The 120491-nt window shown below is 36.4% G+C and overlaps 7 protein-coding genes and 1 long non-coding RNA gene across 11 annotated transcripts; 4 read left to right on the top strand and 4 right to left on the bottom strand.

Moving 5' to 3' along the window:
- The first annotated feature begins 11221 nt into the window (after nt 1-11221).
- Nucleotides 11222-18178, top strand: LOC103848563 (L-type lectin-domain containing receptor kinase IV.1). Its single transcript, XM_009125447.3, has one exon. The coding sequence runs from the start codon at nt 16054-16056 to the stop codon at nt 18067-18069; it is 2016 nt and encodes a 671-aa protein (XP_009123695.1). The 5' UTR covers nt 11222-16053; the 3' UTR covers nt 18070-18178.
- Nucleotides 18179-22596: 4418 nt separating this feature from the next.
- LOC103848560 (dirigent protein 2) lies at nt 22597-47019 on the top strand. The gene is made up of 3 exons (XM_033284736.1): nt 22597-22608; nt 37942-37951; nt 40718-47019. Exon 3 carries the CDS (start codon nt 43756-43758, stop codon nt 44326-44328), a length of 573 nt encoding a protein of 190 aa, XP_033140627.1. The 5' UTR covers nt 22597-22608; nt 37942-37951; nt 40718-43755; the 3' UTR covers nt 44329-47019.
- LOC103848562 (B3 domain-containing protein At5g42700) lies at nt 23626-31154 on the bottom strand. 2 transcript variants are annotated; one of them, XM_033284732.1, is made up of 8 exons: nt 30599-31154; nt 30409-30507; nt 30285-30316; nt 30049-30211; nt 29720-29926; nt 27387-29637; nt 27208-27292; nt 23626-26821 (listed from the first exon to the last, which is right to left on the bottom strand). In XM_033284732.1, the coding sequence occupies exons 1-6, from the start codon at nt 30848-30850 to the stop codon at nt 29590-29592; spliced, it is 801 nt and encodes a 266-aa protein (XP_033140623.1). In that variant the 5' UTR covers nt 30851-31154; the 3' UTR covers nt 23626-26821; nt 27208-27292; nt 27387-29589. The 2 variants fall into 2 exon arrangements, with proteins under 2 accessions (XP_033140623.1, XP_009123694.3); XM_009125446.3 differs by having other exon boundaries at nt 27208-29637.
- LOC117131984 lies at nt 44665-45937 on the bottom strand. The gene is made up of 2 exons (XM_033285256.1): nt 45334-45937; nt 44665-45236 (listed from the first exon to the last, which is right to left on the bottom strand). The coding sequence occupies exons 1-2, from the start codon at nt 45935-45937 to the stop codon at nt 44665-44667; spliced, it is 1176 nt and encodes a 391-aa protein (XP_033141147.1).
- On the bottom strand, nt 47007-47931 carry LOC103839302 (glutathione S-transferase T3). The gene is made up of 2 exons (XM_033285255.1): nt 47923-47931; nt 47007-47717 (listed from the first exon to the last, which is right to left on the bottom strand). The coding sequence occupies exons 1-2, from the start codon at nt 47929-47931 to the stop codon at nt 47007-47009; spliced, it is 720 nt and encodes a 239-aa protein (XP_033141146.1).
- A 6411-nt stretch (nt 47932-54342) lies between these two features.
- Nucleotides 54343-56545, top strand: LOC103848558. Of its 3 annotated transcripts, none has more exons than XR_004455701.1 (6): nt 54343-54966; nt 55049-55156; nt 55267-55436; nt 55534-55591; nt 55743-55911; nt 55994-56545. It is a non-coding gene; the product is annotated as an uncharacterized LOC103848558 (long non-coding RNA). The 3 variants fall into 3 exon arrangements; XR_629141.3 differs by having other exon boundaries at nt 54346-54966; nt 55736-55911; nt 56004-56545; XR_629140.3 differs by having other exon boundaries at nt 54348-54966; nt 55736-55911.
- A 6315-nt stretch (nt 56546-62860) lies between these two features.
- Nucleotides 62861-64860, top strand: LOC103848557 (allene oxide synthase, chloroplastic). The gene has a single exon (XM_009125442.3). It carries the CDS (start codon nt 63110-63112, stop codon nt 64697-64699), a length of 1590 nt encoding a protein of 529 aa, XP_009123690.2. The 5' UTR covers nt 62861-63109; the 3' UTR covers nt 64700-64860.
- A 12103-nt stretch (nt 64861-76963) lies between these two features.
- On the bottom strand, nt 76964-79129 carry LOC117131983. Its single transcript, XM_033285254.1, has 3 exons — nt 78917-79129; nt 77626-78833; nt 76964-77084 (listed from the first exon to the last, which is right to left on the bottom strand). The coding sequence occupies exons 1-3, from the start codon at nt 79127-79129 to the stop codon at nt 76964-76966; spliced, it is 1542 nt and encodes a 513-aa protein (XP_033141145.1).
- Nucleotides 79130-120491: the final 41362 nt, after the last annotated feature.

Raw genomic sequence — 120491 nt, 5'->3', positions numbered from 1 at the left:
CTCTCGTTGTCGGCATACTAACCGTTGGGACACGATATCTATCTTGTTAACCAGTGATACATGCGACAGCTGATCACTGAGTTAAGCGAATGAGCTCTAACATATCATGCATGCAACAAATAGGTACCTATAGGAATTATAATCTCCAACACCTGAATAGAAACCCTAGATCTAGCAACCATCTTTCCATCGAACTACTCCTTGCCAAGCTGAACAATTACTTTGTTCATCTTGTTTATTGCTTTATTTATTACTTGCTTTATTTACTGCTTTAAAACCTATTAGCCTAGCTTAATCATATAACTATTAGATCTAATCGGTTCCCTAGCTCCTTGTGGATTCGATCCCTAAGTACTATAACTCGACCTCTTTTGATGAGACTACCACTCTTTAGGGTAATTTGAGTGATATCAAATTTGGCACCGTTGCCGGGGAACTTTGATCGCCATTAGATCTTGTTTAGTTAGATTTAATCTAGGTTTTGTTACTGTTCGAAAAACTCATAAATTTTTTTCTTCTATTTCAGGTACATAACTCTTAGTACCAGAAAACAATGAAGAGAGGATTTCTAGGTCCTTCAAGGAAGGAGCCTGCTGGTTTATGCACGATCCGGAAGCTTAAGAGGGAAGTATCGATCGACACCCTCCAAGCAGCATCGATCGATAGCGTGACCAAGCATCGAACGACACTATTCATCTCGTGTCGGAAAACACTATTTATCCGGGTACTGTTCATCATGTTACTGTTCATCCGGGTACTGTTCACCGCAATACTATTTACCGATGTACTATTCATACATGTACTGTTCATCCAGGTACTGTTCATCATAATACCATTCATCCTAGTACTGTTCATCGCGATACTATTCATCGCGACACTATTTATCTCCCGTCGATCGACACTGTTCATCCCATGTCGGTCGATACTATTCAGATCCCGTCGATCGATATTGTTCATCCCGTGTCGGTCGACACTATTCATCCTGTGTCGGTCGAACACTGTTCATCGCGACACTGTTCATTCGAACACTGTTCATCGAAACACTATTCATCACGGCACCGTTCCTCCAATTACGAACACCACTTACGGAGAGACAGAGAAGGTCGAAGCGCTCATACTTAAGATCGACAAGAGGGGTATTTGGCGAGACGAAGAAGGTCATCCTTGCAGCCTCACATGACAATTGATTAATGCAGAAGGTAGTGTAATCCCTGATGTAATTGATGTGGCTGAGACGAATACCTTTAATCTGACAAGTCAATGGTATGATTGGAGAAGTGAGGATCCATTTTACGGTCTTCCTCATGAGGATCCCAAAGATCTTATCAAGAGACTTGAGAAGTTAGCCTCAGCAAACAAGCACGATGAAATATCTGCAGACCACTTTATCTGCAAGATCTTCCCCTATTGTTTATCTAGAGATGCTTTTAGCTGGTTCAGTAAGCTGCAACCAAGATCTCTAACCTGCTGGGAAGACATCAAAGAAGCCTTCATAGGCAAATTTTTCAGCGAGGCTGTAGCAACTCGAAGTAAAAGGCTTGACAAGATGATTAAAGATCGGGAGAAAGGAATAATGATTAGTATGAGTCAAATTCTTTACTTCGTCTACAGCGAGGAGAATGGAGATATTGGAACACCGACAACTCATGTCAGGCAGCCAGACATTCAGGTTCACCATGCAGATGAGAGTAAGCAGAAGGACGACTTGAACAGGGAAAAGCTGGTCAACCATTGGTGGGGTCTTGCCCTAAACCCAACGCTCTGGTCTCAAACATCTCAAGGCATGATATCTAAAAGATACGAGATCCTAAACCATGTCTCTCCATTCATATCTCAATGTTCTCGAAAATCGTAAAGATAAGTAAATTTTTACGAAAATCACGAACGAACCAACAGATTGAACGTCTAATCAGAACTAAATACGAGACGACAACTCGTATTTACTTCAACCCTACTCAGGAAAACTCGAAACGAAACATTTATCATATAAATAAACCGCGTAAAGCGGCAAGGGATTCAAAGCCACCAACGGTCAGTCCCGATAAATACAAATACGGCCATCTAGGCCTAAACAAAATCCAAATTCAAAGGGCCACACTTGGCCGAAAACAGATAAAAGGATAACTAATTCGCCCCTCATAATCGAAAGTCAAAGTCCCCGGACAACGAAGCGCCGAACGCATCCGCGGGACGATCCACTTCCTCGCCACCATCGGGAAACCCGGTCGGAACCTCCTCGGTATCAGGGGAAACCGGGATGGAATCCCAGAACCCTTGAATCTTCTCATCGATCGGAGGGATAAGCGCCTCAGCATGGGCACGATCACTCATCCCACTCTTCATCAAGCTCATCTCTTCTTCAAACACATAGTCATCGGCTCGCGTCCTCCAAAGACTTCCGACCGAACCGCGGCACTCGCGAAAATCACCCACCGAGGTAAAGGCATTCTTGAGGTTCCCATACTCAACCTGGAATTGAGATGCACGAGTCTTCATCACCTCGACGATTTCTCTTTTGCCTTTCCTCTCCGCTTTACGAACAGTCCGCGCATGATCACGAGTAAGTTGCGCCTCTCGCTCCAGCATCTCGCATTGCACGCGAGCGAGATCCCGCTCCGCTTTGAAGCGGTAGACCATGGCTTCTCTATGGCCCGCCTCAATGGCCGAGCCCAGCAAGCTCAGGCCCTGCAAAATCGATTGGCATGTTATAAATATATACATAGGACAATCACCAAAAAATTCTCAAAAAACTAACCCCATTGCTGATGCGAGATCCTTCCGCAACGAATCTCGGCCTCGCCGATTCTTTCATAGGAGGAGGAGCATCAAAACCCGATGGCAGCCCAGCAAAGAAATCATCGAAATCCGGAATAGGGGCCTCGCTCGAACCGCTCCCGTCGCCGTAAGCAAGGTTCGGATCCCATCCTGGAAGCATAGAGTCATCCATCGAAAACTCTATGTCGCCAAGATCGACATCTTTTCCCTTCCAAGAGCTCGACTCCGGCACAGCTGTTGGAGCTTCGACGGGATTCTGGTCGTCGGGTTCGGAGTCGCTTCCCGTGTCCGCATCCAAAGCGGGACCGGGTTGCACGAATCTCAGTGCCTTCCGAACCCTCTTCGGCGTAAAAGAAGTCCAGAAGAAGGGACCATTCCTAAGAAGATCCCTCACCGAAATGATGTCCTCGGGGAACGGAGCAAAAGGGTTGATGGAGGGACGATCATTTGGCAACCTCCGGAACAGTGGAATGCAACTCTCTTCGACGGATGCAGCGTCTATACGAACAAAGAAAAGGAACTTCTTCCACGGGTTGAAATTCGAAATAAACTTCTTAACCATTGACATAAATTTCCGAGGGACCAACCGATGCTTATCCGTACCCCTGACAAGTTGAAGCCTCAAAAGCGCTTCATAATGATCAACGGAAAGGGAAAGGCCATGCTCATAGCTTAGGATCAGGATCCCAATAAGATGCTGAATGGCAAGGGGTGTCAACTGACTCATCGCAACTTCGAAACGGTCCAACACTCGGACGAGAATTTCGGGTATGGGGAACCATAGGCGACAACGCACTACGAACGCCTCATAGCAAGTAAAGTAACCCTCCGGGGGGGCTGTTAGCACATTCCCCGCGGCGGGGAATCCGGAACTACACAGCATCCGGGATGTGGTAGAACGATCACATCGTCGCGAGAAACTCGTCAGTAGTCCTGCTTGCAACCTCTTCCTCGACACCACGATGGACCAGGACCGGGAACGGCTTCTCCTTGGGAGGGGTCAACGAGCCATAATGAGCAACCCACCATGCCTCGTTCTCGGCAAGATGCACCGAGTGAGGCACGAACTCCATCTTCGGAACGATGAGCTCTTCATGAGGACTCGCGGACGAAGACCCTTTTTTTGCAATCTTTTTCTTGCTCGACATCTTTACACTTCTCTTGAGAGAGTAGAGGAAAAGGGTGGAGAGAAAGATAGAAAGTTTTTTTTTTAAGAAAGATCTTAGAGAAAGACAAGAAAGTGAAAAATTATGGAACAAGTTACCTCCCTTCTTATAAGACATGAGGATTTACTATTCAAGCTCGGACCTTCGGATATTAATTCCATCCATCACGCCTAACTTGCCAAACATGCCTAACCGCACGCTAGGATCCTACGATGCATGATCCTAACGGGCTGGGGGGCTAACTGTTGGGGTCAAAAACGGTTACGACGGAATTATCACCCAAAAATCTTCGGAGATCGTATTTCCGAAAGAGATAGTAAAAGAAGAGATGTAATTTTCGTAAAAATTACCAATACGAAGTTTTTACGAAGAAGTATCCTTTGGGATTCAATCCGAACAGACCAAGCTCGGTCACCACGCATACACGCCGTCAGGTCGCTATCCAGCAACCAAACCCGAGCCAAGCTCGGTCGCTATGCAGCGACCGAGTGCTCGTCCCGCTCGGTCGCAACGTAGCAACCGAGCTCGAGCCAAAGCTTGGTCGTTACGTAGCGACCGAGCGATCGTCCCGCTCGGTCGCTACGTAGCGACCGAGCGATCGTCTCGCTCGGTCGCTACGTAGCAACCAAGCTCGAGCCAAAGCTCGGTCGCTACGTAGCGAGTCGCTACGTAGCGACCGAGCGATCGTCCCGCTGGGTCGCTACGTAGCAACCGAGCTAGAGCCAAAGCTCGGTCACTACGTAGCGACCGAGCTCAGCCAAGCTCGGTCGCTACGTAGCGACCGAGCGATCATCCCGCTCGGTCGCTACGTAGCGACCGAGCTCAAGCCAAAGCTCGGTCGCTACGTAGCGACCGAGCACTCGTCTCGCTCGGTCGCTACGTAGCGACCGGGCTCGAGCCAAAGTTCGGTCGCTGTGTAGCGATTGAACCTTTCTAAACATCGATACGACTCCAGTCCTTGCATTCTCGTCAAACCTTCGAATGCTATCTCCCGAAGACCGTAGCAAACTCAGTCCATGTTTCCCGCTATTCTAATTCGTCGATCAAACTTCGCGGATTAGAAACCGCGGAAAACTCGTATTAAACATGTCGAGTCGGAAGACGGCCCAAAGGGACCTAAAACACGACTCGAGGCCCATCCTACGATTTTCCTAACCAAAAGCCCGTAAACCACAGCATGGTTCACGCTTGGCCCACGAGGAAGGATAAATGTCAAGTTTCCGCGGATAAATACGGAAGTTTTGAAGATAATTGTGAAGATCGGGAAAAATAGAATATCCCCATTTTTATGCTATGACGGCTTAAGGGCAGAAGAGTAAAAGCGTAAACCGACCTTGGAGCTAGTATATAAGGAGTCCTAGGCGAGGAGCAAGTGAGAGAAATTTTTCAGAGCAAACTTAGCACTTATAGCAATTTAGGCAATTTTCCGTTTTTGTTATTTCGAGCTGCGACTCAATTAGGTTTAGCCGTCTTAGGGTTGCTAGAACTAGGAATCTCGCCGACAGCTCTCGAGCCCAGGCTTATACCTTGTTGTAACGCTCATACGCAGATTCGGAATAAGATCTACTTTGCTCTCTTTTCGATTTCTTATCTTTATCGTTGTTATTCTCGTGTTCTGATTGCTTGACGTGTGGTAATTAACAGATATCCGGGTCCTCTGGGAAATTAGGGTTTTCCTAGTTTCTTTATTTAAACGGAAATCGACAGTGTGAATTTCGGTTCCCACAACCATGATACAGTTAAGGATGATGAATATCATGTATCAGGATAGCAGAGCAAAGTAGAAGGAGCTAATACAAAAGATCCGACTTCAGCATCGATCGACAGTAGTAACTCTGAATTGATCGATATCCACACTTCAGAAATGATCGATACAAATATTTTTCATCGATCGATACCTTCTGCAATCCCTGATGCTACCACTGTTTATGTTAGGACTGGACGACATAAGGTAATTAGAGACTATAATAGTCCTGAGGACGCCTATGCTAAAAGATCTGCATTGCGTCGTTCAGCACTTCAGAATACTGTCCTGGAGTTAAACCCTGCATATATCTCTCTTGTGGGTAAGCATCCCTTTCATGGTCTTCCTCATGAAGATCCCATTAACCACCTCGAATCATTCAAAGATCTAGCATCAACCATTAAATGCAATGGAGTCTGTGAAGACTACTACTTCTGCAAACTATTTCCATACTCTCTTGCAGGGGATGCAGATCATTGGTTGAAGAAGCTACCACCGGGATCTCTCAATGCTTGGAATGACATTGCAAACGCTTTCGTCAACAAGTTTCTCTATGATGCTACAGCAAGTCTAGAGATTGAGATGAGATCTATGATGGAATATATGGTGGAAGATGATGAACAACATGTGTCTGGAGAGCTGAGCAGAATAGAAGAAGTCGATATTAGTGACATGAGCTCAGAACCGATCGACACTCCGACCTCAACATCGATCGACATCCCAACCGTAACATCGATCGACCCCAGCCTTTAAACATCGATCGACACAAACTCCTGTTGTCGATCGATACCACTCGAAATCTGTGAAAAATCGAGTTGTCCTCAGGACATTGCAGACTCGACACTGAAGAGCATCGATGTATCAAGTTGTTATCCTGACCAAAAAGTAAAAAAAGAAATCACCATGGAAGATTTCTTGGAACTAGAAGAATTCTTGGAGTTAGAGGATGGACAACAGCTTGGAGATTTGGATTCGAGTGAAGAAGAAACTATGGAAGACTTTTTGGAGCTGGAGGAATGGCTTGAGAATTTAGACCAGAACCCGAAGCAGAAGTTTGATGATCAGCACACTTCGGAAAGAGGTCTGGAAAATTCCTTAAAAGCTGATGACATCGACCGACATAAACCTGATGAGATCGATCGACACCCACCTAACATCATGGCTGTACACCCACCCTACATCATCGATCCACATGCAACAGATATCATCGATCTACACCTACCCGATTGCATCGATCGACAACTCCATGATAATATCGATCGACACTCATGTTTGGATGAACTATCAGGATACCCAATTGAACAAGGACCGATTGAGGAGATAATGCACATGTCTAAGACCTCACACCTTGCTGTCCCTGAACATCTAAGACCACCTATATGCGCAGAAGAAGCTGTTGGGATTTGCAAAAGAGTGAAGAGGATACATGATCCTGTGAAGATTATGGTTCCATGTGCAGTGTTTGAAGTTGAATCTCCTATCCCACCAGATAAAGGTGTGTATCTGAGTTCTTACATTGAGGTATTGAATGATCAACATCATGTAGAAGCTTATCAGAGAGGGCTGCGATTTAGAGATGAAGAAGATAACTACCCAGCATAAGTGCCATCGTGCAACATCAACAAAACAAAATTGATCGACACTAACACTTCATCATCGATCGATACCGATCAGATACCATCGATCGACACCAGACGCGAATCAGAGCAGAATGAGCATGAATTGTGTGGAAATATTTTTTATGGAGATACCACCACGCATTCAGACAAGTCTGGGGGAACGAAGTGGAGGAACTGGAAGAAGAAAAAAAAATCAATGAATGTTCTCAGATATCATTTATTCCTCACTTCTCAGATGATACCAGGAATTCCAGAGTGAGATTACACAAGTCTGTGCGAAAGAATGGGAGAAATTGGAAGAAGCGGAAACGAACCAAAGGAGGTTCTCAATTACCATTGACTCCTTACTTCTCAGATAGTATCAGAAAATCAAGAGTGCGCAGCAAATGCTTTTCACATCCATATGCAAAACTTAAAGCACTCCTTATTGCTGAAATGATAGACAAAGGAGAAGGGTATATGGAGGAGGCTTTCACACAAGAATGATAAAGCTTCAAAGAGTAGACATTGAGACTTGATTTGGAGCAAGTTCTCATTCTTATGCGGACTTAATCAGATCTCCAGAAGTCAAGCTAATGACTAAAAATAAGCGCTGAGTGCGAGGCAACCCACTGTTAGGTTTGTTTTAAATATAATTTAATTTTCATTTATTACTGATTTTTCTTGTGTTCTAATGATTTCAGGTAAAAAAAAATTATTATTATTTAATTGGTTTTATTAGTTATATATTACTAACTTTTAGACTGTTAGTGTTTTATTTATGTTAGGTACAAGGAAAAGATCCGAGGAAGACGAGTTTCCATAGAAATCGACGATGGCTAGCTAGCATCGATCGACAGAGCATCAAGAGTATCGATCGCCACTTAACTGTGTTGGTCAATATTCACATCAAAGTTAGGTATATTGTTCTTCCTTGTTAAATATTGTCCTTATGATTTATTCTCCCACCGATCTTAGGCTGAATAACATTGGTCACAATGTTATTTAAGTCTGGGGGAGGTTATATTAATATTAGGTTTTAGTTAGATGTTTAGAATAGGCACCCAAGTAAACGATTGCCATGATATCGACCGACGAGAACAAGTCGATATCGATCGACATTGCTACATCTGCCACGACCGATGACAACACGTTTACATCGATCGACATCCATTCTGGTCAGGTATATCGTTCTAACTTGTTAAATTGAGTACTTATGATTTATTTACACCAATCTCCGACTGGATAACACCATTATAGTGTTATCTAAGTCTGGGAGAGGTTCTACTAATATTGTGTTTTAGTTAGTTAAAAAAAAAAAGAGACAAAAAAGACAGATCCAAGTAGACGATTGCTCAAATCATCGACCGATGAGACCATCTCGATATCGATCGACAACACTTCATCAACAACAATCGATTGTCACTTCATTGTATCGATCGATACTGACCAGGTTATCGTTCTTACTTGTTAAATTTTGTACTTATGCTTTATGATTTTCACTTTACCACCGACTGTGTTACACTGGGGACAGTGTAATTTAAGTCTTGGGGGATTACTAACGTTTATCTATCTTTATGAGTCTTATTTAAAATATTTTCAACAACTGTTTTTATTGAGTCAAGAAGGGGATAATGAACTTATTAGATTCATGCTTGTTATCTAACCACTCTTTAGCACCATTCTAGACTTACTGATTACAGATAGTACTAAAGATACTAAAGTGGATCAACCTGTCAATTATGTTCACACTTGCTGAGATTGTTTGAAGGAACCGAAGCTCACCTCCAACCTAATTTGACTTAACTGCTTGTCTTGGGGCTTGGTATACACTGGATCGGATTCCTCCTTCAGGTCTGAAAGGTAAAAGTCTGAGTGATTTTGGTTTCTTTATCTCCTCCCTTTGGCATCCTAATAAAAATAAAATAAAAGATTGAGATGATTTCTTGTGGTTTAGAGGTAGGTACATTACCGATGACCTCATTATTCTACTCTAATAGAATGATCACACATTGTTGGAAGCGAGGGGTAGGTACATTACCGATGACCCCACTATTCGCCTACACTTTGTCAAGAAAAGAAAAAGAAAAAAAAACAAAAATAATAATAATAATAAAAAAAATCGAAAAGAAGGTGAATAAGATGGAGTGCATCAGCATCTTTTTTCATTGGAATTGAGATAAAAAGGATTCAGAGAAAGGAGATATAGAGTAAAAGAAACCAGAACAAGACTACCTGTTTACTCAGATACCTGTTGGGGTAAGAGTCCATGTGTCTTGTGATCGATACTCCCAAGGTAAAGCATACACATTTATTTATGTTAAGAAATGAGGTTGGTAGAGGGGAATGTCAGACATGATTTGCTAAGATGTTGGCTAGGTGAATTTGGTTGCTAAGCTATGATATTGTATAATGTGCTTCTGTGATTAGGACTTCTTAGATATTGATTGCAATATTGTAGAGGTGATGATTCTAAGTTTTAAATCATGTGAGTCCCTGCTGTTTTCAAAACCTCTTTCAGAGAGACTGCCCGTCTGTTTTGCTTGAGGACAAGCAAAAAGGTAAGTCTGGGGGAGTTGATAGACCATATATTTTACCCATTTTTAATCATGGTTTATAAGTGTTTTAAAGTGTTCTAAGATAAAATTATTATTTTTTGGAGTCTATTTATAGTATTTACAGGTTCAGGGACGTTTAGGAGAAATATGGTGATTTTGGAGTCTTTTGGAGCCTTTGGAGGTGTAGAGTTGCACAGACGCGTCAGATGTTTATCTATGTATGGAGACCTTACGACCGTTAGATTGAACCCATATTTTGACATAAGATATAGCTTTGAGTTAGCTTTCCAATGCCACCGGTCTCAGGTCAATCAGCATCTTGTAGCAGAAGTTATGCCCGTTTTACTGAAGAGTGGTCAGTCTGCCTCGCGAGAGGAAGCTACCGAGAAGAGGAAGCCGCGTCGATGCAGCACTCTCTACGTCGATCGAAGGAGATCCCAGATCGTGGGCCTTGTATATTTTATGACTGCGTGAATCCCTAGAAGCCACAAATTACCAGAATACCCTTTGACGACCAGAAACCCTAATTATGTCATTTCTAAGCCATTGTTGACGGCTACGCTTTTTACACACTTTCATTTCCATTGTTTCTCTTATAGGAGAGAAGGGAGGAACTCCTATCAGAGTCCTCCTGGAACTCCATTGGTTTTGTTGATTTGTTTCATTTCAGTTTTATATCTATTCATCTATGATTTCTGTGACTAACTTCATGTCAGAATAGATCCACCTGTTAGGTTTAGGGTTCAGATAGGTTTGTGGGATTAGCCCCAAACTATAGATCTGCATTGTTGTGATATTCATGGTAGATTTGTATTCATTGTTTGTTTTAGAGTAATTAACTAGAACTTGATCATAGGATTGCATACTCAAGCACCCTTGTTATCCCATCCTGACATCTATCTATCATATTAGGACTGCTAGAGAGGGCTAACCGCCAATTTAGTATCTTAATAGGACATTCCGTACTCGCGCATAGGCCTGGTTAGAACCCGTCGATCGATGTCCTCAACTGACTATCGATCGATGTTGGCAAATGTGTATCGGTCGACGTCTTAATAGACCATCGATCGACACTCTCTCGTTGTCGACATACTAACCGTTGGGACACGATATCTAGCTTGTTAACCAGTGATACATGCGACAGCTGATCACTGAGTTAAGCGAATGAGCTCTAACATATCATGCATGCAACAAATAGGTACCTATAGGAATTATAATCTTCAACACCTGAATAGAAACCCTAGATCTAGCAACCATCTTTCCATCGAACTACTCCTTGCCAAGCTGAACAATTACCTTGTTCATCTTGTTTATTGCTTTATTTATTACTTACTTTATTTACTGCTTTAAAACCTATTAGCCTAGCTTAATCATATAACTATTAGATCTAATCGGTTCCCTAGCTCCTTGTGGATTTGATCCCTAAGTACTATAACTCGACCTCTTTTGAGGAGAGTAACACTCTTTAGGGTAATTTGAGTGATATCATAGAGCTAAACTTCCATAATGGGAGTTCTATTTACTGAGTCAGTGGTTTGTGGTTTAGCATCTCATACCTCACGGAGTAACTCCTCTGTTACTCACTCCTCCTTCTTTCCCATTTCAGCTGAGACTGACGAGCAGCAGTGATTGCTATCGGATTGGTGCTTTGGACGTTTTCTTTATTTCTTTTTCAGACTTGCGGTTTCTTTACTTTTATCGATATTTCAGGATTTATCTCTTTTATTGTATTTATGTTTATTTATTAGATTTATGACTTTCGAGTTTACATTTGAAGAGTAGTAAATAGAGATTTCATATTTTTTATTTGTTTATTTTATTTTGAAATATTGGATATTACAACAATATGAATATTTTCTCAAGCGTGGCTCCAGCTACAATGTCACCAAATTTATATTGTCCCTAAGAATAAAGACATTCACAAATATAGTAATTGCTTCAATAGCAACTCTGTATTGTCGGATATCAAAGGTTAAGCTGTCCATATGAGTCAGGAGTGTTCAGATTCCATTAATTTAAAGATTTTAAGCCACATGAAGGGTGATTTATTTAGTAACTCCAACGTTATATTGGTTAGTTAAGCCTTACTGTTGGGATCCAAACTGGTCCAACACTAAAATTCGTACACGAAACGGAGCCCTAAATGTTGAGATCAAAATTATTTATATGCCGCTTCAGTTTAAACGATGATACATGAAAATAAGCTTCCTATAACTCTAATCTTACAAAAAATTCCTCACAAACAAGAATTATACGGAAATCTTACTTAAAAAGGATTTAAACGAGAACACCATTTCAAATCGACAATATCTTACAAACCTCTGAATCCTTCTTCTTTCTGAAATAACATTATCCAAGCTTATCAAATTCCTAACTAAATGATGAATAAAAAAAAAATTTATCTTTCTCAAGGAATTTTTTTTTTTGACTTTTTCTTTGTTTTTTTGTTTAATTTTAAATGACGAAATTGGAACTAAAGCTATTACAGTTTTTTTTTTGCAACAAACGATTATTTTATTGTTGAAATTCGAAGTGATAAAGTTACAACCGACTATTTTATTTAAAACTATAATCGTATTTCACAAATATAGTAATTGCTTCAATAGCAACTCTGTATTGTCGGATATCAAAGGTTTCAGCTGTCCATGAAATCAGGAATGTAAAGATTCCATTAATTTAAAAATTATAAGCTACATGAAGTGTGATTTATACAGTAACTACAAGGTTCTACTGGTTAGTTAAGTCTTATTTTTGGGATCAGAATTGGTCAAACACTAAAATTTGTACACGTGAGCCTTATTTTATTTTTTTTGTCAACTGATTTTCATTAAAGCCCATTGGGCTAGTATAAGGGATAAGTACAAAATCATTCAGTCCATACACGTAAGATACAATAGACTGATTTAAACATACGTGTAAGGATTAGAAAAGTCTAAAGCTACATGGCATCTTCTGAAAAAAGTGAACCGCTTCGTGGAACCTCCGCCGCCGAGAGAACTCCGGCCACCTCCTCCGAACATCATCTCCAGAGACTCTTTCCAATCCAACACAAGATAGACCTTGCACTTGAATCCCTTCTTCACTCGTTTATTAATGTCACCGAAGTGCCATAGGATTCCAAACTTTGCAAGACTGATGAACCCAAGATCTGATGGAGGCACGAGAGAGCAGAAATATTTTGAGACGTCTTCGAAGAAGACCCCAATTCTTCTTTTCTGATCTAGAACCCCCTTCAATCTCCAACATCTCGATTCACTCTAAATAGGAACTTACACTTTTCCCCGATTTTATTCATCGGCAAGTGAAGATTTATCCTCTTTAACGAGTAAAATCCAGCATAATCAAGCAAGTTGTAAACTTTATAGCCTCCGGTTTGAAGATGAAGATCACGCAAAGAGAGGAAAACTTCGAGATCGGAGATTATTAACTTCAATTGAATCGGAGATTTCATAGAGAATGAAGAACAACACCGATTCAGATTGAAAAGCACACCAAAAATCGCCGAGCGAAAACATATCGCCAACGCGAAAAACGGAAAAGATAATTTGATCTATAGATCGAACCGATTTCACAAAGCAAAAAGATAAAAGGAAGCTAATCTCATTCCTCTCTGTGAAAGATAGAAGTGTGAGAACAACAATTTAAACAACTATACATGAGAATAAGCTTCATATAACTTTAATCTAACAAAACAATTCCTCAAAAACAAGAATTATTCGGAAATCTTACTTCAGAAGGATTTAACGAGAACATCCCTTATAATCGACAATATCTTACGAACCTCTGAATCTTTCTTCTTTCTAAAATAACACTATCCAAGCTTGTCAAATCCTAACTAAATGATGAATAAAATCAAATTCTGACTTTTTCTTTGTTTTTTTTGTTTAATTTTAAATAAATAAATTGGAACTAAAACTCTTTTTTTGCAACAATCGACTAAATAAACGACTATTTTATTACTCAAACTTGAGGTGATCCAGATAATTAGAACGGAATAGAACAACCAGTATAACAAAAATCAACTAAAGCTTTTATCTTTAATGAAGCAAATTTTGTATTTTGTATTTCGTATAAACTCAACAATCAGTTGTTTTATTTCTCCACCAGATAACTCAAAGTCTTAGAAGATCTCAGAAGTTGTTTTATTTCTAAACATGTAGCACAAGATGCAAAAACAATATATTTTTCTTTTTGAATAAATTTAAGGGCTTATTTGTCCACTAGCCATATTTCGGTAACAAATTAAGAATATTGCGTTGATTTTGACGTTATTAGATCTCATAGCATTTAGGTAATATTTTTCCCGTTTTGTCTTTTTTTTGAACCGGTTGCCAGTAAAATTATTTCTTCCTCCAGTCATCCCAATTTATCTTAGAATAAAACGACGTTGATGATTATTGCGGCAGTAGTGGCTATCGCGCCGCTGGCGGTGGTGGTGATTACAAACATGGTGGCTACAATAGAAGTAATTAAGGATGAAACAGAGCTCGTCAAATCTAAAACAAGCAGAAGAAGATAAACAATAAATAGAATAAAACATTTTAAATAGTATAGTTCATATTAATAAAATTATAAATAGTTTAATAATAGTGGAGGTAATGTTTACCAAAACATCTACCCAAATCTTTCATAAACTAAATCTAAAACACTAATCATTAAATCTTAAAAAGAAATATAAACTTTAATCTAAATTTTAAATCTGTATATAGTGCATAATATGAAATATTGTCAAAATAGAATAATAACAAAAGAAATAGCATAGTACATAGTAACAAATGAAATAGTAATATTAATCACTAAACTTTAAAAAGAAATATAAACCCAAAAAACACTAATCATTAAACCCCAAAAAGAAATATAAACCTTAACACAAATATCAAATCTGCACATAATACATAATATGAATCATTATCAAAATAGAGTAGTAACAAACCAAATAGTAAAGAAGGTAATGATTACCCTAAAGTTAACCCAAACCTTCCATAAACTAAATCTAAAACACTAGTCACTAAACCCTAAAAAAAGTAAAGCCAAGACCCTAATCACTAAACCCTAAAAAGAAATATAAACTCTACACCAAATATCAAATTTTCACATGGTATATAATGTGAAGCATTATCAAAATAGAATAGTAACAAACAAAATATCATAGTATATATATTATTATTAATGTTCAAATTTTGACATATATATATGATTGCAGGGAAAATGATTATCCCAAAGTCAACTCAAATCTTCTATAAACTAAACTCAAAACACAAATCACTAAATCCTAAAAAAAAATATAAACCCTACTCCAAATATCAAAATATGGACGCATTATATAATATGAAACATTATTGAAATATAATAGTAACAAACGAAATAACATAGTATATATTGTTTAAATAGTATATAGTACAACCTGAAACTTATATGATAAATGAAAACGCTTCAACCATATCGTGATCTGTAAAATTCAGAAGCTTATATGATTTATGTAGCAGATATTATAGATTTGGAGATGCTTATGGTGACTATAGAGTTAGTGATGACGGAAGAAAGTGATGGAGATGGAAGAAGAGTGTGGTAGTTGATAATCGAAGAAGAAGAAAAAGAAAAAGTAGTTTCTCTTTCATTAACCGGAAGAGTAAAGGTAATATAGTATATAATACAGAAATAATGGAAGTGTTTTTTTTTGTTAGATATTTAATTATGGTTTATTTCGTAGCTATATAACCTAATTCCCCTAAATTTAACGTATATTCAAAAAAAATGTAAAAGGTACGGTCCTTACGTATTCGAAGTAGAATACGTTCTATGTTATTTTGTGAAAATAAAAGATATAAAATAAATAAGAAGAGAATTGGTCAAACCAATTAATCTTGCTTAATTAGATTTTTTCTGTTATTATTTTTCGTTTTTGGATTTCCTTATGGTCGTTGCTTAAGTACTTTGACCAGATGTCGACTCAACAAAACGTGATGGATGGAGGAGATTTATAGATTGGAGACGCCTTTAGAAAATGGAGTATAAAAACAAAAGATAGTTCTAGTCTCCTTGATTAAATTCCATAATCACGAGCATCCCCACAAAGATGATAAACCTTCAAAGACTTTTCCACTCTCTTCTTCACACCATAAATTGTATACATCATTCTACTATTTCAACAAACTAAAAAAATATCTAAAAACAACAAACAATAAAATACAAAGTAGAGTCAAGAAGAAGCCATGTTCTTCAAGCTCCTCACCATCTTCTTCTTCAGCCTCCTCTTTCAATCCTCGTCTAAAACACTCAACTTCACTTACGATGGCTTTCCTCAACGGAGCTACATATCCATTCAAGGGATCGCTGCTGTCACACCCAACGGTCTGTTGAGGCTAACCAATACGACCGTTCAGCAAACAGGTCACGCCTTCTATAACAAATCAATCCGGTTAAAGAATTCGCCAAACGGCACCGTTTCATCCTTCTCCACAACCTTCGTCTTCGCAATTCACCCTCGTATCCCAGGATTAAGCGGCCATGGCATTGCTTTCGTCATCGCTCCTAACACACGTCTCCCTTACGCAACGCCAAGCCAATACATGGGTCTCTTCAACATCACAAGCAACGGTAATAAAACGAATCATGTGTTCGCTATCGAATTGGATACTATACGGAGTACAGAGTTCAATGATATCAACGATAACCATGTCGGAATTGATATCAATAGTTTGACGTCGGTGAAAAGTTCACCAGCTGGATGGTGGGACAAGAAAGGCCAGTTCAATAACCTTACTTTGATTGGTAGTAAACCGATGCAGGTTTGGATCGATTACAATGGTCGTACACATAAAATCAATGTGATGATGGGTCCACTGAACGAGGAGAAACCTAAAAAACCGCTTGTTTCCGTTGTCAGAGATCTTTCTTTTGTTATTCTCCAAGATATGTTCGTGGGTTTCTCCTCCGCCACTGGTACTGTTCCCGCGGAACACTACGTTCTTGGGTGGAGCTTCGGGGTCAACCGCGAGGCTCCACCATTGGATTTATCAAAACTCCCGAAGCTTCCTCTGCTCCATCCCACGAGAATCTCGTATTTTTGCAGGTTCGGGATACCGTCCATTTCCATCATTTTGATTTTCTCGTGTATCTTCCTTGTCTGGTTTATCGCAAGGAGGAGAAGAATGTTCCAAGAGGAGCTCGACGACTGGGAAACAGAGTTGGGGAACAACAGATTAAGGTTCAAAGATTTGTACTATGCGACCAAAGGTTTCAAGGAGAAAGATCTTCTTGGATCTGGCGGGTTTGGAAGAGTTTACAAAGGTGTGATGCTTGAGACGAATTTGGAGATTGCTGTGAAAAAAGTTTCGCATGATTCTCGACAAGGGCTTAAAGAATTCGTGTCGGAGATTGTGAGTATTGGTCGGATGAGACACCCGAATTTAGTTCCTCTCTTGGGTTATTGCCGCCGGAGAGGCGAACTTCTTCTGGTGTATGAGTACATGCCTAATGGAAGCCTAGACAAGTACTTGTACAACACTCCGGAGGTAACACTTGATTGGAAACAGAGGAGTAAAGTCATTTTAGATGTTGCCTCTGGATTATTCTACCTCCATGAGGATTGGGAACAAGTGGTGATACATAGAGACGTCAAAGCCAGCAATGTCTTGTTAGATGGAGAACTAAACGGGAGACTTGGCGATTTTGGTTTGGCTCGGTCTTACGATCACGGGGCTGATCCTCAAACAACCAACGTCGTAGGGACATTGGGATACTTGGCCCCTGAACACACCCGAACTGGACGTGCCACTACCGCTACTGATGTTTTTGCGTTTGGGGCGTTCTTACTAGAAGTCGTGTGTGGTAGACGTCCTATTGAGATCCAACATGAGAGTGATGAAGTTTTCTTGCTCGTGGATTGGGTTTTCAGGTTATGGAACAGCGGTAACATCTTGGATGCTGTAGATCCGAATATCGGTTCCCAGTATAACGAAAGAGAGGTCGAAATGATTTTAAAGATTGGTCTGTTGTGCTCTCACTCTGACCCACGGGCTAGACCCAGTATGAGACAAGTGCTACATTATCTAAGAGGAGATGCAAAGCTATCAGATTTGTCTCCATTGGATTTGTCCAGGAGTGGGATGATGTTTGGGGTCCAAGACGGATTTAGTGAACTAAGGATGTTGTATGCTTCCTCTGTCTGTAAAAGATTTACTAGTGGATCTTCCATTGCTGATTCTTTACTCTCCGGTGGGAGGTGAACGCTTTTAAATATTAGATCGTTGGAAATGCAAATATCCGTTGTCCAAAAATGGGTGTACAGAACTGGTTGAATCAATAAATCAAAGCTATAAATCTTTGCTTAGCCTCCATAAACTTTTAGAATGCTAAAACTGAAACAGATTAATGACTTAATTCAGTACACGTAACTTCGCATGACTGATGAAGTGACTGTTCTTTGGCAGTGTGGACTTAATATTTCATTGCTTTTATTTGTTTGACACATGATCATAGAAATATCTGTGGCATAATATTTGCATAGTCTTAAAATATATGATCAAAGGAAGTCATATTTGGTTTGCATGTTGCTAACTATGTTTAACTTGCTTAGCATAATTGAGAAAAAGGAAAACAGTACTAACGCTACTGACGCTTTTTTGCCGAAAATCTCACCAGGGCCACCTTTGAATAGTTCGCGGACCTCGAAGAAAACTCAATCGACAACTTCACCCAGTTGGTGTCTAGTTTCCTCAAACAATACTCGGTTTTCATAGAAACGAGAGTTACCAAGGCAGACCTCTGGAATCTCAAACAAGCGCCTTTCGAACCATTAAAGGAGTACATAAACAAGTTCAGGAAAATCAAAGCCAAAATCTCACACCCAAACAAAGTCGTGGCCCTGGCGGGTTAAAGAACGGCGTCTGGTTCTCATTCAAATTCAGGAAAGAAATGGCGGTGCAGGCACCAATCTCGGTGGACGATGCCCTACACCCAGCCTCATACTTCACAACCCATGAAGAGGAGGTCGCAGCTTTAAAAGAACAGTACAGCACAAACAAAAATAACGTCGCCAAAAAAAATAATACTCCTAAAGAACCAACAACTAAAAGACAACACTCCTATGCGATAAACAATCCGCCGCAAAACAAATCATCGACGTACGACCCCAACAAACACTGCTCCTTCCATGACCGAAAAGGTCATTCGACCGAGGAATGCCGAGCGGCACTTCGCAATCAAAACGAAAATAAAAAGACCAGCGAGGATACCGAAGAAGAAGAGGAAGAGACATCGACTCCAAAATCTAATCAAAAAAATAAAGGTTCTTCGAATAAAAGAAGCAGGGAAACCGTGCCAGAATCGCCTAGCTCTCCACCCCCAGCATCGAAGAAAAGAGTCGACATGATCTCGTGGGGGTCAGAAAACCATACACCTAACAGAATCAAGGGACAGACCAAAGGAAGAGTATGCATCGACATTACAGTAATAGTCTGAACACTGTGAATGGAGTTCTCCTTGTTTCCTCAATGACCATATCTATGTCTAGAGCGGAGCTCGTCGCCATATGCACAATGGCGTGTATTCCTTTGAGCTCGACATTGTTTCTTTTGATATAATTCTAGAACGTTCCGATTTCGGCCGGGATCCCCAGATCTTCTTTTTGAGGATCCGCATCGATAGGTCTGCGGGGGTCGTAACCACGAGCTTGCCCTATTGGATCATTGAAACCCGTTTGCTGGGCGGTTCTCGCCGCAGAAGGAGTTCGATTATCGGAGGTTAAATTTCCCAGCGGTGGCATTCAGTTTCTAGGCTCCCCGGTTCTTTCCATATATATGTTTTGCGATTGGATCGGAGTACTTCTTTGGGCTTGTAGTCTGGTGTCTATTTCGTCCAACCCGCTGTAACTCAGGCTTCGCTGCGGCATGATCTGCTGCGGAGGTCATTGCGAGTTCTCTCTCGTGTAGCGTCCGGATCGAGCTCTCGGGATTTCTGGAGTACCGAAGGCTCCGGCGTTTTGAGGATTTAATGTTTCTCTTAATGGGTCACGCGGCGGTTGGTTTCTCTCTCGGGCGTTAGCTCGGTGCTCCACAAATTCCCTTTCAGCTTGATCCAGTCGGTTAGCAATGGCACGATAGGTGGCCTTTTGGTTGCAAGCTTCGTCGATTACTGAAGAGACCATTCTTCGAAGCTCGGTCACTTCTTCCCGAGTCTATGCTGGCGGGTCGGAGATATCAGCCTAGACGATTGAGGTCGGATTAGGTCGTCAGTGGCCTGTCTTTCTCCGGGGTGATTCCAGACTCGAGCTCCGGTTCGATCGGGGATTGAGGTCCTTTCCGGAACCGAAGTGCGATCTGGTGGTGAAGATCGATCGTGGACTGATGATCGCTCCTGGTTCGAGGTTCCGATTGGAGGGATTTGTTGTGTATGGGTCGTTCCGGTTGTCCCGTCGTTGCCCGTTGGTCCAACGTGTAAGGTTTCAGTTCTCGAGTTGGATCTGGCAGGATCGACGTTGTCGATTCCTGATGGTGTGGTTCTGATAGTTTGATTGGGATCCATAGTCGCGCTTAGGAAACTTAGATCGGTTTCTTAGCAAAGTTGTTTTTCGTTTATCTTCCCCACAGTCGGCGCCAAAATGTAGATCATAAAATCTACACTAAGAATTTGTTAGTGATTGGGAGTTTAATCAAAGGAAGATAAATGATGTAGGCAACGATATCTTTAGAACACAATGATGTAATCAGTTTCCAGTAGACAAAAATGGAGTTTTATTGATGAATAAGATTGAATATGATGAGTAAAACAAGATCGAACTTTACAACGAGATCATTAAGAGAAAAGATCTAAAGATGGATGTAAACAAGGTCGAAGTATGGGTGTTGCTCTCTCTAGGGTTTTCAACGTGTATTTTCCTTATTCGTCGATCTCTTTTTATAACGGGCTGCTCCCGTGATGCTCGCAACCGTTCCGCGATCTCCGTAACTTTTCCTTGATCTCTAGATCTTCGAAGTCTCTGTCTGTAGCTCGAGTGTTCACTATGGGCTTTAACTCTTTGCGGCCCATTTACTTGATTGTGGCCCATTAACGTATTGACTAAAATTGGGTCCAACAGATATGTTTTGTAGAAATTTGGGGATTATGAAGCATTTTGAAGCTTACAGATGAGAAAATTCGTAACTGTTTCAAGAAATTGAAGCCAGTGCCAAAATTTAGAAAATACGTCGACCGACACTGCACCGTTAGTGTGCTCGACACTGATGCACGTAGAAGGGTCCACATGTTTCAAGACCGACTCAAGCCTAGAAGATCCACATATTACCATATTACCTTTGGTCGACTTTATACCTAGTATTTATAATATTTATCATTGTTTTAGGCAAGGGAGAGGAGCCCATCACAAAACACCTTACACCATATTTACTTAGGCTTTTATTAGTAATTTTTTGAAGAGAAGATCAAGAACTCCTTCAGAGATCTTGTATTGGTACTCCAGTTTTTCTACCTTATTCTATTTATTCATTATATATATCCAGATTATTGATTTCTTTTGCATGATCATGCATGAGTAGTTCTCTTTGTTATTTGGGGTTTACTATGGTTTCGATGAATTATTGATAACATAGAATTGCTAGGGTGAATTATTAGGATCCTTCAACAAAATTGATCTTATTGCTTGTGTTGTAAAGTAGCTAACTAGAACCCTAAATTTAGGATATAGACAATTATGAAAGTAGGTTTATTACCTAATAATAATTATGATGAGCTAGGTTGATACGCGCATGCGAGAGCTGGTCTAAACATCTAGTGAACTTATCGATTATGACGTTAATGCTTGCCTAAGGAAGTATCGATCGACACTCTATAGTGTTGATTGACACTCTGTAGTATCGATTAACACTCACTTCTTGTTCGCATGCGAGCTCTGGAGCAAAGACTTAATCATCCAATTAGACTCGCAGTGAAAGCTGAATATCTTATTATGCATTCGAGTTCTAGGACGTTTATTACACACCTTTAGCTATACATCATAATTTTGGTTTCCTGAAACCCTAAGTCTAGCTATTTTTTTCATATAAGTTTACAACCAACTGATTACTTGTTTTATGCTATTTACTGATTTTATATTGATTTCCTAAATTAATCTTGATTTCTATAGTTCATTGTGTCTTCACGCTCCATGTGGATTGAGTCCATAAATACTACAATTGACCTTCTTATTTGAGAGAGCAAATTGCTCTACTGTAATTTGAGAAATATCAAAGGACCCAGAATAATCTTCAAGTGGAAGTGCAGTCTATGGAAGGACCCTCTCCGAGTAATCAAATGAAACGTAAATAATGGATCCATATTCGCGTACCCACATAATAGAATGTTGTGGAGTGCCTTCGAACCCAGATTGTTTAAAACCAAAATCTCGCCTACTACTAAGGGCCTGACTGGTGTAACCGCAGCGATTGCGGTTGTGGGAGTTTGTGGATGCGGGTGGTTGCGGTTTTACGCAGTTTTAAGAGATTTGTACCACTGGTATTGCGGTTAGAAATTGGTGTGTTTGACTGGTAAACCGCCAAATACAACATCGATTAAATAATAAATTAATAATTTTTACATTTTACATAATTATAAAAATATCAAACAACATAATATTATAATAAATATAAAAATTGTATTAATAAAATTATATTTTTAAATTTTAAAAAGTTAGAATATATTTTTATTTTAAAATTTTATAATATAAATTAAAATATAATAGATATATTTTAGTATTTCTATTATTTCAATTTAATTTTTTTTGTATTTATATTGTTAAAAAAAACAAATTTTATAGTTTGTGAGTTTAAGAAGTTTAGAGTGATCTGAAACAGTTTAGAATGGTTTGAGTGATTGTTGCGAAATGTTAACAACCGCAATTAACCGCAAAAGCTGCATTTATGGGTGGTAGTGGAGAAACAAGTCATGCTTTAAATACCGTCATTAAATAACTTGTTACCGGATTAATAAGTAAACTTGTTACCGGATTATTACGTAAACGGTTAACCTGAAGCTCAAACAGTCAAACCCAGAATAATTATCACTTCTTCATACTAGTTTTGTGTAGAATGAGCAGACCCTCTCCTTGTCGTTTTCGTTCTTTCTTTTATATCAAGATGAATTTCAACTTGTTTGTTGCATCCGTTTTCCTACTAGCTTTTTGAATGTTAACGTGAGGTGATGAGGTAGGGACGTCATTACTTCGTCAATAACGTTGTTGACCCGCCGGTTATGACCTGCTTTGGTAGAGTAGTTGAATTTTCTCGAGGTGGTGGGGTCCATTATTTTCTTGCCATTTCTATAATCTCTGTTTCTTTTGGGGCCTTTTATCATTTTCCCTTTTAGACGTTTTGCGAGCATAATTACGACAGAGCAAAATATTCGTAAATTTTTATTTGATTCGTTATCTATTTCTATTAAAAACGAAAAATTTGATCTATAACAATACGAAACAAAACAAATAATAATATAAAATATCTATAAAAAACGAAACAATCCACAAATACTAATATTTTTGCTAACGGATATTCGAAACGATCCGTTATATGCATATATATATATATAAGTTATACAAACATTATATTTTATATAAGTTTTATGGAATTTTTATTTACTAAATTTACTATATTAGTTACTAGGGCGGGTCCGCCCGTAGGCGGGATGTGTATATTTGTGTTATGATAATTTGTTTTGTTGGTTTTGGGATTTTAAATATATGGCTGTTTATGCATATGGTACATAGACTTTTTCGGAGTTTTGGTTTTTTTTAACTAATGACTCTAGGAGAATGGTTCTGTGTTTATGGTGTTTTTTCTTAAAGAAATGTAGTTTATGTATTGTATTTTGATGTATTTATGTACTTAGATATTATCTGATGTGTTGAGTTTAATATTGTCACTATATTGAAACGTTTAGATGTTATGGTTTAGGAGGGTTGTATTATGTTTGTGTGTTGCTATTGAAACGCATTTGTTGTATATGAATCATATGATTTGAGTTACGTGGAATTTTTTGTTGCTATGAAATTATAGTTGAATAATATATTATAATTTTAAATAATATATTGTTTGATGGTAAATACTAAATTTTTTTTAAATGATATGTATCTGTAAAGAAATTTTTTTATTTTAGAATATAATAAAATGTGAAACTATATATTTATATACATTATTGTTCTATGTTTAAATTAACACTCAATTTACTCTTTATATTGTTGGATCGGAAGTTATTATAATATAATTCATGTGGTGCATATAATATTTTTTTAGTATATTACTACTCATAGATTAAATATTTAGAAAACTAAATCTTAAAAATTTATTGACTATAGACGTGAACCTTCTTTTAGTTAACATATTTTTTTATATCTACTAGGAAACAAACCCGCGCATTCGCGCGGATCTATTAAATTCTTTACGAAAAATTTAAATTGTTTAATATTAAAAATGTATACACAACAAATTTATTTATAAATACTTTATAAAAATTAGTTATTTATTTTTATTATTTATTAAATATTTTTTTGTTATACACAAGTTAAGTCTACATTATACTCGCCGCTATTACGGGAATCACTTTTGTTTTGTTTTCTTTTATTTCAAAATACCGATCAATCAAGGGATTTATGAAAAAGATAAAATATCGAGTGTTAACTCAAAAGAAGAACAAACAAATTTGAAGAGGTGTTCTATTGATCTACAAATTGTTTTTAGAAAAAATAGAAACTTGTAAACAAATCCGTTGACAATTACAAATAAAAGAATCAATGTTCACCTTAAAATTACCGGAAAAAGATTTTTAGATATGTAATTTTCTTATTACAACATATATTTTTATGGAGGTAAAAATATATGTTGTAATAAGATTTATCGAAGATTAAACAGCAGAAGACGGTTACAGAGATATAATGTTAAACAGCAGAAGACGGTTGCATAGATTTATCTAAATATATATTTGTAAGAATTGGGTATTATAGAATAATCAAAAGAATAAAGTAATCGTAAGAAATGCAACTATTTCAATAAAAGTATGCCTTCTTTTTTTTTCCAATATGAACCCTACATAAATTATGCACACTTATTATATTAATCTAAACCATTAAATTATATTTTCTTAAGAACCACGAAAGTATTGACACCGATAGAAGTACAACTTAAAGATGACAAAAATAGAAGTACAACTTACAATTTGTTAATTCTAAATGCATTTTTGGTTTCAATTTAGAGATATGTTTTTTATGTAATAACTCAAATTTTGTATTTTATTGTTAATTTTAAGCTATATTATTTTCATTAACATTACCGCATTTCGTCAGATAACCAATTATATTGTATTATAAAATTTAAGAAATATATACCAAACTTCACAATTGTTAGATAAAGTATCTTAGATATTCAAACAGAAGTAGAATAAACTATTTAAAGAAGCATATATTTAAAAAATTAAAACACTATTTAAAAGCAATTTTTCACACTCACATTATCGCACTATTTTATCAATTTTTGTTGGATCAAGATTATCATATTATATTATGTTTCTTTTACTTTTAGTTTTTGTTTTGTATTTTGAAAAGAAAAAAAAAGTTTATTTATAAAATCTTATAACAACATAATGCTCCATCCAAAAAAAAATCTACTATATTTTGGAAATATAACCTCAGACAATTTGTTCATGATTGTGGTCACGTAATTTGAATAATGTTTGAACTGCATGATTTGAAGATTTGAATTACACTAAATCCAGTTGTATGATAAGAAAATCAAAGTGTTCTTCTTTTCTTAAATTAAGATACAAGACTAACAAATATTTTTTTTTTTGTGTTTATACTTGTTTTTTCATAGATCTTTTAAGATTTTTGAACAACGAATCATTCTCTCTTTCTAACAATTAGATTCTAATATTTTTTTACATATGCTAATGTCTTACAACTTTTTATATAGAGAGTTCAAAATCGCAACCAACAGGGGCAATAGTTATTCTAAACTTATAATAGTTAGCACCAATAGTTGCAATGGTAACACCAATAGTTGTGATGGTTAATCAAGAACTATAATTATTAACAACAATAATTATAATGGTTAGCAAAGAGTTATGTCACCAAAGATTGCAATCGTTTATATAGTTGCAATTGTTTGGTTGCTGTAAATTATTACAACAATTCATTTAAATTTTAGCAATATAGAATTCTTACTGAATGGTATTTTGTCTGATTATAATACTTAATGTGTCACACTCTTTGGTGAATGGTTATATATTTAAGTGAATGCTGACGAATGAGAATGCGAGAGTGACGAACAATAGGTACATTCGTGAAAAGTTCCAATTCCCAAAAGACAACTGACTGTGGTGGTGAAGTTGCAGTGTCAGATAAGAATAAAGAGAACCAGGACGATGATGCTTGCCTTGAAACAGTGATTTGGCATGATCAAACTTTCTTATAACTTTTTGCAGGAGGCTGGATGGGACACCATGGAAATAACAACACTTGTGAATCATATTCGGGAGACTCGGGTTGTTTTTCAAACTCTGAGTGAGGTTGACATACTGTATGATGGTTATATGTGGCCCAAGTATGGGCAGAAAGTCGTAAGGGGAAACCAAATCCCAGGTTCGTATAACCACAAACCTCTTTCTTCTCAAGTGAACATACACAAGCAAAACTTGTATAACCACAAACCTCTTTCTTCTTAAAGTCTTGATTCCCTTTGGAACTGGGTTTGGAATATGGGAGATATCATCCTTTGTAATGTTCCTTTGGCTTTTTGGAGGAGCTACTACAAGTGCACATTCCCTGGATGCCCAGTGACAAAACACGTGGAGAGGCATCAGATGATCCAAAAGCTGTAATAACAACATACGACGGTAACCACAATCACGATGACCCCACTTTGAAGTCTAGCAGCGATCATGACACCAAGCCTCGGTTCAGACCAGATGAAACAGACACCATCAGCCTCAATCTTGGTGTTGGAATCTCGTCTGATGGACCTGACCACAGCCACAACACGTAAATATTCTCGTCAAAATAGTGAAAGAGTGATAAAGAGAAACCGAGATCACATGGATAATTTGTTTAAGCGTTCAACTTCACACCTCATATGTTAAAATCTAAACTGTTCGAGTAAGCCCGAGAAAAAGGCAGAGATATACCAAAACTCCGAACCAATGAATTTGTGAAAGAGAGACAGATAGGAATAGAGACAGGGCAACGAAAACAGCAAAATCAAATTCAATCCGGAAATAAACAGATACGATGACTAAAGAGTAATTCTCAAATAATCAAACACAATAATGGTTCTCAATACCACAAAAATCATACGGTAAGGCAATTAACTTTTAACACAAAAAAAAATCAAAAGTTTCAGAAGATTTACCTTCATAAACAAAGCTCCAATGATCGAGAATGTCAAATAATCAAACACAATAATTGTGAATGGTGGATGACGGGAGATACAATTTCTATAATATAAAAAACGAATCAAGAATCAGGACTAGTGAAAAAGGAGGAATAGCAAATTGGTTATCAAATATAAACAGAGGAAGAGCTTCGAACCCTGGGTCACAACTTCATTAACAGACACAATGTTTCACTACGGACGCAAAGCTTCGTTAGCGTCGGTTACAAAAGGTAAGTCTAATCTCGACCCGTGGATTTAAGGGTATGCTAATCTCAGCCATTGGATTAAATTCTGTTTTAAATAGATGGCATCACCTAGAAAGAACATGATCCTTGGATTAGATACCGAATCAATCTGAACCGTTAAACCTTCATTTTATTTTCCTATAAAAAAATGCTGAGATCAGAGGGAACAAAAAATGGGTTTGCTATTATATATAGATGTTTAAGTGTTAAGTTAGTGGAGTGAAAAATTTATATCATTTTTCTATTATGCAGTTGGCTTTTTTTTTTTGTAACAACAGCTTGCTAAAGATTTTATAATCAAACATCTAAATCTATTGATAGACTTGAGAAAAAACGTTTGATAAAAAAAAATTTGTAATGTGATCAGTGTAATCAAAAGCGATGACCATATCTTAAGAATTTTATTGGTTTTATTATGACAATTTTTTTCAGACGGAGACACTACCATCTACCAACCACAAAAGTTTCATTAACTTATTAGTAAGATAGTGTCTTCAGAATTCCTAATTGAAACAATGTGTTGAACCATGTACCAGGATCCACGGGTCCAAGAATAATTATTTTTTGTCACTTTTGGGTTCAAATTTTTGAGTAAACAGAAAGGCCAAACATGAAGCCCAAATATATTATGAACAATGAACGGACATGAAAATTCTCCAACCGATTACAGTGTAAACAAAACAAGAGGTGCCTATGGCGCAGATGTTCACAAGACAGACCATAATTATGATCGTGTGGACTGATCATTTGTGCAAATCTCAAGAAGTTTCAAATGTCACATGATTGACCAGGACACTGATCACGCGTGAAATCTTAATGTGACACACGGATGTTCACACGGTTGGCCAAATGACTGATTATGCGTGCATTTATATTACTTTCTTTTTGACCTAGTTCTCATGGGCCAAACGGGATTGTTTCTTAAACTATACAAAATACAATTATAAGCACACTAAAACCTTAATTTTAGTTTTCCTAAGTTTGAATATAGGTTTAAAACATCTCATAGTTTGAAATACAATTATGCAGTTATGCATAGTTTGTTGTCTTTGTTTGCTTTGGTTTTGCATTCCATGTGCTTGTAGTTGTCGTTGGTATATATGGATTGGAGTTTTAGAATATTAGGATGGTTTGATTAGTGATTGATTGTATTATGGTTAGATCCTTAGAGAATCTTTTGACTTGATATAAAATATTTTCATGTCTGAAAGTTATATGATAATGTTTGAAACAATCCCAAATTAGTTTCTCTTCTGTAACAATTTGATGTGAATTCTCATTGGTTGTCTAATTAACAAATAGATTAGCGTAATTGGATAACTAGTAAAGTGACAAGGGTTATGATTGTTCTTCCATCATTAATTATTTGTCACTAAACATGCGATATATAGCTCACCTTTATCAGTTCCAGAAGCTTTGCAAAACCATCAAGTTTGGACGACAGGTCTTCCCAATGGTAGAAGAAAATAGCTTCATAATGCAAAAAATGGTTTCTCACCAAATTTTCTTTAAGAAAAGGATCACCAAGCAAAGAGACGACAACACTAGTTTCTAAAAATGTTTCTACCTAATCAGTAATCACTATCTGGTTTTCTAGCCTCCTAAAGTGTTATTTCTGCAGCTTCTAACATGGGGATTATTACTCTTTATGGAACTCATCGTTTCGCTGTACTAGTTTATAAACGATAAGGGACGAAATTCAATTATTTGATACAGAAAATGAGTGAAACTGAGGTGGAAAGGTTAAATATTAAAAGATAGGTGGGCTACGGTCACTTAAAAAGATTGGTTATTAACGCCGTTAAAATCATTTAGAAAAGAGTAATTTAACTTCTTGAGAATTCATTTTGAGAAACTCAAAATTTAAACATCAGATAATGCATCACAAATAAAACTAAATTTAGTGTTATTGCTCATTCCTAAAATTTCAAGGATTTTAGACTTGTGTAAAAGAAACAACCACTTCCAAAATACTGTAAATAAAAGATGTATCAGATAACAGCCTTGAGCACACACCAACACTTTCATAACTAGCGTAGAATTAACAGCTTACATACAAAAGGGTAAACTTCTAACACTAGTCATCTCCCAAAATCCTAACAGATCACACACCTCACATCTTTGGGCTTTCTCCAGAACTTTTAACTCTTGTAATGTAAACCTGACAGAACAACAATATCAAAACATCAGTTTTTAGTATTTCTTGCCTATGGGTAGTAAAAGACCTAAGGCGTTTTACAAACCTTGAAGACGGTAGGACGAACTAACTCGAAGACAAGTGCATCACCATATACTAGGTTGTGAGAAACCGCAAAACCCAACCATCCCCCACTAAGTCCAGTCCTTTTCGCTAAGTACACGGTCTCAAACTCCTCGCCTTCTTCATCAATCAGTGTTATGACACCATCTTGTTTCTGCAGTTCAGATCTGCAGAAATGAACTGGAAGACCCTGTTTTGTAACAAAAAAAATGATTTTTATTTGTTGGGGGTTAGATTATGACATTCAAATGTACATAATAAACCAAAAGAATGCATATAAAAAGATTTGGTGTGTATCAAAGGCTGTTTTACCAGCCAGAATCCACCAGAAACATGTGACTGAAGCATGGATTTTACAAAACTTGGGAAGCGGTTCCGCAAATCAGCCTGCAACTTCTCAGCTTTTGAAAAGGCCTCTTCTCTTATTTCTTCAGAAACATAAACTCGATTCGACAAATCTCTCCCCTTGGACACCCTAAAAGGAATCAAAGTTATTGCTTATATCTTACAGTTTTACGACAAGAAGAAAGTGAGTTCGGTAATTTCACCTTCTGGGTAGATGCACTCGTTGAACAACAACCTTTTGATTGGAGAACAAAACAAAAATCAAAAACCCTAAATTAATAAGACAAACTAAAACCCTTTTAAAAAAAAAACAATCAAGATACTTGCTTCTTTGTAAACAGGAGAAGAAGAAGAAGCATTTGAGATACGGCTAGATCGACGAACAACCACGAGCTGTTTCTCTCTTGCCAGATTTGATTTTTTCATCTACCAGATTTGTATACAAACACCCAAATATTCAATCAATCAATCAATCAATCAATCATTTAAAAAAAGGGGAAAAGACAGGGATCAAAACCGGAGAAGTTTTGACAGAAGTTAAACGGAGAGTTTGGCAGAGATTTGGCAGATTCAGAGCTTCCATTCGTTTTTTGTTCTCTTCCACTCTTCTAAGTCGAAACTCTTCGTAAGGAGACTGTTTGGCGACAACCATTTTTCCGTCAGAAGACAAACTTATATTTTTGTTTCGTTTTGGATTGTGTAATCTGTAATGAAGGAAACTAGCCGACCGTTGGCAGATTATGATTTGAATCGTGGCACGGAGCTCCATGAAACTTTAAAAGCCCAACCGAACTCAAGTCTCTGGTCCATATTCAAGTATTAGTGCGCTAAAATATAAAATAAACAGTTTAGAATCTTTTTTTGGGCCCGTAAAGTGAATCTCGCTTAGTTGAATTGATACGTGATTAAGATATTGAGATGGACTTTACCGGTTGTAATCGCTTCCAATCGCGGGTCGAACCAGTAAATCCGGTGATCCAGAAAAAATCCGGTTTGGATTTTTTTAAAAATCCAATATTTAAAAACCCACAAAAATCTAGTAAAACCTAAAATCCGATACCAGTTGAACCAATAAACCCGCAAAAACCCAGTATATTTCATGATTCCAATATATATCGAGACATAATAATATAAGACATTTAAAGTTTATTTTATTATCACATTAGACATTTAAATATTTATAAATTTATGTCTTGATTTTTTTAGATGTATGTCAAGTGAAAAAAAAATATAAAAACTAAAGTTAAGTATTTTCTAAATGCTTTTAAACATAAAATATATACATATCCAAACTATTATTTTATGTTTTAAAAAACATTTAGAAAATATCAAACTTTAATTTTTATATTTTTATTTACGTTGCTAATATATTATTATATAATAAAATTAATTTATTTATCAATCCGCGGTTCATTCGCGGTTGACCCAATAACCCAGCAACCCGGTAAATCGTTTGGTTCAGTGTCTGGATCGGGTTTAAAAACATTGGTTCCAAAATATTACGAGATGCTCCGCTCCTAGTAATTTTTAACCGGGCGGTTATTCTTCCTACTAAATTGATGATTCAAGGTTGGTTTGGTGGTTTATATCAATCAGTCAACATTTGGTTCGATAATAGTGCTTAAAAACTCCATGAGTTTTATGGAAGCACCGTGGCCAAGTAATCAAGGTTTAAAGGCTTCTACACTTAGGTGTGGGGTAAGAATCCTAGGCAACACAATTTCTACAGGAAGAGGTCTAGGTTTAGGCGAATTATGCAGAAAATTAGAAAAAATACTTGGCGCAAAAAGTACCGTCAGAAATGAATCTCATAGGACTCTACTCAAGGTGATGCAGTCTGGCGTGAATCCTCATAAGATAGGTGAAATTGTTGACTGTAATATCGTAATAGCATAATTAACCAGACGAAAGAAAACCCAATCAGTTCCGTAATTTTGCAACTATATGCAACCTACCATAATCAATGAAACAATATATAATGTGTTTAATCGTAGATATTTTGGGCAGACTTTGATTGAGCAGTTGGCTATATGTATTTTGGATCTTACGTTCAATGAATGACAGATATAAAATTCTAGATTATGTTTGTTTTTATGGCATCAGAGTTAAATTTTAAAATATGTAACAATCCGCGCTCTAGTAAAACTTAAATTTATACAATTACAATAGTTGATCTTTAAACATCATCAGAATGAATCAAATCAAAGCAATTCTCATATATAGTAATTGATCTTTGAAACACAGTCTTACAATACTTTCTCAAAATACAAGCTTCACACTCATTGTTTTTAAATATGATACGTGGTAACATTAAGCTTAAGGTTCTAAAATGTGGATGTCCTAGCCTATAATGCCACAATGCACCCTTATTCAACATAGAACTAAACAAGCAACTAGAAATAGAAACAGGGGAAATGTCTTCAAGCATATAAAGATCTCCTTTGGTTACTCCTTGCCCAATCAACTTACTGCTCTCAATATCCTGAAACTTTACATCATTAGAACTAAAGATAACATTGCATTGAAGATCAGTAGTACATCTCTTAACAGATAATAAGTTTGAAGTAAACTCAGGCATGTAAAAAGCTTTAGATTCCTTATCAAACCGGTTAAAGTTTTCTATTCTTCTAATAGAAATTCTATCACCATTTGCAATCATTACATGTCCATGAGCAGGTTCTATGTTATTAATGAGACTATTATCACTAACCATGTGATTAGATGCACTAGAGTCAACAATCAATGGTTTTATCTTATTTTGAGCAATATAGGTTCTAGGAGATTCATTTCTAAGTTTTAACTCATCAATGATATTTAATAACCTATCATCATTTCTAGGCATCATATGAGTAGTGTATGAATAACCAAGAGCGTTTCGAATGTACCATAATCCTTAAGACCTTTGATGAGCTCATCAATGTCGGATTCCCTGATCACCTCATGTTCCAAGCTCTTTCCAGCCGTGTAATGAGAGGCCATTTCTCTTCCTGCACTTTCACCCGCTTGTACACTTGAACCAGCTCCTGATGGACCAGCTTCAATTGCTTCAGCAGACAGGTTAGCTCTTGCCTCTCGATCCTTTTTGAATTTGGCTGGCTTGAGATGAGGGTGTAGTATCCAACACTAGCTCCTCTTGTGTCATGGCTTCTTGCAATGATCATAATTGCCTCCAAACCTTCTATCCTCGCCATACTTCCTCTTATCAGATTTGTAGGCAGCCTTGTTAGCTTGCACAACTTCCTCGGCCTTGTTAGCCATTGATAAGTCTCCTTTGCCATAAAAGACACCAAGCGACCGTTCCTTTTTCTGAATCTGAGAACACAATTCCTCATGAATGGAAGGTTTGATGACCTTAGAATGTGCTTGATCACATCACTGAAGGCCGGATTTAGAGTCAAAAACAGCCCAAACACCTGATCTTGCTCACGCCTCTCCATGAGTATCTCTTGATCAGTTGTATTAGGCCTTAAAATTTCAAGCTCGGTCCATAAAGACCTATACTTTCCCAAGTGTTTGGTAAACTCCTCCTCCTCTTGCATCAGTGTGTTGATGGCTCTCAACTCAAACACACGGCTCAGATTGGTGATGTTTCCAAATGTCTTCTAGAGTGTCTCCCACATGTGTTTAGGAGTCTCGCAATAGCTTTAAGCTTCTAGTAGATTGACTTCAAGGGATCCTTTTAGCATGGATAGAACCATTAGATCTTCTTGAACCCATTTATTTTCTTCAACAACTGCAAGCTCTCTTCCACCTTCACCTTCAATAGCCACTGGTTTTGGAGCTTCATCGGTAATGTGGCTCCACAACCCTAGCCTCCCAATGGCTGTCTTCACAAGCCTAAACCACAAAAGGTTTCCCCCACCTTTGAGGGCAATCGGAACCGAGACAATCTTTTTTCCTTCCATCTTGTCTTGCTTGAACTTCACCTAGAACACAAAAAAACACAAACTTGAACGAAGCTGAAGAACACTAGATCTCAATACCAAAGCCAACCTTGCTCTGATACAATATGATTTTAGAGAAAGAGAATAGGTATTGACAGATTAATAGAGATTAAGTGAGATTAAGAGAGATTTATGTATAAGTGTTTGAGAAAACCATGATAAACTAAACGAGATTCAGAAAACTCGTGTATGTTTCATTAAGAGAGAGGTTACAACTTCAATAGAGAGTTTACAAGGAAAAGAATCAAAGTAGAGAAAATATAAGCATGTGAAGTCAAAGAGGAGTGGAGCACCCAATTCAAACTGGCCAATAAGAGTCCTCAAATTCTTTAGCATCTAAGAATCTTGGACTAAGATGCTTTTCCTTTCCAGCCCTTGACAGCCTGTCTAGAAGCGCCTCCCTTATCCTCTCCAACAGTCAGAACCAAAGCTGATGACCAAGGTAACTTCTCATGCCTTAACTACTTACCAAGGTGACAAATTTTCACTTTTGGTAGATGTTTGGTCGATCCAAACTGTACGGCCGGTACGGCCTAGACGGCCTGTATGGTTTGGTCGACCCAAACTCACCATCCTTCAATTCTCTTCTACTCTTCATTTCCTCATCTTTATCAAGCTCCAATCTCCTCATAACTCAACAGAGATGAAGGTGAGTCAATTAATCATTTCATGTGCCCGGCAGCTAGGAGGGTGTGGACGCAATCAAACTTCCCTTTCCCTCGCAGAGGTTTTGAAACATGTTGATTCTGAAAAAAATTAATTATCTCCTGAGTCCTCCAAAAGAGTTAAAGATCCCTGACGAGATAGGCCGGTTATTTCCATGGATATTGTGGATGTTATGGAAGAACAGAAATATGTTTCTCACTTAAGGAAAAGAGTTTGCAGCTGAAGATACTGTTTTGAAAGTGGTAGAAGATTCAAAAGAATGGTTTGATGCCCAGAAGCTAGCTCTTTCAGAAGATGAAGCTCTGCATTAAAACGTTGGGACTGCTGTTGGATGGGAAATCCCATTTGAGGGGGTTGTCAAGTTCAATGTGGCGATCTCGTGGTCAAGAAAAAAAAGAAGCTACTGGGAGCATCTTGGATTGTACGTAATGACCAAGGTGACTTCTTATTGCATGGCAGAAGAGCTTTTCGAAACATAAACTCAATTATGGATGCAAAATTCTTGGGGATGATGTGGGCTGTAGAATCCATGGTTAGTCACCATGTCCATAAAATTATCCTTAAAACGGAGGCGCTGTCATTTTAAAAAAGTCAAAATATAATATATAATAAAAAATCTAATTTTTTATTATATAGTTAATGTGATTGTTTAATTTTTTAATAATATAAAATTAAACAAAAATGAAGAAGGATGCAAAAATTATTATCAAATCTTTATTATTCAAGTCATTAGTTGTCATATATATGTTAATCATATTAGGTAATTTTGTAGCTTTTATTTAATGAAAAATACATGCTTCTTATATTTTGGGTTCATATAATGTTTCCTAGTAATTAAATTTAGACCAATATTTTTTAACTGATTCTTAAGCTGACACGTAAGCTAAATTGATATCATAATTGAGTGACACCTAAGCATGGTCTCTTATTAATTAGTACAAAACTAAGGTTACAACTTTTTAAAGGATCATCAATTAATATATAGGGGATTTCTAATAATTTTAACCAGAATAAATTAGATTAAAATAATGTATTAGTTGTTAGTTTCATTACATTTTTAACATTGTAGTATCAAAGTGTATTACTGAAAACTATACATGCTTAATTGTGCTTTAGAAGTTTCATATTAAACATTAGGATTAATAACTTTAATAAATAAATATGTATATTTTATTAAATATATCAAAACTTATATGGGATTTATTTAAGTAAAATTTTTGTGAAAATATATTAAACACATTGGCCTATCTAAAATCAATTGATAGCTTTTTAAGATCATTTTCGTTTATGGAATAGGCCCATTAAATCAACACATTTTATATTTGTTCATAAACAAAATTAGGCCCTTAACTATAACAGTTTTTTTTTCCGGGAACAATTTCGAATAAAAATAGTTGATGAGAAGTAATTTATAAACATATATTTAGGTTTTCTTTATAACATCATAATTTTATTGATATCAAATCAATGTAACATATTACATGAAACATAAATTACACTAAACATGTTGTTAGACATTATTGACATGATGCTTCATACCGCATTCGTAAGACAAGTTGATTTGCTAGGGTTCTAGGTTTTCGACAAGTCAATGTTCAAAGCACCAAAAGAAAAATCAAACTGCCATTTTTCAGCGACATCAAACTTCATCAATTGAATCGCGAATAAGAAAAGTACTTTGAATGTTCAACTAATTTGATAGATGGATTAAGTCTAACAAAAGGGTGAAATCACCTAGTATATTCCATGATTCCAATATATATCGAGACATAATAAGATCAGGGCCGGCTCAAATAATTTATGGGCCCTTGGGTAAAAAGAAATTTCAAAAAAAAAAATTACACATACTTTATGGATAATCTAAAATTTTTTGGGCCCCTTTTCTTAATTTTTTTCTTCAAAATTGGGCCCCATTTTAACACTAAAATTGGGCCTTGGGCCCACGCCCCCCTTGCCCTAGTGCCTAAGCCGGCCCTGAATAAGACAAACTCTGTTTTGATGAAGATTAGAAACAACCTTTACCTATCTGAAGGCTTTATCACAAACTGTATAGACTATAAAATTGACTAAAAGAACAGAGCTAGAGGTATAACATCTGGTAGAATTACAATTACATATGATATTTAGATGATGAATGTATATAGACTCAAAAGAACATAGATATCTGATATTGTTAATTGTAATAATCGTTTTTGTGTGTATCTCAGTAATATTATGGTTTTAATGTGTATCTTGATGTATCCAGCAAAGCTAATGATGCTCTGAATTAGTAGAAGTTGTCAATACCAGAGAAGAAATATCCACTTTTAGAATTAGATTCAACAAACATTCATAGCTAAGTCTTGCATTGTTATTTATTTTTTTGTTCTGATCTATATATATATATATATATATATATATATATGTGAATGTAACTAATTGGTCATGTATTCTCTTTCAGAGAATGTTCTGTCACATTTGGATGTATCGAAGAAACAGAGACGCAGGTTAATTCACTAAAAAATATATTTAACTTAAAGGTTAGTTATCCTTTGTTGCACAATGTTTAAGGAATGGTTTGCAAATCTATAAATGTATTTTCAGTGCTTGATTCTCGGTTGCTGTATCTGTTTATTTATTCTTGTTTCTGTATTTGTGTGTCAGTTTAGTTGTTGATTCTCTATTTTTATATCTACTTCTTGATTTTCTGTTTTTCCTTTGGCTATGTTTTATGTTTGTAGTTCTTCTTGATTCTCTGGTTATTCTTCATGCTCTGTTTCTGTTTGTTAGTTCTTCTTTATCATCCAAAAGACAAAATTGATTTCACTGACTATAAATAATTTATGGTTGGAACTCCCAAAACCCAAAATGATTTTACAGTTTATGCTTTGGTTACATGTCTGTTCGTTTTCTGATACTAATTATAACTGGACTTTAAAACCCTTTTGGAAAATATTTTAAAGTTTATGTGTAGTACTGTAAAATATTTTCTTTTACTTGAATGTTACAATTAGTATCAGAAAACGAGCAGACATGTAACCAACATGTTCTGGTTACCGTGGAGAGAAGATGTAGGAACCTTATTTTACTACCATAGAACAATTGATATTTGTAAAGAATAATAAGAACATAAACTAAAAATTCCAATACCGAAATATAAAAAATAAAGAAGAATTGCAGAGTCGAGATAATTAATCTATTTCCTTAAATCTTTAAACGCCCCGTAGTGTGACGGTTTTATGGCGCTCAGATTCCCAAGATACAACTGCAGCATTGTTTCTGTTTACCATCACCGAAAAACAAAATCTATCGAACCTTTTTTTTTTGTGATGTACTCTCAGACTCAAAATAAAAAATATACTAGCATAACTATTCTGAGTAGAGGAATGTGTTGGTGTGTGTGTTTTCTAAATGGCTCACAAGCCTTTATATAGAAAAATAATGAGAAGCACAAGTTTCATTTTTCAACACAAAAATAAAACATCCATGGTGCACTAATGGAGTTTATAATTCTTGTCATTATTATGTAAATTTATTCCACATTTTGACCAAGAAATTAAAGAATAAAATTATTATTGTTTTGACCAATTCAAACAAAATAGTATACTTTAAAATGGATTTCTTTTTTTTATTTTATCAATATAAAACATTAACATATATTTCATTTAAGTTAATGAACATGAAGTCCAACTAACAAATCAAAACTCAAATCCAAGTTCAAATATCCAATGAGTGTATTTGCTACTTTATATAAGTTTCTCAAATCACACACATTAGACCTCCATTTCTCATTCAAATAAAACTTCATTTTTGACATATGAATACACTATTCATAATGTTCAAAAAATAGTTCCAACAATCCCCCACATGAATAGAAATGACTCTAGACACTAGACAACTCCACAGACTTTCTAGACAAGACTGAACTTCCTAGACAAGACTCGACAAGACCTAACTAAGGACTTTTGAGAGTACAAACAAAAAATCCACTGCATGATGAGTTGGTAGCAATTTTTCAGCCTTGAACCAGTCATTGTTAATAGCTATCGGATTTACTCGGCCAGGAGGTGGCCATGATGTCTTGAACCCCCCGGGGTTTGGTGTAAACCTAGACAATAGCTATAACACAGCTTCATTCTCTCACAGAACTAGGTTCTCTATTGTGTTCAGTTTGGCCGTGAACAGTCCTGGTTAATCATGAGTGAACTTGGAGAATATAACATTTCCTTCATTCTCCTAGAAACGGCCCCATTTCACACTCACAAGGTGATTTGCCATTAGCTTTGTTTAGAGGAGTATCATGTACTACTCCATTCATATCTCAAAGCTATGGACACAAATCATTAAAAGCTAATGCTTATCCTATATTCCTTACATGTAGCACTGTTTAATCATCATAGGAACTGAGTATAGACCGAAGTCTTACAGTGCTTTTGGCAGATTTAGTTTGACTTAGTTGTCTCCTTTAACCAACTTCTTGGGATCTCCAGTCAGTTAGGTAGAGTTACCGCCAAACCTCATCTTAATTCACAGGCGACCCATTCCTTTAGATTATATTACAATTTGATCCATGACACACCTTTAATTTAAAGGATCCTAGGTTGTCATCACAGTGAACATAATCTCTTGAGATTAGTCGAGATCAATTTGTTTAATGATTTTTGTCATCTTTTATTCAAGATACAATTAACCATTATATACAAAACTCAATGCATGACACTAGTTTTTTTTTTTAATCATATTGGGATAACTATCACTAAGTTCATTTGACCTCTTGCCAACAACTTTATATGGTAAGCAAAGCTTCCCCCACATTTCTTGAAATAACTCAGAATATGCACATTTGCATTTAACATCTCTTAAGAGTTTAGAAAGTTAATCTACAACTCCTTTAGATTTAAATGAATAAAAAGCAATTTCGAAAAATTATTACAATTTTCTTGAAAAATGTGTTTCATTCTTATCTGGACACATTTTATATACAACTATTTTCATAGTTCTCTCAAGTTGATTTATAAATCTAACTTGTATGTTTTGGATCTTTTCCAAACACATATTTTGCTTCTTCTTTTTTTTTTTTAGCAAATATACATATCATTACAAGATATTATTTTTGCCATCAAAACCAATTTTATATGATTATTCTCAACCATATTGACTTTAAAAACTACAATACACATGTCAGTTTTAGTCATGTTAGTCTGAAAATTCTCATTGTTTTTGCATGATCAATCTTTTTACAAATTGCATTTAAGCATTGATGAAATATAAATGTTTGATCAATATCAACAAACATTTTATTTCCTATGGCAAATGATTTATATGTGGTAAACCTCTCCCAAATTTATTTTGGGGCGTCGACTCACTAAATCCATTTCCATCCATACAACTTGATCTCTCAAAGATCAAAATGCTTTTTATAACTATGGTATCACCATACTTGAAACTTGAATTCTTTTTCATTTCTCATGGTCACACATTTACTTAATAATTAAATTAAGTTATTCCAAGAAAAGAAATCTGAAACAAGAAATCAAAACGTTAAGCATTCCTGATAATTAAAGCAAATTAACACCATCAACCCAGTCAAAGCACACATTTTGACCAATATTAAAAAAACAAAAAAAACTGATTAAATAACCATTCAGTCAATCAATTAATTATTATGAAAATTAAGAGTTGGCAAACCCCATTCCAAAACGTTACCAAAGACGTTCAGAAAATGGTTTTCATTGTCGCCATTAAAGGTCTTGATGATATGATCGCTTAAGTTTCAAATTCCTTTTTCCGTTTGACGGAAAGATGAAACCTGTTCTTATGAAGAATAAAAGATATCAAATTCATTAGCTCCAAAATATTAATTATTTTAATCAATCTAACAAAAAAAAAAAATCTCAAATAATCAAGTTTCAGAAATCAGAAGAGATAATTTCCCAACACCAAGAATTCTCTAATTCTTGTTTTTCATAACCTGTTCTCAAAAAATAACTTTTAACAAATATCAGTATTGTTAGTGCAGAAGCATAAACAATATTTAAAGATTTAAGAGTGTAGGAACCTTATTTTAGTACCATAGGACAACTGATATTTGTAAAGAATAATAAGAACATAAACTAAAAATTTCAATACCGAAATATAAAAAATAAAGACGAATTGCAGAGTCGAGATAGTTAATCTCTTTCCTTAAATCTTTAAACGCCTTGTAGTGTGACGGTTTTATGGTGCTCAGATTCCCAAGATACAACTGCAGCATTATTTCTGTTTACCATCACCGAAAAACAGAATCTACCGAACCTTTTTTTTTTGTGATGTACTCTCAGACTCAAAAAAAAATATACTAGCATAATTATTCTGAGTAGAGGAATGTGTTGGTGTGTGTGTTTTCTAAATGGCTCACAAGCCTTTATATAAAAAAATAATGAGAAGCACAAGTTTCATTTTTCAACCCAAAAATGAAACCTCCATAGTGCACTAATGGAGTTTTTAATTCTTGTCATTATTATGTGAATTTATTCCACATTTTGACCAAGAAATTAAAGAATAAAATTATTATTGTTTTGACCAATTCAAACAAAATAATATACTTTAAAATGGATTTCTTTTTTATATTTTATCAATATAAAAGATCAACATATATTTGATTTAAGTTAATGAACATGAAGTCCAACTAACAAATTAAAACCCAAATCCAAGTTCAAATATCCAATGAGTGTATTTGCTACTTTATATAAGTTTCTCAAATCACACACATTAGACCTCCATTTCTCATTCAAATAAAACTTCATTTTTGACGTATGAATACACTATTCATAATGTTCAAAAAATAGTTCCAACAGAAGAAGGCTCTTGGCACAGGAGTTTCAGGAAGGAGCAGACAAGGTCTCAACATCAAGAGGAACGTGCTCGGATCCCCGTAGCCCCAAGAAGTGAAAGAGTTTCCTGCAGTGAAACTAGGATGGAAGTGGCAGATGAAGGTGAGATTCAGGTGCCGGTGAACCAACAAGTGGAGGACGAAAGAACACAGGACCAGAAACTCCCATCCCCGACTTTTCTTGTTGAGTTAAAGGATGAAGGTGAGATTCAGGTTTTGGCACTCTCAAGAGTTACATTGAACCCATACACTTTTCCAACGCAGTCACTTTATGCGAACATGGATTACCTATTTTTGGAGGCTTTGTCCATAATTGGAAGATCACCAGTTTGCTTGGATTTTATGGTATATATGGAAAGGGCAAAACAACAAAGTCTTCAGTAACTTGGATATTGATCCCATAGATACTCTTAAACTGGCGGAAACGGAGTCCTTACTTTGGGCCGAGGCGCATAACTCACTTACACGAGAAATCGACCAAACTCGTTCACCAGTAGAGGCGATTATATCGGTTATTCCAGGTCGATGGTGTTTTACGGATGGGTCATGGAAAAAATCAGGACACATTTTCGGGACAAGGGTGGTACAACACACTGGAAGGTTTTGTTGGTTTAATGGGAGCGAGAAATACAAGAGCAAGTCAGTCGCCACTTCATTCGGAGATGGAGGCTCTTATATGGGCAATGGAGTGTATGAGGAATCTACGACAATTTAATGTTACTTTGCAACGGATTGTTCTCAGTTGGTGAAGATAGTTTCAGAACCAGAAGAATGGCCCGCATTTACATGTTATCTAGAAGATATCAAGATCCTGAAAAGAATTTTTCACAGCTCAGAGCTCATCCATATACCAAGGACGCATAATTCAAGGGCGGACAGTTTAGCATGCAGTGCAAGAAAGCAACCCGCATTTGTTCACCATATGGATGCGGAGTTACCGGTTTGGTTTACAGAGTCTATATGAGTTTGTTTGTTGCTGACAAAAAAAAATGTAACCAACACATAAACTGTTTCATGTAACAGTTTATGTGTTGGTTACACTTCCTCCGTTTTCCTTTACTTGATGAAAGTTATTCCAATGTCTAGTCTATCCTTCTTTAATTGTGGTAATATGTAATTTACTTTCAATCGTAAATCATTAATTAGTCAAATGCAAGGTTAAATGAAGTCCAAAGTCATTATATTATGCATAGGATTTTGGAAAGCGTCATATATTTTGACACAAAATAAAAGTTCTAAAACGTCATATATAACAAAACAGAGGGAGTATATATTAAGAAATGAAACAGAACTCAAAATAAATTGAAGAAAAAACATTGACTATTTGTTTTGGAGGAAAAATGACATAGAAGACGTGAGTTGGATAAAGATCCATATCCCTGGATTATATGGTATATTTGGAAAGCAAAGAATGATAAATTTTTCAGAAAAATAGATAGAGACCCCTTGGAAACTGTCTGACATGCTGAATTCGAAGCAAACAACAAGTAAGGGGAACAAACAGTTAGAATAACCCCCATAGCACATAACAAATTCAGAAAGATGTCTAATAGATGGTTTATGGACACATGACGCATTCTTTAGTGGTTATGGATGGACATGGAAAACCTCAGGAGGAACAACTCAGCTATTGGGAGCAAGAAACCAACGCCAAAGAATCTCACCACTTTATTCGGAGCTTGAGGCTCTTTTATGGGGGATGGAGTGCATGCTTCAATTATCGACGTGTCAGTCTTTTGGCACCGATTTTAAGGATCTCGTCTCAATGATTCGATTGTTTTTATTCCTCGAACTGAAAATATATCATATGATTCATTAGCTAAGATAGTGAGATCCTTTCATAGGAATATATATTACATTGGTTGTTCTATTCCGGTTTGTTCCTCAGAACACTTCAAGTTTGAGTAATAGATCAGCCGTTCGATATAAAAAAAAAATAATAAATTGAAGAAAAAACTTATGGTTTTGGAAAATATTCTTTCATGAAAAAAGAACAAAAGCAGAATAAAAAACAAAAACGAAAGATTGAATCTCTATAGCAGCTTCAAGACAAAAACAAGAAATTGATGATGTAGCTTATTCTTAACGAGTAATGGTGTAGTTATGTTGTGAAAGTAGTGGTTATACCTAAATCACTAATCTAACTTTAAAACCCTTTGACGTTTGTTAAGAAAAAACAGGTAGAAACTCCTCTTGTATCTCTTCTCCTCCATCATGCTAACTAGAATCATTTTCCTCATCGCCGTCTCTACTTCTGTTATCGTCGTCCTTCTACTTGCTTTATTCTCGCCCGTTCCTGATTATGACCCACCAGAATCACTATTCTCCTTCTCTCTCTATGTTCAGCAAACTCAAATCCCGTCCTCCTCCTATATCTCTCGCAGGTCAAGTCAGCGCATGGCCGAGACCCACCGCAGAGGAGGCGGAGGAGGAGGAGCATTGATTTTCCGGCGTACTCTCACTGAGGGACCCGATAACAATTCTCGGATAGTGGGGAAAGCTGAGGGATTTATAATCCCGCATGAAGACTTTGCTAATTCGAATTTTAACGTTATATATTTGACGTTGGAGAGTCCTGAGTACACGGGGAGTGTTAGTATTAGAAGCAGAGACATGGCACATAAATTGGAAGAGGTTATGGAGGTTGTAGGAGGGACAGGAGCTTTTGCCTTTGCTCGTGGAATTGCCATGTTCGCTGAAGTTGGTGCTGAGGAAGAAGCTGTAACCACTTACCGTGTTAAACTTCTGCTTAGATTTCCACATACTTCTAAAATCGATCCACAATGATGGACACTTTTTGTTTTTACATATTAATAAATTTATATACGCATTAAATACTTATTCTGTAAGAACATTAGCATTGGTGAACCCCCTTTGTTATTTTTTCGTGGGCCCATGAACAGTTATGAACTCGGATATGCTGTTTTCTGTATTAGTGAACCCGAAGAAGTAGTTCATAGGAATAAAATAATAATATTAATTTAAAAAAAAAAGAAATTTAAAATATTCAAAAAAGATGAATAAAATATTAAAACATATTATTAAAATTATGAAAAAATTTTATTCAATACATTAAAAATACATTACATAAATTGAGAAATTTTTCTAACATACATAACTTATTTATTCATCTTCATCACCAAACATTTGCAAAATATTTTCCACTAAATCAGCTTTCAAACGATGATGCTTGTTGCCATCTCGAACTTCTCTCCGCATGGCTAACATATCAGGGGTGACATTTACACTATCTCTGCTTCTCGCCTGCGAACTTCTGCTAGACTGTCCTGTCTCAAACTCAGATGTATCAATTGGAGCGTATCCGTCTCGTTCGTCCTCTACTATCATATTGTGCAATATGACACAAGCTATCATTACTTTTCCTATCCTTTCCTTGTCCCATTGTAGAGCTGGGTTCCTAACATTTGCAAACCTCGATTGCAATACTCCAAAAGCCCGTTCGACATCTTTTCTGGCGGATTCTTGCATTTCTGCAAATTTCTGTGCTTTACGACCTTGAGGAAGTGGGATGGATTGGATAAATGTTGCCCATGGAGGATAAATGCCGTCGGTAAGATAGTAGGCCATACGATAAGTGTGGTTGTTGACCTTGAACTTCACTTTAGGGGCTCGACCATGTAAGATGTCGTCAAAAACTGGAGACCGATCAAGAACATTGATATCGTTTAGGATACCTGGTAAGCCGAAAAAAAGTGTGCCAAATCCAAAGATCTTGTGATGCCACGGCTTCTAAGACAATTGTCGGCTTTCCCGAACCACGTGTGAACTGACCTTTCCAAGCTGTTGGGCAGTTTTTCCACTCCCAGTGCATACAGTCGATGCTGCCTATCATCCCCGGAAATCCCCGTACCTCTCCAATATCGAGTAATCGCTGAAGATCCTCGGCTGTAGGTGTTCGTAGATACTCATCCCCAAACAATTGTATTATTGCATCAGTGAATTTTGCCAAACATAAACGTGATGTACTGTCAGCCATCCGGAGATATTCGTCATATGTATCTCCTGACTGACCATATGCGAGCATACGTATCGCTGCCGTACACTTTTGAAGTTGAGATAGCCCGTTCCTTCCGGTAGCATCTCTTCTTTGCTGAAAGTACGGAACTTCAGTACTTAGACGGTCGACAATGCGAAGGAACAATGGCTTGTTCATTTGAAACCGCCGCCTAAACATATCTTGTGTGTACGTTGGATTATTACTGAAATAGTCGTTGCATAGTCGAATGTGTCCTAGTTCTCGATCTCTTTCAATATAAGCTCGCCTCTTTGGTTTGTTGGTTTGACCATCAATTACTGTATCGATGAAATTATCAACTACTTCATCGACCAATTCATCAAAAACTTCATCCGCTTCATCACTTGATGAGGAAGACATTGTTGATGATATTTATTGTAATATTTTTCCTACAAAAGGCAATAGGGAGGAATTTTTTAATAAACTTTTTTTTTTGGGTTTTAACCTTAGTTTTTTTTAATATTATTTTGGTTTTAACCTTAGTAAAGTTTTTCATTAAAATTATAAATCAGTATATTTCTCTATTTCTCTTCAATTTTATTTTGGTTTTAACCTTAGTTTTTTTTTAATATTATTTTGGTCTTAACCTTAGTAAATATTTTCATGAAAATTATAAATCTGTTTATTTCTCTTGAATCTTTTTTTTTTGGGGTTTTAACTTTAGTAAATTATAAACTTTTTTTTGGTTTTAAATCTGATAATATAGAATTTAGAATTTCATTATTTAAGGATATGTTCATTACTTAGAATTTTTGGTTTTCAACTTACCTCTGTTGAATGGTAGAGATGATCCGTGGGTTGAGGAGTAGTAGAGTTGATTCCTTGTGTTGATTGGTGATTCTTGTTTGATTGTTGTTGTGATTCTCGTGGTGTTGGTTGGTGATTCTCGTAGTGGTGTTGGTTGGTGAGATTCCGAGATGGTGAGATAGTTTTGATAAAAGTATGGCTGATGGTAAGAAGAATCAAACTGATGTATCACATAGTTGGTAAGATAGTTTTGATAAAATGCATGAATGAGATAAATAGAATGAAACACATAGTCATTTATATAGAAAAACATTGAAACAAGTAGCATGTGGGTACATACACCCGTGAGTACAAAAGCAAAGCCGTGGGGACATACCCTTGATTTGATACATAAAACGAGTGTAGAAAGTTGAAAAACACTACACTCTCCCGTGATTCCATCTTACATAACCTACCACTACAACCACCTACTACTACATTACCACCCGTGACTTGATTTGATACATAAAGAAACAGAGACCTGCAACCATCCACGCATCCTCCTCCTTGAACCCGTGACCTACAAAGCACAACAGTTACAATATCAATATACATCAAGGAAAAGATTTAAACACAAACATCATACACTGCATTTCCTAGCAACCTACTATAAATTTCAAAAAATAAATAACCACTCACCAACTTAAAGCAATTCAGATATGAGTTTATTTTTTAGAGCAAGCTCTTGATCTGTAAGTGTATCAGCGTTTTTTCCTAGCAACCTATCAAGTATTTTCTGTTTGGATAACATATTCTTGGCTGCTAGAATGGTTTCGAACTGATCAAACGCTGCTTCATTGCCATGCTTCTTGCGTTTTGCTGCTTTGCTAGCCTTGACTCCGGGAGGTCTAACATCTTCCTCGCGACCCACCTCATCCGCAGTTTCCTTCCTTTTCTCCTTTGCACCATTTGATGTCAGACTGTGTGATCTCCATTTTTGATCAAACCGAAGCTCCCTCCAACAATGTTCAAGACTGAACTTGGCTTTGTAGTCATTAAAGAAGATGTCATGAGCCACCTTCATGACATCATTCTCGTTCTGTCCACTCGCCTGCTCCTTCAGAGCAGCTTGATGACATCCCACGAACTTACACACCTGCTCATTAACCCTTCCCCACCTCTGCTTACATTGACTCCACTCCCTAGGAATGGAGCCAACGAGCAGCGGGCTAGCATTCACGTATTCCTCTATTCTCTTCCAAAATGCTCCTAGCTTCTGCTCATTACTGGTTATTGGATCTTTGCTGGTGTTCAACCAAGCACTGATCAACACCAAATCTTCTTTGGTTGTCCACTTCCTCCTTTCCGGAGGTTTAGGAACCTCAGAAGATCCTATTTCTATTGGCTGAGTGGTCTGGGAAGTAAGCAGGTTAACAAAGCCGGGAGAGTTTAAAGGACCATTTTGGTTGAGTATTGAAGTTTTTAAGTTTTCGTTTGTGTTTTAAGATGTCGATTAGCTAGGTTTTTAAACTACTTTTGGGTTTGAAAGTACAAGGAAGTAAACACCTTCTAACCACCAAAAATTGATTACACTTAACTTAACTACACAACTACTTCACACAGACCATTCAATAAACATCAAATCAGGTTTTCAAATTAATTATTTCAAGTTTAAATTTAGTTTTGGTTCAGTTCAAGTTTAAATTCAAGTTCACACAGACCATTCAAAAATTGATTACACTTAACTTAACTACACAACTACTTCAGTTCTGGTTCAGTTCAAGTTTAAATTCTACTACTACTCTAACCTACTTCAAGTTAAAATTCATTAGGCAACAACTCTAGTTATAGTGTGGTTACCTTTGTGTTTTCAGTCGAAGCAGCATTTCTCCAAGTGATCCACCTGCACGGTCAGGTTATAAACCTTCCCAGTGAGCCTATTAACCTCCACAGTGAGGGCTTTTACCTCTGCCTGTACAAGGAAATGACAATGAGATGGTGTTAGTCACTGTATAAAATATAAGAAAAAAATTACAAAACAAAATTCAAAAGTGGGAAGTCAGATTACCTCCAGACTCTTAATCTTATTATTCACCTCCGGCAGCCACTTGATCACCGCCTCCACCTCCTCCACACGACTTGTGAGCCGTTCGATATGCTCCTGCACACCAATGACCCAAGGCTGACGATAATGAAAACCATCAGCCTTGGTAACAACACATAAACTATATCAGATTGTTAATTAACAGACAAAAACAGAAGACATAATTTAAAAGACAAGAACCCGTTTTTTACCTCGTAGTTTATGCAGGTGAAGAAACGCTTGCCGGGGAGAGTGTCGTATTCCTCCTTCCCACGAACCTCGTGAATTATACTCCCACCACAGGGACACCTCGTTGGAATCCCGTGTTCTGAATCACACACGTATGAAAGCATATCGATGTGCTCCTTTCTTCTCTTTGTGTCTCTTATCTCTGCTTCGGGATCCATCTGTATCAGGAAAACAAATAATTAGAACGGAAGCAACCGAGAAACAAAAAAAAAAAATTGAAAGACTAAATAAAAACCCCCAAATCCAATTCAAATCCACGATGAACGAACAGTAAAAGAAATCCGTATGTTGATTTAAACGAAGAAATTAAAACCCCCTTTTAGATTTTGAACCCTTACACAAAACCCCCAAATCGAAATGAAATCCACGATAAACGAACCCTAAAAGGAAACCGTATGTCGATTTTAACCAAGAAATCGAAACCCCCTTCTCGATTTCCAACCCTAAGACGAAACCCCAAATCGACTTCCTTAACCTAGAAACCTCTCGAGATCAAATCGAAGCTATCTCGTCCTCGGAGTGATTGAGACTCACCTGAGAGCGTTTACGAGTGACTCCGACGACGAATTGATCGAGAAAATCTCCGGCTCTGGACTCCGACACGAAATCGCCTCAGAGACGGAGAAACCCTAGATTTCGAAGAGAGAAGGGAAAATGAAATCTTTCACGCGAAACCCTTTTTTTCTCACTCAACACGCAAGATCGCGTAGCCACTCCCTCTGCGCCGCGTGGCATGACCCCGTATCATACGGGCTCACTTGGAAGACCCGGTTCACGGGTTGAAACCCATTTATTCATTTCTTTTAATCGAAAAGGCCTATGATACCGAGCCCATGACTCTCTCATAAACCCCCGATGCGGGTGGTCTAACGGCCAGGATTTTTAGAACCGGTTTGGTTTACTTTTTCTTTTAATTAAACTCACTAGTGGGGGTTATTGATTCTAGAATTGTAGTGGATTTTGAAAAAAGTTTTGGATTTACAAATCATCTACAAATCTCTTGATTTCAAAATTAAACAAACAGATTTCAAAATCAATGATATAAGTTTCAAAATCAAAATAAGTGGATTTTTATAAATGAATGAAATGGATTTGCAAGTATCATCATCTTCATGAGATATCTATATATTTCTTTCTTCTGAAGTTTATTGATGTCCAAGAAATTCTGCCTTCATATTTGATAATGTATACATTTGACAAAAAGCTTAAAAACCTATCAAAGCAAGCACGAAATTCTGGCTTCATATTTGCGTAGACAACTACAACAACAGAGTTGCTTCCTTTAAGTGTCAAAAAATTAAATGAAAACCCTAGAATATAATGAGTAAGGTGACACTTAAGGCTCTTTACCAATCCTTAAAATCTCAGTTTAAAGATTGGTTCTCTGATTTATTTCGTTTTTTCATTTTTTTTTTCACTTTTCTGTTTAGAACCTCATTTAAGAGGTCCCGATGGAGCTGGTCTAAGAGACTCTTCCACTTGCGGCATTGTTGCTGATCTGCATTTGTCTTGTTGAATGACCCGGAACACATCTTCTTAGATAAGGATTCTGTATTGGGACAACAAGTTTTATTTTTGGTTTAAGTTAATATTCTGATGGAACACCAAACCATAGCATATCAAGACTCTCTGTTACCTCCATAGCCGCTGTGAGTGATGGATTAGCTTTTACCGGTGGGATAAGTTTTCTTTCGTGTGATCCGTCTTGTCAGAGAGTCTTTCTTCTCCTGTGCCGACCTTTGTTGCCTCTTCGCTTCATCTCAATCTCTTTGCTTGGAGGATATTTTAGTAGAGAAGATGGATCACAAGCAAACGGCTACGTTCTGAAGTACTGCTCCACAATAACCATGTGTTATCATCAAATCACACAAAAGTAAAGATAGCGGTATCTAACATAAAGTTAAAAACCAGCTACTCAGTCTCAAGAACTATAGCTGCAGAGCCTCCCTGCTCAGGATCTATGGAGAGTAAAGCCTCCAAAAGAGAAAGCACTTTCATAGGCAAGTCCTTAAACATCTCTGCTACACGTCGTCTGTAAGGAAGCGCAGGTTTAAACGGAGCTGAAGGTGGTAGTTTCAGTTTCCTCCAGTAATCCTCTGTTGGTGAACCACACATCTTGAATATTTTATGCAGTTGTTCCACCTAAGAAACATTATATTATACCACAAACCAGTGAGTACCTGAGGCTGAGAGAACTTGATACCGGGAATGGAGGCAAGTCCAACGAGATCATGATCCATGTACTCGAAAAACAAGTAAAGAGAAGACGAAAGAGAGGCGGTGATCAAGCCTTGTAACTTAAGCACATTGGGATGATCAAGCTTCCTCATGACAATGATCTCTCTAGCCATAAACTTAACGCTTTCTAAATCGCTAAGATCGAACCGGACTCTTTTAAGTGCAACGATCTTGTTGTTGTTGAGAAGATCACGAGCCTTGTATACACTGCTATAAGTACCTTGACCAATCTGCATCCAAGAAGAACAAGGAGACTGAATCATATAATAATAATAACTAGATTCTGACCCGCGCTTGAAAAGCGCGGGTTTATTTTTGGTTTTCAATCTTTTTTAATGAATTTCTATATGAGATAGTATATAAAGTCTTAGAACATTTATCCGGAACCTAGGAACCAAACTGAAAAAAAAAAACAAAATTGAACCGAATTTCATAAATAACCGACCAAATCTTATATCTCTTGAAACCAAACCGAGAACCAAAGGGGTATATGAAATTTTAAAATAAAAAGTATTTTCTACGAATATTAATTATATTTAATTTCTAAATAAACAAATATCATAAAAATACTATTTATAAAAACAAATTACCCAAAACCTAAATTATCCTAATATTTTGTATTCAAAATATAAGTAATGTTTCCATATCAGATCCGATGTCGAGCCAGTAAACCTGGTTGCCATATATAATTCAGAGATGCTTATGTTCTTTATGTAGCATTCTATGAGAGGTTCTACCAACTCATATGTTTTCGCAAAATTTAGATTTAATGAAAATTCATTAATTAAAATATGATAAAAAAACACTGCTATTAATCCGTGAACCGATACCAGTTGACCCGGTAAAAACTTAGAAAAATCTGATAATATTTTCCTAAATTTTTATTTAACTTCTAATATATTTTATAATAGTACATAAAACTGAATAAACTATTTGATTTGTCTTGTATGGTAAATGCATTGTATTTATGTTATGCATTTTAATTTATAGGTTTTTAAAGATTCTTTTAAAGTTAAATTTATGAGTTTTGGAATTATGATATTTTTTTTATAAAAAAAATAGAACAATGTTATTATGCATTTGAACAAAAATATCTTATACCATAAAATAGATATGAGAATACAAATTTTATTATCGTGATCATGGTTATTTTACAAAATTATTAAACTTTTAGACTTTGAATAAGGGTTTAGGGTATAAGGATCAATAGGATATCAATGACACATGATACATGAGTTTTTATTAAATGGTATATGACATACATAGATTTTTTAAAAAAATATTATAATGTGACATTGTCCGTAAATGTGGCAAGATAGAAGAACGTGTTGGTAAAGATATATTTTGATTTTGAAATTAATTAAACCAAACCAGAGCATAAATCATAACTAACCGTATTTGTTTTGATATTAGATATCGGATCCATTAAGATTAGTTGCATTAAAAGGCTAAAAATCAAAAGACAAATAAGAACATTTATTATGATATAATTAGAGAAATATAAAGAATGACCAAAAATAATAATTAGTTAATAATGTATGTAACAACCTTTTTATGCAGATTTTTTAGATAATTTCCTTTTAATAATATAGATTCAAACTTTTGAATCAAGTTTTAAAACGCATGATTACTACTTAAAAAAAAATCTTTTTAACCTGGTATTCTAAACCTATTGAATAGTTCTAATTAATTCTCAATGTGACAGTTTACAAATTGACCATTTTCTGGATATTCAAATGAGGCCCTATATCTTTATGTAATGAAAATTATAAATTTTATACATAATAAATATATTTGAACAATTTCTATAATACATGTTTAAATTTGTATATAAAATTTATATATTTTTTCTTTTTAAATTTTAAGCGAACTATATAAAAATTAAAAAACCAAACATAATTTGCATAAACGTACATAGTTGTTTTTAAAAAGATTAACAAAATCTTTTTGATATAAATATTTGGTGTTGTCTGATACCATAGAACCTTATATGCAAAAACTATCTACGCTAAATATAAAAGACATTAATCCAATTGTAAAACTATGAGATTATGATATAATGCCATCATTTATAATTTTTTTTTGCCTATTCAATTTCATTGTGGTATACGTTCGTAATGTTTGAGGAAAATATATTTTTGTTAACGGAAATGATCCATTACATAATAACATGTGGATCTCATAAAATTTTGAATCTAACAAAACCTAACAAAACAAACATGTACTATTTTGAAATAAATGAAAATGTAGTCCAGTTTGCTATGCCATGGTATTCTACGAGTTGTTATTAAAAATGGTAGAGTTAAGTTATGATTTATTTGTTTGTATATAATAGGTTAAGCTAGTAATAAAAGGATCCAACAACTTTATATAAATAGATTTTTTCAGAATATTTCTCTTTTAATAGTATAGATATCTGGAAAAAAAGTAACTAGCACGTTGTGGAGTCCAACCCACAGGACCATACACAAAATTATAAGTAATTGGAAAAGAAAAAACAATTATGCAAATCCAATGGTTTAACTCAATATTTGATCCATTGTATTTTACTCTTAAAAATATTCTCAAATCCAACTCAAATCTAAATCAAAATCAAATCCTCAAACAAATTATTAGTATTGAATAACAGTTGATTTTAAAACCTGTTTTAAAATCATAAAACCAATAACAACAGATTTGAAATTAGGTTTTAAAATGATAGAACCAATAACACTTGACTTGGATTAGATTTTCAAATCTATTAAAATACATAAACCAATAACACCCTTGTAAACGTTTCTTTTTGGGTTAATGAATTATCTCACCCTTTTGTTTTTGTGAACCAAACCGTGCATCACATATATATTAAGTATGCATCTCCTTCCTCAATCTAACCTAGCCGCATCTCTTGTTGCTAAAGAAATCTGAGTTTTTAAACACACTGCTTGCTATCCTTTCATACCTTTTTTTTTTTTTTTTTGGTAAACATGTTAAAGTGTTATTACCATTTTTGATTTGTGACAGAAGGTTACATAAGAGACTTGTAGCAGATGATTAACTAAATAGAACAAGAAACTAATCTAAACAACACTACTCTAAAACTTTAGTTTTAGGAATAACAAAATCTGTTGAGAAAAAATCTAACAAAATCTTTTTAAAAACTTAAATATTCTTTTAATTAATGCACTTATTAATTTCTCAATTAGTAGTATAATATTATTATAAATTAATTTTAATTAAATTTTTATTATAAACAAAATAATGAAATTATATGATAATTTTATAAATTTTATAAGTATATTCTACATTATATTAAAATAGAAGTAATTAATGAATTACATATTAAAATTATGGTTTTTGTGCAAACATATTAAAATTATGTTGAATTGGTAAACCAATATATTTTAAAAAATACTTTCATTAAGATAAATAAATAAAATATCATTCACCGTTTAAAGTGACTAAAATATCATTCACCTTTTAAAATGATTAATATTCATAAATTAAGTAATAATTTTTACAAAAAAATAAAATCGTTAACATATGTTAAATTTTAATATTTAGAATTATATATCATCTATTAAGTTATTTTTAAAATGACAGCAATATATTATCATAAATTATTATATACAAAATAATATAAAATTTTATATCAATAAATGAAATGTTACCCAAATGAATGTTCTCAAGTGATTTGCAACGAATTGTTCTCGAGTGGTGAAGATGGTTTCAGAACCAGAGGAATGACCAGCATTTGAAGGCTACGTAGAAGATATTATGCTTTTGAGAAGAAGCTTCAACAACTCAGATATTGTTCATGTACCTAGGACGGAAAACACAAAAGCGGATCGTTTGGCACGCGGATTCAGCCGTCTTTCGTCATACACATGGATGCAGAGTTGCCACCTTGGTTTACAGAGTCTACATGAGTTTGTGAATGTTTGCTGTCAAAAAAAAATGTTATCCGCAACGGATGTGCGGGTTAGAATCTAGTTTGTCATTATTGAATCTGACCTAAAGTTGATTTTTTTATGTTTTGTAGAGAGGAGACTCGAGATTTGAGGGTCATGAGATTTTACGTTTCACCAGAGAACAACTGCTTCATCTTAAAGAGGTAATTAGTTACCCGAGATGAATGGTTCTTGATGTAGTTCTTAACTTGAACTTGAGTCATTCACCATGTTTCTTGTGTGCAGGCAATCCAAGTCTCTGAGGCATCTGATCTTTCCGGCGAAGAGCAGAGCTGGGGCCGTTCAGAAAGCAAGGTGGGGAGATGAAGAATCAAGCCAACGAAGCTTTTAAGGGTTTGTACTTTTTCTTAAAACATTATCATTATCTTTTAACATCATTGTCGACTGTTGAGAGTCTTCTTTTGTTTAAGAGCAGCTCGCTAAGTATTGCTAGTTGCTTACAGGTCACAAGTTCTCCCATGCTATTGATATGTATACAAAATCTATAGAACTCAGTGGCAATAACGTTGTGTACTGGTTTCACTTGAGTGGCTGGAGCTTGCATAATGATAATTGAGTTTTAACAACTTTTGTGAAAGACGGAATACTCTCGTCTTTAGCAAAACGTGCAAAGGTTAGCCATTCACAGAGAACTTACTGACTAAACTTGCAGCTTTCAAGAATGTAGAGTGTTTTGTGGACTATAACAGACATTGGCATTTGCTTGACAGAAAACAATGGAAGCGGCGGTGGTCGTGAGCGAAGGAGACGACTGCGGTAATAGAAAAGGTTTGATCTTTAGATGTTGATAGACTTTAGGTTCTGGTTAGGAGGAAACTTTAAACCTTATAGTACATTGTTTTTGTAATGTTGCATTGTTTTGTCTGCTGAACAAGAAACTACATTGACAGGATCCATTCACTGAAACTGTAGTTTGCAGGAACTATCCCCACTTGATGCTCTGTTCTCTACAACGGTGTTACCTGGCTTGAAGAGATAGTGTTGAAGAGGATGTCGGTTACTGATTTGGTTTTAAAATGCGTTGAACAAGACCATGACTCTGGCAAACATATGCCGTGTATGTAGCCTACTCTAACAAGATCTTACAAGTGAGTTCATCAATGATTCTTCTTGTTCAATTTTGTGCTCTATCTTCTCTTTATACTTGCTAACACAGTTTCTTGTTGCAAGTTCGATGTAGGTATCAAATATCAGGGGAATGGACATACAACGAAGCTTGTAAACTATTTAAAGAGCTTGATTTCTTAACCGATAAAGTCCATAGACTTGGCAATCTTAGGAAGTGCTTTGGTGTATGTGTATTTTGGATGATATATAAAATAATGTGTTTTATAAGTTTAACTAAGTATAAATTTTGGATGATATATAAAATAATGTGTTTTATAAACTGATAAATACTAATATACACACAACAACACATAATATATTAACCTATAACCTAATACTACATAATACAATAAAATACTAAGTTATGCTTTTCACAAATAAATACTGACCACATAATTATATTATCCAAAAATATCATACTTAACCATAATAAACTAATATTTCGCGCAAAGCTTAGAAGTCCACCTAGTAAATAAGTAAACAACACACTTATAAAATTAAAAGACTAGCTAGATTTTTATTTGAATTAGAATCAATTAATATCTAAACTAATTGGTTTAGAGAACCGGAAAACCCGGTCGTTACAAATATTTTGTACCAAATTTTAGCAAAAAAGAAGAAAAACTCTAGCTTGAATCAGTGAGAACGTAGTCATTTCTCAGTCTCATTTTTATTTGAAACGTTATAAGCTAAAATAGCAACGGTTGTAAATAAGAACTAGATTTTTCACCTGCACATCCGTGCGGATAGATTTTCATTATATAAATATATAACGGATACTATCGTAAATTTTTAAAAGATATGATTTACATTTTAGTATTATAACGTGTTATGTAAATCTATAGTGTTATTGGTTTGTTTCTTATTCAATATTATTAATGTATAATGATTTGTTATATACATTTACTTTATTAATAATTGTGATTATATATTAATATATTTTCATTTTGTAAAATAAATTCTTAATATGAAATAAACAAATTGAGAATCTTCTTCATTTTTTTTTAATCTTTACAAACTGAATACAATACCTTTTAATTTTTTTTAGTTATACTATAGAACTCATATTTTCTTAGCATAATTTATATTTCTATGTTATTTATTTTAGTATATTGTGGGATTTTATAAGTAAATACATTATAATAATACTATATTATTAATTATGAAATCAATCGCTGCATTAATTTAAAAATATTTTAACATTTTATTAAGATTTTGTTAAATTGTTTCCAACATATTTTGTTATAAGTAAAAATAAAGTTTAAATTTACATGTAAAATTTATTTATTAATATCTATATAAATTATAAGAATTTTTAGAAATTTTATATATTAAATTAATTAACTTAAATAATTAATCGATGAAATAGACCTGGTATGAATTTTTTATGATATTTCTTTTACTAAAGAAGATATAGAATACAATTATATAATTTGAAAAATAGCATACACTTTTATTTTATTATGTTTTATAATAAAAGTTTATTTAAATTAATGTATAATAGTATATATTATTATTTACGTAATTAATCAATGGTATTAATTTAAATAAAATATTTTAAAATTTTAGAAAGATTTTGTTAGATTTTTTCTCAACATTTTGTTATAACTAAAAATAAAATTTAAATTTACAGTTAAAATTTATTTATTATTAATATTGTTATATATTAATAGATTAATATAAATAATTAAATAAATGTAATTAATGAAATGGACCTAATAAGGCTAGTTACCCGAACCTTACAGTGGATTCTCTCATTAATATGGAATCCCGAACTTGGAACCTTCAGGCAATTAGGGCTGTGGTGGATCCTCATGATGTAAAAATCATTGAGAGTATGCCATTAAGCAGAAATCTGATGGAAGATAGAAATGGATGGCATTTTACTAACAATGGAAAATATTCGGTAAAATCAGGATATCAGGTGGAACGGGTTTATCCTGATAGAGAAAAACCACCAGAGGTTTATGGGCCTACAGTGGATGTCCTTAAAGCCTTCTGTTGGAAAATACGGTGTCCGCCCAAGATACAACATTTTCTATGGCAACTTCTTTCAGGTTGTATAGCGGTGTTGAAAAATCTAAAGGCGAGAGGAATCCATGGGGATATATGTTGTGCTCGATGTGGGGATCCGGAAGAATCAATAAACCATGTATTTTTCGAATGTCCCCCAGTACGTCAAGTATGGGCTTTATCTAAAATCCCTTCGAGCCTCAGTTTATTCCCTACAGGATCTTTTTTTGGTAATATGGATCATCTTTTTTGGCGAGTTAATCCAAAAATGGATGATCATCAATTTGCTTGGATTTTATGGTATATATGGAAAGGTAGGAATAATAAAGTTTTCAGTAACCTGGATGTCGATCCAAGGGAAACCCTTAGACTAGCAGAATTGGAATCTACACTTTGGGCTGCGGCACAGGTGAACAACGACCAAAAACGGGAATTACAGGTACATACCAGACCCATATTGGTAACTTCAGGACGCTGGTGTTTTATAGATGGATCATGGAAAGATAAGGATCTATTTTCAGGACAGGGCTGGTATAGTATCCTACCGGGTTTCGATGGCTTATTAGGGGCACGGAATGTAAGGGCATGTCTTTCACCACTACATTCAGAGGTGGAGGCGCTGATCTGGGCAATGGAATGTATGAGGAATTTAAGACAGCTTCATGTTACGTTTGCAACGGATTGTTCTCAACTGGTGAAGATGGTTTCGGAACCAGAAGAATGGCCAGCATTTGAAAGTTACCTGAAAGATATCAAAGTCCTACAAGGAAGCTTCAACAACTCAGAGATTGTTCATGTACCTCGGACGGAGAATAAAAGGGCGGATAGCTTAGCACGTAGTGTTAGGAAACAATCGTCTTTCGTCGTTCACATGGATGCAGAGTTACCGATTTGGTTTACAGAGTCAAGTTGAGTCTGTGAATGTCTTGTTGTCAAAAAAAAAAAAAAAGGCTAGTATGATTTTTTTTGTGGTAGATAAAAATGGTACTTCTCTTTTAATAGATAAGATATTTTTTAATAAAATTCAATATTTTATTTAGAAAAATATGATAAGATAACAACTTTTTGATATCTAGTATAATAAAACGTGTAGGGTTGATTTTATTATAATAATAATACAATTATATAACTTATTTCAATATTTATATATAATAATTACAAAATGTCAACTTTCGCCCAAAAAAATCCCAAAACAAAATCAAAACCTAACCTACAAACAATTCCAAGATGTCCTCCATTTAAAAAAAAAATCTATCCAATTTTCTGAAACAACTAAAAATCTGCCCAAAAGATCCAACCGAACCATATGATTTATACTTCACACCAAAAATGCTTTTTAAATTATATTCAAAAAATTGAATGAACAACAAACGTTACTCAATGAGTGAATGAGCACCAACACTTGCTAGATTTAAATACAAAAGTAATCCATTAATAGATAGTGGGATTTTGAAAGATTTCTCTCGAACATTTTTAACATAGATTCGAATCTATTTATACATGGTAGTAAATTTTGTTAATTCAAGACACTGGTTTATTTAACTTATTTTTGTCACTGCTTTTACAGAAATTGCACCCAATAACATACAATACAAGAAAAAATAATTTACCAAAAAAATATATACAAGAAAAATCAAAATTCATAAATTAATCAAAATTCCCTTTTCTCTTTTTTTCTTCTCTTCCTATATCTCTCTATCTTCTCTCTAGAAACTAATTTGAATTTTGTTTTGGTTATTTCACAGAAAACAATTTTTTTTTTGATCCACTCACAAATAAAATTAAATAACCCCTTGATTTAAGTGGTATCCGTTCAAATGCCGACCATAGCAAACTAACAAAGCATCAGCCTTGTTTCAAAGAAAACTTGTAAATAGAAAAATTGTTGAAAATACCAGCTCAAGCCTATAAAATTGTAGTATTTGCCTATGGCTGGCTGTATTACGTTTTCTTTGTCAAGAATATACATCTGTTATCGGTTATTATATTATTGGGGAATGGAGCTGTATAACCTTCAAACAATTAATAATTCACTTTCCGATGTCAAAAAAAAAAAAAAAAAACAATTAATAATTCACTAGCTATCTAAATATCCTAATTCACTAATACACTGCTTTTTTTAATAAATAATAGCCATATTGCCTTTATGAATAACCGGAAAAACCTACAAACAAAACCAAAATTTAATAATAATTAATATGGCAAAGTTACTCGTGTCTTTTTGTTAGTCATACCTTTTGATAATCACACATATCTTTAAATGTTATTTTTATTAGTAAATATTAGAAAGATTAATCAATTTTGTTCAGATGTGTAGCTCCCGACGAACTCTATTGTGTTCATGGCGAAGGATTACAGTGAACAGACACAAAAACTCTTTCATTTCCTTTTTTTCTTATCTTAAATCATTGATTACTTACAATCATGCTTTTACCTTAATAATATGTTTTTGTTTCTGGTTTTGTTTTCCAGATATAGTGGTGAAAAATAACGATGGCGGATCGGTAAAAATGTCGCCTTGTCGGAAAAAGAAAGGAGATGAAGACACGCTCTATATGGTGATGAAGAATAATGATTGTGAGCATAGTAAATGTGTATCACCATCAACATGTCTAAAAAAAAGAAATGAAGAAGATAAACTCTCTGTCCATACTATATTCGGTGAAAGGAATAGTATAGTATATATATTTTAGTGTACTTATTTATGTAAGGATACCGTACTATTTGAGACATATTTCTATACTATTTCTTAAGGATATAATAATATGTCATGTTTTCAAATTTGATAGTTCTCTTTTCTGTAACTTTGTTTGACATTGATATATAAAAAAAAATTTCGAACGTTGGACAAATTTGATTATTTGTAAGATTTGCTTACTATACTACTTAGACTATATGAAATAAAAGATATACCACATGTTAACCAAGTAAATCTCATCCAAATGTCAAATATTGTAAAACAATTTATAGATTGTATTTGAGTTTATAGGTTCCTACTTAAAGTTTAGATTTACTAAGCATAGGTTTGGGTGTAGTAAACCATATTATATACATTCTATTTGGGTTTATGCTTCCTTGATTAGGGTTTAGTTTTACTAATTAGTGGTGTGTCTTGTATTGTTGTATTTTTCGGGTGGGGAGACTTACTGTTTTCATTTCATACTATGGATACATCACTGGACAAATTTGATTATTTGGAACATTCATTTACTATATTATTTAGACTCTATGAAATAGAAGATATGCAACATGCTAACCAAGTAAGTGTGCCTTCATGTGTCCAATATTTGAAAACAATTTATAGATTGTATTTAGGTTTATAGGGTTTTGCCTAGGGTTTAAATTTCATAAGTAGAGGTTTGTGTATAGTAAACCATATTATATACATTCTATATGGGTTTATGCTTCCTTAATTAGGGTTTAGTTTTACTAATCAGTGGCGTGTCTTGTATTGTTGTATTTTTTTCGGGTGGGAAGAGCTTACTGTTTGCATTTCATACTATGGATATATCACTAGATAAATTTGATTATTTGGAACATTCATTTACTATACTATTTAGACTATATGAAATAAAAGATATGCATTATGCTACCCATGTAAGTGTGCCTTCAAGTGTCTAATATTAGAAAACAATTTATAGACTGTATTTGGGTTTATAGGTTTCTGCCTAGGGTTTAGATTTACTAAGTAGAGGTTTGTGTATAGTAAACCATATTATATACATTCTATTTGGGTTTATGCTTCCTTGATTAGGGTTTAGCTTTATTAATCAGTGGTGTGTCTCATATAGTTTCCAGTAGAGGTTTGAGTGAGATACAATAGTACAAGTGTAATCGAGATAGAACAGTATACACGCAATCTGGTAAGCATTAACTTCTTCATGCATTCATCTTCTTTTATATATGTTTATTTATGTGGTAAAAAAATTAAAGTGACGTGGTTCCTTTTTCTTTCGTAAGTTATGCAAAGATCACTTAAATTGTGGGCCACATAAGTTGATGTCAACATCACTCTTTATCATTTGTCACCGGTAAATACACATATATCACACAGGCGACGTGGACTTATCTTTTTCCCTTCACCTGCTACTTGTAGGACAAATGATTATTACCGGATGAAAGGAGACACATTGTTTACTTCCCTAGTTATGTCAAAATCATTGACATGCACTTAATTAAACTACCAAACTAGATATCTCGCAAATTCTCTCATTATTTTGTGTGTGTTTTAATTTTTGTACCATGGTATTTTTTTTTCTGTTAGGAACTTAACAGATTCATACTAGCAGTGCAAACTAAATTGGTAGCTCCTCATCCTTATGGACAACAAAAGATGATTACTTCTTTGCTTTACATCTAAGACTATCCGTCTTTGAATTTTGCGTCCGTGGTATATGGATGATTGTCAAACTATTGAAACTTCTCTTTAGGATCTTTATGTCCTCTAAATAACTTGCAAAGATTGACCACTCTTTTGGTTCTGAAACTATTTTTATCAACTGTAAACAATCCGTTGCAAAAGTAACAGTAAACTGCTTTAGATTCAGCATACATTCCATTGCCCATATCATAGCCTATATTTCCGAGTGCAGAGGTGACTGACTCGCCCTTATATTTTTTGCTCCCATCAAACTGTCAAAACTTTACATGATGCTATACATACTTTTTCTAAGAACCATCTGTGAAACACAATATATCTGAGATAGACGGTAGTGTTGGATTCCCTCGTGATCCGCCATGGTATTTTATTTTGTGATTTGAATTTATCAACAAATGAGTTATTTTTGTTTCCAAATCTATTCAACTCTATTGGAATAAAGACTAAAACAGCATAATGACTAATTTTGAGATAACATCATATTTATATGCATAGATTTTAGATTTATAAATAAATAAATAAATAATTTAAGTTGGCCGGAAAAAGGAAAGCAAACAACTTTTATAAAGAAAAACGCAGTCAAAGCACGTGGCAATTTGAATATACCAGCTCGGCCGGTGGTCAGAGACTCCAATAGACAATAGAAGTCATCAATCTGCTATTGCTATACCCGAAAAGATAATCTTACGAATAGATCTCGTTTACCTCATTTCTTTATAAATAACATTTATAGTCGCTACTAGTTCTACACAACAACAAACAACCAATCAGTACTCAAACACACAGAAATGGCCTCTGCTTCACCTCATTTCCCTATTTCTCTTCACGCTCGGCTTCACCAAACAACCACCGCTCGATCAACACCACTAAAATTCTCCTCGACTCGAGTTTTAACCCGGCCGATCAAAGCCTCAACGTCAGAGACTCCTCCTGATCTAGCCGTGGAGACCCGCACCGGATCCGGATCCAAAGATCTCCCCATCCGAACCATCCCTGGAAGCTACGGTCTACCAATTATAGGTCCACTAAAAGACCGTAACGATTACTTCCACAAGCAAAAACCCGAGGAGTTCTTCAAATCACGAATCCGTAAATACAACTCCACAGTGTTTCGAGTCAATATGCCACCAGGAGGTTTCATAGCCGACAATCCCCAAGTCGTGGCTTTACTCGACGGAAAAAGCTTCCCGGTTTTGTTCGATGTTGATAAGGTCGAGAAGAAAGATCTCTTCACCGGCACTTACATGCCCTCGACGGAGCTAACCGGAGGCTACCGTATCTTATCATACCTGGACCCGTCGGAGCCGAATCACGCCAAGCTCAAATCTTTACTCTTCCATCTACTCAAGTCCTCTCGAAACCGAATCTTCCCGGAGTTTAAAGCTACATACTCAGAGCTTTTCGATTCGATTGAGAAAGAGCTCGCCGCTAACGGAAAAGCAGATTTTGGTGGTCCCGGTGACGCAGCAGCTTTCAATTTCTTGGCGCGAGCTATGTACGGGAAGGATCCAGCGGATACGAAGCTTGGATCGGATGCGCCGAGTCTGATTACGAAATGGGTCTTCTTCAATCTCCATCCTTTGTTGACTCTCGGGCTACCGTCAATCATAGAAGATCCTCTTCTCCATACTTTCCGGTTACCGTCGGCGTTAGTCAAGTCTGATTACCAGAGACTCTACGAGTTCTTCCTAGAATCTTCCGGCGAGATTCTAGTTGAGGCTGAGAAATTGGGTATCTCGCGAGAAGAAGCTGCTCACAACCTTCTCTTCGCCACGTGTTTCAACACGTGGGGAGGGATGAAAATTCTGTTCTCGAATCTGGTTAAACGGGTCGGGCGGGCAGGTACGAAACTCCAGATCCGATTAGCGGAGGAGATAAGATCTGTTATCAAATCCAACGGCGGGGAGCTCACGATGGGAGGGATTGAGCAGATGGAGCTCACGAAATCAGTCGTTTTCGAGTGTCTCCGGTTCGAACCGCCGGTTCCGGCGCAATATGCTCGTGCTAAGAAGGATTTCGTGATCGAGAGCCACGACGCGGCGTTTAGAGTCAAGGCGGGAGAAATGCTTTATGGATATCAACCGCTTGCGACTAGGGATCCGAAGATATTTGAAAGAGCGGAGGAGTTTGTGCCGGAGAGGTTTCTCGGGGAGGAAGGAGAGAGGTTGTTGCAGCATGTGGTGTGGTCGAATGGTCCGCAGACGGAGAATCCCACGGTGGGGAATAAACAGTGCGCCGGTAAGGACTTTGTTGTTTTGGTGGCGAGGTTATTTTTGATTGAGATTTTCAGGAGGTATGATTCCTTTGATATTGAGGTTGGCTCCTCGCCGTTGGGAAGCTCCGTTACATTCACGTCTCTGAGGAAGGCTAGCTTTTAGGGAGTCAAGGGTAAATTTGTAATGTATGTGCGCACGTGTTACTTATTATTATTATTCATTTTGTTCTGTGGTTCTCTTTTCTTCTAATTATATAAAAACTAGGGTCAGTGTCCGCGCTTCGCGCGGATTACATGTTTAATAAAAGTCTAGTTCAATTAAAATTGGGAGTTTTGAAGTTTCTGAAAAGTTAAGTTATGTTTTGTTTATTTTATAATGCGAAGACGTTGAAAACGGTGATCAATTTTTTTTTTTTTAAAACAACAGTAAGTTTGAATAATAAATTGTTTTGAGGAATTCAATATTCGTAAGAGAAAATAGTATTTGAGTGTGCCTATTTAATGGACGTAGGAAGCGGTAACGTAAATTTCTTAAAAGTTGGCCGGTGTCGTTTGCTATGAGGCTTAGGATAGTAGTTTATTCCTCTTTTGGAAGTGTTGTATGATACCAATATCGTTGTCAAAGTAGAAGCGCGATCCAGGTGTGGTTGTGAGTGATAGTTTTCCTGAAAAAGTCAAATATTTGTAAGCATTTATTTTGACATAAACTTTATGTTTAGTTTACTACCTTCATGTAACCGTGGAATGATACTTGTGATGATTACGATTTGTTTTTCCTGGTACAAATTAGACGCCTCCTTGTCCCATAAAGTTAGACGTACCAATTTTGATCTACAAATAATTATTGTATTATATTTTGTTTGGTTGTAAACTAATTGTTATTTAATAAAAAGTTAGTACCTATCTAAACGCAATCCAATGATGATTTTTGAATCTGTGTAGTGGTTATATAAATCATTTTCTTGGATGAGGCATATGCGGCCAACAATATCTGTAGGAATAATTTGGTTTTATGGACAAAAATTTAGTATTTATTTGTATGTGAGAGAGTTATTGGTTTTTTTTACCTGGGAGGAAGTTGGTTGCATTTGCTAAGCTGATCAACTGGTGGTAACGTTGGGGCAGGAATATGTATGAAGGGATCGGTGGAATGTTTTCTTGAATCAGTGTAATAATTGTTGTCTCATTGATATTGATTATGTATGGTTGAACAGTAAGCATGTACCGTTGGTTATTGGGAAGAAGATTAAAATATCTAATGTGATAAATTTTCCCTTCTTCGAAGCGTTGGTAGATTGTGTAAGACATAGAAATAGACACCCTCCCTTTCATTATTTGTTCCTGTTTAGTGGTTAAAAACCATCATTTGAAATGTAGTTGGAATAATTAAAAGTAAGTATTTTTAAGACAAATTTAGATGTCAAGACAAATGAAAGTTGTTCGTAGGAAAGCATTTTTATTTTTGTGATTTGTGATGGACCACATCCTAATGATCCTAACGATTATTGGATGCGGTCCGAAGGTGTCGCCCCAATTGTTTTGATCTTCTGCTGCATGTTCTGCACAGATAAGAATGAGAATTATTTTGTATTGCCAATCTTTTATTAATTTCATATTTTTTGAAGTGAACATAGTTATGGTTTGTTTTTAAAAAAAAAAAAATTATTGACAGGTTATTTAAAAATTAAAGTAGGCCGGCCCATAATTATTTGACTGAGGTCGAAGCATGAGTAATTGGAACTGGTAGTTATAAATTTGTTGGGTGGGTTTGATAGTAGAATTTAGGTTTTTTTTAGAAATTTATAGTGACTGTGTGTGAAATGAGGGGGTTGTGTTATCTTGGGCGGACAATTTTAAGATGAAAGGAAACTTAGCCGGTTCACACATTGTTAAAAAAAACAGTAGAAATAATAAATTGTCTGAAAAAATAGAAAATTCAAAAGAAAATAGTTTGACAGTTGAAATAAGTAATTGTCCGAAGGAAATAGTTTTACGAAGACGGCGATTTGGGTTAATGGGCTGGGCTGTGAGATTTTTCTTTACCTGGCCAATCGGCAAATCGTAGACAAACCGAGATTTTTGTTAGCGACAACGAAGCCCAAATCTTTTATTGCAATTTTAATTCGAAGCCCAGTCCACTAGTGACATAGCAGTTTGATAGGTGGAGATTATTTTGCCCATGTGGCACCTCTAGAAAAGCTAGGATTTAGCTCCTTTTATATAGTAGGATAAAGTGTTTTTTTCTCTTTTTTGTTTAAAAAAACAAAAAGTGTTTTTCTCTTTTATTGATAAAAAAAAGAAGGCCTAATGAAGTCAATATACAAAAATGGGATGATAATTGCAGAAGTATGCAAATATAGTAATTATTCGCAGAATCGAGTAGCCAAGCATGATAAAATGATGAAATGATCCTTGTAGTCAAATGACAGGCCTACCTTCTTCTTTTTTTTAACACTAAAAGATTCATTCATTACTCAACAGAGGAGTACACATGGTGGGATACAAAGCTAACGAGTCATGATGACTGTTAGAAATATAGCTGGCAAGAAACAACCTTCTTCCAGAAGCATTAGCCGGCAGACATGAGAATCTCCGGAAACATAAAGACATAGAAATTTACGAACAAGGTTTTAATAACAGACAAGCAAACTAATCTAGATCAAAACAACTAAATACCCAAGACAGAAGAACCACCGAAAGAGAAATGAGAGAATAAGCACACATCATATAATCAAACTTTATTTGGAAAGCACATGCACCTCATTATATTGCTAGTAAGATCACTTCAACTAGCCACGAGGAAGTAACGCAGACAGCAACCCCAAGGAGATGAAGGACACACCTTTTAACTATCAATCTCCCACGACTTAATGCAGAAAGAGCCAAAGCCCCAATTCCTTGAACAAGAACCGGAGAACCCTTGCACGAAGCAGAATATAACATAAACAACCCAGGCTCAATCCCGTCGCAGACGAAGACAAGGAAAAGCACACCTCCAACCTCGGCTGAACCACCACAAGAGGCAACATCGAACATGCAACCAGATCCGAGAAGAGAAATTGTTGACACAAATAACACCGATTGAAACTCAAGAGGAAGAAACCACGCCGAATAAGGAGGACCCGAGACGGACAAACCGCCGACTGAACCTCGATCGACGAATCTCGACCTCTAAAAGCGAGATCTGATGATCTAGATCTAGAAAACTGTCTAGGATTCTAGAAACCCAAGCAAAAGACATGCAACCACATAGAAAATAAATCAAATCCCGACCGACGGTGGCTATGAAAGCCAACTCCGCCGGCCGGAAACGAAGAACACGATGAAGAAGATGCTAGAGAGAAGTGAGAGCTAAAGATTGGAGAGAGAAGGTCTCGTAAATGACATGCCTACTAAATGGCATAAACCCGATATAGTTAATAATTTGGGTAATCTTTTTGTCGGTAGATTTGCCAGAATATTGTCGAAATGTAAAGCTTGCGAATATATTCAGAGAACGAGAAGTAAAAATCTAAAGCTACTACAGCTCAACTTGCAAATGCAAATGATCATGTTTCAGTTCCTATTTCAGTTTGTCAAACTTGTAAAATAATAGCTCAGAGTGTCCTATGTCAGCTGTGGGAACTGACACATCTCTGAAACGATCAATACACCCAAAAACTGGCAAACAAAACTAAGCGTATATCCAGTATCAACACAATGCAGTTGGCGCATCCCCAGTCTCAGAGCGATCCCCACTAGTTTACAAACCAAGCATGAAAGTTCAGAGACTACCAGATATAGGAACTAAAACACAAGATACCAAGAATGTTTTCTTGTATATTAGAAATCTGTTAAACAATCTTCCTAGATCTATTTAATCCGAATTACTCTCAGTAACACACGACTAGAGACGGACCAATTCCTAATCTCACAGAACAGAAACACGAGCTGCACCCAAAGTCACTCGTCTTTCTTAAGCTATCAAGAACAAACCTCTTGCTCAAGCTTTTTAATCAATATACGGCTAACCTAGATCTACCTAAGTCAATCAGGTTAAATACCCTTAACACAATATCTTATTTTCCTAATATTATGATAAGCTCAAATCTTCCAGATCTTCTTTGCTTCACACCAAAGTAACATCCTGGAAACAATGTGACATTGACACGTCATCGTCTCATAACCGACTTGTAACAACAAGTTACACTTCCTACATCGTGTATAACACATCCTCTGTTTCACAATTCGACAAGCTCCTTTTCTTGAGCTTACATTCTCCCCCTTTTTATCTGAATGTGACAACCTATGAAACATGCAATGTAAACAACCACACAGAACAAATATCCAAGACGATGGAATCTACTCAACCATTAATCATGATCTGAAAACGCATTCTTAAATAAGTTGCACACAAGGTTGATAAAAGCACACATAGTCCGAGTCTTAGATAGTACAAGATAGATCAGATCATCATTAAGCTTGGAAAAATGAAATTCTGATATGACACAGTTGTCATTCAGTATGTCAGCACAATCCTCCTATTCGTCTTCATCATCTTCATCCTCTTCGTTGTTTTCTTCAAACCTAGGATGAGGAATATATTGCTCATAATCTCCCCCTGCATATGTGCACATTTAGAGAAAAACATTCGTTAGACATAGAGTAGGGAATGATACAAAAACTGTGCAACTCCCTTACTCCTCAGGCGGACTCGAATGGCTTTGAGACCCGCAATGGTGCGATTGATGTCGTCTTCAAGGCTGGCAGCACTTGAGTCTGCTCCAGACCCACGACCAGCGTTAACGTCCTTGACGACAAGCTTTGGTGTTCCCGTGAACTCATCATGAAGCAAGTCAGGAGGTATAGTACGCTGAAAGTGAATAACCTGCTGAATCAAGGTAGGGAACATGATGCACCGAGTCTTCTCTGTCTTCGTGTTCTCTGCCATCGCCATTATCTGATCGTAGACTAATTTCCCGAAGTCAAATCCATCATGATGATGAAGCATGTAGACAAACCTGAGTCGCCTTTGATTCATAGATGTGTAGTTTCTGGTGGGAATTCAGTTCGAGCAGACGAGTTTATACAAAACCTGATTCGTAGCAGTGAGATACTTCGAAATCATGTTCTCCCATCGTCTTATTCTTCCATCAGTGAGTAAACCACAAACTTCATCAAGGCGTTCATCCATCCAGTTAGGATCTTCTTCAAACCACGGAATGCAATACAGAGAATTAATCAGACTTGGAGAGAAGTCAACTAGAGATCCTCTGACATATACCGCTACACCATCGTCTCATTCCTCAGCTTCAGGAAGGTTAGCGATGAATTCTCGGATTACATTGGGCTGATAAGGATCGAGATCAGTGAGGGTATGAATCAAGCCTGCACCGGTCACAATTCTTCTGACATCAGAGACATTCTCGTCCGTGAGAGAGATAGACTGCTGAGGAATGAAATTCTGGCCTCGAAGGTCTTTGAAACGCTCAGTTGCCTCGATTGAGAAGAACCGTTCAGTCATTGACATCCTTTTAGGTCGCATAAGCTCTGGATAGAACTGAGATTTAGTTTGATACACACTCCGACTCTCCTCAAATATCTGTTCTTTGGAGCGATTTGTAGGAGTATCTACTGCCATCGGAGCTTCGTCGGGGTGGTCGTCAGAGGATTCCTCATCCGAGAGAGACTCAACTTCCGGCTCAATGTTCTCAGGCGGAGGCGCAGTGTCACCAGCTGAGACACGACGGCGACTCCTCTTGCGAGAGGATGAACCAGACCCAGAAGAGATGTCAGATGTGTTTATCAGAGCAGCCTCAACATTCTTCAGTTTCGAAAGCCGCGAGCTTCTCCTTGTTGGTTGCATGTTGCTAGTGAGAGAGATCGAGTGCGCCGGTGAGAGAGAGAGAGAGAGAGAGAGAGAGAGAGAGAGAGAGAGAGAGAGAGAGAGAGAGAGAGAGAGAGAGAGATATAGATAGAGAAAGTGTGACACTTGAAGACAGCTGAATCATTCAATCCACAAAAATAACCCTAACCATACTCACCAAGCCCGTTAGAAACATTAGCAATAGGCCCAAGACATAGGACCCAAACTAAATAAAGAAGAAACTTTGATTGAAAAATACCATGTACTGACATTACCTATGTCCGTGTGAGAGAGAGAGAGTTTGTGAGAGTGATAATCATGTGCTTGTAAGCAGTGCATCACACAAAAGAAACAGTACCTAAAACACCTCGCCAGAAGACATACTCCCGAATGTCTTTAGCGTCCAGAGGAGAAAGAAAGAGATTGCTTCCCACTTGTACTAAGCCACCAAGAAATTTTTTATAAAAAATCAGTGAGACCAACCCAAAACTGTAGCTGTTTCTCAGCCGAGTAGCTGTCACAGACATGATCCTATCATATAACTCACTCACACCTAAACTCCTACAGCACAGTCATTTGTATGGACTGGAAACACAGTGTTGACATCTTGTGTGTCTGTCTCTCCAACTCGACAGTCATTGTAACCCAGATCTATAGCTATTTCTCAGCAGAGTAGCTGTCACAGAAATTTTAATTTTTTTTCCTTCCATCAGAGTATATTTATCAACTCAAGTGAGTGAGACAGTTGTCAGTACTAAAGACACGATGGGGTAACATCTTGCTCCAGGCTGAGCTGTCTCGAAGAGTTGATATCAACCCTGCCCCGTCTGGATAGTGATCGAAATTAGAGACTGAAGGTTGTGTCTTCCAGCTCCAAAACGAGTGTCCATCATTCAGGGCCTTTATTTATTTTTCTTCCCACTAGTTTCACTCAGTCTCTGCTGTGATTCCTCATTCAATCCAGACAGTGATCAATACTCAGACCGAAAATGTTGTAGAATCCTGATCCAAGATGAGTGTCTTTCACCAACGAATCAAGTGACTGTACTGTTGAGGAGACAGATGAAATAAGCTGAACAATCGAACTTGTTGACTCAGGGTTTTGAGATTGTGGTGACATATCGACAAGCAGTAACACATATATAAAACAGCTCTCCTCTTCTGACATGACTTATTCAGAGATTCACAATTCCTAAGGCCTTTCGAAGGCCTAGGAACGTGTTGTAGTCCAGAGGTTTAGTGAATAGATCAGCCAGTTGTCTTTCAGTTGATACATGCTCCAAGATCACAATTTTCATCTCAACTAACTCTCTCACAAAGTGATGTCGAATGTCGACATGTTTGGTACGTGATTGCTGAACCGGATTTTTAGACAAGTTTATGGCATTAATATTATCACAATGAACAAGCATAGGGTCAGAGATGATACCATAATCAACGAGCATTTGACGCATCCAAAGTAACTGGGTGCAACAGCTCCTGAAAGCAATATACTCAGCCTCAGCCGTTGAGAGAGAGACGTAATTTTGTTTCTTGCTGTGCCATGCTACCAAGTTGTTTCCAAGAAAGAAACATCCGCCAGAAGTACTATGTTGGTCATCCAAACATCCTGCCCAATCAGCATCACAAAATCCTGCAAGGTTCACGTTAGTTTCAAAGGTGTAATGAAGACCGAAATCCAATGTACCTTTCACATATTTGATAACACGTTTGACTGCATTCATATGTGACTCTTTCAGATTAGCCTGGTATCGAGCACATATACCAACACTCAGACACAAATCAGGTCGACTTGCGGTAAGATACATCAGGCTCCCTATCATAGCTCTATACAGCTTCTCATCGATAGGCTTCCCATCATCATCTTGTGACAGATTTGTAGTTGTGATCATCGGAGTATTGGCTGTCTTACTTGTCTGCATCCCGAATCTCTTGATAAGATTTTTCGCATATGTGCTTTGTGAGACTGTGATTCCATCGTCTAACTGCTTGACTTGTAGTCCAAGAAAGTAACTCAGTTCTCCCACCATGCTCATTTCAAATTCAGAAGTCATTGTCTTTACGAACTCATCAACCATCGATTGAGATGTTCCTCCGAATATTATATCATCGACATATACTTGAATGATGGGGATATCTCTTCCATTCTCTCCAATGAATAGGGTTTTATCGACTCCTCCTCTTTGAAATCCAGCCTGAGTCAGGAACACTGTCAGGCGATCATACCACGCTCGAGGGGCCTGTTTAAGTCCATACAGTGCCTTCTTGAGTTTGTAAACATAATCTGGAAAGTGAGGATCCTCGAAGCCTTTAGGCTGTGTGACATAGACTTCTTCCTGTAGCACACCATTCAGGAATGCACTTTTCACATCCATCTGATAAAGCTTGATCTTCAGATTGCATGTCATTCCAAACAATAGTCTGATTGACTCTAGTCGAGCAACTGGAGCAGAAGTCTCATCAAAATCCACACTTTCGATTTGTGTGTAACCTTGTCCCACAAGTCTGGATTTGTTTCTGATCACGTTTCCTTTCTCATCGGTCTTATTCTTGTGAATCCACTTAGTGCCAATGATATTCACACCGTGAGGTCGTGGTACCAGATCCCAAACTTGTAGTCAATAACATGGTATAGAGTTGACATAGAGTTGTTGAGAAGATGATACAGAGTTGTTGTACCAGTAGTGAGCATTCTTACTCTCTTGAGATTGTCAGCGAGTTGATTCTCAAGTAATTTGCTCTTGTCCATCTCCTTGGTTAGTAGATCATTCAGATAATTCACCTTCAGCTCAAACTGCTTCTGCACCCTCTCCTGTTCAGTCATCGCTCTTTTTAGTGATAGTAACTCTTGGTCTGAGTTCTTCAGGATTGACAACTCAGTAACTTGATCCGAGGGTTTCTCCAATTCCAAAATATTCACCTGAGCTTTCAGCATCGCCTTATCTTTCAGTAGTTGTAGGTTCTCATGACTGAGTTCAGTAATCTTGTCGAACAGAGACTTGTATTCTGATTCAAGATCGTTGTTGAGATCATCTTCATCCTCTTCCACGCCTAAATCCAGTTTTGGTTCTTCTTCCTTACTGACAAGTGCCATAAAGTTTAGATGTAGCTCATCTCTGTCGCTGTCACTCTCTGAATCTGTATCACTGAAACACATAAGTGACTTGTACTTTTTCAGATTATTAGGACATTCACTTCGAGTGTGACCAAAACCCTTGCAGTCAATGCACTTCAGCTCTTTTTGTTTAGCTAGTGGACACTCATTGCGAAAGTGTCCATACCCTTCACACTCATGACACTGCAACTCCTTCTTCTTAGAGTTCTTCGAGTCTTGCCTGGTGTATTGAGAGCTGTTTCGATCTGAGTCGTTCTTCTGAAATCGTGAATTTGATCTATTCCCTCCTTTCTATGATTTTAGAGAATATAGTAGGTATTGAGAGATTAAAGGTAGATTAGAGAAGATTAATGGGAGATTTGTAGAGAGATTAGGTAGTAACCATGTTTAAGAGTATTTAAGAATCATCATGAACAAGAGAGAGAGAGTCTAGAGAGATAATCCCATACTTCTTAATTATTAATCTGATCAGAGTTTACAATATATATGAGGAGGCAACACTAGGATGAGGGTTTCATAAAGTGACACTATTACAAGAGATAAGGTTTGCTTTAATTCAAACCATCCAATGAGCTTCTTCCTTGTGTATAAAGCTCCTTTTGCTTTATCCAGCTCGTCTCCAGCCTGTCACACGCGCCTCCTCTTCCCTTGCAACGGACTGATGCCTTAGCAAAGGGAATCGGGCTTCTCTTCTTCTTCCAAAGTTACCCGGGTAACTAGTATAACTGATATACTAGTATTACTAGGGTAACTTTGGTTTACCCTTTGTAACTTACTCGGATAACTAGTATTACTATGGCCTCTTCATCATACTCAACTCCTCATGTCTTTCTCTTCCTATATATTGATCTCATCTCAACACTCCCCCTCAAGCTTAGCTTTGTATATGTCTAAGCTTGGATAGCCATGAGATCTTCCTCATTAAAAATCTCACCAAGGAAAACCCATTGGGACAAAACCTTGATGAGGGAAAAAGAGTAAAGACCTCATGACTTAGGGGATCAGCTCCTGCTCTTTCCAAGATCTATGAGTCCTAATCTGATGTGAATGGACTCCATAATCTTTTGTCTTGCTGCCTTGGTGAACACATCTGCCAACTGATCTTCACTTCTCATATAACATGGCAAGATCACTCCCAAGACTATCATCTGCCTTACCTTGTGGCAATCTACTTCAATGTGCTTCGTCCTCTCATGAAACACTGAGTTTGTAGCAATGTGAATAACCGCCTGATTGTCACAATGCATAGTCATTGGTGTTGCTTGCTCAATCTCCAAGTGCCTAAGAATCCCTTTGATCCATACCAACTCGTTGGTAAGCTTTAGCATAACTCTATACTCAGCTTCAACACTAGAGCATGATACAACCTTATGCTTTTTACTCTTCCAAGTGACCATGTTTCCTCCAATGAAAGTGCAGTAGCCTGTTGTAGACCTTCTGTCTGCTCTATCACCAGCCCAGTCAGCATCACAATAACCCACAACTTCAGTGCTTTGATTGCAGCCCATCCATATTCCAAGCCCTTGAGTTCCATTCAGGTACATGAGAACCCTCTCCACCAGGCGCCAGTGATGCTCTTTTGGAGCTTGCATATGCTGGCTTACTTGATTCACAGCAAAACAAATGTCTGGCCTAGTGATGGTCAAGTATATCAGCTTCCCCACAAGCTTTCTATACAGCTTTGGATCATGGAACAGCTTGCTGTCTTCAATCTCCCCCTCACGTGGAACCTTGTACCCATCCTCCATGGGCATCTTGGCTGTTCTTCCTCCATACGCACCAGCATCCTTCAATAGATCCAATGCATACTTCCTTTGAGAGATAAACAACCCTTCCTTGGATCTGCACAACTCAATCCCAAGAAAGTACTTCATCTCACCCAAATCCTTTATATCAAATACTGATTTCAGAAACTCTTTGGTGGCTTGGATTCCTTCCTTATCACTGCCTGTTATGATGATGTCATCCACATACACAAGCAAAACAATGATACCTGATGGAATATTGAGAGTAAATAAAGTGTGATCAAGCTCGGACTTCCTGAAGCCTCTACCATTCAGTGTTATGCTTAGCTTATTGTACCATGCTCTAGGTGATTATTTCAATCCATAGATGGCTTTCTTCAGTCTAAGAACATTTCCTGCAGTCACCATTCCTTCAAGACCCGGAGGTGGTAGCATATAGACTTCATCTTCTAGCTCTCCTTGGAGGAAAGCATTCTTCACATCCATTTGCCAAAGAGCCCACTCAAGATTGGTTGCAACTGATAGTACAATCCTAATGGTATGGAGCTTTGCAACAGGTGCAAAAGTATCAATGTAATCCTCTCCATAGGTTTGTGTGAAACCTCTTGCTACCAGCCTTGTCTTACGCCTATCAATCTTCCCATTAGGTAAATACTTGATGGTGAAGATCCACTTGCATGACACAACTCTCTTCCCCTTAGGCAACTCACTCTCATACCATGTATCATTTCTAATCATGGCATCAGCCTCATCATTGACTGAATCCCTCCACTCTTGAATCAGCATTGCTTCTTCATAGCTTCTTGGCACATAGATTTCATCTAAGCTTACCATAAAGGAGTAGTGTTCTTCCGGAAACTCAGCAAAGGAGCACACAGCTTGGGAAGGATGTTCCACAGCCTGGGCATTGTATAACACTCTCGTGTTTACCCAGTTTCTTGTGTTTGCCCACTCGGAAGCATCCCTCCTTACCCGTGTGCTTCTTCTCAAAGGAACTTCTACTTGTTCCTCAACAGCTTCCTCTTGTATCTGGATTTCTTCTCCAGCTTCCTGACCTTCATTCTGAACTTCTCTTCCTGATTCATTTCCACTTTGGACAGGAGAATCTGAGTCTTGATCTTCTAGACCTCCAGCTTCATCTGAACCTTGATCTTTTAACCCTTCAGCTTCAGATTCACTTCCCCCCTCATGTTCAAAGTGGGTTGGTTCTTTAGCGGCCACTTGAGTAGGCTCTTCACGCCTGCTCTGATCCTGGGACACGCCAATACCAAGTTCTTCTAGTATGTTTCTCAAACTAGCAGCTCTATATGATGGTTGAGACAGCCCTTCAAGCTCCTCCCAATTCTTCTCTTCATAATACCCTTTATCATCCATGAACTTCACATCCCTAGACACCAAGACTCTTCTAGCAGTGGGATCAAAGCACTTGTATCCCTTTTGAGATGCGGAATAGCCAATAAGCATAGCCTTAGTGCTCTTTGCTTCAAGTTTGTTTCTCATCTCTCCTGGCACCAGCACATAGCACACACACCCAAATGTCCTCAAGTGATCTAGAACTGGTCGAATCTTGTTGAGTACCTCAAATGGAGACTGGTCCTCTAGGATTCTGGTTGGTATCCTGTTGATTAGATAGCAAGCAGTCATCACAGCATCACTCCAAAATCTCTTAGGGACATTCTTGTGGAACATCATTGAACGGGCCACTTCCATGAGGTGTCTGTTCTACCTTTCAGCAACTCCATTCTGTTGTGGAATGTAAGGACAGCTAGTCTGATGTAGAATCCCATGTTTAGCTAGGTGATCTTTGAATGCATGGCCTATGTATTCTCCACCATTATCTGACCTGAAAATCTTAATCTTGGCATGATAATGGTTAGTAACATAGCTTTGAAATTTTTTAAATGCATCAAGAACCCTATCTTTTGTTTTGATGAGTGTTAACCAGGTGTATTTGGATTTTTCATCAATGAATGTGACATAATACTTATAATCATCCCTAGATAAACAAGGTGCAGTCCAAACATCAGAGTGAATCAAATCAAAGCAATTCTCATAAATAGTGGATGATCTTTGAAACACTGTCCTACAATGTTTGCCCAAAATACATGTCTCACAATCATTATTTTTAAACAAGACACCTGGTAACATAATGCTTAAAGCCCTAACATGTGGATGTCCAAGTCTAGCATGCCACAATGCATCTTTACTTAAGGAAGAAACATAACTAAACGACAAAACAAGAACTAGAGATGGGACTAAGATCTTCGAGCATATAAAGGTCGCCTTTGGTTGTTCCTTGCCCAATCAACTTACTGCTTTTAATATACTGAAACTTAACATCATCAGGACTAAAGATAACATTGCATTGAAGATCAGTGGTGCACTTTTTGACAGATAAAAGATTAGAAGTAAACTCAGGCATGAAAAATGCTTTTGAATCCTTATCAAACAGTTTTAGTTTACCAAATCCTCTAATAGGAATTCTATCTCCATTAGCAATCATAACATGTCCATGAGCCGGTTCTATGTCTTTAATCCGGTTATTATCCCTAATCATATGATGAGATGCACCAGAATCAATGATCAAAGGTTTATGCATGTTTCTAGTAATTTCAGTCCTTGATGGTTCATTTTGTTTTATCAGGTTTCCTAGTAATCCTAACATCTTACTAGTTATACTAGGCTCACTAGCAGTAGTGTAGGCGCTTTTAAAAATGTCTAGCAACTTATCAGTATTACTAGGATTACTAGCAGTAGTGTAAGAGCTTTTAAAAATGTCTAGTAATTTATCAGTATTACTAGGTAATGTATGAGCAGTATATGAGTATCCAAGGGTGTTTCCGAGGGTGTTACCAGACTCCTTGAGAGCTTTGAAGAAGGCTTCAAGGTCAGCTCTCTTAAACACCTCCTGATCCATACCCTTTCCAATCGGTTGATGAGACCCCAAGGCTCTACCTTCACTTTCACCCACCTTAGTGCCTGAGCTAGCTCCGGATGAACCAGCACCATTTGCTTCAGCAGAAAGATGAGCCTTTGCTTCCCTATCCCTGTTGACCCCACGTGGCCTGAGGTGAGGATGTAGGATCCAACACTCACTCTTCTTGTGACCGGTCCTCTTGCAATGCTCACAGCTTCCCTCATACTTTTCATACTTTCTTCCTGAGCCTCTGTATGCAGCTTTGTTTGCTTGCATTCCTTCAGCTTGATGAGCCATAGTAAGCTCACCCTTGCCTCCAAACAGGCCAAGAGATCCCTCCTCCTTCTGAAGTTGCGTGCATACTTCCTCCATGGATGGTAGGTTAGGCGATCTCAAAATGTGTTTGATGACATCCTTGTAGCAAGGATCCAATGTCATCAACAACCCAAACACTTGATCTTGTTCTCTTCTTTCCATAAGAGCTGCTTGATCAGTGGTGTTAGGTCTTAGACTTTCAAGTTCAGACCATAATGATCCAAACTTTCCCATGTGTTTGGTGAGCTCTCCTCCATATTGCTTCATGGAGTTAATGACTCTCTTCAGCTCAAACACACGGCTGATGTTGGAGACGTTTTCAAACGTCTTTGAGAGGGTCTCCCACAAGTGTTTGGGAGTCTGTCACAGTAGCTGTAAGCTTCAAGAAGAGGAACATCAAGAGATCCTTGCAGCACGGAAAGCACCATCAAGTCTTCTTGTACCCACTTCTTGGCTTCAGCTTTGGTGAGAGTCTTTTCCTCTTCACCTTCTCCAGTTTCTTTGGCCACTGGCTTCGGACCATCATCAGTGATGTGGCTCCACAGCCCTAGCCTTCCAATGGCAGTCTTCACCAATCTTGACCACAAGAGGTAGTTTGAACCACCCTTCAACGCAACCGGGACAGTAACTAGTTTGCTGAAGTTGTTTCCTTCCATCTTCTCTTGCTTGAACCAGAAATGACCAGAAAGCTTCAAACTTGCAACTTAGCTGAAGAATACACAGTACCAGACTTCAAGAACACACAAACTCAAAGCACAGCACCACAGGACTCAACTTTATCACACACCTTCACGGAACCCTCAAGAACACAAGAGCTAGAGAAAGGAAAAAATGGAACGAGGTTTCTCAATACCAAAGCCAACCTGGCTCTAATACCATATGATTTTAGAGAATAGAGTAGGTATTGAGAGATTAAAGGTAGATTATAGAAGATTAATGGGAGATTTGTAGAGAGATTAGGTAGTAACCATGTTTAAGAGTATTTAAGAACCATTATGAACAAGAGAGAGAGAGAGTCTAGAGAGATAATCCTATACTTCTTAATTATTAATCTGATCAGAGTTTACAATATATATGAGGAGGCAACACTAGGATGAGGGTTTCATAAAGTGGCACTATTACAAGAGATAAGGTTTGCTTTAATTCAAACCATCCAATGAGCTAATTCTTCTTTGTGTATAAAGCTCCTTTTGCTTTATCCAGCTCGTCTCCAGCCTGTCACAAGCACCTCCTCTTCCTTTGCAACGGACTGATGCCTTAGCAAAGGGAATCGGGCTTCTCCTCTTCTTCCAAAGTTACTCGGATAACTAGTATAACTGGTATACTAGTATTACTAGGGTAACTTTGGTTTACCCTTTGTAACTTACTCGGATAACTAGTATTACTACGGCCTCTTCATCATACTCAACTCCTCATGTTTTTCTCTTCCTATATATTGATCTCATCTCAACACTTTGTCCATTCACTTAATGAACTTGTTGAAGTTTCGAGCCATCAATCCCAAGTTCTCCTCGATCTTTGCGACTCTGTCCTGTTCGTTCGAGTCAGATACAAAAGCGATGCTCTTTTGAGAATTTGCAGTTCGATTAGATTTCTCCAGATCATGAACCTTCAAGATACCAGACAGTTGATAAAATTTCATTTCATCTGTATTGACAGCTATATCCAGTACTGCCTTGTATGCTTCAAATCGTGGAAGTAGACATCTTAACAGCTTTTTCACCAAGTCCTTCTCGTCATATTTCTTTCCGAGAACTGAAGCTTCACTGGCAAGTTCGCTGATCTTGGATATGAATCCATCAATTGGTTCATCATCAGTCATGCGAAGATTTTCAAACTTTGAAGCTAAGTGATCGATCCTTGTTCTTCGCACGCTAGTATTTCCCTCAAAGTGGTTGGTCAAAATATCCCATGCCTCCTTAGCAGACTCACATCCCTGGATGATTTTGAACTGGTCCAGATCCACTGAAGAAAAGATCACAGTAAGGGCTTTAGAGTTGAACTTCGATGCTGCCTTCTCTTGATCAGTCCACCTAATCTTTGGTTTTGGAGCAAAGGTTTTGTCATCAGTCATCATTGTAGGCACAGACCACCCTTCTTCTACTGCAGTCCACACATCCTCGTCAATTCCTCTGATCAACTGTCGCATCCTTGCCTTCCAATGACCAAAGTTGCAACTGTCCAGCATGATGGGTTTATGAATTCCGAATAGTTCCTTCATGGTGTCCATGAAATCCACAGGATCTCAACCTGTTAGTAGTGTATGATACCACAGAGGTTTCCCGCTCTGATACCAAATGAAAGTTCAGAGACTACCAGATATAGGAACTAAAACACAAGATACCAAGAACGCTTTCTTGTATATTAGAAATCTGTTAAACAATCTTCCTAGATCTGTTTAATCCGAATTACTCTCAGTCACACACGACTAGAGACGGACCAATTCCTAATCTCACAGAACAGAAACACGAGCTGCACCCAAGGTCACTCGTCTTTCTTAAGCTATCAAGAACAAACCTCTTGCTCAAGCTTTTTAATCAATAAACGGCTAACCTAGATCTACCCAAGGCAATCATGTTAAATACCCTTAACACAATATCTTAATTTCCTAATATTATGATAAGCCCAAATCTTCCAGATCTTCTTTGCTTCACGCCAAAAGTAACATCCTGGAAACAATGAGACATTGACACGTCATCGTCTCATAACCGACTTGTAACAGCAAGTTACACTTCCTACATCGTGTATAACACATCCTCTGTTTCACAATCCGACAAGCTCTTTTTCTTGAGCTTACAAAGCATATATCCAAAATAGTCAATATATGTATACACAAAACAATACATGCCAACCAATAGCTCATATACCTCACACCACATAATCTCTATTAACAAAAACACACCAAGAGATTGCTTGAAGTGGGGTAGTGGCAGAAACGTCACATATCCACTCTTGGATAACCTCGGAACAATGACCAAAGAAACTGATAAACTCATGAGCAATATGTCAAATAGTGACATCTTTCATCTGTCGAACATCTGGCTGGAACCCTGTTAGTTAAACGTCAAATGACAATGGTTTTACTCATTGGCATGAAAGAGACAATTGAGTTAGTAATTACTGGATAAAATGGTGCTAAAAGAATTTTCAAAAAAATATTATGTATATATATATATATTTTTTAAAACGTTGAAAACCGATAAAAACCAAATTCCTTAACCGCCATCCCGGGTCAGAACTGGGACAGAACCCCGCTCTGGTACCAAAATTGTGACACCCGTCACCTTCTACCTGGAGGACAACGTGTCATTCCCGACGCGTCATCATAAAACAATGTGACACTCGTCTCCCTCTCTCTAAGGAAGACGGGCCACCAATAATATCTCGTAATATAAAAATCCATAAACCCAAAATACACTCACCCAAGCCCAAATAAAATCCGAAAGAAAAGTCCAGTAGCGGAAATAAGAGGGGTGAGCAATTGGGGAGTCACACAGTGAGGTATGAGATGCTAAACCTGATGTCCTTGGACCCAAAAATAGAACTCCGAATGAATATAATTTAATTCTAACACATTTCAAGCACGGTACCTAAAGTACCCAAACAACAAACAATTGTCCTAACGAGGTGGGCACTCGCTGCCCACTAACGGGCAAAACAAAACACTGCCGAGAGAGTGCTCGGTGTCACCGCCCTCAGTTTTAAAAATATTTTTTCACTTAGGATCAAGCGGTTGCGGTCGCCCTTAGTCACAAGTCTCCTTGCAAAACACTTTATTGCCTTGCTAGAATTATTCATGTATACAATAAGGTGCCAAAGGACATAATAAAACCTAAACTAATTTTCAAATATTCAAACGTCCATAATCGTTTTAAAAAAAAGTCATTTAAAATTATAAAATGTTAAAAAATTTAAAATATCTATTTTGCGAATATACAATTAACTATTAAAATTGTTTGTTTGTACAATAATAAATTTTGGCTTGTATCTCTAAAATTAATAAGACCAAAGCGTTACTTAGAGTTTTTCAAGTTTACCTAGTTGTACAGAGCAAGACAACAGCATGTAACCGGCAGGGGAATCATCAGCTTTAAACTGGCCACCGGTTGTTGTTCCCTTGCCATCCATCGGCGGGTATATTGCAAACACATTATCGCCTTGCCGTTCTTTTTTTTTGGTTTTCTTTCAGGCCTGCCAATGATCCTAAGGTGAAAGAGGACCTTTTAAAATCTAAAAAGAAAATTCAAAATTTCAAGCGTAATTTTAAAAATATTTTTTGAGCTTGGATCAAGCGGTTGCGGTTGCCCTCAGTCACAAGTCTCCTTGCGACACACTTTATTGCCTTGCTATACTTATTGTTAGTTTTTAAAGACCTGCCTGTGAGATTAAGGTGCCAAAGGACATAATAAAAGCTAAACTAATTTTTCAAATTCTCAAGACCTAAACTAATATTTCCTTTTAAAAAATAATGGTACTTAACCGGTAGTATACAATAAGGTGCCAAAGGACATAATAAGACCTAAACTAATTTTTTAAAAATTTCAAGCGTCCTTAACCGGTATTTGCCTTTTTCAAATAAAAACAAAACAAAATGTCATTTAAAAATATAAAATATTTAAAAATTTAAAATAGCTATTTTGTGAATATACAATAAACTATTAAAATTGTTGGTTTGTACAAATATAAATTTTGGCTTGTATCTCTAAAATTAATAGGACCAAAGAGTTACTTAAAGTTTCTCAAGTTTACCTAGTTGTACAGAGAAAGACAACAGCATGTAACCGGCAGGGGAATCATTATCTTTAAACTGGCCACCGGTTGCTGTTCTCTTGCCATCCATCTGCAGGTATATTGTGAACACATTATCGCCTTGCCGTTGTTTCTGTTGGTTTTCTTTAAGGCATGCCAGTGATTCTACGGTGAAAAGGGACCTTTTAAAATCTAAAAAGAAAATTTCAAAGTTTCAAGCGTAATTTTAAAAATAGTTTTTGAGCTTGGACAAGCGGTTGCGGTCGCCCTCAGTCACAAGTCTCCTTGCGAAATACTTTATTGCCTTGCTATACTTATTCATGTATACAATAAGGTGCCAAAGGACATAATAAAACCTATACTAAATTTTCAAATTTTCAAAAGTCCTTAACCGGTATTTGCTTTTTTCAAAAAAAAAGTCATTTAAAAATATAAAATGTTAAAAAATTTAAAATATCCATTTTTGTGAATATACAATCAACTATTAAAATTGTTGGTTTGTACAAATATAAATTCTGGCTTGTATCTCTAAAATTAATAGGACGAATGAGTTACTTAGAGTATCTCAAGTTTACCTAGTTGTACAGAGGAAGTCAACAGCATGTAACCGGCAGGGAAATCATCAGCTTTAAACTGGCCACCGGTTGCTGTTCCCTTGCCATCCATCTGCGGGTATGCTGAGAACACATTATCGCCTTGCCGTTGTTTCTTTTGGTTTTCTTTCATGCATGCCAGTAATCCTAAGTTTAAAGAGGACCTTTTAAAATCGAAAAAGAAAATTTCAAAGTTTCAAGAATAATTTTAAAAATATTTTTTGAGCTTGGACCAAGCGGTTGCGGTTTCCCTCAGTCACAAGTCTCCTTGTGAAACACTTTATTGCCTTGCTATACTTATTCTCAGTCTTTTTTAAAAATACTTGTGACTAAGGGTTGCGGTTGCCCTCAGTCACAAGTCTCCTTGCGAAACACTTTATTGCCGTGCTATACTTAGATATGAGTTTTTTAAGGCATGCCTGTGAGATTAAGGTGCCAAAGGACATTATTAAAGCTAAACTAATTTTCAAATTCTCAAGCGTCCTTAATTGACCGTTATTTTCCTTTTTCAAAAACAAATGGTACTTAACCGGTAGTATACAAAAAGGTGCCAAAGGACATAATAAAACCTAAACAAAATTTTCAAATTTTTAAGCGTACTTAACCGGTATTTTCCTTTTTCAAATAATAATAAAAAAATGTCATTTAAAAATATAAAATGTTTAAAATTTTAAAATAGTTATTTTGTGAATATACAATAAACTATTAAAATTGGTTGTTTGTAAAAATATAAATTTCGGCTTGTATCTCTAAAATTAATACGACCAAAGAGTTACTTAGAGTTTCTCAAATTCACCTAGTTGTACAGAGCAAGGCAACAACATGTAACTGGCAGGAGAATCATCAGCTTTAAACTGGCCACTGGTTGGTGTTCCCTTGTTTCTTTTGGTTTTCTTTCATGCATGCCAGTGATCATAAGGTGAAAGAGGACCTTTTAAATTCTTCTAAAAAGAAAATTTCAAATTTTCAAACGTAATTTTGAAAATATTTTTTGCGCTTGGACTTAGCGGTTGCGGTTGCCCATAGTCACAAGTCTCCTTGTGAAACACTTTATTGCCTTGCTATACTTATTCTGAGACTTTTTTAGGCTTGCCTGTGAGATTAAGGTGCCAAAAGACATAATAAAAGCTAAACTAATTTTTTCAAATTCTCAAGCGTCCTTAATTAACCGGTATTTTTCTTTTTCAAAAACAAATGGTACTTAACCGGTAGTATACAATAAGGTGCCAAAGGAGATAATAAAACCTAAACTAATTTTTCAAATTTTCAAACGTCCTTAACCGGTATTTGCCTTTTTGTTTTTTTTAAAAGTCATTTAAAAATATAAAATGTTAAAAAATTTAAAATATCTATTTTGCGAATATACAATAAACTATTAAAATTGTTGGTTTGTACAAATATAAATTTTGGCTTGTATCTCTAAAATTAATAGGACCAAAGAATTACTTCGAGTTTCTCAAGTTTATCTAGTTGTACAGAGCAAGGTAACAGCATGTAACCGGCAGGGGACTCATCACCTTTAATCTGGCCACCGGTTGCTGTTCGCTTGCCATCCATCTGCAGTATATTGTGAACACATTATCGCCTTGCTGTTGTTTCTTTTGGTTTTCTTTCAGGCATGCCAGTGATTCTAAGGTGAAAGAGCACCTTTTAAATTCTAAAAAAAAAATTTCAAAGTTTCGAGCGTAATTTTAAAAATGTTTTTTGAGCTTGGATCAAGCGGTTGCGGTCGCCTTCAGTCACAAGTCTCCTTGCGGAACACTTTATTGCCTTGCTATACTTATTCATGTATACAATAAGGTGCCAAAGGACATAATAAAACCTAAACTAATTTTTCAAATTTTCAAACGTCCTTAACCTGTATTTGCCTTTTCGAAAAAAAAAATAAAGTCATTTAAAAATATAAAATGTTAAAATTTTTTAAAAACCTATTTTTCGAATATACAATAAACTATAAAATTGTTGGTTTGTATAAATATAAATATTGGCTTATATCTCTAAAATTAATAGGACCAAAGAGTTACTTAGAGTTTCTCAAGTTTACCTAGTTGTACAGAGCAAGGCAACATCATGTAACCGGCTGGGGAATCATCAGCTTTAATATGGCCACCGGTTATTGTTCCCTTGCCATCCATCGGCGGGTATATGCGAACACATTATCGCATTGCCGTTTTTTCTTTTAGTTTTTCTTTCAGGCCTGCCAGTGATCCTAAGGTGAAAGAGGACCTTTTAAAATCTAAAAAGAAAATTTCAAAGTTTCAAGCGTAATTTTAAAAATATTTTTTAAGCTTGGACCAAGCGGTTACGGTTGCCGTCAGTCACAAGTCTCCTTGTGAAACGCCTTGCTAAACTTATTCTGAGTTCTTATAAGACCTGCCTGTGAGATTAAGGTGCCAAATGACAAAATAAAAGCTAAACTAATTTTTCAAATTCTCAAGTGTCCTTAATTAACCGGTATTTTCCTTTAAAAAAAAACAAATGGTACTTAACCGGTAGTATACAATATGGTGCCAAAGGACATAATCAAACCAAAACTAAATTTTCCAATTTTCAAGCGTTCGGAACCGGTATTTGCCTTTTTCAAAAAAAAAAAAGAGTCATTTAAAAATATAAAATGTTAAAAAAATAAAATAGCTATTTTGTGAATATACAATCAACTATTAAGTTGGTTGTTTGCACAAATATAAATTTTGCCTTGTATCTCTAAAATTAATTGGACGAAAGAGTTACTTAGAGTTTCTCAAGTTTACCTAGTTGTACAGAGCAAGTCAACAGCAAGTAACCGGCAGGGGAATCATCAGCTTTAAACTGGCCACCGGTTGCTGTTCCCTTGCCATCCATCTGCGGTTATATTGCGAACACATTATCGCCTTGCCGTTGCTTCTTTTTGTTTTCTTTCAGGCATGCCAGTGATCCTAAGGTGAAAGAGGACCTTTTAAAATCTAAAAATAAAATTTCAAAGTTTCAAGCATAATTTTAAAAATATTTTTTGAGCTTGGACCAAGCGGGTGCGGTTGCCCTTAGTCACAAGTCTCCTTGCGAAACACTTTATTGCCTTGCTATACTTATTCTGAGTCTTTTTAGGTCTGCCTGTGAGGTTAAGGTGTCGAAGGACATAATAAAAGCAAAACTAATTTTCAAATTCTAAAGCGTCCTTAATTAACCGGTATTTTTCTTTTTAAAAAACAAATGGTACTTAACCGGTAGTATACAATAAGGTGCCAAAGGACATAATAAAACCTAAACGAATTTTTAAAATTTTCAAGCGTCCTTAACTGGTATTTACCTTTTTCAAAAAAAAAAGTCATTTAAAAATAAAAAATGTTAAAAAATTTAAAATAGCTATTTTGTGAATATACAATAAACTATTAAAATTGTTGTTTTGTACAGATATAAATTTTGGTTTCTATCTCTAAAACTAATAGGACCAAAGAGTTAATTAGAGTTTCTCAAGTTTGCCTAGTTGTACAGAGCAAGGCAACAACATGTAACCGGCAGGGGAATCAACAGATTTAAACTGGCCACCGGTTGTTTCTATTGGTTTTCATTCAGGCCCGCCAGTGATCCTAAGGTGAAAGAGGACCTTTTGAAATCTAAAAAGAAAATTTCAAAGTTTCAAGCGTAATTTTAAAACTATTTTTCGAACTTGGACCAAGCGGTTGTGGTTGCCCTCAGTCACAAGTCTCCTTGCGAAACACTTTATTGCCTTGCTATACTTATTCTGTCTTTTTAAAAAATACTCGTGACTGAGGGTTGCGGTTTCTTTCAGTCACAAGTCTCCTTGCGAAACACTTTATTGCCTTGCTATATTTAGAAATGAGTTTATTTTAGGCATGCATGTGAGATTAAGGTGCCAAAGAACATAATTAAGGAGGGCCTATTGGAAATGAAATTTGTGTGGAATCAGAAAATTTTTGAAGTTCAAAGATTTTTAAGAGTTAAGTAGATTTTATGAATTCTTGTCATATGTATTGTATAAATTGTCATTGATTATGATTGATTAGCATGAATTTCCATATATGTTTTTCTTTCTAGATTTATCTTTCTATAAAAATACTTCTAATTTTTTTTATTTCAAGAAATATAGTTATTTGATGTTAAAATAATTTTTTTTTCATTTTTTAATATTTTTTTTTTGAATGAATGCTAAATTTATTCATCAAAAAACCCTTCTTACATCAAGTGTATACCTTTAAATTGAAATAAACATTCTAAAACCTCCAACCTTAGAAAAAATTTTAAATTCTAGTACTAAACCAAAACTGCAAGCCACTTTCCCACCCTTTCACTCTTTTGGACCTCATAATACTCAGCTTGCTTCTTATACTTTTGTCCACCATTTTTATAATAGCTTCAATAGGAGTAGGCTTCTCTTCATGTTTGATCCTATTTCTCTCCCTCCACAAAGTATGCACAGCAATTTGCAAAGCATAGCACAGACAAAACCTCTTCTTCCTTTCCATTCCCTCATCCGATATAATCTCAAAAATGCTCGACCAAACATTTGTGTAATCACCAGCCAGAATCCCCTTAGTTAACTGCTCCCACAGCTGACTAGAGAAGGAACATTCAAAAAATAAATGGTTCCTAGACTCCAAATCCCTTTTACAAAGCACACAAGTTGTGTCCGCACCAGGATCCCACTGAACGATTCTGTCCATTGTTGAGAGTCTGTTCCGAGCAGCCAGCCACGAAACAAACGCATACTTAGGAGTCGCCTTTGAGAACCAAATACTCCTAGCCCAACTACACCTCTCCTTTTGCGAACGAAGCAACATCCAAGTAGCATGTGTTGAGAATTTTTGTCTATACCCCGACCCATCCCTCCACATATTTACATCCTCATTCTCCACTCGTAGCTTCCTCCGAACAGTCTCCATTTCTGCCTCAATTTCCCTAAGAGCCAAAGAACGATAACTTCTCCTCCTTTTATCTCTCATAATAGCTTCTGCTACTGTGGCTTCACGTTTAATGCCCATATCTACTATACCTCTTTCCCCCAACAGTGTAATTAGAACTCCCTTCTCAGACCAATGATCAAACCAGAAAGAAGTATTCCTTCCATTCCCCAAGTCTTTTTTATGAAAACTCCTTGCAACTCCTCTCATTTTGATCATCTTTCTCCACATCCAAGACCCCATCTGTGTATCCTCTTTGATCTCCCAGAAATTCTTTTTCTTTAATAGGTTACTCCTTATCCATTTCCCCCAGAGAGATGATCCCGTGAGTAGCCTCCAAATGATTTTTAAAACATTTACTCTGTTCACCACCTTAAGATCTCTTATGCCCAGACCTCCCTCCTCTTTTTCCCAACAAACCGTTGACCAAGCCACTTTAGCACCGGTAGACTTCAGTTCTGGACCCGACCACAAAAATGCTCCACAGATTCGCTCAATATCCCGAATACATTTACTAGGAAGTAGATAGACTGAAGCCCAAAAATTTACCAAACTCATTATCACAGCTTTGATCAACTGCAAGCGCCCGGCATAAGAGAGAAACCTACTCGTCCATGTGCTAATCCGACATCTAATCTTCTCCACCAAAGGAAAGTAATCTTGATGTCGCATAGCTTTGGTCGTCAAAGGCAATCCCAGATAACGGACTGGGAGCTCACCCTTTGCAAAAGGAAAATTTGATAATATTCTACTCTCTTCCCCTTCAGAGACTCCAGAAAGATACAACGTAGACTTTTCAATGCTAATCTTCAAACCTGACCACTCAGAAAACTGATCAAAGACAGATAAAGCTCCCTGAACTGACTCCTTTGATCCTTCCACGAATATCATCAGATCATCCGCAAAACACAAGTGAGTAAGAGCTAGGGACTTACAGCGAGGATGATACTTGAAGGCTCTTGCCGCTGCGGCACTGTCAATCTTTTTGGAGAGCACATTCATACATAAAACAAATAGGTATGGAGAAAGAGAACACCCTTGGCGCAACCCTCTTGAGCTTTGAAAGTATCCAGCCAAATCCCCATTAACTTGTACTGAAAAAGAAGCCGTGGATATACAGAGCTTGATCAGACCAATGAACTTCTCCGGGATTCCCAAAGCTTCTAAGCTCTTCAAAACAAAGTCCCATTGCACTGAGTCAAAGGCCTTGGAAATATCAATCTTCATAACTCCCCTCGGCGAACCTGAACCCTTATGATAGTCCTTCACTAACTCAGAAGCCAAGAGAACATTCTCCATCAATAGACGCCCCTCAATGAAAGCAGACTGGTTCTCAGATATTATCTTGGGAAGAATTCTCTTCAATCTATTGGCCAGTATCTTTGAAACCACCTTGTACAAGACGTTACAACAAGATATTGGCCTAAAATCCTTCATCTCCAACGAGTCTTCTTTCTTCGGAACCAGAGCAAGAATTGTAGAGTTCACACCTTTCGGGAGAAAGCTGAACTTGAACACTGACTGTACAGCTACAATGAAATCATGACCAACCACTGACCAAGCAGTACGGAAGAATTCACTTGGGAATCCATCAGGTCCTGGTGATTTATGAGAAGGCATAGAGAAGAGAACCTTGCGAATCTCCTCACCAGTTACCTCCGCATCCAAATATCTACCATCCTCTTCAGAACATCTATACTGCAACAGCTCTTTTAGTTCATCTACAGACACACCCTTATAATCATCCGGACACTGGTTCAGAAACTCAGAGAAATGTCTTTCAGCCTCCCCTTTTATTTCTTCATGAGTTACAACCCTCCTACCATCAGAACAGCGAATTTCTCTCATAGCATTTTGTGCTCTTCTAGCTCGGATAGAGTTATGAAAAGTTTTGTTGTTGAGATCCCCCACTTCCAACCAATGCAACTTGGCTTTTTGTTTAAGATGATCTTCTTCTAACCCAGCCACAAAACATCCATTTCTCATAAGCTTCTGCCTTCTCTTGAACACTTACATCCGTAGCCAAAACTAAAGTATTCTTCTGCTTTTCACAAAGAACTTCATAGGCTTCCTGAGCTCGCTTTGTAAGATTACCTAGCTTCTCTCTTCCCAGCGTACGAATAAGAGGTTTCAGGTTCTTTAACTTTTTTGAGAATCTGAACATAGCAGAAGTAGAATGGAAAAGAACCTCAGTCGACTCCCAGTATTCCTGAACCATAGGTAGGAAACCTGATAAACTCCCAATTGCGTTCACATATTTAAACGGCTTCTTTATCTTTTCCACTGGTGGCTTCAACTGGATTTTGCACCGCAGGTGATCAGAGCAACCCCCTGGCTCAAACGTTGCAAATACATTCTGAAACCTATTCAGAGCAGCACCATTCATCAGAACTCTGTCAAGCTTCTTGCAAATCACTCCCTCCTCTCTTTTATTGCACCATGTATAAAGTGGCCCTTGATAACCCATGTCTGATAGATCACACCGCAAGACCATCCGTTGGAAATCTCTCATCCCGCTTGGACGCCTACCAAGATTTGAAAAACCCGAGCTTTCCTCACCCTCCAAAATATCATTAAAATCTCCCATCAACATCCACTCTTTACCTCGAAACATCGGAGAAGAATGATGATCATGAAGATCTTCCCATAACACCTTCCTCTCTTCAACCGCATTACTAGCATATATGAAAGTGCAGAAAAAATCATCTTCATTCTGCAAACCCACAGAGCAAGTAATAAACTGATCTGACTTGTAAACCGGAGTCATCCTCACCGAGTCTCTCCAGAGTAGCCAAATCCTCCCCCCCTGACTGTATTCGTAATTTGCCATCACTGACCAATCACTAAAAACCGAACTTAGTATCTTCCCTGCTCTCCCTTCCTTCACCATTGTTTCTAGCACACACCCAAACAACATATCACTTCCACGGATCCATTCTTTTACAACGGAATGCTTCAACAACTTATTAAATCCGCGCACATTCCAAAAGAACCCAGCCATACTTAGTTTTGATGACGAGAAGACCTTTTAGTCCCTGGATTTTCATCCCGAGCTTTAGCCTTCTGCCCTTTTTTCCTTCCCCGTTGACCCACTACTTTATTTTTCCCTCTACTCTTTTCTAACAAACCATCCTCAATCTTATCTTCCTCCAAGATTTCCTCTATCACATCCACATTACCTTCCTCCTCAATAATTTCTTTCCCTTCCTCTACTATTTCTCCTTCCTCTTCATCATTAGTGCTCAAAATACTATACTTTGACGAGGATATATGTATCTCACTCCCTATTTGCTTCGGGGTACTTGGTTGTGAACGACCAATTCTCTCCTGTGGCACTTTAGCCCAGTCATCCCCAGTATCATCGCTTATCTCCTCCTTGTTTCTCTCTGGCTGAACTTCTCCTCTCAAAGGTGATGCTTCCCCAGAATCCCCAACACTAACTCCAACACTGACTCCAACACTTTCCTCCTTATGTTCTTCCCCATCCTTTCTGACATTATCATCCTTTAGATCAGGAGCAGTTTCCTTTTCTTTTCCCTTTTTACCCATAGCACACACCTTCTCTGAGTGTCCCCATTTGTCACAATGTTTACACTTAGAGAGAAGCCATGGATAATCAAACTCCACAGTAAACTCCTCACCTCTACTTGTAAAACTCATCTCCTTTGGCAAATCTTTTGTAACATCCACTTTTACAAAAATCTTCGCCACTTCAAAGCTAGTACAGGCAAGTGTCTCCGGATGAAGTTTAACTGGGAAACCCACTGGACTCGCCAGGAGACTCAGGCCCTCCCAAGAGAACATATGCAATGGAACCTTTGTAAGATTGATCCACATGGGTATCGTATCCTCCTCTTGCTTCTCTTCTTCAGAACGTGGTGTCCATTTACTGACAATCATCGGAATCCCCACAATGTTCCACATCCCACGCCTGATAATCTTCTCCCTTGCTTTAGGATTCGAAACCTTGAACCTCATCATCGTTTCATTAACTTCATAGACCTCCACCTTTGCTGCTAGATCCCCATATTTCCAGATCTTATTGAGAACCATATGGACTTTTGCTACGTGAGGAGCTTGATCCAAAAACTTCCCAACTAAAAAATCATCCCAAATCGGAGTCGATTTAGTGATTACCTCTTCCGGAATCTCCACAGTTTGTTTCCCTCCTTTTTCCAAGATCTCAACATCGTATTTCTTCAGAGATTTCTTATCCTGCGCCACAACAGCCCAACTTTGATCCATTTTCTTCTCCCCCAACACCTTATCCTCATTCCGAGACTTCCCCCCCGATTCCCCTCCCGGAGAACCCGGTAAATCCGGCGGATCCGCCGTCGCCATCGAACCAACGAAACTGTCGTCAATATCGCACTCAGAATCGCCCTTTCTCTCTCTAGTTAAGACGCAGCGTTTAATATAACCAAGGACTTAACTTTCATTTTTTAATATTTGAATATGTATTGTTTGATTTTTTAAAGTTTTCTAAGGTCAACCTATGATTTTTTTTCATGATTCTTGATCATGTTATCTTTAAAAATTTGTTATCTTTATATTTCTATTTACAATTATCTTTTACATGACAACAAGAATGTAATACAAGATTCTAAGAATCTTATGAGTATAGATGATATTTGTAAAGTTGAGTGTTATGAGTAAAACTAGAGAGAATTTATGTCCCAATAACAAGAGAGTTTACTAGAATTACAAAATCAATAAAAACTAGACTTTTTGAATAACAAAAGATTTTATATAGAATTTAAAAGTCAATAAACTAATAACAAAGGATTCTAACAAGATTGTAAGAATACATAAACCATTAACAATAGAATCTCTAAATTTTATAACTCCTTCAAAATTTAACTACCAATTACCCCCCCCCCCCCCCCCCCCCCCCCTAAACTAGTTTTTCAAATTCTCAAGCATCCTTAATTAACCATTATTTTTCTTTTTCAAAAACAAATGGTACTTAACCGGTAGTATACAATAAGGTGCCAAAGGACATAATAAAACCTAAAATAATTTTCAAATTTTCAAGCGTACTTCACCGGTATTTTCCTTTTTCAAATTAAAAAAAAACAATATGTCATTTAAAAATATAAAATGTTAAAAGATATTTAAAATAGCTTTTTTTGAATATACAATCTAAACTACTAAAATAGGAGTACAAATAAAAATTGACCCGGATTTTTTCTAAATATTTACAAGGTAATGCCACTGGGATAAAACACAGTAGTTTTATCTCCTTACGAAACCTAATTAAACATGCAAAGTTTCCTCACATGACAACGGCGTTCGTCGAGCTCTCCTCTGCTATAACGACGGCCTCTCTCTCTCTCTCTCTGCTGAATTCGCAAAGTTGATTTCCTTGTATGTTATTTGGGGTTTTAAAGTTGATCCCTCTGGTGATCCCAAAGAAGCTGGAGATCCTTACTGTACTTTGTTCGTGGGTCGAATTTCTCATCTTACGTCAGGAAGAGACTCTTTGTGAGGTAAGAGTATGAATCTCTCATCTTACGTCAGGAGGAGACTCTTTGTGAGGTAAGAGTATGTGTTGTATATGTGGAGTTGCAATCTTTCATTTCACATCATAATTAAAGGTCTCTTCTTTACAGGCTATGAGTAAATACTGCAAAGTTAAGAGCTTGTGGTTGGTTAGACACATTGGTAAAGGCTTTGCAATTGCTCTTCTTTATGATCTTACTTATGTTGTTTTGTACACATATTTTCTTAGCATTACTGTGTTGATTATACATTATGTTGTTTCATTTTATTTAGTGACGGGTGCTTCACGAGGATATGCTTTTGTGGAGTATGAGACTGAGAAAGGAGATTCGTCCTTCTTACGAGGTATTACGGTGATGCTAACTTTCCTGCTCATCATTCATTTATTAATGGTTGAGATAATGTTGTTGATTATAATAGGCAGCAATTGATGCTTGGATGAATACCAAGAAGATTAGGTGAGTGCCATTCTCTTACTCTCCCCTAGGAGTTAGATCTTCATCATCCCTTAGATTAATCCTTCTTCTTCTTCTCTGGAAAAAGGAGGTGGACTTGATGGTAGGAAAGAATCTGGATAACTTCGTTTTAGAGGACAAGAAAGACCTTTCCGTGCTTCCTTGTACGGTTTTTCTTTGCTGTCCTCCTTTTAGCATGTTCCAAACAACAATAATCTGAAACAACTATAACCAGCCGTTATTGTTGTTTCTTCTAACAATTATAGTTGTTATGAACCTTCAAAACTATGTTTAACTGTGCATCCTGTTTGTTTTTATAATATCAGGCGGGTAATTTCTCAAGAAGATTTGAAAAAGCTTGGGATCCAGCTTACGTACCAGAGGGAAGATACTTGTCACATACTCAGGTATACAACCATTTCTTTAGCTTGATTAATACGTTATCTCATGGTTTTTTTTGAGAAAGAATTTAGTTCATGTTTTGTGTGCTATAAGTGGCATGATTGACGTGTTGTTCAATGTGTCTAGCGAAATAACTTATGAGTTCAATACTAAAGTCTATCCACATGAAAATATTTATTTTCAAACCAATATAAATTTCCCTTAAGAAAAAAAAATAATTGTTGTTATTTACAAAACTATAATAATTTAGAAATTTCTTTTGGAAACTAAATTATCACTGCTTATTGACCAGATAAGCCAATAGGATTTATCAAAAATTACAAATAAAAATAATTCATAATATCTATAAACAAATATAATATATTGATGATTCATATACAATAATGTGTAGACATGTTATATATTAAATATATGTAAACTAATAATTTATACAAAAAATACACTCGTGCGGGCGCGCGGATCAAAGGCTAGTAAACTATTAAAATTGGTTGTTTGTACAAATATAAATTTTGACTTGTATCTCTAAAATTAATAGGACCAAAGAGTTACTTAGAGTTTCTTAAGTTTACCAAGTTGTACAGAGCAAGGCAACAACATGTAACCGGCAGAGGAATCATCAACTTTAAACTGGCCACCGGTTGTTGTTCCCTTGTTTCTTATGGTTTTCTTTCTTGCATGCCAGTGATCGTAAGGTGAAAGAGGACCTTTTTAAATCTAAAAAGAAAATTTCAAAGTTTCAAACATAATTTTAAAAATATTTTTTGAGCTTGAACTAAGCGGTTGCGGTTGCCCTCAGTCACAAGTCTCCTAGCGAAACACTTTATTGGCTTGCTATACTTATTCTGAGTCTTTTTTAGGTCCGCCTGTGAGATTAAGGTGCCAAAGAACATAATAAAAGCTAAACTAATTTTTCAAATTCTCAAGCGTCCTTAATTAACCGATATTTTCCTTTTTCAAAAACAAATGGTACTTAACCGGTAGTATACAATAAGGTGCCAAAAGACATAATAAAACCTAAACTAATTTTTCAAATTTTCAAACGTCCTTAAACGGTATTTGCTTTTTTAAATAAAAAATCATTTAAAAATGTAAAATGTTAAAAAATTTAAAATATCTATTTTGTGAATATACAATAAACTATTAAAATTATTGGTTTGTACAAATATAAATTTTGGCTTGTATCTCTACAATTAATAGGACCAAAGAGTTTCTTAGAGTTTCTGAAGTTTACTTAGTTGTACAGAGCAAGACAACATCATGTAACCGGCAGGGGAATCATCAGCTTTAAACTGGCCACCGGTTGCTGTTCCCTTGCCATCCAAATGCGGGTATATTGCGAACATATTATTGCCTTGCCAGTGATCCTAAGGTTAAGAGGACGCTTTAAAATCTAAAAGGAAAATTTCAAAGTTTCAATCGTAATTTTAAAAAAAAATTTTTTTCAGTTTGGAGCAAGCGGTTGCGGTTGCTGATATCACTTAAATTACCATAAGGAGTGAATTACTCTCTCAAATAAGAGGTTCATGTGTAGTATTTAGGGATCAAATCCACAGAGACTCTAGGATTACTCAATAGATTATGGTCTTTCAAAAATATGCTAGATTAGTTGGTTTATAGGTTTTAAAGCAATAAATGAATTCGTGAGCAAGGTTATTTCTCGATTGGTAGGTTTTGAGGTTGTTAACAGTTGGGAGAATAGCTAGATTCAAGTATAATCTCAGGTATGATAAGTAAATACTTAATTTGGAGTTTTAGGGGTTTATTGATATCAATTGTTCTTGAATTCAAACTAAGATATAATCAATCTGAATATCTAATCTGGATCTCGGATTTCAACTATCGTATATCAATCGCGAGAAAGTGTCAATCGATGATTCGTTAAGAACATCGATCAACACACATTTCAAAATATCGATCGACAGAAATATTGCTGCGTTGATCGATGCTTTTCGAGAAAGCTTTACGGACAGGTTTGATTTATATTCTCTAACTCACTAGATCAACTCTCGTTTGTATCTAATCAGTTAGATCATACTAGCTTATTTTCAGGTATTGAGACAAGCAATGGCTTGAACTCAACTTATCCTAAGATCTAAATTTGAAGGTGATCAGTCCTACACTTAGCTTTAAGAATAACTAGATGAAGAACTATTTTTTAAAACACCCTAATAACAGTTTGAGTCAGTAATACATTTATCAACCTATTGAGAAACCTAAATCTAACAGTAAGGACTACTCAGACATATTCATGAAACACATAGTTATGATGGTCTGAATATTACTTAATTAAAGTGAAAAACAAGAGTAAGCAATAAAGTAAATGAAAGCAAATGAGTTCAAGATCTTCTCTGTTTTGTAGTTTAGATCTATCTCTCCAATCCTAAGCTCTCTCTCCAATGGTGGCTTCTTGCTCTCTCCAAACTAGGTCTAAAAGGTCTCTAGACAAGTCTGCCTCTAAAATGATACAAAATCCTAATAATATAGCCTACAGGCGGCCAGGGACTTAGAATGTAATTATTGAAACTTTTGTGAAACTTGCAATCTTCTAATTTGTCATTAACTCGCAGGTGGCTTCGCCATCGATCGATGATGCAAGTCTTTCATCGATCGATTATTCTTGATGTCTGTCGGTCGATATTATGAATAAATGATCGACCATCTACTATTTTCAGCAAAGCTCAAAAAGTCTCCAAATGCATCATTTTCTTCTAGTAAGTACCTGAACCTGTACTTACTCTAAATAGACTCTATATAGTAGCAAATATACCTTAAAAGACGTATATCACATGGCTAATAATGGGTAGAATCCATGGTCTATTAACTCCCCCAGACTTACTCTTTTGCTTGTCCTCAAGCAAAACATACTAGAGCAGTGTCTCTGAGAGAAGTTTGGAAACAGCAGGGACTCACAGAGTTAAAACTAAGAATCATCACTTCTATAATGTTGCTAACCCCATCAATGAAATCCCAACTTTAAAAACACATCATATGTTATCCTAGTATAGTAACCAAATTCATCTAGCCAACAACTCAACATATCTTATCTGACATTCCCCTCTACTAACCTCATTTCTTGCATAAATAAAAGTGTAGGCTAAATCTTAGGAATATCGATCAAAAGATACATGGACTCTTACCCTAGCAGGCATCTGAGTAAACATGTGGGATTATTATGGTTTCTTTTCTCCCTATATCTCTCTTCTCTGAATCTTTTTATCTCAATTCCAATGAATAATGATGCTGATGTAGTCCATCTTATTCATCATCTTTTCGATTTTTGTTTTTTATTAAAAAAGTGTAGAGAATACCGGGGTCATAAAACACACTCCTACCCCTCGTTTCCACAATTGTGTGATCATTCCCTTCAGACTTAGAATAATGGATTCACAGGAGACGCTCCTACCCCTCTGCCTCTTCCAGGAAATCATTTTAATCTTTCATATCCTAAGATGCTGAAGGGAGGAGAGAAAGAAATCTAAAATTTACAGACTTACAGACTTACGCCTTTCAGATAAGAGGAGTCCGATCTAATGCATACCAATCCCCAAGACAAGCAGTTAAGTCAGGTTAAGTTGGAGGTCAGCATTGGTTCCACTTTAGTATCTATAGTGCTTTCTGCAGTCAGTTAGTCTATCAGGTGCTATATAGTAGTTAGATAACAAGTAAAAACTTTAAAAAGTTCATTATCCCCTTCTTGACTCGATAAAAAATTTTGAAAACATTTTTAAATATAAATCATTAACAAACTATTATTAGTAAATACCTCCACCAAACTTATATTTCACTGTCCCCAGTGATATTCAGTCTAAGATTGGTTAGAGAATAAATCATAAGTACTAAGTTAGATGTTAGACTAGAGAAAAGCATGTTCGTACCCTTTTGTCGAGAATGTCGATCGACATACACACCTTTAAGTTGATCGACATAAGCGCCCCACCGTCGATCGACGTAAGCACCTCTTCTTCGATCGACAGCCATTATGTTTTCCGTAGATTATTATTTTTTTTTTAAATCCTGAACATTCTAAAACTAGAAACGGGTTGCCTCCCAATAGTGTTTTACTCGTTGACCGTTCACTGTGAATTCTTCTCCTTTATCGTTTATAAGCGTGATGGCTCCATAAGATTTGACATCTACAACAGTAAATGGACCTGACCAACGAGATCGGAGTTTTCTGGAAAATAACGTAAGTCGAGAGTTATATAGCAGCACTTGATCATTTGGTTCAAAGTTCATGGAGATTATCTTTCTATAATGATATGCTTTCGTCTTTTCTTTATATATCTTTGAACTCTCATAGGCTAAATGTATTATCTCATCCAGCTCGTTAAGCTGCATGAGTCTCCTTTCGGCAGCTGGTTTGATATCGAAATTTAATCATTTAATAGCCCAGGCTGCCTTGTGTTCTAGCTCAACCGGTAAGTGATATGACTTTCAATAGAGCAGGTGAAATGGGGTGGTTCCTGAAGGAGTTTTAAATGCAGTCCGGTAAGCTCAGAGTGCATTGTCTAATTTCCTAGACAAATCCTTCCTAGATGTTCGTACAGTCTTTTCTAAGATTTCTTTGATCTGCCAATTTGAGACTTCTACCTGTCCGCTTGTCTGTGGGTGGTAGGGCGTAGCAACTCTATGGTGCACTCCGTTCTTCCGGAGTAATCCCTCAAAAATTCTGTTAATGAAATGAGATCCGCCGTCCCTTATGACTACTCGGAGAATTCCAGATCTCGGGAAGATAATGCTTTTGAAAAGCTTAATAATGTGTTGGGGAAGCTACTGCTTCGACCCATTTTGACACATAATCAACAGCGACTAGGATATATTTATTCCCGTACGAAGAAGGGAAAGGACCCGTAAAATCTGTCCCCCAACAGTCAAATACTTCTACTTCTAGAATCGATTTATGTTCCATTTCATGTCTTTTGCTGATTTTTCCTCTCCGTTGACATCTGGCGCATTGTTCTATGAATGCGTGAGCATCGCGAAACATAGTTGGCCGCCAGAATCCTTGTGGAGAATTTTTGATAACGTTTTAAAGGTTGCAAAATGTCCAGCATAACCGGATCCATGGCATTGACATCTATCCCCCAACAGTCAAATACTCCTAGGACTACTCCCTCATTAGCAGTATTGGTGAGAGAAAACTTACCTGATTCTGGCGGGGTGTCATCTACGTTTTATGTGCAGGGTCGATCAATTTTTCCATCGACTCTTCGCTCGATGTTATTGTTGTTTCGTCGATCGATGTCCAGCCGAATCCATATTTCCCATCTTTAAGTTCCTGTGTCAGCAGGAAAAGAGGGAAAACTTTTAGCAAATTCAGTAACAGAATCTAGACTAAATTCTAAACTTAATCTAATGGTAATAAGAAAGAGTCCTTGGCAACGGCGCCAAATTTGATATCACTCAAATTACCCTAAGGAGTGAATTACTATCTCAAATAAGAGGTTCATGTGTAGTACTTAGGGATCAAATCCACAGAGACTCTAGGATTACTCAATAGATTATGGTCTTTCAAAAATATGCTAGATTAGTTGGTTTATAGGTTTTAAAGCAATAAATGAATTGGTGAGCAAGGTTATTTCTCGATTGGTAGGTTTTGAGGCTGTTAACAGTTGGGAGAATAGCTAGATTCAAGTATAATCTCAGGTATGATAAGTAAATACTTAATTTGGAGTTTTAGGGGTTTATTGATATCAATTGTTCTTGCATTCAAACAAAGATATAATCAATCTGATTATCTAATCTGGATATCGGATTTAACTTATCGTATATCAAGCTCGAGAAAGTGTCGATCGATGATTCATTAAGAACATCGATCGATACAACTTTCAAAATATCGATCGACAGAACTATTGTTGCGTCGATCGATGATTCTTCCAAAAATCTTTACGGACAGGTTTGATTTATATTCTCTAACTCACTAGATTGTGGGAACCGAAATTCACACCGTCGATTTCTGTAATCGGAGGAAAGTCAAGAAACCCTAACTTTCCCTGAGGTCGTGGATTCTCTGTGATAGCCAGCGACAAGTAACCAAAAAAATGCAGAAAATACGAAAAGATAACAAAACGAATTCATAGAAAAAATAGATCTTATTTCGAATCCACGTAAGAGCGTTGCGATCATTACAATAGATTATAAAAGCTTCGGCCGCAAGGGCTGTCAACGAATTAGTTAGTTCTAGCAACCTAAAACATTAAACCTAGTTGAGTCGCAGCTCGATAACAGAAGACGAAAAAGATACGAAAAAGGTTTTGATTGGAGTTGGACTGAACCTTATGAAAAGCTGCCTACGTACCCCTCTCGAGGATTAAGCCGAACGTAGTTCGACTGAAAGAGTGGAACAAGAGATCGAACTGCCTGGGCGAGTTCGTCTAGTAATCGAGTGCCAGTCATAGAAACAGAACATGTCGAGAATAATGCCTAAAAGTTTCTAGGTGCAGAGAGTTCTAAGAGTAAAAAAGACTTGTCCCCTTGCCTCTTCAACCTCGATGTCCTTATATACTCCTCCTAGAGGCGGTTTGCTCTTTCCCTTTCTGCCCTTGGTCGAGTTTATCGCTTCGCGGAAATATTCTATTTTCCCTCGATCTTTGTGTTTATCTTTGGAAACCTCACATTTATCCTCCGAACTTGACATTTATCTTCTCCTGCATAACAAAATTTAAACCGTCATAACAATTGGGTTTTATTTTGTATAAAATCGTAAGTGGGCTCTTAGCCGCGTTCTGGGCCCGTTCGGGCCGTTTTCCGACCTAGGCGTTTTTATGATATTATAAAAAGAGCGCTTTCGAAACGACGTCGATTCCGAAGAACATTCAAATTCCTCGTATAGCATAGGGAATTTGAGGTTTTCATCTAACTGTTGCCGTTTTATATGATCAATCCGAATGTTATTCGAGAGAACGAGTTCTTGCGATTCAAATCGTAAAGTTCCAACGGTAACTCCGATCGAGATGAAACAAGAGAAAGTTTGTTCTAATCCCGAAGGGGGAGCTGCGAGGATGGGATGATAACAACACGATCGTTCCAGCTCGGCGGATGGCCTAGTCCAGCTCGGTGGATGGCCGAGCTGGTCGCGTGTTTGGTCCAGCTCGGCGAATGGCCGAGCTGGTCGTGTGTTCGATCCAGCTCGGCCATCCGCCGAATTGGACTGCTCCAGCTTGGCGGATGGCCGAGCTGGTCGTGTTGTCGATCCAGCTTGGCCATCAGTCGAACTGGACTGGTCCAGCTCGGCGGATGGCCGAGCTGGTCACATGTTCGATCCAGCTTGGCCATCCACCGAGCTGGACTGGTTCAGCTCGGCGGATGGCCGAGCAGGTCGTGTTGTCGATCCATCTCGGCCATCCGCCGAGCTGGACCATGTGCTATGTCCACCCTTCAATAAAACGGGTATAACTTATGCTACAGGATACTGATTGACCTCAAACCGGTGGCATGTGAAAAGTAACTCAAAGCTCTATCTTGTGTCAGAAGATTGGCTCAATAGACCATGGGAAGCTCTTCATACATAGCTAAATATCTGACGCGTCTGTGAAGTTTTGCACCTCAAAAGGTTCGAACAAACAAGTTGGACTGCGTGTTTGGTTCTGTGATCCATTTCTCTCGAGTCTTTTGCTCAGGAACTTTTGTCGAGAGTGTGTCGAGAAAGCTTTTGTACAGAAACACAATTTTGGATGTTTATTTCGAGATAACCGTTTTTGACCCCAATAATGTTTGCTTCTTGTTGTCGATAAAATATATCAAGAACATATTTTCCGGAGAATTATACGAAATTTTATTGCGAGAAATATTTTCCGGGGACTTTCGGACCTTGATTCTGTCGTGACCGATTTTGAGCCCAACATAGTTCAAATCTCGTTTGTATCTAGTCAGTTAGATCATAATAGCTTATTTTTAGGTATTGAGACAAGCAATTGCTTGAACTCAATTAATCCTAAGATCTAAGTTTGAAGGTGATCAATCCTAAACTTAGCTTTAAGAATAACTAGATGAAGAACTATATTTTTAAACACCCTAACAACAGTTTGAGTCAGTAATACATTTATCAACCTATTGAGATTTCTAAATCTAACAGTAAGGTCTACGCAGACATATTCATGAAACACATAGTTATAATGGTCTGAATAATACTTAATTAAAGTGAAAAACAAGAGTAAGCAATAAAGTAAACACAAGCAAAGGAGTTCAAGATCTTCTCTGTTTTGTAGTTTAGATCTATCTCTCCAATCCTAAGCTCTATCTCCAATGGTGGCTTCTTGCTCCCTCCAAACTAGGTCTAAAAAGTCTCTAGGCAAATTTACCTCTAAAATGAAACAAAACCCTAATAATATAGCCTACAGGCGGTCAGAGACTTAGAATGTAATTATTGAATCTTTTGTGAAACTTGCAATCTTCTAATTTGTCATTAACTCGCGGGTGGCTTCGCCGTCGATTGATGATGCAAGTTTTTCATCGATTGATTATTCTTGATGTCCGTCAGTCGATATTCTAAATAAATGATCGACCATTTTCTTTTTTAAGCAAAACTCAAAAAGTCTCCAAATACCTCCAAATACATCATTTTCCTCTAGTAAATACATGAACTTGTAATTACTCTAAAGAGACTCTAAATAGATTTTATAAAGAAGTAAATATACCTTAAAACTCTTATATCCCATGGCTAATAATGGGTAAAATCCATGGTCTATCACTTGCCCTCAGTCACAAGTCTCCTTGCGAAACACTTTATTGCCTTAATATACTTATTCTAACTCTTTTTTAGGCCTGCCAGTGAGATTAAGGTGACAAACGACATAATAAAAGCTAAAATAAATTTTCAAATTCTCAAGCGTCCTTAATTAACTGGTATTTTCCTTTTTCAAAAACAAATGGTACTTAACCGGTAGTATACAATAAACTGCCAACGGACATAATAAAACCTAAACTAATTTCTCAAATTTTCAAGCGTCCTTAACCAATTTTTCTATTTTCAAAAAAAAAAAAAAAGTAATTAAAATTTTAAAATGTTAAAAAATTTTAAAAATCTATTTTGTGAATATACAATAAACTATTAAAATTGTTGGTTTGTACAAATATAAATTTTGGCTTGTATCTGTAAATTTAATAGGACCAAAGTGTTACTTATAGTTTCTCAAATTTACCTAGTTGTACAGAGCAAGACAACAGCATGTAACCGGAAGGGGAATCATCAGCTTTAAAATGGCCACAGGTTGCTGGTCCCTTCCAATCCATCTGCGGGTATATTGCGAACACATTATCGTCTTCCGTTGTTTCTTTTGGTTTTCTTTCAGATCTGCCAGTGATCCTATGGTGAAAGAGGACCTTCTAAATCTAAAAAGAAAATTTTAAAGTTTCAAGCGTAATTTTAAAAATATTTTTTTAGCTTGGACCAAGCGGTTGCGATTGCCCTCAGTCACAAGTCTCCTTGCGAAACACTTTATTGCATTGCTATACTTATTCTGAGTTTTTTTCTTAGGTCTGCCTGTGAGATTAAGGTGCCAAAGGACATAATAAAAGGTAAACTAATTTTCAAATTCTCAAGCGTCCTTAATTAACCGGTATTTTCCTTTTTCAAAAAAAAATGGTACTTAACCGGTAGTATACAATAAGGTGCCAAAGGACAATATAAAACCTAAACTAATTTTTCAATTTTTCAAGCGTCCTTAACCAAGCGGTTGCGGTTGCCCTCAGTCACAAGTTTCCTATCGAAACACTTTTGGAACAAAGAGTTACTTAGAGTTTCTCAAGTTTACCTAGTTGTACAGAGCAAGACAACAGTTACAAATTCGGGATCCCACATATTTGTTACAAAGGTTTCTACTCAACTGGAATAGCCTCATCAATCGCCTTTGTTACAAATTCGGGATCCCACATATTCGCGTTTGCGCTTGCTGTTTCTACATACATCTCTGCTGCGAGGTTTTCCCTCACTAAGCCCATGTTTCCATCATTAAGAAAATTTGATTTTAACTCAACACCCATCATTAGACACTCTAGGAATTTTAGTACATAAACTCCACAGTCCCCATATGGGGATGTTGCTCGTGGAACCCCTTTTTATATACATTCGATTGTAAAGTCAGTATGATCCACAAATGGCTTGCGTTCCTTATTTTCGTAAAATCATAACGCATGGGAACCATTCTAGCAAACGGCTCCGCCGCTTCCCTTAACCGAACATCCCTTGCCTAACCACTACCATAGATTTTGACAGTCCGATCCGAGATGTAAATAACCATGGCTACCCAATGACTATTCTGCAAACTAATACAGGAATATAGTGTGTCGACATCTTTCTCCCACCACATCTTTGTTTCAGCATATCGTGGAGCAAGCCTGTAGTAGTAGTAATATGTCCCACCAGGAGGGAATTAATTTACTTTCCAGTTCTTGTACTGATGTCCCCACAGCATCTGGAAGGTTGCGTTCATAATAGCAATCTTTGTAGATAGGAACATGTCTGGGTGTTGTTAAAATCTTAATCTATACAAACTTAAAGCTGCGTCCCTGTGCTACAAAAGGAAAAAAATATATTTAAGAGTGCCAACAAAACAGACCTAAGTATGTGTCAAATGTAAGATCTCCTACCTCATCATCCAACCATTCCCTCTTTGTCAGAAATACGTTGAAGAATTTACTGGCGCTTGTCAGCGAGCAATTGGATAAACAGAATCCCTGCAGGTGAATATGAGAAATGAAGTTCGCGTAGAAAATGAAACTCAATAGAAGACACTTGATACTTACTTTATAATCTTAAAAAAGTTTAGCTCTACAACTTTTGAATCTCCAACTGACCCATATACAACCTCCTCCCGTTCGGTTAATGTGTAAACCTTCACATATCTGTTCAAAACCCCCTTAACTTGGGTGCCAGGTTCAAATGGGCTTCTTAGGTTCTGCGACAAGACAAGGATCCTATTCTTTTGATAACTGGGAGGGGGATGGTTTGCCTGCAACTGTAAATGGCTGATCTTTCTCTGCACCACTTTATCCAACAAGTCTTCGGAAAGGCACGACAGTGGTGACTGAGGCAGATGAAGTGGCTTCAAGTTTGTCTGTTTGCTGCATTCGTGCAAAAGGATGTGGGTTGAGTGACCCTGACGATACCATAATAGCCTTGATATAATCTGGTTCCTTTTTGGACTCAGAAGTCTCTTCAACCTTTGGTATTAACAAGCAGTGATCCTCTTTTTTTGAAGGCTCGGTTTCCTACAACGAGTAACATTGAACTATTTCCTGCAATAGTGTATCAACCTGGGATTTTGGTTGTGATTCTTCATTTCCTTGTTCTTCAACAGCTTCTTCTCCTGGATTCTCTTTCTCTCGGTTATCTGCATGATCTTCCCTTTTTGTTTGTAGTGCAGTCTCTCCAACATCTTTGCCTTCCACCTCAAATGGCAGTTCCTCTTCCATGTCTTCTACTGCATTCTCTTCCTCTGGGTTGTCTGGGTGATCTTCTCTGACCAGTTTGCCATCTTCTTTGTCTACTTCTTTTCCTTGGTCATGATGTCCATCAGCTCCTTGTACTGTAGTTACTCATGTGCTACCTTCTATTTTCTGTGCCAGAAAACAACAATAATCTCAAAGGGAATTAAGAAACATCACTTATTGTTGCCTTGTCATTGCTTACTGAAACAAATGACATACCGCTGGTGTAGCTGGTTTTGCTGGTAGCTTTGTGTTAGAGAACTGATCGTGTGCGGTTGTTATGACTAGCATAATTTCTTCCTGCTGAGTGATTCGAGATGCTAGATTATCTATGGTAATGCCACCCGCAGATTGAAAAACTGCTGAGACCGGTACACTATTAAATTGCTCTTCCCAAACCTCCACTTTTTCAGACAACAGCTGATATAAATTTCTGGGAGACATTAAAACGTCATGGCTTTGAACTTGTTCTTCAGTTTCTGCAATATCACCAAGTTTTTCACCTCCATCTGCTATGTTCTCTTGCTCGTTGCTTGCCACCTTCTTTGATTTCCTCTAGCTTGCAACTAGCCTACGCTTGTTACATTCAATCGGTGTCAATGGGTACTCCGGCAAGGGTTGCCAAGTAATGGTACTAAGGGAATTGTCTTGGCGAAGGAACTCCAAAAGATTGTCAATCACAGGATCCTCATCTTGGTGTTCCCAAACTGGATGAACTTCATCTACGCTTCGCGGGCACATAGAAGTTACCTATACAAAAAATTATTTGGTTGTCAACAACAATTAAAATATAAATTTTTGATGAATCCATACGAAGTTAACATACCTTCGGTTTTTCAAGTATAGCACCCAAGGGGAGCTTTCCAAACTTGCCTTTGAACCTCAGTAAGCATGGACCACTTGAACCGATAGGATGCCCGATTGCTTCTCCAAGACAGGGTATATAAGTGTAAGCCCAAACCTGGATTACTTGCACGAATCCCTTGCAGACATAACTGTTGTCCTTGATTTTCTTTGCAGTTGTGTACTTAATCTGATGAACAAGTTAAACGACAGCCACTCTTCCCCAGGGATACTGCTCGAAAATCTCCAAATCCATAAGCAGCTTTGCTTTAGAAGGAGGGATAGCTTCTCTTCGATCAAGGGCAAGTAAACCGCCTGTCAAGATGGCCAAATAACACAGCCTAATCTGGTCTTCCCTGGACCAGGATCTGCAAACATCAGGAGACCGACTGAGTGTACGTATGTCCTCAGCGCCTGGGGTTGAACGGGTGCATCTCAGGTGGAACAGGGCCCAAAAACTTATACTTTTCTCAACATCTTCCACCACCATTGTATTAGGTAATGGTTCACAGTTTAAACCTGTGATATCTTCAAACTCAAATAACGAGAAACGGGCAGGCTGTTTTTCTATCAAAAACCAGAGCTCATGTCGTTTCTTGCAATAGAGTTGTCTAGAAAAAACGTAATGTACCAATGTTGAGCTCCATGCAAACTCTAGATCCATGAACTTAATAATTATTCCCAGTGGAGACTTCTCAACATACTCCCACACTTCAACACTAACTACATCTTTTACTGCTTTCAGGGACTTGAAAGTGGAGCTGTAATTTATATAATTCGTTGGATCTGGCCTTGTTTCGTCAGGAAAAAAACTTCGACGGAACTCCATTATACTCACCAGTTGGCAATATCGGACACCAATGACAACCCACAGAAACAGAGGAAGAAGATGAAGGTTTTATGTCATAGAAGTTTCTAATCAAACAAATTAAACAGAAATAGAGAGAACAAGACACATCGGAAACCTAATTTGCAAATTTGACAGAAGTGAACGTAAGTTTTGGGAATCCTTCACCTTATGGTAAGAAGAAGTTAACAGCGAATAAACTTCGTTGAGATCGCCCGACGGGTACCGATGAATACAAGATCTGTAACTGGAGAAGAACAAAAGATGAATGGAAGACGAAAAATAGAACTTAAATGTGAGACATGTGCCCCTCCACCTTCCTGTTAAAATGCGTACAATTACCTTTTCACCCTTAATGAATTCAAGCGAAACATTAACATATTGGCAAGATAACAGGTGAGTACTGGCAAGCTAGCAGGTGAGTATTGGCAAGCTAGCATTTGGTAGCTAATTGGTAAAAATAAAATTTTACACCCACAGGTCTCAAGTTCGATTCCGTCCAATGTTATTTTTTATTAATCCATAGAGTAAATCTTCTTGTACGTCAATTTAGTTCAATTTCTTGCTAATTTCTTCGTTTCTTAATGTCATGAGTAAGCAGAAAAAAAGCTTCAATACTTAAACGAATGTAGTTCGGACCAATTTAAAATGAAGTTAACAAACACAAACTGGAAACTTGAAAAAGTTCGAAAAGTAAACTGCAAACACATTATCACCGATCTCCCTAACCAACAGTCTCAACCCTATTGATTAATATGAGAACCTCAGTGGCAGGACCCATGAACAAAGGAACAACAAAAGGCTGAGGAAGTAGTTCGCTGCTTGCAATATTAGCTCTAGAGATTACCGTTCGTTCAAATGACAATGTAGATGTTGAACATACCGTCAGCTTCCCGGAGTTTCCCATTCTAGGAACGTTGGGCGAAATACATCTTACATTGAAATGTGCACCATGTGTCTGGATGAGACGATCCACAACAATAAGTTATCCTCCTCTCTTACTTTGTTCCTTGAGAACTACCCTTTGATGATTAGCAAAGCTTATAGACCTTGTTTTTCCACATTCAATCATCTGCAGATCGTCAGAGTGGCCACTACTGGTGTGGGCATACAATTTACGGTATGTTCCAATGAAGCTGCAGACACAACGCCCATCTAATGTACTGTTGCATTCGCACTGCAGCAAATGTCTTTGCATTGCAAAACATTTCACATTTGCGGGGCAACCAAACTCTGCATTTGCACATGGAACCTCAAGAACATGATCCTTATAACATTAAAAAAAAGTTGGATCAATAACTATTTATCTAAAAGTACGTGTAATTTATAGTTATACTAGTGGCACAAATCCATGAAATGTAAAAATCTATAATAATAGGATCCCATATACAAAAAGATACCTCGAGACAACCTAAGCGTAGCATAATGTTAGCGATGCATTTATCCAGAGATTGCAAGTTGTTGTGGGGTCCAACTCCGTCCATGACGAGCTATCTGAATCTGAGAGGAGGAAATGAAAAGGAATGACCGAGTGTGAAGGCGTCTGCAGACTGAAGTACTCTGAGTCATATAACCTAGTTTTGCTTCTATACCATGGGGGCACTATGTCCCCTTCTTGGCTGATTTAGGTAATGAGCCCATGATGCAGCTGGTTTTTTGGAGTTAGCAAGGGAACATGCGGTTATTGACAAGGGAAAAACAGCAATAATTGTTAGCAAGGAAATAACCGTTCAATGGCAGTGGAAAAACACCTCATCTGGTTGAACCATTGCAGCAAATCATATATTCATAAAGGTCTCTTTTAGCTTATTGTTTGCATTTAGTGCTTGATACCAGATAACATAACATTAAACTAGATCATTTCCCCAAAAAGCTGTCTCATATATACTTCCCTTTCGTGAAAGGCCTTTCAACCACACAGGTTTGGTTCATATCATCCGACACATTTCTCTTTCGAGTAGCTTCACCATCCGTAGTGGATGCAGTAGCTCCCTCCTCTGATTCATGTAGTTACGCTTAGAATTAGCTAGGTCTACGTGATATTGTAAATACTTAGAGATACTCTAGTATTACAAAAGGTACCTGCTCAGCCAACGGTGGTTCTCCATCCCAAGTTGATGCACTCTTTTCTTTCGCTTCCTTAACAAAAGCTTCCACCTCTCTAAGTCTTTTATCCATCTCATCAACCTTGTCAATTACAACCTTAATCCCCTTGTTGACGAAATTTGTCAATCCTTCTTAAATCAAAGTTCGAAGAGAAATAAAATTTTCCTCATCGACTTTATTCGTCACCCACTTCTCGGGCTGGCTCTTCTAGAATATCAATGTTTAACCCTTCTTTCCTAGCAGCCACATCTTTATTGTACAAATCTTCAAACCATATTGACTTATGATTCGTAACGAGATGCTGTGTCCAACCGTCAACAATAACATCACTGACATCATGGTCTTTCGAATATTCTCTCAAGCATAGATTCTTCGTCAACTGATGGGAGCAAGATACTTTCAGTTACCTGCCATTTTAAATATCATTACAAGAAATTCAATAACAAAACTTGTTATGCAACCTAAAAGCAATTTAGATCTAAATTAATAATAACCTTTGTTTTGCCAAGTGCTTTATTTATGTCCGAAAGTGGAAATCCTGTCATGGCACATGGTATGTACTGAGACTTGCACATCCGGGGACAACTGCTCTTTGTGCGTCCTCTATGAAGTTCACGAAACTTCTTCTTCAGTTGTGGAATTGCCTCAAACGGTAGAAGCTCTAAAGAAGTACAAAAACTTGGAAACGTGAACCCACCTTTGTTGACAACTCCACCAAAGTGATTTATTGCACGAATGATATCCCCCATATTTTGATCAAATGATAATCTTCCCCAAGGAAACGTTTTATACATCTCAAGATTATTCACACCTCTTACAAAAAAGGGATCCTCGAAGGGTGCTTTGTCTTCGGTCCTGCTCTTGCATATAAGTATGCTAGATAAGAAATAAAGTACACACATCTTCAACCTATATGGACATGCTTCCATTTTACGCAGATTCTCTTCCACATCATCATATGCCATTCTACTTCCTTCGGGAAACGGTCTTCTCGCAAAATCTAAGCGGCCCAACTATTCATAGTTATGCGGATACCACTGACAGTTTAAACCAGATATCAGTGTGTGTTTTCTAAGTGAATATCGGATGGGAGTCCCATTGAATACAAACCAAGCTTCCTTTTTCTTCTCTGTACACACACTTCGAAGTAAAAGCATCCACATTCCCATAACCTTGTGGTGTTTCTTCTGGGGTATGTGGAAGAAGTGTTTGAATTGATCGTGTGTCTCAAACCATCTCCTCTCGTCTGCTGTAAGCGGAACTTTTAAAAAATTCAATGTCTTCACTGCCTTTTTGATGTAACACCTTGAAGAGAGCTTGATTTGCTTCTTATACTCCGTCGGATTAAAGCACATCCGCTTTGGATGTACTGGTTCCTTTCCATCCACCTGAAATACAATTAGTAAAGGTAGTGAAGCCCATGTAATACTGTAGTATTTCCTAGTTCTATGATACATACCGTCTCATGAGATATCAACGGGTTACTGTGATTTCCCCTGTTCTGCACTTCTACAGTAGCAGGCTGCATTGGTTCCCTCCCCGACATTTGCAATACTTCTGTAACAAGTGTACCATAGGGTTTAAATGGCTTAACCTTCTGAACAACCATTGGATCCCACTGGTTGACAGCAAAATAGATTGGTGTCGTCTTTTTACGGACCATGGATCCCAAAACCCTAAATCTCGAAATTTCTACCATTCGAATTTGAGAATGATAAAAGTCTCATTTCTGAAATGATTTTCGTTTTGATATTTTGTTAATTAATGTGAAAAAGAGGTTTATTAGATTATTTTGTAATGAGAGTTTTATCAACTGTTGATAAATATTAACAACTGTTGATAAGCTTACAATCGTTTGTTATAAAAGTAAAATACATGATGTGGCAAATTCAGTGTTGAAACTTATCGATGGGTGTTGAGAAAAAAGGGTCCTTTTTGTATGACGTGACAAATATTGATTGGACCAATATTCAAAGAGAGAAAGAGTTGCATTAGACTTACTTTTTGATTTTTTTTTATCTCAATTATTTAACATCTATTATTTTTTAATAATTATAATTATATATATATATATATATATATATATAAATTTTATATCAAAATTCATATTTTTCATACTCTATAAATAGATACTTGTTTCATTTCATTTGAACACAGAAAAAATCATTTTTTTACTTGTAATATGTCATCACAAAAGCATAAACTAAAAGTATGAATAAAGTTATATTGAGTGGGTGTTGTAGTTTTTTTTAAACAAAACAATTGGAGAGAATAGGAATAGAGTGGGTATTGAATTATGATGTGGAAGAAATATAAGATGATGTGAGAGAGAAGATGATGTGGAGTAAGGGTGTCTCGTAAATTTGTAAAAAGAAATCACATTGAGGGTTTTTGTTGTTTAACATAAATCAAAACTACGTCATTTTGATATTAAGCATTAAACTAATATAAGTGTAAGAAAATCAATTGAAGTTTTGACAATGTCCAACCGGGATTTGAATCTTGTCTTCCACATAAGTTTAAGAAAATCAATTGAAGTTTTGAATATGTCTTTTAGGTGAGTTGGTTTTCTTGCTGGTCATAATGGGGCGGGTGCGGGGTTCGACCAGCGCCGGACACAATATTTTTGGTTTAATGTTTGCTAACATAAGGACGTAGTATTGATTTCTCGTAAATTCGCAAAAAGAAATCACATTGAGGGGTTTTTGCAGAAATATCAAAACTACGTCGTTTTGATATTAAATATTAAACTAATATAAGTTTAAGAAAATCAATTGAAGTTTTGAATATGTCCAACCGGGGTTTGAACCCTGTCTTCCACATAAGTTTAAGAAAATCAATTGAAGTTTTAAATATGTCTTTTAGGTGAGTTGGTTTTCTCGCTGGCCATAATGGGTCGGGTGCAGGGTTCGACTTGTGCCGGACACAATATTTTTAGTTTAATGTTTGCTATCAAAAGGGCGTAGTATTGATTTTTCTTAAATTTGCAAAAAGAAATCACATTGAAGGTTTTTGCAGAAATATTAAAGGTCTCTGGTAAAGGCATGGCCACTTCTCTTGCTCAATTCTCTTAAAGTAAAGCACAAAACTGACAAAGTCGCTTTAAATCATCATGAATCACATAATCAATTGGAGTTTTGTGCTTTACTTTAAGAGAGTTAGGTCTTTTTTACCATGATTTTAAGCCGATTTATTCCTGTTTTAGTTTGTCAAATATAGTTATTTTAGTCTCAATATTAAGTTATGTAGTTGAACGGTTTAAAATATCTTATATTTTACTTTGATTTATACACTTGGGCATAGTAATGCTGAGTTACAAACTTTAGTATCGTAATAAAGCTCTTTTCTCTTGGCTACAATCTAAAAATAAAGTTCTTCTCTCTTGGTTACAAGCTAAAAATAGTTGATAAACGTTATTGGCCGGCGGTTGCCTTGCTGAGGCTGTATCCTTGCCATATCGTTTTTCGTTGTGTTTTAAGTCTGTCTCCTTCCATCACTATCTTGTCAACTCAAATAATAATTCCAAATCGATGTCCAAAGGTTACAAACGCAATAATTTTTATCTTATCAAAATGTTTGTATGAAGAGCATATGAAGCAAAAAATGAAGTACCATTGGAGTAAAATATAAAGCAAAAAGTGGAAAATGAAGCACCATTGGAGATCTATTAGTAATTTAACCCAACACTTTTGTTTTAACAATAATACAACATAACTAAACAAAACATGAAGAAAAAAACACAGAACGCAATAATGACGACATTTGAGTTTCCAACACAACCATCACTCTATCCTGATGAATCGTCCGATTCAAGTGCGAAGAACCTTTCACGTAACACATTAACTTCAGGTACATCAAGGTTCCACAGTAGCTGGTTGTATTCTTGCATACCTATAAGAAAAACTAAACTTGGGGATAAATTAATACATATTAATGCAGTATGCAATTTAACCAAATGAAGAAGAACAAACTTATACCATCTGGGAATTGATTCATATGCCAAAATCGTAATAAGCATATTTCAGGATCTCCAGATTGGTGACAACGAAAACGATTTTTTATCAAACTGAACGGCAATAGAATATACCTATCTTCTTCTATTGTGAAACACAGAAAAGGAAGGTCGTTGAACTTTGTTTCTTCATTCAAAATAAATTGGATTGGTGCACAACTAACTACCAGGCCAATACCATCTTGAATAAATAGTGTCATTAAAATAACATATACAAGATTATAATTTTAAGTAATAAACTGAAACGTAACTTATATAAGTACGAACGATTATTACTTACCAACAGCAATTTTGAAATCAAACCTCCAATGTATAATATCAGCGAAAGAGGCAGGATGGAAGTACAACGAAGTTGATACCGAAGGAATGTGCTTAACAATGGTTGATATAGTGAATTTGAGTTTAAAGATGTTGTCGATTGTCCTGGTTCTACCAACTTTTGTCTTTATCCTAAAATCTTTGACAAAATACCAATTGTTTACTTGGAAGTCACCGACAAAGTATAAAACACATTCATGAGGAATTGTTTCTTGAATTTTCTTCTCCTGAAATAGACGTTCTACATCAATACAAGAATACATTTACATGCAACCAAAATATTCTATAAAAATAACAAGAATATTTTAACAAGAGACCCTTTTAACAATATATAGTAGAGAGCTAAAAAATTTAGTAACACAACCTCAGAATCGACGAAAATTATCTTCAAGTTGTACAATCGAGAAGATGATAATTTGATTTTCCATCTTTGTAGTACATAACTTGAATCAGTTGAGTGTTTTTTTTTTTGCTGGAGAGTATTACATCTCTTCGACAAGACAACCCTTCGAACATAAACCTTTATTAACTTTATATATGATCGTTAAATTATAAATATAGTCAAATTTCATGATTTGACTTGACTTGACAAGAGAAGGAACTTAAAATGGTAGAGTTTTTACATAAAAACGGGATAGGTATGATTAATTTATGAAAAACTGTTGTTTTAAAGGGGCTGTCCAAAGAAAAACCCTTGCTACTCAATCTGAATTTTATATCGAACTTTATGAATCAACCACTTGGACGTGTATAATGGTTTGAATCGGTTAGCAATACAATTGTGTTTTTTTAATCTGGCGGTTGCCTTTCTGGAACATTATTGCCTTGCCATTTCGTTCTCCTATGTCTTTTGTGTCTGCCACTGAAAGCAACCTCATATTTTAAGTTTGTTGGTTTTCTCTCCAAAAGCAAGACCTTTGCTACTCAATCTAAACATAAAAGGATAGTATAATGAATTTATATCGATAATGTTTTGTTGAATATTGTAATCTTAATTTAAAGCTAACACAAGTTTTAGTAGCATTATAATATTAAAATATATATATGATAGTTAAATTGTGAAATATATGTAAGATTAAGTGAGATGAAATTTTAAGTCGAAGTTGAAAAACAGTTAATTTGACATAAGCAAGCGATTAATATAACAGCACTTCTCAGAGGATGTGGCAAGAGTTACAAAATTCAAGCGAAACACGATCTAAAATACTGTTTTCCAAATATAGGAAGAGTGATTCAATAACGCACATCTTGAGTTTCAAAAACAAAGCTATGTTTCCAACAGATGACAAAGTCTAACGACGGGGTCGTTTGGAACTGGAAGGATTTTCATCCCTATCTGGTGGAGAATGAGAAGATGGTTCATCTAGGTGTCGCTGGGATGGAGATCTCTCAACCGATCTAGATGAAACAAGAGAGAGAGAATCAAAATGGTCGCAGGTGGCGATTAAGGCATCCATTGATTTTGCATTGATAAAGTGGTTGTTAAAAGATGTAATAGATTTAAACAAGGAAAAGTAAAACAAAACAAATAACAATTACGTGGTGGGATGAAAAGATGATCGTCAGTAGACGCCAATGAAGTCATCTGGATGATGTCGGGATCCAGCAAAAAAAGCAGGTCCACGGAGGTATGTGGTTAGATTCATTAGATTTTCTGGGAACGCAGCAGATTCAGCTGGATCCTCCGGCGACAAACCTACAAATGGAAAATCACTTGGACATTGAATATCATCGAATAGTCTGATGTTGAACACTTAAGTTGTACTCAAATCTTAGAATTATAACATCCTATATTTACCAACACCAAAAGTAAAATAAAAAAGATTTATCCAGACAGAGGAATATAGATACCTGGAGGCGACAAGGAGAGACGAAATCCGTTAGGTCTCGGCCCGAGGTGAAGAACGAAAAAATATTTGCCAACTGTTGATGTGTTTTCGATCCACTCCGAACGTTTCACTGGGGACCTACAACGAGGACGTGGTAACAACTCGAAACGACGAGTACGGAAGGCAGTAGCGATCATGCTACCAGTTATTTCTACACCAAACAGGTCTGAAAGGACCTGAAGGGCATGTATAAGTCCCCAGGAAGGGAGTGTCAGTTGGCTTCGGGCAATGCGGAACAAGCCGCACAACTCCACCATAATCCAGGATAGGTTCTTATGGAACCCGACTCTGCGGAACTCACTGAAAATCGCCGTGTATCCAACAGGAAGTGACGATGGCCGACTTTTAGGACCCGAAAAGTTAATATACAATGCAGTTAAATCGATTCACGTCCTTGTGACGACGAAAGGTTGTCACTACAAATCCTCCACTTGCACGTGGTATAATGGTTTAGGTCGGTTAACATTTTTTTAACACAAATTTGGGTCGGTTAACAATATAACCAATTTCATACTTAAACCGACCAAATTGAAGGTTTAACTGTATCACATGATATAAAACAAATTTCATTTTTAAACCGACCAAAATGAGAATGATTTGAGGTTTGGTTGAATAAACCAACCAACCGACTTACACTACATCGGTATCACAAAAATTCTAAAGATGTCATTATTACACACCTTGAGAAAATAAACAACTTGTTTCTTAATTTTATTATTCAGTAACCAGTACATAAATCATAGTCAGTAGCTGTAAAAAATATTATGTTTTGTTGACTATTATGAAACACGCAGAAGAGGAAATAATGGTGTATTCAACTGAGAGTTTTAGGTGATTTGTATTAAAATGACAAAGCCACTGTTATTCAAACATGAATTTTAAAACCCAAATCCCATGGTTTTAGGTTATATTTTAGAGGATCCATAATTTTATTAGTTAGTAAGCAGTACATAAGAGATCCATAAATCATAGTCAGTAGGTGTAGCACTTATTACGTTTTGTTGACTATTATAAAACACGCAGAGTAGAAAATAAGGGTGTATTCAACTGAGAGTTATAATCTTTAGGTGATATTTATTAAAATGACAAATCTAGTGTTATTCAAACATGAATTTTAAAACCTAAATCTCATGGTTTTAGGTTATATTCTAAAGTGGTTTAACAAAACTCACCTAAATCTCTGCAATTTATTGAAATCATCTAAAACTCCATTAAAATTCAGATCACCTTAAACATTAATTATTTATGAAAAAGTGGTATATGGTATAGTTTAGGATTTAGGATTGAATGAAAGGAAGACATAGACAATGTGGAAGAGTAGAAGGAAGGGAGGGACGTGTTTCAAAAAAAAAAATAACGTTTTACAAAAAGAAGGAAGGGAGGGATCGGAATAAAACCAAAAGATCGGATCTGTTGATTTTGTCAAATCTATATAGCTGAGATCGTGATCCATGTGATAAATGTAAAAGCCAATTAGAGAGCTGAAGAAAGATCTAATTGTGAGGATTTGAGGGCTGATTACTCCAACCATGAATCCTCAAAAAAAAATCCTTTAAAATCTATTCATATTGCATTATAGTCCTTGACATCAACAAAAACTACTAATAATGATAAAACTTCACAAATACATATAAAACATACTTTGTATATATTATATAACACAAAATATTACAATATTATATAATAAAAATAATATAAATTTCATATATATATATATATATATATAAACAACACACATATATACAAGAAAATAATTGTAAGGACTAAAACGAAAATGAATAGTGGTTTTGAGGTTTTGAATAATGAAACTTCAAATTTGAGGTGTCACTATTCAAAACCTCAAAATTTGAGAATTTGAGGTTGGATTGAAATGACAGAAACCTTAAAATTTGAGGATTTGAGGTTGGGTTAGAGATGCTCTAACCGTACAATGTATTGTAACAATCATTATGTTAGTAAGGATATAATATTAATAGTAATAATAATACTCCATATATTGTACTAGAGGATGGCCCGCCCTACGGACGGGAAGATACCTTAAAACTATTATACATATATATATTAATTTATGAACCATTCAAAAAATCAGTGTAGATTATAAATGATATTATAGAGTAACAATTAATAAATCGAATTCTTAGGTTAAAGATGATCTTGTAGAGTAACAAAAAATAAATATAATTCTTAGGTTATATTGTTAATTTTAATTAAAAACTGGTTATGTTTGTTAGTTATTTCAATGATATTTGTTTTTTTTAGTTCTATTGTTTGGTTATATATGTGAATAATAAATTTTAAGGAATCATTTTTTGTTAAACGTGAGGAGATTGGATCTTAGAGTCGTTGTATTTGGCTAAATCTATAATACAGTATTTAAAATGGTTCAAAAGAGAAACAGTGTTTTTTTAATGCTGGAAAAGCTAATTTTATTTTAGTTGTTTTTTGTAATAGAAAATCTAATTTTATTTGTTCCTTTTACTTTAAGTTGTATACAATCATGTTATACCTAATGTCTGGATGTAAAAAATAAAGCCCTTTGATTGGTTGAGAGTTTTATTGCTTCTACCTAACTTGCTTGTTTGAGTTTAATGAAATTAGTGTTCAAAAAAAAATCTAGCTAATAAAGAGATTTCATTTTTATTACGTACTTATTCTACATTTTTCAATACTGGTATTATTCAGATTTGCAGTTTATTTTTTACATTATCTGTGAAATCTACTGTTGTTTTAGATTCCATAAAAGTAAACTCTACCTATCATTTTTAATCAACTTAAGTCATAACACATTACTGTTTAAAGATTTACATATTTTAAGATTATCAAATAAACCATATCATCCAAAATAATTAGGACTTTTTAAAACAAATATTGTTGTTTAGTTTTCAAGGTATAATTAGTGATTATATTATTTTTAATTTCCTTTTGTAATATAAGTTTTTACACTGGTCTCATTATATATATAATTATGGTTATGTACGTAAAGTAGCGATTAATAATTGAATTAACTGTTAACAAATTTAATATATAGTTCAGATTTAGAAATGGTGGAAAGGAGTATAATAATGTTGGGATGACTTCACAACTTTAGGAACAAACATGAAGATTTGGACCTCTGTTGTGAGGATCCATAAACAAATTATAAGAGATGAATCTGTATATAACATGTAAAAACACTTCGATGAGGACGTTAAGAAGCACTTTGCAGTTGCACATGAGAAATATAGAGCAAACAGTATCCGAAAATAAATGTCTTTGAACAGAGAAATATGACTTGAGAAAACCTCCCGTGAACTGTTTAGTAATAGAGATGACTAAACGGCGCTCAGTTATTTTATAGAAAAAAAAAGGTGAACAGCTCTTGAGAATACAGATGTATGCATTAGGGGTAGCAATAACAAAAGTCTAAACATCTTGCCATAAATATGTAATTCATTTTATTAGAAAAGCTTTGTTTATGTTTATATAAAAGTTATATATATAGTAGTCATTATTTAATGAGACCATATATTTATATAAATTTTTATTATTGTTACTTTAGCGAATTTATGAATTTATTGTATTTATTCATTTGTCGAATATTAGTTTATATCATTTCTATCATATTTAGAAATTATTTACGTTTTCATTATTTTGTGTCGTTAAAATGAACCTCGAGGTTATCGGTTGAATATTCTTACTACCAAATATTATCAGATAAAGTAAGAACTTCACAGACTGTACCATCAAATTTGTTAAATAAATACATTTCAAATTGAACCAGACTTATTATCCAGTATGAACCAAAACCAAACTGGTTCGGTTTAAGCATTGATATCAAGGCAATGTGTATGTGTGTTGAAGAGATTCTTTTAAAATGAATTAAACCAAAAATGTATTTATTTATTTAAAACGAAAACAAAGTGAACAACTAATTCAACAAAAAACTCCCAAATACTTTAAAGAAACTATATTCTGAAAATTCATTTTAGCATATGAAT

Source organism: Brassica rapa, chromosome A02, assembly GCF_000309985.2.
Source record: "Brassica rapa cultivar Chiifu-401-42 chromosome A02, CAAS_Brap_v3.01, whole genome shotgun sequence".
Lineage (NCBI taxonomy): Eukaryota > Viridiplantae > Streptophyta > Magnoliopsida > Brassicales > Brassicaceae > Brassica > Brassica rapa.
Note: the sequence above shows the minus strand (reverse complement) of the source record. Positions and strands in the feature narration are given on the sequence as shown.

What these genes read in the sequence shown, in the direction of transcription:
- LOC103848563 (XM_009125447.3), top strand. Translation starts at nt 16,054, where the DNA reads ATGTTCTTCAAGCTCCTCACCATCTTCTTCTTCAGCCTCCTCTTTCAA.
- LOC103848562 (XM_009125446.3), bottom strand. Translation starts at nt 30,850, where the DNA reads ATGGAGCTCCGTGCCACGATTCAAATCATAATCTGCCAACGGTCGGCT. An exon ending in CGAGTGCATCTACCCAGAAG is followed by an intron (nt 30,212 to 30,284) that starts GTGAAATTACCG and finishes GATTCCTTTTAG; the next exon opens with GGTGTCCAAGGGGAGAGATT. An exon ending in TTTCTGGTGGATTCTGGCTG is followed by an intron (nt 29,927 to 30,048) that starts GTAAAACAGCCT and finishes GTTACAAAACAG; the next exon opens with GGTCTTCCAGTTCATTTCTG.
- LOC103848560 (XM_033284736.1), top strand. Translation starts at nt 43,756, where the DNA reads ATGCTAACTAGAATCATTTTCCTCATCGCCGTCTCTACTTCTGTTATC.
- LOC117131984 (XM_033285256.1), bottom strand. Translation starts at nt 45,937, where the DNA reads ATGTCTTCCTCATCAAGTGATGAAGCGGATGAAGTTTTTGATGAATTG. An exon ending in CTGCCCAACAGCTTGGAAAG is followed by an intron (nt 45,237 to 45,333) that starts GTCAGTTCACAC and finishes TCGGCTTACCAG; the next exon opens with GTATCCTAAACGATATCAAT.
- LOC103848557 (XM_009125442.3), top strand. Translation starts at nt 63,110, where the DNA reads ATGGCCTCTGCTTCACCTCATTTCCCTATTTCTCTTCACGCTCGGCTT.
- LOC117131983 (XM_033285254.1), bottom strand. Translation starts at nt 79,129, where the DNA reads ATGGAAGGAAACAACTTCAGCAAACTAGTTACTGTCCCGGTTGCGTTG. An exon ending in AAGCTGAAGCCAAGAAGTGG is followed by an intron (nt 78,834 to 78,916) that starts GTACAAGAAGAC and finishes CTACTGTGACAG; the next exon opens with ACTCCCAAACACTTGTGGGA. An exon ending in AATCTTTTATCTGTCAAAAA is followed by an intron (nt 77,085 to 77,625) that starts GTGCACCACTGA and finishes TAAGATTTTCAG; the next exon opens with GTCAGATAATGGTGGAGAAT.